This window comes from Henckelia pumila, chromosome 1 (genome assembly GCF_033568475.1).
Source record: "Henckelia pumila isolate YLH828 chromosome 1, ASM3356847v2, whole genome shotgun sequence".
Taxonomy (NCBI): domain Eukaryota; kingdom Viridiplantae; phylum Streptophyta; class Magnoliopsida; order Lamiales; family Gesneriaceae; genus Henckelia; species Henckelia pumila.
The window spans coordinates 135,769,664-135,913,842 of record NC_133120.1 but is presented as its reverse complement, the minus strand read 5'-3'; the positions used below and the strand labels follow the sequence as shown (position 1 = coordinate 135,913,842).

The window sequence follows — 144,179 nt, the reverse complement described above, 5'->3', positions numbered from 1 at the left end:
TGTGTGCATAAGGAACCAACTTGTCTGTACAGCTTTTTAAGGGAGATAGAGGGAAGATTACCTTTGATCCCAGGCACAACAATTTTTCAGGTACTGGTTCAAAAGAAGGCTTTGCTCGTGAGCATAGGACTTTGCTATCAGACAATGGATGAAATGTAACATTTTGAAGGTCTATAATCTGTTAACAGGAAAAACGATCTCTATTATTATTTATTCCATCCATTCACCAGGTTTTAGAAAAAAAATAAAATGGGCAACTAAAATTACCACATCTGGAGTGATATAAGCACTTGGATCTCCAATTTCATATAGAAGCTGTTCAGCACAAGTGCAAAAATTTATAACCCCACCAGTGCCCTATGCCTTTGCTACAGACACAGTCCCATCAAAAGTAGCTTCCACAAATGGAAGAGATAAGCAAACAAATTTTGGAGAGACATGTTTCTATATTTATCGCCTGAAACAGAACATATACACCAATTTTTTGTCAAACCATGTTTCATTGATCAAAAGCTTAATGGTGCACCTGAATATTTACATCACCTACGTGGAACCAAAGCATAAGATCAACTGGATGCATATAATAACCCCCGGTGAGTTGAAAACCACATTCCAGCAGGTGTCCTGCCAAAGAACCTTGTGCCAGGAGCTGCAACTCATTCCAGTTCCATCCTAATTCAAACACCTGATCGAAATGAAAAACCATTTATCAAGTCAAAGTTTGCGAACCAAATGAGAAAGAACTCTTTCACACTGAAGAACATTGAATACATAGGAGAGAGCTTTAAATCCATACCATTGGACCTAAGAATAAAGCGGCATCCGCAACACGAGAAGTAATTATTACTATTTTCTCTGATATTTGAGTCGCTAGAGAGTAGAGTCTTCCCTCCCAAGACTGCTGCAGTGGTACAGAACTTTTCCTCGGACAAGATATATATGAACCAAATCAAACATGATTTACTATATGAATCAAGTGAATTTTCCCATCTTAATACCCGCAAAAGAGCAAAAATAAAATGATTTGTGATTTGTGCAATGTTAGTTGGCATAAATGATTATGGTTGGGCAAACTTGGGGCATTTGTTTGTTTGAAATCAAAAAGATAATTTTCCTTGGCAGAGAAGTTTAACTTTAATTAGTGATTGTGTTAAAAGAACCCAATTCATAATTATTTATTTCTAAGATTGCTGGATTTGCATCATGAAGTTGTTCCTTGTTTCTTGCAAAATTTTTTCACATAATTATACCTTAACATGCATGGTACTCACAAAAGTTCAAAAAAATTATAAAAGGTAATCGTGCTTGCAAGAAAGAAAAGCTAATATAATTAACATTTAAACCAAAATAAAACTCATGTAATATTTAATATATTTTTCAAATGGCTAAGAAATTTCTCTAATGTTTTCCAACGATGTAATCTTTGATGTCCTTGTGCTAACAGCATTTTATATACCACGTTAATTTCTGGACTTCATTAAAAACTGAAATGAAGTGTAATACGTTTTCCTCCATGCTTTCGAATGTCTTGAACAAATAAGCTGTATTTAACACATAGTGATGTTAATTCAACTAAAGAAAGCAGCTTCAAGTTCAAAAATTCAAACAAACAAATTAGTACTTTGTTACGAACAAAATTATAGTTTAAGAAAATTATTAGATTAATGTAAGAGAGAGTATAATGTTACCTAGGAACTTGGAAGTAACAGGATTTGAACGGAGCAACGTCGAGTGAAGTGGAGGGAAGAAAGGTTGGGCCGGCGATCAAATTATCGTTCTTCAAAGCTGGTGTAGGTTTGAATCCATTCTCGTTGGCAGTCTGCGTCCCGCTGGTAGAGAAATCCATTGTACAGTCACCAATAGCGATCGATGAAGAGAAGGGGCTATCGGGGAGGTTGTGATCAGAGCTGTATTTTTTTTATAGTTTTAATTAACTGTAATCCATGGATGCATGATATACTGGAATGGAACAAAAGATCTACATCATTTGACTAGAGAGTGTCGATACCTTTCTTGTAAATCACATTCTTTAGAGGGGCTTTCCTTTCCGTTGTCGCTTTCGCTGTTGACAAAAGAATCTATGTTCACCGCGCTTTCGGTAGGATTAATGGCCTCATTGGCAGAAACATTTACGGGATTCGAAATTGTCCGATTCGGGATATTTCCTGCAATAACATAGTTCCACATGTTCAATCTCCATACAATGATTACATTGATTACACAATCTTCGGAGAAAATGAGATTTAGTAAATGAGAACAGAAGCCACTAGGCGGAGGATCAAATAATTAATTGGGGTTTTGCTGTTTGAATTTCATTTTCCCCAATAAATCGACACTTGTATGAAAGGAACATTGGTGCTATGTACAACGTGAGAAGCAAACAACAAAAATCACTGATATAATAAACCATAAGGAAAACCCGTTTTAAACAAAACAAAACAAAACTCAAATCTTCAAACATAAATCACAATTTACAAAGAACCAAACTCAAATCTAAGAGCACAGATGACGTTGTATAGTGTGAGAAGCAAACAAAAGGGAAACAAAACAGAAGAAGAAACTTGCACGAAGATCGGAAGGTCGGCTAGTGAAATCCTAAGCAAAACCCAAGGCATGCGTAGAACACAGACAGATCGGAATTTCAATCGAAAATCTGACCAAGAGTGGCGAGATTTCTTATGCTGGAAGTTGGGAATATCAGCTTAGAATATATTGTAAATATTTATCTAGTGATTGAATTCAGATGGAGAAACGTACTATGCCCTGAAGTTTCAATACGAGCACTAAATTTGGAAAACGGTGTTGAGGATCGAAGACTTTCCAGCTGATTAGCAAGACCTCAGATGAATTTTAATGAAGCAACCAAAATTTTAATGCAACATATTTGTTTAATTGGGGGATCAATTCACTACTTTTTGGTATTTATGTTCATTCATGTTACTAACATGATGAAGGAATAACATAATTTCCGGCCAGGGTGGAAATCCCACAAGTCTAACATTTAGCAGAGTGCACTTGGGAATCCATTGTTGTTTAAACGAAGATTTCTTGTTTTATTATTGAGGAACAAAGCTCTTGTGATCATCTAATTTTCTTGATAAAAACATATTAATCATGAGATCAACTAATAATTCAATCAAACATGTTATCTAATTTCTGATGCATAACACCAACTTCATACGCAATTCACAACACAAACTCAAAATCTGCTGGAGAACAAGTGGCTCCATCAGGCAGCAAAAACTGGACAATTCATATGGGAGTAGAGCCACATATCAATTCAAGGGGCCTGAAACGAGTGCTTGCGAATCAGCAACTGCTTTACTTCCTAGCCTTCTTCGAACACCGATAGGCAGACGGCACACTCAGAATCATTTCTCATATCTTGGTCGACTCCCATTTCTTGTACTTGAAGCTGAAAACCAAGCTGTCCAAATCAACATTATGATATCTCCCACTCGTCCCCCGACCATCAATCATCGCACCCCGGTTGGTTCTGAAATCTGTGCACCCTTTCAAGACTAAGAGATTGTACAGCGCAAGAAGAATGGCAGATGTTCCCACCACCACCAGGCCATATTACAAGATCGGCATTCGATTTATTCAAGGAAGATGGTGGTGTTGATGGTGGTGGTGGCACCATTGGAGGGCTTGGTGGGAGTTCTCACATAGTTCAACTTCAGTTTTGTATATTATATCAGCTAGCAATATGTTGCTCGTGAGTAAAAACCAAGTTAAATACTTTGATTTAGTACGAAGTACCAATATATCAAAATTTTAATACGATTTCAACGTCTCACGTGTTGCCATATAAAGCTGATCAACATCGATCAGACTCATGGGCACCTCAGAGAAAGAAATATCGCACCAAAAATACTTAAAAAGTGAGTTTTTATTTGATCACATGATCATTATGATATAGGTATCTATGAAAAGAGTTCAGATATAAAAACAAAAAAGGAAGTGAAGATGAACAAGCATACCCACAGAAGCCCGAAAGCGAATAATAACAAGAGAGCACAGAGTAAGTAAGGGTCCCAAGAAGCTAAAATCGCAGCCTCGTTTAGCCGCAACGAATGTGCAAACAGTGAGACCGGTAGTGACGAGGAGTGTTAAACCAGCAGCTAGCATCACAGCTTCACATGTCGATGAATTACTTCTTTCTCTCCAATTAATCTTTCGACCTAAAATCTCTGACCCATGAGCAAAGGCACCAACCAAGACTGTTGTAAACAATCGATCCTGCAAAATCTCTGACCCATGAGCAAAAAACACTCGACTTGTTAGCAAAGATAACATTGTAGCACTCCAATTAAATCCCAGAAACGTCGCAAATTGAACAAAATTTCAACCTAATCCAAAAAATACGCACGTGGAGAGGGGAACGACTTACTGAGAGGAAGAACCGGAGCATAGATTAGAAGGGCCAAAAATTTGAATGGGGGGCCTTTCTTTTGCTTCCTAACGGCGTTCCTCGGTAAATAAAAACATGCAATTCGATTGAAATCAACAGATTTTGAGACAGAGCAGATGAGAGATGCGTGGAAAGCTGCGAAAATCAATCGAGAACGAAAATATCAAAAGATCTTGCTCTTGAAATCTTCAATTGCGTAGCTAGGGTTCGATACGTTTTTGAGTCAATGAGTTAATTGGTGAAATGGGCCTTTATTTGGGTTTTATTTCCTCTTGCTATGCTTTTAAACAAAGCGTTGTAGCAAGGGTTAAAAAGAACGGTCATCTACAACGCCATATAAAAAGCGTTGTGTTTTTATAAATTTTTTAAAAAAACACAACGCTTTTCATAAAAAGCATTGTGTTAAATTTTTTTACAACGTTTTTTATAAAAAGCGTTGTCTTTTAACTTTTGTTAATGATTATTTTTCTTGTAGTGTGTGACAACACGGGTGCCGTTGCTCAGGCAAAGGAACCAAGGTCTCATCAGAAGTCCAAACACGTACTGAGGAAATACCACATCATCCGGGAGATTGTGGAAAGAGGAGACATCAGTATCGAGAGAGTGGCCTCTACAGACAATATCGCTGATCCGCTTACTAAGCCCTTGCCAGGACCATTGTTTGACAAACATCGCGAAGCAATGGGATTACGTAGTATGTCTAGTTGGCTTTAGGGCAAGTGGGAGATTGAAAGAGTGGGTGCCTGGTTAGCCAACTTGTGGCTAAGGGCTTTTATGACTCTATGTAAAACAATCTTTTGTTTAATATAATTTACACTTTTATCATGGCATTGACTTTATCTTCCTTCATATTGTTATATTGTGATATACTATTGTTGTTTAGATGAAGACCTTGAATATACTATAGTGTATGTAAGATGTGGTAGCACATGGGGATGGCTATCATGAAACACATCTTATAGTCACTGTATATTCTAAACTGTTCCTAGTCAATTGAGCCGTCTGCAAATAAGGATAAGGATCGCTCGAGATTGAGACTAGCATTTGCGATGCCGAGTACCACGTTTCATAGGTATGGAACATAGAGATGTTCAAAGCATGCAAATGGATATTCATATGATGAATGATCGAACTACCCTATTCGGACTTTCCAAGTGGTTATCACTTATCGAGTGGATAAAGTCCGCGGTTTTGGTTGTACACCATTAGTCCTTATTACTTGAAACATCATTGAGACTCTATATGCTAGTACTTTACTTTGACTCGTTTACCAACTCTATTGGGGTCATCAGGTGTCGGGATTGGGTACAGTTATGACACATATAGGAGTCGATGCTTTGTTGTCAAGGATTTACCACATACTTGCGAGTGTGGATATCCTATGCGATCTGAGGAGATATTAGTGTGACGAATCTCTGGCCAGAGTACATGATGTGTTTTAGGTTAATGGGTTTTCCTAGTAACACATGCGATGTCACTATTTGATCTCCAAGATGTTATGCATAGTTATCGAATCTCGAACGACTCTCGATATACCAATGGTTGTTGATTCGATCGGGATATATGGATGAAGGGACCGTACTGTACGCTAACCAAAATCTACTGGTTCTTGCAGGCACTATCAGTAATACCTAGGAAATCATGGGGCGATGTTGCTAGGCGCTCTTACCATGATTCGATGGGTAAGTCGGAAATTGTTGTTCCGAGTCACAAGGAGTTGTGAGCCCACGGCTAGCTGTATTTCTGAACCATTGAGGGTTACACAAGTAATGGATTACTAAAACCCCGTAGAGATAGTTAAATTTAAAGAGTTAAATTTAATGAAAGAGAAGTTGGACTTCTTAACTAAAGGGAGTGAGATTTCCTAAAATGACATAGGGATGAGCATTTTTGGAAATCACTGAATTCGGATTCAGAAAAATTATCTTGACTCTAAAAGATGCAGAAATGGTTTCTGTGCACATTGGTGAAATCAGTTTATCAATCGGAGTCACGATGAATTTTATATTAATTTCTATAACATCAGGCTTGGCTTGTTGGGCTTAAGTTATGGATTGTGGGCTTTAAGGAGTTAGAGTCCTGATACAATTATAACTAGAAATTATCTATAAATATATGTGCAGTGTTCGAAAATTACATGCAATTCATTCATCAAATTTTCGAAAAAACACATATTATTTTCTAAGGGTTTTTCGAAAATCCTTGTCCCTTTTCGGAGAAAATTCAGTCTTGTGATTTTTGTGAAAAATTACAATTCTGAATTAACAGATCATATCTGTTTATTCTCTACGCAAACTTCTGATTGATTTCTAGTGCAGTCAATCAGAGGGTTTCTATTTTTCATTCGTGGACCTAATTCCGGAGAAAGATCGTGACGCCATCAGTTTCCGAGATTTACAAGAAGAGTAGATTAAATTCTGTTGGAGTCCACAATCAAGCCTTTGCTTGACAAGGTAAAATATTTAATTGTGATTATTTATTTTACTTGAAAAAATTTAATCGTAAGAGATTTTGATACCCAGATATGGAATCGTTTCATATTAGAAAAATAAAATTTTTAAACTTCTGCTGCACCGGATATCAATTCTAATTGATCTGAACATAGTTTTCCAACAGTGAGGATCGACATCGTCCTCATGAGGGTAGACGTTGCTATACTATCAATAAGTTGATGCAAGTAGGACCGAAGCCTTTATTGGGTGGCGAAAATCCTGAACAAGCAAGAGGTTGGATGTCCAAACTTGAGAGTGCTTTTCGAGCTTTCGATTGCACTGAAGAGCAGAAACTGAAAGTTCTAGAATTTGTTCTAGAGGATCGAGAACGCTTATGGTGGGATGCCAAGGCTACTCAGGCACGTACGGAGAGAGGACGGGTGACTTGGGGGGATTTCTATCAGCAGTTTCAGAAACTATATTTTCCTCCAGCAGTTTGTCAGACACGATCTATGGAGTTGCTGACTCTGAGGCAAGAATCAATGACTATTGATGAAAAGAATCTTGGATTTCATGAAAAGCAAACACGATTATAAAGAATCGCACCCTCAGTTCAATAACAAAAAGACTCAATAATGTTGTCCCGATCTTTTGAAACAAGTAAGTTTTCGGATATCCACCTCTAATTTACAATGAAACTAGCAACAGATAATCACAGTTTTTGGATATTCACCTCTAATTTACAATGAAACTAGCAAAATATAATCACGAGATAAACAATCGATCTCAACAGAGCTTTCAGAAAACTTGTTTCTGACAATCCACGAAGAAGAACAATCGACAAACGCCACAAAGTTTATAAAACTTTGATAAGTTTGATTTTTGGATAAACAAAGCAAAGTTTTTGACATAATTCTAGAAAGAATTATAATTGATAAAAATCAATAATCAATAATCAATAATCTTCATTGTATTATACTCAATAATGAATGTATATGTTGTATTTATAATACAACTACATAATACTAAAAGATAACGCAAAATAATAAAAAAGATATCAAAAGATATCAACTAAAAGTTTTCTAATAGGCTTAAAATACTCAAAATAATAAAAAAAATACACAAAAATCCAAAAACACACACTACATGCCGAGTGTGTGTAAATCCCATACTAGAGCCTAGGCGCTTGGCTCTGGTGCTTAGGCGCTGAAGCTGTTAAAATTGTGCATAAATCTTAAAAAATTCATATCTCGAGTTTTAGCCGTTGGATCGAGCCGAAATTTTAACTGTAGCTTCATAACATCCTAAAATACATTTTGGACGGTGAAGATTGGATTTTGTACTACCTGGAGTCTTCATAAAATTTCAGTACTCCGCCATGAACTCCACGCATTCCAACTTGGCTCCCTTGCTCCCCAACTTGATTTTCATGGATCCCAATTCCTTCTAATCTTGATGACAAACTATGAGAAAAATCTTGGAATTATATGAATCTTCGATAGCTTTTTAGATTCATATCAGACTCCTCTTCTTTAAAAAGATTTGTCCTCAAATCTTGCCCTTTACCTGCAAGAAATTTAGCCACAAGTTTTCTCGTTTCTTCTCTCCTCTTTTTTTTCACCCATTTTTTTTCTCACCAATTTCGAAATCATTTTTTTTCCTGAATTTTCGAATTTTTTTTTGTTTTTTTCAAAAATAACTTGTAGCACAAGATACAAGAAACTTGGGCAACAAGATAGACAGAAACGAAGATCGACGAACGAAGAACACGAAGAACGGATAAGAAGAACAAAGAATAGATAAGAAGAACAAATAGAAAGATACAACTTACTTGAATCAATCGAACCTTAAGCTCTGATATCAAATGATAAGAATCTTGGATGTCATAAAAAGCAAACACGATTATAAAGAATCACACCCTCAGTTCAATAACAAAAAGACTCAATAATGTTGTCCCGATCTTTTGAAACGAGTAAGTTTTCGGATATCCACCTCTAATTTACAATGAAACTAGCAACATATAATCACAATTTTTAGATATCCACCTCTAATTTACAATGAAACTAGCAACAGATAATCACGAGATAAACAATCGATCTCAACGAAACCTTCAAAAAACTTGTTTCTGACAATCCACGAAGAAGAACAATCGACAAACGCCACAAAGTTTATAAAACATTGATAAGTTTGATTTTTGGATAAACAAAGCAAAGTTTTGACATAATTCTAGAAAGAATTATAATTGATAAAAATCAATAATCAATAATCTTCATTGTATTGTATTCAATAATGAATGTATATGTTGTATTTATAATACAACTACAAAATAATAAAAGATAACGCAAAATAATAGAAAAAATATCAAGAGATATCAACTAAAAGTTTTCTAATAGGCTTAAAATACTCAAAATAATAAAAAAAATACACAAAAATCAGAAAACACACACTGCATGCCGAGTGTGTGTAAATCCCGTACTAGAGCCTAGGCGCTTGGCTCTGGTGCTTAAGCGCTGAAGCTGTTACAAATTATGCATAAATCTTAAAAAAATTCATATCTCGAGTTTTAGCCGTTGGATCGAGCCGAAATTTTAACCGTAGCTTCATAACATCCTAAAATACATTTTGGATGATGGATATTGGATTTTGTTCTATCTACAGTCTTCATCAAATTTCAGTACTCCCCCACAAACTCCATGCATTCCAACTTGGCTCCCTCGCTCCCCAACTTGATTGTCATGGATCCCAATTCCTTCTAATCTTGATGGCAAATTATGAGAAAAATCTTTGAACAATATGAATCTTTGATAGCTTTTTAGATTCATATCAATTGATCAATATCAGCAACGATTTCTTGATCTGTTACCTTTCAGTCCTCATATCAATGGCAATGATGCATTAAAGTATGATATCTTCCTGCAAGTCTTGAATCAAGATATCTATTCACAAGTTGTCGTCTGGTATGATCCGACATCTTATGAAACTTTGGTGAACCGTTGCCGTTAAGTGGAGAACAGCAATAGACGAGCACCTTATACTGATTCTTTAAGGCCATAAAGCGACAAAATTCAACAGCAGAGGTCGGTGGTATATCACCAAAAATATGAAGACACAACCATTCCACAACCTCCCACACTGCAAAAACCTTTACAGTAACCTGATCTTCAAAATCTGTCTTTCGAGATTGAGTCAATGCAACATTAAACTCACCCAGCAAATCTTCTTCTGACCGAGAAATTTTGATAAATATTGTGTTTATATGCGATTGATAGAATATCCTAACTATTATTGGTCATGTATTTATAGGCACAATCAGGAAGATAAAAAGTCAGCAGAGTTACACCTCAACCGCTCTTCATCTACCGGTCAAAAGTTGTAACTCATTATTATGGGATCTGACGACTTATCTCAAACGCTGTCTTATTCTCTCTGACATCAGTCTTGAACATACATTGGGATTTTTGTTAACCGTCATTCCTCATTTTTATGACTTATTATACATACATCGACCGCTCAAATTTAATCTTTAAGCGCGCAAATTCAAAATTCGAATTCAAATTTCAAAATTCTAAATTTTTAACTATATTACCATGCCAGGATATCTCATTTACCTAACACAAATATATATATATATATATATATATATATATGCGAATACCTAGATTCTTCTAATTATATTTTGTGATACCTATCTTGTGCTCTCTTCTTCGTTCCTATTTATGATACCTAATCATGCTATCTCAAGTGTTTCTTAATTTCAGATAGCACAAAGATGTCAATCCAAAAGACGTGCTTGGGTATTAACTTCGATGAGATCTACTCCATCAATAATCCAGAAATCTCGGAGATATGTCGTATTCTTGAAGCTTCAGGACTCCGAAAATTTATTGGCTCTTGTTCTACCATCAACTACAATCTGGTCAAGGAATTTTTTGCCTCCGCGCAAATCAATCATGGAAGCATCACTTGCATCATCCAGGACCGACGAATTGAGTTCAATCAATAGTTCTTCGATGAAATATTTGAGTTGCCCACCAAGGGTTTGACAAAATGCGCAGATCTACCTGATGACAATGCTACTCATTGGGCAGCCCAGTTCACTTTGGATGGTGCACCCATCAAATTCAATGGACTCAAGCAAAGTTTAAAGCCAGCATATCGCTTGTTAGCTAACATAGTGGCCAAATCGCTCCTCGCCAAAGCAGGTTCTTATGACAAAATTACTCTTGAAAAGCTTCAGTATATGGCATCTATTGCCTCACAGTTGAACTTTAACTGGTCATCTATTTTATACTCCACACTTTGTGAGATAATTCGAGGTAAAGCCAATCTGAAGGGTTCGCCTTGCAAATCTGTCACATACTCGAACTACTTGGTGTTGACTCGTCAGAGTTTCAGCCACTTCATGTCTCAAAATGGCTCAATGCGGTTAGTATCCCTGTGTTTCTGCAAAAGAACAAAGTTACAGCCGATCATCTGCAAGCCATTAAGAAGGAAATTGGAGCTGAACAACATATGGCTATTGGTTGTATACCTCATCTTCAAAAGAAACGCTCCAAAACTAGCAGACGGATTGTTAATCTTGACTCCGATGAAGCCAAGGATGCCATTGATAATGCTCCATTCGTTCAAGTCTTTGGAAGTCATTTCCCATCTCCAAAGAAGAAATATGTCCCTAAAGTACCTCAACCAAAGCCCAAGAAATTCAAGATCTTGTCAACAGTAAAAACTCCAACCCCGCAGATCACAACTTCGTCCATAGAGGTCTCAGCACCATCAACATTGATCATCTCTTCATCAGCTAATATAATTATCTCGTTAAGTGAGCTGTCGATATCATCCGTTGCTTAGGTAATATAGTCTTTACGATTGGTACCTACCCCGACTGACAGCACTGCAGTTACTATTGCAACCATTTCACCATCATTGATTACGGAATCTACTCCAACTTCTGAAGTAGTGACCATTTGTACTGCTCCACAAGTCAGTTCATCCTCAGTTTATCTTTCCTATCCATACAAAGGGATTACAATCACTGAGCCATCTTCTCAAAATGTGGGTACCAAAATCATGATCAATCTTCTAGAAAAAGGCAAAGGGGTTCTCCTACCTCCATCCAAGATGCCCTCCGTTGCTGAAGTTGAAGCATTGCTCATTCTCTTCGACATTCTTAGCAGTCCGATTCCGGCTATGAGAATTTGATGAGTGGTTCACCTACCAAACATAAATCTCATATTATCAAATTCTTCACGAGAAAAAGATGGAATACTTAGCCAGATTGGAGGACGAGATTTTTGTTCTTATTGCTACTTATCATCTTGAAACGGCTCTCAGCAGATTCAAACTTGTTGGTGTTCAACTACGCAATAGCCTAGCCCGATATGTTTTTTTTTCAAAGAGAACAACATTTCAATCCAATGAGCAAGACCGCCAAAGATGATTGCGAAGTCATTTTGCATCTCAAACAATCAGTTGATGTCACTGGTACATTTCTGAATGAATATCGTTTGAAACATCACATACCTCAACCGTCCGACGAGTACATTAATATGTATATTAAAGAAAGTAAGGCAATGCTACCCACCATGGAATCTCATGATGAATCTGATGAACATGAACCTATATTCACGGCTGAAGAACAAGAGTTTCTAGCAGCACAATATGAATCTCTGTTGTCCTACTCCACATTTGCAACTACATCAGAGGAACCAATGACAACACGTCATCCTGGAACTTTTGATCCCAGACCAACAGCTATGGACACAGTTGCTACTGATGATCCATTACCTGAAATTCCACTCAATTCTGTTTCAGAATTTTTGCAATTGTTATCTGATTTCAAAGTCGCTCAGCATACTTCATCTTTTACTGAGACAACTTCAGCTGAATCATCTCCGAAAATCTTTGAAGAGACTCTTCCAACCAATCATACAATCACTACTGACCAAATCAGCAGAACAGTTGAACCTTCATCAAAAGACAAGGAAATATTGGCAGAAACTGATGATGATGCTGCCATCTTATCTTCTGTCAAAACCACCATTGTTGTTCAAACAATCACCAATCTTGTCTCCGGCACTGATAATGTCAGTATGGCAGCCAAGCCTACCTCAACATCTCTAGTTTCCATGAAGTCTCCTGAATGTGACCTGGAAAGTATCATTGAAAACCTTCGTACTACTATGTAGAGCCTTAGCAATCGCATTCAAGGACAAGATGTCGGTATTGCCAATTCTCGCTCTGCTATCATGTCTTTCCTGAAGGGATTATCATCTGAACTCACCAAATGTGTCACTGAATTGAAGAACTACAAAGAACAAAATCTGCGTGCTATGGAAACTGTTGCAGATAAAGTGACCCAAACCGTACGTCACACAAATGAGCATACTACTGCAAAGATTTTGGTTCTTCAAGCTGACCTGAATTCTCATATTGACTCCCGCATTGACTCCTTCCAAGCCACTGTAGGTGCTCAAATTGGAGAGATAATTTCTCATCTCACTTGTGGTGATGTCAAAGAGGGGGAAGATCCTAGAAAATTAGTTGATATAGACCAACAGAAGCGTGAAGTTCCACAACAAAAATGGCAGCAGAAAAAGTAATAGTTGGTATAACAGGTAAAAAAATTTATTTATCTCAGCTCAGTAGGTGTAATAGGATTTTATTGCATTTTATTAATGATTGCATGTAACAATTATGTATCAATGCAATTCATTTTCGCAATGAATTCATTACCATGTGTTATTTGTTATGATTTTCGAGGCATAGGTTTTGTCATCATCAAAAAGGGGGAAATTATTCAATCCTGAATTTTGGTGATAATAAAACAATATATCATTGTTATAGTATGACCGCCATTTATATGTAAAACAAGAAAAATGTCTACAAAAAATGTCAACCAATCTTATCAAGTCAATCGACAGACTTACAGATATCAGCTGAACCCTTGGATATCAACTGACTCTCAGATATCAGCCGACTCCATAATGTATATCAGTTGGTCCACAGACTTCAACCGATCTTAGCTATCAGAATGAATGTTAACCGGATACAAGTCACAAGGATCTCTACCGACTTCATAAAGAAACAAAAGCTTAGTAACGGATCCTTGACAAGACAACTAAAATGCGAAAGGACAAAGCATTTAAGGAGCCGTCTGACAAAGCTTGAAAGGTCATTAATAGCATTTATTATGAAAACATATTGAATGAACATTAAAGAAACCTCAAGTACAGATATTTTGAAGACGAACAGACTTCACTCCACAAAAAGAGAAATATTGTCTGGTGTACATCTGTTTGAAAAGATGTTTCTTACCATTGACACAAATAGATAAAGACGTTGAAGATTGAGATATAAATACTCGAGCCAAACGAAGAAAATACATAGATCTTACACGACCATCATATTGTCAAAGCATCCGAGCACTCGAAATTATTTCAACACTCTACTTCTCACTCAACCCTTCGCTCAAACAGAATCATGTCTGATCTTCTAAGAGATATATTCAAGGGTTACTCAAATTATATCCAAACCATTGTTTGAAGAATATTGACTACTCCAAGGATTTGAGATTCTAAGCTTTCAAAAGCTTATCCATTCATCATCATCTACCGAAGAAGTTTGATAAGAACTTAGGAATCTTATCAGTGTAAATTTGGAGTTCCATTTTAGGCAGTGATAAGTCTTAACTTGGATCCGGTGTATTACAAGACGTTGTAATAACCAAATTTCTAGTGTATCTGTGACGCCTAAAATCCAATCTACTAAATCACATGCATTAAATTTAATAAATATTAGGATTATTATTTTTAAGTTTAAATGATTAAATTCTTTATGTGAAGTATGTGTTAATAAAATATTTTAATTATCTATTCAAATAATTTTTATTGTACTAACTATTTAATTAATGTTTTTAATTGTTTAAATTTATGTGTCTAAATGATTTTTATTGTGCAATTTAAATTGTTTTAAATATTTTAGAGGTTTAATCTAGAATATTTAAATGATTTTAATTGTTTAGTTTATTCATTTAAATGATTTTAACTGTTTATCTTATTTGTTTAAATATTTTTGAGTGTCCGACTTATTTATTTTAAATAGCATAAGTTTAGAGGTTAATTATTTTAAATTACTTTAAATGTCTATATTATTTATTTTAAATCCTTTTTAATTGTCCAAATCATTTTAAAGATTTTTATTTTCTCTTGTGTAATTATTTAAATTTCTTTTAAACGTTAGTTTAGTTTGTTTAATTATTTTAATCGCTCTATTTTTCTTTCTTCTCCGACGAGGCATCGTCTTGGCTTGTTGGTCGAGCTTCTCTCTTCCTTTGAAAGCTCGGTGTTCAGCCCGTAACAGCTTCCTTGGATCGGCCAGCTCAAGAAAGCTGTTGTTCTTCGATTTTCTTCTAGCTAAGGCAAGATTATGGTTTCTTGTTCTCACCTAGTAAATCATTATATTGTGTGTTGTATTTTCTGAAGCATTCGAAATACCTAAAGTATATTTATGCCCTGTTCGAGAACTACATTTCTGCCCTGCCCGACTTTCTTAGCTCAAAGTTCCTGTTGCATTCTTTCATGAGATATCATGATATTATGTTGGTTGTTGAGTTTTCTTCAAAATTTAAATGAACTTGGAATGTTAATGCATCGAAGCCATGTTACCACCGAAATCTTCAGATTTTGTTTATGCTATGTGTTCTTTTTTTTCGGAAATTTAGAAATGTGCATAGCAGGTGTTCGAGCATTGTCCAGATTTCTTTATGCCTTGTTGTTTGAATTGTTTCATATGGGTTGTCATGAGCATAAGTTTGAAATTTCTAATTTTCTTCATTCTTGTTGTTTCGAGATTGTTCCAGAATTTTCATAGCTTGTGTTCCTCATGCTTTGTGGTTTGAAAATCTCAAGATTTGTTTCCCTTAGCATGGTTCGATTGATTTTCCAGAATTTTGTTGGCTTTTGGTTCGATATAAATTTCCATATTTTTATCCATGTTTTGGTTCGATCATTTGGTTTTTATTGTGTTGATTTGGATGGTGATTTAGAGCTACCATGGATGATATGTAGTTCTCATGGTAGCAAGCATGATGACTTGAAGATAGCTTGTGGGATGGAATTGAGGTGTATTCGAATTTTGAGGACATGGGTTCGGTTTGGTTGAGTGTAGGGGCTGCCATTTTGGAGCCGAGTTCAAGCAAGTCAAAGGCGGGTTTTGGTTGTTGGAAATGTGTCTAAGTATTGGTCTTGGATCTAGTTTATTGGTTTGGAACTTGGGAGTTAAATGGTTAAGTTTTGGGAAAGGTAATGAGCTAGGACTTGTGCAGATTTTTTTTATCTAAGTATGGGCTGTCCGGAAACTAATGACTAAATCAGGGTTAAAAGTAGAATTTGATTATGGGCTTGGGTCTGGAATTTTGTTTGAGATGTTAGGAATATGTCGGCGAAAGCGGGAATCAATTCGGATAAGTTTTGGCCGAGTTCTAGATTTTTATTTGATTAGGTGCAGAATTTTTGAAGCCCTAGGGCTTGCTGCCCGGAATTTTATTTTTCATAAATTGATCGCTTAGGAAATAAAATCCGAGAATGATTTCTTGGCTTAGTTCTAAGTGTCATGGAGTCTTGGTTTTAAGTGGAATCCTTTTTGATTAAGAATCGAGCAAGTTACATATTTTACGTGCAAACCGCTAAAATTTGTCTTAAGCGCAAATTATTTATGGGTTAAATTTCCATCCTTTGGGTGGCTTCCTAAATCACCATCCCGGTCATTCATGTGTGAGTCATATGTATGATTATCGATCAACATTTACATGTGCATCATATTTACATATGCATGCTAAGTCTCATATTTATGAATGAAAGAAAGTATTTTACGAACGAAGTGAGATGATTGTGACTACAGTAAAATTCATGTGTTTGGACGGGCTGGGAGACGTCTTAGCTTCCTTTACCGAATTCATGTGTATGGACGGGCTAGGAGAAATCTTGGCTTCCCATACCAACCATAGGGCAAGACGGGTTGGGTGTTATCCTGACTTCCTTGTGGCATAATGCACTGCAGCCATGATCATGATCGAAACCCACATAGTCACAATCCAAGGATCTAAGTTCACAGTTTCAGTTCAAGTCATTTATATACATGTTCAGTACAGTATATTCAGTTTTATTGTTCATGTTTGACTTAGCCATGCATATGTTACATTCATATTCATGCCATATATTCAGAAATCATCTATTTAAGTTTAAGGGCACAAAGTATTTTATTATCAAGCTATTTTTAATCTGTGTGTGCTTGTATTTACGTTGTACTCGTTACCCCCCCCCCCCCCCCAATATTCTTGTTGAGTCCTTTAGACTCACTACACTTATTGTTTTCAGTTGGGGAGTATTTTATTTAGATCGAGGGGCAAGACTATCGAGTGGACTGCAATGCGGGCACGACACATCCCTCCGACCTATGCTCGTTTTCCGCATAGTTACACGAATTAATATGTTATGAAGCACTCATTTTTCTTATTTGACAAATGTATATGTAATTTTTTGTTAGAATTGTTTTGTCCATGTAAACCTGTGATTCGAAATTTTGGATATTTGATATGTCGAATCTCTTTATTGGGTTCTCATTCTTTTCTTGGCCTAGTTACTTGTGTCGTCGGAGTATGTTTCTTTTATCTTATTTTGATTGCTGTCTGGGACAGGCGGGTTTTCATATTAACAAATAGGTCATGCCAAAATTTTTAATTTTTTTAAATCCGCATTTTCTTTATTAATTAATTTAAAATAGAGGTCAGGGTCGTTTTATTTGGTATCAAAGCATGGTTCTGGTTTGGGTTGTGCCTATTGCCGGTTCCAAGAAACTCGAGAAGTCTCGCCTCAAAGTTTGTAAGTTTTAATGAATTTTATATGGTAGTCGTAACTGATTTATTACTTTAAATGTTTTGATGTCACATTCTTTTTAAAATATTTTCAAAACTAGATGTTTAATTTATTTAAGTGATTAGTTTAGTGTTTATCTTCGTTTAAAACTTCTTTTATAGATTAAAGTGTACTATTTGACTGTTTATTTTTGTAGCATGCGGTTCCATGTTAAACGGAGTTGGTGTACTAATATTCCTTCCAGTTTTGGATAGTACGCGGATGTTGTTTGAGTTATTAGGTAGTGATAATAATTTTATGAGATTCTAGGAGCTTGGTGAAAAATATTAAACTTACGTATTTGGAGATATTAATTGTGTGTTATTATCGTAAGTTTTCTTATAATGGATTCTAATCAGATACAACTAAGTGTATAGTTTGCTTGGACTTTTCTAGGCGTATGTTAGTCAGTTAAGTCTATGAATCAAAACTCGTGTGAAGACTTGAGATACGAACTTGGTTTTATATTATTTTGGATAGTTTGAGTTTGTTTTTTGTTATTTCGGCAAATATGATTTTTGGATAATAGGAAATTGGTTACCATGAGCCTTTAATTATGTGAACAATTATTCCGATCGTTATTTCTTTTTCCTCCTTTTGTGCTCAAATCCGTTGCAACATATACTTTTGAGTATCCGAACTTTCTTTGCACTACCTTTGAGCATTTATGGATTCGTGTGACATTAATCAGCGTTGAATTTTGTAACTTTGGCATTGGTTGAACTTCTTAGTAAAATCTTGTTAATGTTTCACACTTCTTGAAATTTTTCCTTCGGTTCTAGAGCCACATGTTGATGTGAGTAAGATTCACTTTTTTCTTTTGGTAATCTACTCATGTTGTGTGGCTGACATATAATTTTATTTTGAGACCGTTGTTTTTCCTGATTATTGACTTGTGTGGACTTCTCTCGATTGAAGTCACACTGATTGCTCTTAATTATGTTTTGCTTGTTTGAGAATGATTTCATTACTCATGGATGAATGATCACGAGATTTGTATTTTGTTTGGCTCATATTCATTATTCATGGAGCCTCCATTATTCATCATTCACCCCTAGAATTGAATTATGAGTGAGTTGTTTTCACTTTTCTAGATTTTTATTTCAGCTTGTTCGTTGGTAATGCTTGCACTATTTCATTTCGTATTGAGTGGCATTACTTGTACGCTTGTTTCTTTTCATGATCCACCATGACAGGGACTTGGGTGGATTATATTTTCAACTATCATTTCGATTTCTTGGGTAGAAATTTGGCTCGTAACCACATAGTGAGTGTTTAGACCGTTGGGAATTAGTGTTAATGCTAGATAAAATCCTAATTTATTGTTGTGATCCTAAGAGTGGCGACTATCAATTATATCTAGTTCTAGAGAGTAGACTACTAGTTAGTGAACCAGTTGAATGAGTTGTTCAATTTTAAATAGGATCGTTAAGAGTTAACGGATGATTTTGGTAAGCTGAATAACTGGTCAGTCGCGATATAGGAAAATAGAACAGTCCTTAGAATACTTTTGGGTACTTTACATTTTCATTCTAAGATTTTTTTAATGCAAACCGGTAAGATTAATGTACCACGGGAACAGAATGATGAATATAATATTTAGGAAGTTTTTCCGGATAAGCTGTAGATTTATCTACCGGTGAAATGCTAAGGTACTGGAGGATCAATTAGAAATCCTTTACGATCAGGTTACAAACTCTTCGAGGTGTCTAATTGTATATTCAGTTTTTGAAATATGAATTCAGGTTGTACCATGTAATAGTTTGAGAATTTTTGGATTTTTTTTCAAACTTGCGGTTAAGTTGAACTAGGGATTTGAGTTATGTCATCAGGCGGTATTTAAGAATTTTTTGGCACTTAGAGACCATCTAATCCAATAAGTGGCGTAAGACTCTAAGATTTCAAATTTGGTTATTAAGTTGTTCCTGAAAGTATCGTCGTTCCATAATACTATTGACTTGGGTATATAAGGAAATTAACTCGAAATGTCGGTCCTTATGATTTTTGAGGAGATAGGAAATTTGTTTTATCATTTGGGTATGCCGCAGAGTTGTTATTGATACACGATGGGTTTCAAGTGTCGATGTTGTGGGAGTATGGGTCAGATCCATCTTGTATTTTGAGGTCTAACAAGGTAGAATTGTATAGTCCCTTAGCTATCCTATTTAGTAGAGCTTAGTGTTTAGTTGCTAAGTATTTTGAGAACTTGTGAATTTCTTAAGAGCTCGAGTTGTATATTATGTGATTTAAGTTTAATTGATAAATAGACATTAAGCATAGCTTCGTTGTGAGAAAAGTTTTTAAGTTATGGTCGGGGTCGACATAAATTATTTATGGGTTATATCTAGCCTGGAATTCCGACATAAGGTATAAGGTTAGCAAAATGTATGTTGTGCAATAACTTAAAGATCTAAGAATTTGTAGGATGAAGAACTTATCAGTTGCAGTAAGATGACGTTTCTGAGTTTGTAAATTTAGATTGGATGTAAATTTGAGGAGTGATAGAATTTCCTTGAGGATAAGACCACTTGGGAAGATGTAAGAATTATAAATTTTATATTTGCAATAAGAGTTGGTCAGATCTTTGATGACCTAGATATCAATAAGCATCAGAGTGCGCAGTCTAAGCTAATTAGCATCAACTCATGTGGGTGCAAGGTAAGAAAATTTAGTGCTGTTATGGTCTAAGGTATTCGAACCTTGTTAGTAAGTCTTGAATTTCGAGGAAGAAATTCCATTTAAGGGGGAAGGAATTGTGACGCCTAAAATTCAATTTACTAAATCGCATGCATTAAATTTAATAAATATTAGAATTATTATTTTGAAGTTTAAATGATTAAATTTTTATGTGAATTATGTGTTAATAAAATATTTTTATTATCTATTCAAATAATTTTTATTGTACTAACTATTTAATTAATGATTTTAATTGTTTAAATTTATCTGTCTAAATGATTTTTATTGTGCAATTTAAATTTTTTTAAATATTTTAAAGGTTTAATCTTGCATATTTAAATGATTTTAATTGTTTAGTTTATTCATTGAAATGATTTTAACTGTTTAGCTTATTTGTTTAAATATTTTCGAGTGTCCGACTTATTTATTTTAAATAGCACAAGTTTAGAGGTTTATTTTAAATTACTTTAAATGTCTAGCTTATTTATTTTAAATCCTTTTTAATATTCCAAATCATTTTAAAGAATTTTATTTTCTCTTGTGTAATTATTTAAATTTCTTTTAAACGTTAGTTTAGTTTGTTTAATTATTTTAATCGCTCTACTTGTTATTTAAATATTTTACTCGTCACCGTGACATCAGAATATTTAAAGTGTTTAATTCTTAGAATTTTCAAGCTTGTATTTTTATTTAGCATCAGAATATTTAAAGTGTTTAATTCTTAGAATTTTCAAGCTTGTATTTTTATTTAGTGTGATTTAATTTGTAGTCCTAATCGCTATATTGGTTTGACACTTTTTAAAAGTGTGTAGCACTTTTCCTGAAATTCATACGCACCCATTTTCTAGGGTTTACCTATACTTATCCACTTGAGCTCAAATATTTAACCCTAGCCACAAAACTCACACATCACTAGACCTGGCCAAGGGCCGGGTTGGGCCCGGACCCGGACCGGAACCGGCCCGTGGTCAACGGGCCGATTAACCGGGTCAACGGGCCCGACCCGGAACCGGAACCGGACCGGCCCATAGGCGGTCCGGTTCCGGTTTTCTCTTAGGAAAATCGGGAACCCGGCGGTCCAAACCGCCGGGTTGGAACCGTCCAACCCGGCGGGTTGGACACGTGGCGCCCATCCGGGCACCACATGATCCAACGGCCACTACCAAGAGGCCGTTGGATCATTCAACGGCCAGGATTTCATGGCCGTTGAGATCAACGGCCACGATTTCGTGGCTGTTGTAGACCCGGCCGACCCGGCGGGTCGACCCGCTCGACCCGCCGAGTCGGCCGGTTTTTTTTTTTTTTTAAAAAAAAAATCTATTTTTTATTCTTTATCTATAAATACCCCCCAACTCCCTTTCATTTTGTTTACACAATTTACTCTTCATTCTCTCTATTCTCAATTCATTTTAATTTCTTGAATTATCAAAAATATCAAGTTTCGATTATTGGTATATTGTCAATTGTTAATTTATTTTCATATTTATACAATTACAAATGTCCGGAGCGGGATCAAGTCGTAGGGGTGACAAAGGAAAAGGAAAGGAAAAGAGCATCATACCACCCGAGGTCGAGTATCCTCAATTCAATGTCGATGGATTTGATCTTTAATATTCCGATGATGAAATTCAAGAAATTCGACAAGAGGCGCAACAAAGACAACAAGTTGAACAACAACAACCACCACCACGTCATCATGCAAGTCAAGAAAGTATGAACAATCCGGCGGCCTCTCAAAGACAAACTCGAGCGGTGCCTCGCCCGACATCCGATATCTTCACCAAACACTTCGAGAAGATTACGCTTCCCTCCGGTGATTTGCAAGCCAAATGCAAATATTGTTCAAAATGTTACAAATTTAAACAAGGAGGTGGATATGGAACTTTGACGCGACATATCGAGAAAAATCATCCGGTGGAAATTGGGATTGATCGTGCTCAAACTCAAATTCTGGCATTCTCTTCTCAATCGGGTAATGAATCTCAAATATTTAAATATAACGAAGCTAGATTTAGAGAAGAAACGGCTAAATTTTGTGCGGTTCAACAACTTTCTTTTAGTTTTAGCGATAAATTATCTTTTGAAAATTGGCTTTCTACAAGTGCAAATCCTTCTATTAGACGTATTCCAAGAAATAGTCTCAAACGCACAATGAAAAAGTTAGTCATTGATCAAAAGAAAGAATTAATTAAGGAATTTTATAGTTTGAATTATAAAGTTTCTTTGTGTTCCGATATTTGGAGTGATCATTGACAAAGTTGTTCATATATGGGTATTACATGTCATTGGATTGATAATAATTGGAACATTCAAAAAAGGTTGCTTGCATATAGATGTTTCAACGAATCACACACGGCACAAAATATTTCGCAACTTATATTTGTTATTTTAGAATAATATGGTCTAACTACCAAAGTTTTTTCAATGTCTTTTGATAATGCTAGTGCAAATACTTCTAGTATTAGTGAGCTTATTGAAATATGTAAACCATCACTAGGTGGTAAATTTTTTCATATTAGATGCACATGTCATATTTTAAATTTGTGTGTTCAAGATGGACTAAAAAGTTTAGGCATATATATTCAACCAACTAGGAACGTTATTCATTATTTATGGACGCATCCTCAAGTTATGAAGCAATGGAAAAAATTTTGTAGAGTAAATGGTATGAAGCCTAAGCGGTTTGCACGAGATGTTCCAACTCGTTGGAATTCAACATATAAATTGTTATTATCCTCTTTCGAATATAAAGATTTATTTACATTTTTTCATCAATTTGTTCAAGCTCGTGATATTTATTTTTTTTCAAATCAATGGAACATATGCACTAGTATTTGTGAAATTTTAAAAGTTTTTAATGATGCTAGTGACCAATTATCCGGTGTTTATTACCCTACTTCACATTTAGTTTTAACATATTGTTGCAACATTGCTTGTATTTTTCATGAACATGTTAATTCTAATGATAGTGCTTTAGCTCAATGTATTCTCGTCATGAAAGCAAAATGGGAAAAATATTTTTTGCTCATTCCTGAAATTTTTTTATGTGCTTTTGTTTTAGATCCTAGACTTAAATTAGATGACTTAAACGACATGTTAACATTATATTATGAATCTTTGGAGCCTATTGCGGAAACGATTCCTTCTATCTCATTGATTTTGTTTAATATTAAAACTTATTTACTTGATATTTATAATGAATATAACATCAAATATGGTGGACAAATTGTTTCACATGACACACAATCCACTGCAACTAGTAATGTTTCTTATAAACTTACTAAAGCGCAACTTTTATTAAGGGAACGGACGAAACGTCCACGAGGATCCTCAAGTTCCAGTCAGGAACTTGAGAATTATTTTACCACTACTTTTGATTTTAGTGATACAGACGAGGAAAACTTCGACATTTTGAGATGGTGGTGGCAAAAAACACAAATATATCCAATTTTGGCTATAATGGCAAAAGAAATTTTAGCTTGTCCAGTTTCAACAGTTGCAGTGGAGCAAACATATAGTATTGGAGGAAATATATTGGACGAAAAACGTTCTAACTTAAGGCCGAAAAACTTGGAAGCCCAATGTTTGAAAGAGTGGGTGCCCGGTGAGCCAACTTGTGGCTAAGGGCTTTGATGACTCTTTGTATAAACAATCTTTTGTTTAATATAATTTACACTTTTATTAATGGCAATGACTTTATCTTTCTTCATATTGTTATATTGTGATATACTATTGTTGTTCTGATAAAGACCTTGAATATACTATAGTGTATGTAAGATGTGGTAGAACATGGAGATGTCTATCATGAAACACATCTTATAGTCACTGTGTATTCTAAACTGTTCCTAGTCGATTGAGCCGTCCGATAATAAGGATAAGGATCGCTCGAGTTTGAGACTAGCATTTGCGATGCAGAGTACCACGTTTCATTGGTAAGGAACATAGAGATGTTCGAAGCATGCAAATGGATATTCATACGATGAATAATCGAACTACCCTATCCGAACTTTCCAAGTGGTTATCACTTATCGAGTGGATAAAGTCCGCGGTTTTGGTTGTACACCATTAGTCCTTACTACTTGAAACATCATTGAGACTCTATATGCTAGTACTGTGCTTTGACTCGTTTACCGACTCTATTAGGGTCATCAGGTATCGGGATTGGGTACAGTTACAACACATATAGGAGTCGATGCTTTGTTGTCAAGGATTCACCACATACTTGCGAGTGTGGATATCCTATGCGATCTGAGGAGATATTAGTGTGACGAATCTCTGGCCAGAGTACATGATGTGTTTTAAGAAATGGTTTCTTAGTAACACATGCGATGTCACTATTTGATCTTCAAGATGTATTGCATAGTTATCGAATCTCGAACGACTCTCGATTTACCAATGGTTGTTGATTCGATCGGGATATATGGATGAAGGGACCGTACTGTACGCTAACCAAAATCTATTGGTTCTTGCAGGCACTATCAGTGATACCTAGGGAATCATGGGGCGATGTTGCTAGGCGCTCTTACCATGATTCGATGGGCAAGTCGGAAATTGTTGTTCTGAGTCACAAGGAGTTGTGAGCCCACGGCTAGCTGTATCCCTGAACCATTGAGGGTCACACAGAGTAATGGATTTTTAATCCCCGTTGAGATAGTTAAATTTAAAGAGTTAAATTTAATGAACAAAGAAGTTGGACTTCTTATTTAAGAGTAGAGGAGTAAGATTTCCTAAAATGACATAGGGATGGACATTTTTGGAAATCACTGAATTCGGATTCAGAAAAATTTATCTTGACTTTAAAAGGTGCAGAAATGGTTTCTGTGCACATTGGTGAAATCGGTTTATCAATCGGAGTCATGATGAATTTTATATTAATTTCTGAACATGCAGGCTTTGCTTGTCGGGCTTGAACTTATGACTAATGGGCCCTAAGCTGTTTGAGGCCTACATTATAAATAAGTTATTGCAGCACAGAAATTACACACAACAGGTCACAATTTTTGAAAACCTAGTTATTTTCTCTCTAAAGTGGCAGCCCCCCTTCCATCTCTACTCGGGAAAATCCAGCCTGTGAATTTTGAATTACAGTCTGGTTTAACGGATCAAATTCGTTAATTCTCTTCGTAGAAACTTCCGATAGATTTTCTAGTGCAATCTATCAGAGGGATTAAATATCCGTTCATGGACCTGATTGAAGAACAGTTCGTCCATCAGTTCCAGGGATATACAACAAGAGCAGAGCAATCTGTTGGTGTCCATAATCTCGATTCGAGATTGGAGGTAAAAGTTTATAATTGTTATTTAATTTTTACACACACAATTTAATCGTTAAGTTTTGATACCCATTATGGAATCGTTCCATATAAAATTTTTAAACTTCCGCTGCACCGGGTATCAATTCTGATTGATCTGATCGCCGCGTTCTACAACAGTGGTATCAGAGCCAGGTTGCTCAGATCAAGCGATTAAATTAATCGATTGTACAAAAAAATTTTAAACCTCGTTTTTTGAAACAAAATAAATATTTTAAAAATAAAATTTTTTTTTTCGGGCAAAACCCGGGCAGCGATTGGATCACTGCCCGGGGGGGGCAGCGATGGTCGCAGCGCTAGGGGCGGCACACGGCGCTGCCCAGGGCAGCGATCGTTGCTGCCCTAGGGGCAGCCGGGCTGCCCGGCCCGAGCCCTTTGGGGCGCGGGCAGCCCGGGAATGTCCCGGGCGGCCCGCGAAAAAAAAATTAATTTTTTAATTTTAAAATTAAATTTTAATATGTTAAAATTCTATTTTTGGTCCGATCGAAAATTGTTTTTGATTGGTCCACGAGGCGTCGGATCGAATTGTTCGAGTCCGAAAATTTTAAAATTGATTTTTGGATAAATTTGAATTTTTGGAAAATTTAAATATTTTATCCGTTAAATTGAATTTTGAAATTAATTATTTTTGGTACAATTGATGATAAGATATGATCTTATGGATATATTGAGTAAAATATGATTTTATGTATAAAATTGGATTTTATAGATAAAATATGATTTTATTTGATAAAAAGATAAAATATGATTTTGTATGTAAAATAAGATTTTATATATGAAATATGATTTTATCCTTTTAAATTTAAATTGCCATTGCATGTTATCCAATAAATTAATTTTGAATTAAATGTTATTGGATAAGGATGATCGATTGCCATGACCAATTTTGTAGGTGTATGTTAGGAATTTACATTTGTTTTTATTGTTGTTGGATTTATTAATGGGCCTGGTTTATGGCCCAATATGAATTGTCATATGTAATAAAAGTGGGCTTGGTTTATGGCCCGTTCCCACCCCTTAAAAATGTATCCCCTACTTGTCATTGTTATTTATTGTAAATACATTAGATTTAGTGGGAGATGAAGATTTGAAGACGGAGGTGGGCCCAGCAGACAATAAAGACAGAAGAAATGTAAATTGGAAGCACAATGTAATAGGATTGCATTGCATACTGCATATAACCTAGGATTGGATTAAGACTCGTGATTGGCAACCACGGGTTGATTAGAAATGGAATCGATCATCCTATATAATATATGATATTATTGTTGTATGCATGTTTTAGACAAAATTGTGTGAATCCGGCAAGCATACAAAATTTTAAAAATGATGAGACAAATTTTCAAAATTAAAATCCCTCATTTTAAATATGATTTAAAATTGATATCAAGATAAATAAAGGAAATTTAAAATTGTTTAAATGTTCCTACCTTCCATCAACGATCAATGTATGAGATGCTACCCGCGGATACGGTCCGGCTCATATTATTGGGGGGGCCCGTTCGTCGAAAAGCTGTACATTGGATCGACACATGTTGTAAGTTGGGTGGAACTCCCATGGGATCGGCTCATATTATTGGGGGATCCACATGGCGACCGTCCATCACAACTTAATATTGATGGGTCATCTTGACATGTCACAATAAACGGCGTCATATTATTGGGCCCTTATTGGACTTGAGGTAAAAAACGTGGAGGTTGCTTTGGAAGCAATTGGGCTCTACCTTTTGAAAATTATGGTTGGCTGATATTATTCGGGACCATAGTTTGTCAATTGGACTCCATGTTCTCACTAAGGAAAATAGTTTCCCGTTTTCACTAGAGGGTAGTGAAATCGTTAAAATAGTGGGAGTGAGATTTATAAAATAAATTTCGCCTATTTTATGTCTTAGTAAATTAATTAAACAATCACTGATATTTGTCTGTTTCTTTTCAGTATTTCATAAAAATGAATTCGCGTAATCCACTTTTCTCGATCCTCAAACAAAATAAATTGACTGGCGCAAACTATACGGAATGGTTCCGTAAGTTGAAGATTGTCTTGACTTCGGAGAAGATGCTCTACATGTTAGAAAAATCTCCTCCGAAGGAAGCACCAGCTGACATAAGTCCGGAAGAGTTAGCCAAACTTGATACATGGTGGGACCATGATATCAAGGCCAAATGCTATATGCAAGCCTCGATGTCTGATGAACTCCAGAGGCGATTTGAGGACACCGTGAATGCTGCTGACATTCACGTACAACTCAAGGAACTTTTTGGGGCTCAATCGAGGGCTGAAAGGTTCGCTACTGTAAAGGAGCTAATGACGTGTCGCATGCGTGAAGGGACTTCGGTCCGTGATCATGGGGTACGATGATTTGGCTCATACAGAAGTTAGTAACCCTTGATTTGGTGTTGGAGCATGAACTCAACGTGGACTTACTACTTCTATCTCTTCCTTCTTCGTTTGACGGATTTGTGGTGAATTTCAATAAGAACAAGATAGAGGCCTCCCTTGAAGAGATGGTCAATATGCTTGTGACATATGAATCCACTTTAAAGAAGGATAAACCGGCTTTCTTGGTGGGCTCCTCTTCTTATGCTAAGAAGGGGCCAAGTACAAAGGGTAAGAAACGTTCTGCCCCACCCAAGAAAATCGAACCAGAGAAGAAGTACGAGACAAAGGCTTCAAACATGGAAAAGTCCAAGGATGTTTGCCATTACTGCAAGAAGCCCGGTCATTGGAAGCGTAACTGCAAGGAATATCTAGAGCAGTTGCGAACTGCGAAGGGTATGTTCTATATTGAAATAAATGTTTCACTTAATACTACTTCTTGGGTATTGGATACCGGATGTGGATCTCACATTTGCAATGATTTGCAGGTGATGACAAGAAGTCGCAGGCTTAGAATGGGTGAGACCCAGCTGAGGCTCGGAAATGGTTCCAGAGTTGAAGCTAAAGCTGTGGGAGATATTTATTTAATTTTGCAGAACGGTTTTAAGTTACTTTTGAGAGATGTTTTATTTGTTCCGGATTTGATTAAAAACATTATTTCTATTTCTATGCTTGATAGAGATGGTTATTCTTGCAATTTTGTGAATGGGATTTGCAATATTTACAAGAATGAATGTTTGATTGGAAATGGACAACTTGAAAATGATCTATATAACTTAAAACTAAAAGACGTTCCAATAAATTATGTTGATAAACCGGCAACAACAAACAAAATGAAAATCGATAGCCAAAACCCGGCAAACCTTTGGCATGCTAGGTTAGGTCATATTTCCTCAAGGAGGATGAACAAGCTAGTGGGAGAGGGCATGTTTGATATGTCTGATATTAACTCTCTACCTACTTGTGAATCCTGCCTGAAAGGAAAAATGACTAAATCTCCTTTTAAGGGGAAACCTGAGCGTAGTCAAAATCTGTTGGATTTGATCCATACAGATGTTTGTGGTCCATTTAGAGTTGGCACTCAATATGGCCACACCTACTTCATTACCTTTACTGATGATTATTCTAGGTATGGGTATTTATATTTAATGAAATATAAGTCTGAAGCATTTGAAAAGTTCAAAGAATTCAAGGCTGAAGTAGAAAACAAGCTAGGTAAAAGTATTAAAGCACTTCGATCGGATCGAGGTGGAGAATACTTAAGTACCGAGTTTTTGGACTATCTAAAAGAGAATGGGATTCTCTCTCAGTGGACTCCTCCTATGACACCACAGCTGAATGGTGTATCGGAGCATCGTAATCGAACTTTGTTGGACATGGTTCGATCCATGATGAGCTTCACTGAGCTTCCACCTTCGTTTTGGGGCTATGCTCTTGAAACGGCGGTATTGTTGTTGAACAACGTCCACACTAAAGCAGTGGACAAAACACCATACGAGTTATGGAATGGCAAAGCTCCTAAGTATTCGTACTTGAGGATTTGGGGATGTCCTGCTTACGTGAAGCAGACAGTGGGAGATAAGTTGGATAGTCGATCCACCTTATGTTATTTTGTAGGGTATCCGAAGAATTCAATCGGATATTATTTCTATTATCCTGCTGAAACAAAGGTGTTTGTTTCAAGGAATGCCACCTTCTTGGAGAAGGAGTTCTTATTGGATAAGAAAGGCGCGATGATGGAACTCGAAGAAATTCGAGAAGAACCCGAAATACAAAATAACGATCCTACACCTCAGGAACCATTGATAGACACGCCTATACCTAGAAGATCCGAGAGGACTTCTAGACCTCCTATTCGATATGGTCTTCTTCTTGAAGGGGATAAAGATGAACCCGATGTTGGATGTGATCCAAGAAACTTCAAGGAAGCAATTTCTGTTGCGGATTCAAATTTATGGCTTGAAGCTATGCAGTCGGAAATAGATTCGATGCATACAAACCAAGTCTGGTCTTTAGTAGATCCTCCCAATGGAATTGTTCCAATAGGGTGTAAATGGATCTACAAGAGAAAGCTTGGGCCTGATGGTAAGGTATTGACCTACAAGGCGCGAGTGGTGGCGAAAGGTTATACTCAAAGACAAGGAGTTGACTATGATGAAACCTTTTCACCAGTTGCAATGTTCAAGTCCATAAGAATCCTTATTGCCATAGCTGCTTGGTATGACTATGAGATATGACAAATGGATGTGAAGACTGCTTTTTTAATGGAGACATTAAGGAAGAAATCTATATGAAGCAGCCTGAGGGGTACACATCCATGGGAAGCGAGCATAAGGTATGCAAGCTTCAGAGATCAGTTTATGGTCTAAAACAAGCATCAAGAAGTTGGAACCAGAAATTTGATGAAACAATAAAGGATTTTGGTTTCATCAAGAACCCGGAGGAACCATGCGTGTACAAGAAAGTAGTTAAGGATGCTGTGACATTCTTAGTACTTTATGTTGATGACATCCTACTCATTGGGAATGACGTAGGGATGTTGCAGTCAACAAATATATGGTTATCAGGTAGATTCTCGATGAAGGATTTGGGTGAGGCATCCTATATTCTAGGGATACAGATCTATAGAGATAGATCTAAGAGAATGATAGGACTCACTCAATCAACCTACATCGACACCATATTGAAACGGTTTTCAATGGATGGGTCCAAGAGAGGACATCTACCCATGTGTCATGGAGTTTCTCTATCCAAGTCTATGTGTCCCAAGACTGATGAAGAGATAGAGAAAATGACACATGTACCATATGCGTCAGCCATAGGTAGTATCATGTATGGGATGATATCTACCAGACCGGATGTAGCCTTTGCTCTGAGTGTCACGAGCAGATATCAAGCTAATCCCGGTAAAATGCATTGGAAAGCCGTGAAGGACATTCTTAAGTACTTACAAAGGACTAAGAATATGTTCATGGTATATGGAGGAAGAGAACTAAAATTGGAAGGCTATACCGACTCTAGCTTCCAAAGTGACGTGGATGACTCGAAGTCAACCTCTGGATTTGTGTTCATGCTCAATGGCGGTGCTGTCTCTTGGAAGAGTTCCAAGCAGGATACCACAGCGGATTCCACCACTGAGGCAGAATACATTGCAGCATCAGCTGCTGCTAAAGAGGCCGTTTGGATGAGGAATTTCGTCCAAGAGTTGGGCATCATTCCTGAAGTTGTTGGTCCAGTCCCGGTGTATTGTGACAACACGGGTGCCGTTGCTCAGGCAAAGGAACCAAGGTCTCATCAAAGATCCAAACACGTACTGAGGAAATACCACATCATCCGGGAGATTGTGGAAAGAGGAGACATCACTGTCGAAAGAGTGGCCTCTGCAGACAATATCGCTGATCCACTTACTAAGCCCTTGCCAGGACCATTATTTGACAAACATCGCGAAGCAATGGGTCTACATAGTATGACTAGTTGGCTTTAGGGCAAGTGGGAGATTGAAAGAGTGGGTGCCCGGTGAGCCAACTTGTGGCTAAGGGCTTTGATGACTCTTTGTATAAACAATCTTTTGTTTAATATAATTTACACTTTTATTAATGGCAATGACTTTATCTTTCTTCATATTGTTATATTGTGATATACTATTGTTGTTCTGATAAAAACCTTGAATATACTATAGTGTATGTAAGATGTGGTAGAACATGGAGATGTCTATCATGAAACACATCTTATAGTCACCGTGTATTCTAAACTGTTCCTAGTCGATTGAGCCATCCGATAATAAGGATAAGGATCGCTCGAGTTTGAGACTAGCATTTGCGATGCAGAGTACCACGTTTCATTGGTAAGGAACATAGAGATGTTCGAAGCATGCAAATGGATATTCATACGATGAATAATCAAACTACCCTATCCGGACTTTCCAAGTGGTTATCACTTATCGAGTGGATAAAGTCCGCGGTTTTGGTTGTACACCATTAGTCCTTACTACTTGAAACATCATTGAGACTCTATATGCTAGTACTGTGCTTTGACTTGTTTACCGACTCTATTAGGATCATCAGGTGTCGGGATTGGGTACAGTTACAACACATATAGGAGTCGATGCTTTGTTGTCAAGGATTCACCACATACTTGTGAGTGTGGATATCCTATGCGATCTGAGGAGATATTAGTGTGAAGAATCTCTGGACAGAGTACATGATGTGTTTTAAGAAATGGTTTCTTAGTAACACATGCGATGTCACTATTTGATCTTCAAGATGTATTGCATAGTTATCGAATCTCGAACGACTCTCGATTTACCAATGGTTGTTGATTCGATCGGGATATATGGATGAAGGGACCGTACTGTACGCTAACCAAAATCTATTGGTTCTTGCAGGCACTATCAGTGATACCTAGGGAATCATGGGGCGATGTTGCTAGGTGCTCTTACCATGATTCGATGGGCAAGTCGGAAATTGTTGTTCCGAGTCACAAGAAGTTGTGAGCCTACGACTAGCTGTATCCCTGAACCATTGAGGGTCACACAGAGTAATGGATTTTTAATCCCCGTTGAGATAGTTAAATTTAAAGAGTTAAATTTAATGAACAAAGAAGTTGGACTTCTTATTTAAGAGTAGAGGAGTAAGATTTCCTAAAATGACATAGGGATGGGCATTTTTGGAAATCACTGAATTCGGATTCAGAAAAATTTATCTTGACTTTAAAAGGTGCAGAAATGGTTTCTGTGCACATTGGTGAAATCGGTTTATCAATCGGAGTCATGATGAATTTTATATTAATTTCTGAACATGCGGGCTTTGCTTGTCGGGCTTGAACTTATGACTAATGGGCCCTAAGCTGTTAGAGGCCTACATTATAAATAAGTTATTGCAGCACAGAAATTACAAACAACAGGTCACAATTTTCGAAAACCTAGTTATTTTCTCTCTAAAGTGGCCGCCCCCCTTCCCTCTCTACTCGGGAAAATCCAGCCTGTGAATTTTGAATTACAGTCTGGTTTAACGGATCAAATTCGTTAATTCTCTTCGTAGAAACTTCCGATATATTTTCTAGTGCAATCTATCAGAGGGATTAAATATCCGTTCGTGGACCTGATTGAAGAACAGTTCGTCCATCAGTTCTAGGGATATACAACAAGAGCAGAGCAATCTGTTGGTGTCCATAATCTCGATTCGAGATTGGAGGTAAAAGTTTATAATTGTTATTTAATTTTTACACACACAATTTAATCGTTAAGTTTTGATACCCATTATGGAATCGTTCCATATAAAATTTTTAAACTTCCGCTGCACCGGGTATCAATTCTGATTGATCTGATCGCCGCGTTTTACAACAATGTTTGCTCAATGATTGGTCAAAAGCCGCTACTCGAACACAACATATTCAAAGTGATGAAGAAGACCAAGATGATACCGAAGGAACATCCGGAACTACGACGGGAGGAAATACGAGTGAAATAGAATAAAATGTAATAGATTTGTAATATTAAGTCATAAGATATTAAGATGTTGAAATTCTAATATATTGTTTATTTAATAAATGTAATAGATTTTTATTATGGAGATATGAAATATTTGATTGAGGTTATTTAAAAAATATTTTTTATTAAAAATTTGTTTAAAAATTTTTAAAAAATAAAATTTAGAAGGTTCAGCGCCCCAGCACAGCATTGCGCTGCCCCTTCGAATTAAATTCGAAGGTGTAGCGCCCCAGCGCTGAAAATGAAGCGCTGGGGCGCGGCCCCTTCGAATTGAATTCGAAGGTATAGCGCCCCAGCTCTTAAAATGAAGCGCTGGGGCGCTGCCCCTTTGAATTAAATTCGAAGGTGTAGCACCCCAGCGCTAAAAATGAAGCGCTGGGGCGCTGTCCCTTCGAATTAAACTTCGAATTTAATTCGAAGGGGCAGCGCTGGGGCGCTGAAATTTTTTTTTTTTTTAAATGGGATGGTTTAGCCCGGACCCTGAACCGGCGGTTAACCGGACCCGGACCGAAACCACCGATTCACCGACCCCGACCGGAACTGGCCATTGGCGGGCCGGTTAAGGGTTGGCTAAATGCCAACCCAGACCCGGACCGTGGCCAGTCTACACATCACACGCCAAACACACACACACACACACTTCACGACACAAACTTTTCCCTGTTCTCCAAAGCCATTGAATCGGCTTCCTCTTCTCCTTCTCACGGCCGCATCTCTCTATTTTTCTTTCTTCTCCGGCGAGGCATCGTCTTGGCTTGTTGGTCGAGATTCTCTCTTCCTTTGAAAGCTCGGTGTTCAGCCCGTAACAGCTTCCTTGGATCGGCCAGCTCAAGCGAGCTGTTGTTCTTCGATTTTCTTCTAGCTAAGGCAAGATTATGGTTTTTTGTTCTCACCTAGTAAATCATTATATTGTGTGTTGTATTTTCTGAAGCATTCGAAATCCCTAAAGTATATTTATGCCCTGTTCGAGAACTCCATTTCTGCCCTGCCCGACTTTCTTAGCTCAAAGTTCCTGTTGCATTCTTGCTTGAGAAATCATGATATTATGTTGGTTGTTGAGTTTTCTTCGAAATGTAAATGAACTTGGAATGTTAATGCATTGAAGCCATGTTACCACCGAAATCTCCAGATTTTTTTTATGCTATGTGTTCTTTTTTTTTTCGGAAATTCAGAAATGTGCATAGCAGGTGTTCGAGCATTGTCCAGATTTCTTTATGCCTTGTGTTCGAATTGTTTCATATGGGTTGTCATAAGCATAAGTTTGAAATTTCTGATTTTCTTCATGCTTGTTGTTTCGAGCTTGTTCCAGAATTTTCATAGCTTGTGTTCCTCATGCTTTGTGGTTTGAAAATCTCAAGATTCGTTTCCCTTAGCATGGTTTGATTGATTTTCCAGAATTTCGTTGGCTTTTGGTTCGATATAAATTTCCAGATTTTTATCCATGTTTTGGTTCGATCATTTGATGTTTGTTGTGTTGATTTGGATGGTGATTTAGAGCTACCATGGATGATATGTAGTTCTCATGGTAGCAAGTAGGATGACTTGAAGATAGCTTGTGGGATGGAGTTGAGGTGTATTCGAATTTTGAGGACATGGGTTCGGTTTGGTTGAGTGTAGGGGCTGCCATTTTGGAGCCGAGTTCAAGCAAGTCAAAGGCGGGTTTTGTTTGTTGGAAATGTGTCTAAGTATTGGTCTTGGATCTAGTTTATTGGTTTGGAACTTGGGAGTTAAATGGTTAAGTTTTGGGAAAGGTAATGAGCTAGGACTTGTGCAGATTTTTTTTTCTAAGTATGGGCTGTCCGGAATCTAATGACTAAAGCAGGGTTAAAAGTAGAATTTGATTATGGGCTTGGGTCAGAAATTTTGTTTGAGATGTTAGGATTATGTCGGCGAAAGCGGGAATCAATTCGGATAAGTTTTGTTCGAGTTCTATATTTTTAATTGATTAGGTGCAGAATTTTTGAAGCCAAAGGGCTTGCTGCCCGGAATTTTATTTTTCATAAATTGATCGCTTAGGAAATAAAATCCGAGGATGATTTCTTGGCTTAGTTCTAAGTGTCATGGAGTCTTGGTTTTAAGTGGAATCCTTTTTTATTAAGAATCGAGCAAGTTACATATTTTACGTGCAAACCGCTCAAATTTGTCTTAAGCGCAAATTATTTATGGGTTAAATTTCCATCCTTTGGGTGGCTTCCTAAATCACCATCCCGGTCATTCTTGTGTGAGTCATATGTATTATTATCGATCAACATTTACATGTGCATCATATTTACATATGCATGCTAAGTCTCATATTTATGAATGAAATAAAGTATTTTATGAACGAAGTGAGATGATTGTGACTACAGTAAAATTCATGTGTTTGGACGGGCTGGGAGACGTCTTAGCTTCCCTTACCAAAATTCATGTGTATGGATGGGGTAGGAGAAATCTTGGCTTCCCATACCAACCATAGGGCAAGACGGGTTGGGTGTTATCCTGACTTCCTTGCGGCATAGTGCACTGCAGCCATGATCATGATCGAAACCCACAGAGTCACAATCCAAGGATCTAAGTTCACAGTTTCAGTTCAAGTCATTTATATACATGTTCAGTACATTATATTCAGTTTTATTTTTCATGTTTGACTTAGCCATGCATATGTTACATTCATATTCACGCCAAATATTCATAAATCATCTATTTAAGTTTTAAGGGCACAAAGTATTTTATTATCAAGCTATTTTTAATCTGCGTGTGCTTGTATTTACGTAGTACTCGTTATCCCCCCCCCCCCCCACATATTCTTGTTGAGTCCTTTAGACTCACTACACTTATTTTTTTCAGGTGGAGAGTATTTCATTTAGATCGAGGGGCAAGACTATCGAATGGACTGCGATGCAGGCATGGCACATCCCTCCGACCTATGCTCGTCTTCTGCATAGTTACTCGAATTAATATGTTTTGAAGCACTCATTTTTCTTATGTGACAAATGTATATGTAATGTTTTGTTAGAATTGTTTTGGCCATGTAAACCTGTGATTCGAAATTTTGGATATTTGATATGTCGAATCTCTTTATTGGGTTCTCATTCTTTTCTTCGCCTAGTTACTAGTGTCGTCGGAGTATGTTTCTTTTATCTTATTTTGTTTGCTGTCTGGGACAGGCGGGTTTTCATATTAACAAATAGGTCATGCCAAAATTTTTAATTTTTTTTAAATCCGCATTTTCTTTATTAATTAATTTAAAATAGATATCAGGGTCGTTTCAGTATTCTTCCCAAGAGGAAAAAGGGGTGACGTAGGAGATTGAGGTCCAAACATCCATTAACAACTCTGTGCACATTTACATTACTGCATCACATCATATTTTCACTATTGTCACCTAGTTCGGTGAGAGTCGTTTATCGCACTATTTTACTAAATCCTATTTATCTAGAAAGCTGTCAAAAATCGGTTAAGTGAACTAACATTTGCTTAATCTTATCGCATTAAAGCATAAAATTCTTAGAGTGTGTATTCACCTCCCTCTACACACACTACCGATCCCCAACAGAAGGTTACCAACATCAATTAATACAAAACCTCTATTACATATGAGGAGAAAATCCAAAGTGGTGCAAAAACCTATAACCGACGAAGAAAAATTGATCAATCTTATCAAAACTGTCTTAGAAAAGAAAAACTTTTGACAACTACTGTAACGCCCGGGATTATTTAATTTTAATACGAGAATATTAAATTTGGAAATATTTAGAATTTTGAATTAAATTATAATATTCTTTAATGAATAAGGATTGAAATTGAATTAAATTGATTTTTTGGGGACTGAATTGAAAATAATGAAAGGACAGGGACTAAAGTGCAAATATGCTAATATTTATCACATTTCTTACTTGAATTGAGCACTTACACGTGTGAAACCCATCAGATGAGAAGGGAGAAGACCATCACTTGCATCTCACGCCATTTTCACTTTTCCAACCTCGCTAAAGCTTCGATATTTTACGATCCGGCCGTCAAAAATCTGATTTGCGTATATTTCTGCGATCACCGCTCCGAGAGATTAGTTATGGTATAGATTTTATTGATTTTTCTCCTACTTGAATTTGATGTTGAAGATGGAGTTTTATTAGTTTTGATTATATATGTGCTTGAGCTAGTACCGGTTACGTATTCGCAGATGGATCGAAAAAAGACTGTTATTCTGATTTCTTGTGATTTATTGAAGCTATTTGAAAAATCCTCAAGTTTTGAATATTGTTTAGTCGTGTAGATATATGCTGAATTGTAGAGGGATTTGGTTGGTTATGAATGTGGTATTGATATCGATATTGTTTTGGTTGCCGATTTTTAGCCGTTACGCCGTCGGTTTCAAAATTTGTACATGTTTGAACTTGTTGATTGAGCTGTATAGTGTATATGCTTACTTCCAAACACTTCATTTAGATTGGTGGTTGAAGTTTTTTGAATTCGAGATCTCCGATTCGAACCGAGAAAGAATTAGAAGGTTTGAAACTTATTTGCATTGATCGAGTAGCCATGACTTGAGCAGAATTTTGATGTGTAGTATTGCTATTATATTTCAGATTTGAAGTACTTTCAGACTCTACAAAGAAAGGTATAAATCGATACAACCATGACAGGATAGAATATTCGAGATAGATATAATTCTCGAATTCCCTAAACCACATACTTGTATTCTTAGTTGATTTTGCTTGTTTGTATGTATAATGTGATGAGTTATATGTTTTGGTTTTGGTTTGTTGTATATGGATTATAGATTAATGCATTAGTGTTGTATGCATTCATCTTGAGCCAAAAACCAAGACGCATAGAGGGCCTGTCGGCCTAGATTGCAATTGGCATTTGGTAAGTTATAGTAAGTGGCAAGAGATATAGATTTAATCCTAGAGCTAGATGACTTACTATGATTGTACCAAAGTCAGGGGATTTAAGATATTTGACGCCACCTCGAGAGAGAGAGTCGGTGGTTAGTTAAAGATTTTATTCCCCGGGATCCCATGAACCAAGAATTATTTGTATTAGATTTGATATCCTTTCCTTTGGAACATGCATTGTATTTTTGTTTAAGCCTTATAGCATGTTCATATCGTTTGTACTGAGAATTATATTTCTCACCGAAATATCCGGCTATTTCTTTGTTTTGTATCTGGGCATGGCAATAGGTGGGGCAGGAGCTGGACAGAGATGTCGTGAATAGCTCGAGATAGAAAGATTAGCACGTGGTGACTTCGGGTTATGATTAGAGTTGTTGTCAAACTTTGTATTTCTTGTAGTTGGAACCTCTTTGTACATAGAATAAACCTTGTAGAACACTTGGTTATGTTTGTATCTAGCATGTTTATATGGTTTGGCACCAACTTTGGAAATATTGAGGTAGAAATACATGTTTAGTTTGTGTTTTTGATGTTATCATCTTCTCTTGTACATATATTGTTTTGTTGGAAGAAGTTATGCATCAAAAATCTTCATTTGACAGCAAAAGATCAGAAATTCAGTAGCCGGGCAGAACTTAGCTCGCTTGAGCACAACCTGGGATCGCTCGAGCGAGCCAAGGGGGTCCTAGAACCGAGTGGTGCTCGCTCGAGTGAACCCTAGGCTTTCTTGAGCGAGCCACCTAGAAAAAAAAATTTGATCGTTTTGCGACGTGTTATTAATCACCCTATAAGATGAGATTAGCACCCGAGGTCCCCACAATAGGTGGTATCAGAGCATAATCTTCTGGATTAAGATAGAGGTTGATGAGCGGGGGTAGATTGAGTTTGTCTGATTGATTTATATTGAATGAGATTGTCTGTTATCTATTATTATGTGCTTTACATGTGAGCATGCTTTATTTTGCAAGAATTATTTGATTGCATGATTATGTGATTTCAATATAAATGCATGCTTTGCATGAGATATGATTCCAGATTATCCTCGATCAGAACCTGAATTCTCATGAGAAGGCTAATCAGATAAGGATGGGATAAATTGCAGAATATGATATTGTTTATGTACTAATCTGTTTGACAATCAGATATGCCTTCCCGTAAAGCACCGGTGACTAGATAGACAGTGGCTATTCCTCAGCCAGAACAACCGAATATACCACAACCAGTGGCAAAACCTTAGAATGCACATGGTAGTATATCTGCTGATCCTATGGATATTACTGCTACACCGATGGAAACACTGTTGAAACGATTTTAGTCGTTCAAACCGCCAACGCTAAAAGGCACAAAAAATTCAGTCGATTGTGAGAATTGGCTAGAAGATATTGAACATTTTTTTGATTCGCTTGATTATTCAGATGATCGTCATATCAGATTAGTAATACATCAACTTCATGAAGTTTCCAAAAGTTGGTGGATTACTACAAAGAGAGCATTGGAACATAGAGGTACGACTATCACCTATACTGTCTTTAAAACTAAGTTCTATCAACGTTTTTTTCCAGTCTCCTACAGAAAAGATAAGGGTGCTGAATTTTCCAATCTGAGACAAGACAATTTGAACATTGAAGAATATGTGGCCAAATTTTCAAGTCTTTTGAAGTTTGATCCACAATAGCAGCGACTGATGAAGCTATGGCGGATCAGTTTATTAATGGCCTCAATCCAGATGTGTTTACCCTGGTGAACAGTGGACGACCCAATAACTTTGCTGAAGCACTGAATAAAGCTAAGGGAGCATAAGCGGGTTTATTGAGACAAAGAGAAGCACCATTCATTCCACAGCCATCTCCACAGTCAGTACCCTCAGTATTACCACAGAATCCACCACAGTTTCAACAATCATCTCCCATATTTGAGGGAGGAAGTAGTGGCAGAAAGGATTCTAGATTCAGGCCTAAAGGGATGCAATTCAAGAAGGCATGCAGTAGTTTTTCCAGTTCTAGTGGATAGAGGCAGTTTGGTACAGGGCAGAGATCTAGTGATTTAGGGGTTTATTGTGGCAAGTGTGGTGGTCGACATGCTACTGATCAGTGTATAGGTAGGTCAAGTAATTGTAATATTTGTCGCCAACCAGGTCATTATTGCTACAACTTAAATTGTAATTCACCCAAGTGTAGGTTGTCTGCAAGTAATATACTCGTGAGTACGAGATCGATCCACGGAGAGGATGTTGTAAGTTTAATTTTAGCAATAATATATTATAGATGAAAATATTATTATAAAACTTCAAATACACAAATTATAAAATTGTCAAGGTTTCAAAGGTTCATTGTTGGTTTATTTAAGATTGCTTAATAAAAATAAATAAAATAAACTAAAATAAAAATAAACATAAAAGAACAATTAAATATTTAAACAAGTATATCATATAATATAGTTCCCACTATATTAATATCAGCCGATATTTAATACATGGTACCCATAATATATATATAAATGCATAAATATAAATTGACATAAAAGTAAATGTTAGATCAAATCACAATATTTTATTTAGAACAACCGACAGAGCCACGCTATCGTCTAAATAAAATATATGACTTTATGTTAGATGCGAGAAAGTAAATGTTAGTTGCGAAAAAGTAAATGTTATATGCGAGAAAGTAAATGTTAGTTGCGGAAAAGTAAATGTTAGTTGCGATAAAGTAAAAGTTAGATGCGAGAAAGTAAATGTTAGTTCAAATCACAATATATTATTTAGAACAACCGGCAGAGCCACGCTATCGTCTAAATAATATATATGACTTTATTATAAATAGATACATATATTTATAGTATATAATTATTGTAGTATTTATTGTATCATATTTGACAACAAATCAAGGTAACCACATTCAAGGTACCAAGCATTTGATGTAAATAGATAACAACAAATCATCCAAAATTATACCTACAAATAAAGATCAATTAGTAAAAATAAAAATAGAAAAGAAAAGAATATACAAAATATAAACAATCTTACTTGACCAACAATGAAACCTTTTCACCTTGACGTAAAAAGATTTAGCTTGTCATGAACATGAAAATCAAGAATAAAGATAAAAGAAATTTCATACTTGAACTTGAGAAACTTGCACACTCAAACTTTTATTCTCACACACACAATATTTATTTTACAAATGAAGAATTCTCTACACTCTTGCACACTACAAAGCTTAAACAACACATCTATTTATATGCCAAATGAGAGAAAGAGTCCAAGACTCATTAAATATGGAATAGTAAAGTTGGTGAGTACTTGTCTCCTTGAATGTCAATACATTGACCCAACTTTAATTGGCATGTTTGATGCCTTATACTTCTGATTTTGCTTCTGCACAAAACATATAAAACGTAGCCCTTTGTCTGTAGATGTGTTTTGACAACTCATTCACCCATTTTGGATAAAATATGAAATACTTATGATATTTTTACTCCAAGCTGGTCATAGTAAAAGTAAATCTGTCTCCATTTTGATGTTTGATTATTTTGATCATCTTAATGAAGTTTTTGGAATTTCTTGTCTTCTACAAAGTTTAAGATGCCTCTTTTGTGATTCTACAGGTTTTGAGATTACTCCATTATGACCTCTGTAGCTTGAGTAATTTTATTTTTACCAAACCTGCGCAAACCGTAAAATACAACATTTTAATAAAACGTTTAAATATAAACACATAACACTAAAATAATACAACTTCATAATTTTAATTAAACTTAAATTTTAAAACACATTTTTTAACATATAAATAATTACAAATTTTAAGTTTCATCACACCCCCAAACCGGCTAATTACTAGTCCCTTAGTAATAAAATATCATAAAATATCATAAAATATCATAAAATCACAAGTTAGATTTTTATTCTTTAATATATATATTCAAATTTGCAAAATTTGAAATTTTAAAAACACACTTGTGAGGAGATCATATGTTTATTTATAAATCTCATTATCAACCAATATATTAATATGTAATTGGATGGGCTATACATATATATTTCACACAATATCAAAATATTAAATATATATAATTTTTTTTACATAAATATTTTCTAAAAACTTTGAGAATAATATAATTAAAAGGATAATAGAAATCATTTTCATAACATGTATATCATCAGTAATATTAATGTAAAAGTCTCAACTCCATATTCTCTCGGGTTAAAGTATTTCATATATAGCTGTTTTTCACTCATGGAGTTGGAAGAAAATTATACACTCTTTGAAAATGGCTAGTAAAGCAGACAATCAAATAACCTAATATTGAAAATAAGATAGGATGATTTACAAAGAATAAACCCATTTTTTTTTTTTTGTTTTGTTTGTTTTTTGCTTGGCTGCAAAATTGTTTTTACATAATCAAATACCTCCAATAAACTTTGAAAAAGTAACATTTTTTTTTTCAAAGTTTATTTTTTTTTTTTTATGAGGTAAATCTATTACATTAATAATTATAGTAGAGATATTAATACTCTACATCTTTACAATCAAACTTCAAACAACTTTGCAGCCAATTTTCATTTTTCATTTTTTTTTCTTTTTTTTTTCAAAATGGGTTTAATCTAGTAATCAACCATTTCTTAATAATCAATAAAAGTTTATAAGTTGTTTTCTCAATTCTTACCCCTCACTCACAAAATTTATGTGAGTAACTATTGCACTTTTATAAATTAATTCCTTCAATTATACATGTTATTATTTATTCAATCAATATCACTTTAATTATATACTCATAAAAGTTTTAGAAAATATGTATTTGAAAACACACAATTATATATTATTTATAACTTATATCCCATAAATTATATATTTTCTATTAAATTGATAAAAAGAAGAATAAATAAACATCTATACAAAAAGACTTCATTTTCTTAGTAGTTTGCAATTTAAATATATACGGAATATTAAAATCTAATCTATTGTGAAAAGATGATAAATAAAAACTAATGCGTGTCAGGAGTTTTTGACTCCTTACTCTGCCATTGAAAAAGAAAAATAAATATTATTATATAAATATATTTTTTTTTTAAATTTAAAATTTTTTTTTTTTTTTTTTTTTAGAGATAAACCCTCCCCCAAACCTGAATATGACATTGTTTTTAATTTTTTTTTAAGAAAAATAAAGAGTACATGATGAAAGAGATATCACCTGGAATTATTGAAGATGAGGAACAAACACAAACCATTTCATGACATGTTGAATCAATGATCCAGTTTTCTTTTCTTACTGGTTGGTTGAGACCAATTGATCTTTGTTATAGCTGAATCAGGTTGATGAACAAAAGCTTGGAGATCATCAATTAATTGATCTTCATTCGAAGCAGAGATGAGCATCCTTCGTGAATTTTCTGAAATAAAATTTTGTTCCACGGCTACATCAAAAAAAGTCAACAAACCATCATAATAGTTATTGATATTCAACAAGCCAACAAGTTTATTATGGATATTAAGTTGTGCCCAAGAAACAACATGAAAAATTTCTTCTAAAGTACCAAAACCACCAGGTAAGGCAATAAAAGCATCAGAATTTTCTATCATTTTAGTTATTCTCTCGTACATTGATGAAACTTTCAACTCTTCCCCAACCGTAACACCTGTAATATTTCCTTCAGCTAAAGCTGTAGGAATAATACCCAAAACCTGACTACCTCCAAGATGAGCTGCTGTTGAAATAGATCCCATTAACCCAATATTGCCTCCTCCGTAAACCAAGTGAATTTTTCTCTCTGCTAACTTTTTTCCAAGATTAATTGCTGCATCAACAAATATTTCATTCTTTCCAGTATTAGAACCACAAAAGACACAAATATTTTTCAATTTTTGTGAAGAAGATCCTGTCATGTTTTTTTTTTCTTTTCAAAAATATAGAGAGAGTTGAGTGATTTTATAAGGAAAACAAGGAATAAGACAGAAATAGGAATACAGATGTGAACAAAATGATGAAAATAGTAAAAAAAAATATATATATATAATAATAACATGCATGCGTATAAACAGTGATGTGATTGTGGCTCACAGTGTTCCTTCAATATTTATGATTCGAGGGTTGGCTTACCATCCAATTTTCTTATAAATTGGCAAATAGGGTCTTTTTTAGTCAGATTCCCAAGACCATCACCATGACGCTGCGCTTGGAATAGTTTCCATAAACGGAGAAGTTGACCTTGTACATCTCCACTAGAATGCGTCTCAAGAGTCAATGAGATATCATCCAATGACTCTTTACTCAGCCCATTCTTAATGAAATCAATTTTATCTTCTCTATTTGTGGAAACATATCCCAAAGATCTGCATTGTCTATTACAAGTCCATCTGGCACAATTATGACAAACATCTAACCTTTTAGCCCTTCTTTTCTTCGCATAGGTACTTTTTCCTAGTCCAGACATATTTCGAACAAGTAAGAATTTTGGAACTTCACCACCTAATCGAACCTTGGCTTCAATTATAAGACGAATATCCTCCGGGATTCCTTTTTGCATAAGCATTCTCAATATTTCACATCTGCCTTCATAAATCATTCTCAGAACTTTTTTAGAAACAGATGGAAAATATTTACCAAGTTTTTTGATAGCTTCATCCATAATATATATTTATATATATATATATATATTTAATTATTTTGGGAAATTGAAATAAAACCAACTGAAAGTAGTCACGGAGTACCGTTATCCGCCATTTAACCGGGAAGTGAACTCAATTCTGCAAAAATAAAATAAAAATATAAGTAAAAATTAAGTTGAATCATATAAAGGCATAAACTCTTCATTAAGAACTTCATTTTCTATAAACAGTTTAAGTCTTTGCCCATTAACTTTAAATACATTATTATTTTTAGGATTTTCAACATCAACAGCACCATGAGGATAGACAAATTTAACAATAAATGATCCAGACCATCGCGATCTAAGTTTTCCTGGAAACAAATGCAAGCGAGAATTATAAAGTAAAACTTTTTGTCCGATTTCAAAAGATTTCCTCATAATATTTTTATCATGAAATGCTTTTGTTTTATCTTTATAAATCTTTGCATTTTCATATGCATCATTTCTTAATTCTTCTAGTTCATTTAGTTGCAATTTTCTTAATTTAGATGCATCATCTAAATTAGTATTAAACGCTTTAATTGCCCAATAAGCTTTATGTTCAATTTCAACAGGTAGATGGCAATGCTTTCCAAAAACTAATCTATATGGTGACATCCCCAATGATGTTTTAAATGCAGTTCTATATGCCCATAATGCATCACTTAATCTTAAAGACCAATCTTTTCGATTTGGATTGACTGTTTTTTCCAAAATTTGTTTTATTTCTTTATTTGCAAGTTCAACCTGACCATTCGTTTGAGGGTGATATGGAGTAGAAACTTTATGTGTAATACCATATTTTCTTAACAATGAAGAAAATGATTTATTTATAAAATGACTTCCCCCATCACTTATTATAGCTCTAGGTATTCCAAATCGACTAAAAATATTTTCTTTCAAAAATTTTATCACAACTTTATGATCATTAGTTCTACATGCAATTGCTTCAATCCATTTTGAAACATAATCGACAGCTACTAAAATATAAGTGAATCCAAAAGATAATGGAAATGGACCCATAAAATCTATTCCCCAACTGTCAAATATTTCAATAATCATGATTGGATTTAAAGGCATCATGTTTCGTTTTGAAATTGAACCCATTTTCTGACAATTTTCACAAGATTTGCAAAATGAATGTGTATCTTTGAATAAAGAAGGCCAATAAAATCCACATTGAAAGATTTTTGTAGCTGTTTTCTTTGACAAAAAATGACCTCCACATGCCTCAGAATGACAAAATTTAATGACACTACTTACCTCATTGTCGGGTATGCATCGTCGAAAAATTTGATCAGGACAATACTTAAACAAATAAGGATCATCCCAATAAAATTTTTTGACCTCTTTCAAGAATTTATTTTTATCTTGTGAACTCCAATGAGAAGGCATTTTATTTGTCACAAGAAAATTTACAATATTAGCAAACCAAGGCATAGTAGTAGCATAAAATAGTTGATCATCCGGAAACTTTTCATTTATTGGTATTTCATTTTGAGATGATTCAGAAATTATTCTTGATAAATGATCGGCTACTACATTTTCTTTTCCTTTTTTATCTTTTATTACAAGATCAAATTCTTGTAACAACAAAATCCATCTTATTAATCTCGGCTTAGCATCTTGTTTATTTGATAAATATTTTATGGCAGAATGATCAGTGTAAACAATAGTAGTAGAACCAATTAAATAGGATCAAAATTTATCTAATGCAAACACTACTGAAAGTAATTCTTTTTCAGTTGTTGAATAATTGATTTGAGCACTATTTAAGGTTCTACTTGCATAATAGATCACATAAGGTTTACCTTCTTTTCTTTGTCCTAACACGGCTTCTACAGCATAATCACTTGCATCACACATTAATTCAAATGGTAAAGACCAATCAGGAGGTTGTAAAATAGGTGATGTAGTTAAAAGATTAATTATTTTTTTAAAAGCAGTTTCACATTCTTGAGTCCATTCAAATTGTGCATCTTTTGTTAAAAGATTTGAAATTGGTTTCGATATTATGCTAAAATTTTTTATAAATCTTCTATAAAATCCCGCATGACCCAAAAATGATCGAATTTCTTTGATCGTGTTTGGTGATGGTAAATTAGCAATAACATCAACCTTAGCTTTATCAACTTCAATTCCTTTTTCAGATATGACATGCCCTAACACAATTCCGGATTTAACCATGTAGTGACATTTTTCCCAATTTAAAACAAGATTTTTTTCTTCACATCTTTTTAAAACTTCTTCCAAATTTTTAAGACAGTTTTCAAATGAGTTTCCAAAAACAGTTATATCATCCATAAAAACTTCCACAAATTCTTCAATCATGTCACTAAAAATACTTAGCATGCATCTTTGAAAAGTAGCCGGGGCATTACATAAACCAAATGACATTCTTTTAAAAGCAAAAGTTCCGAACGGACAAGTGAAAGTAGTTTTTTCTTGATCTTCTAATGATATTGGTATTTGATAATACCCCGAATACCCATCAAGAAAATAATAATAAGGATTACCTGCCACTTTCTCTAAAATTTGATCTAAAAATGGTAACGAAAAGTGATCTTTTCTAGTTGCATCATTTAATTTTCTATAATCAATGCACATACGCCAGCTAGATGGAATCCTAGCTTGTAATAATTCTCCCTTTTCATTTTTTATAACAGTGATGCCTGATTTTTTTGGTACTACTTGTGTTGGACTTACCCATTTACTATCCGAGATTGGATAAATAATTCCAGCATCTAATAGTTTTAAAACTTCATTTTTAACAACTTCTTTCATGTGTGGATTTAATCTTCTTTGTGGTTGTTGATATGTTTTAGCATTTTCTTCCAAGTGAATTCTATGTGTGCAAATTAAAGGATTTATACCTTTTATATCTTGCAAAGTCCATCCAATTGCATTTTTGTGTTTTTTAAGTAGTGTTATTAAATCTTCTTCTTGTTTTGGTAAGAGGGTAGAAGATATTACAATAGGATATGTTTGATTTTCACCAAGGAAAGCATATTTTAGTTCTATTGGTAAGGGTTTTAATTCAAGTTTTGGATGATCATTTTCTTTTACTTCTTCAAGTTCATTAATTTCTTCAAATAACTTTGATTTAAAAACATTTTTTGAATCAAAACTTTCCACTAAACAAACTTCAGATTGTTGATTTAAGTTTTCTTGGTGTATATTTTCTTCCGCGATTGTTTCTATTGCATTATCATCTTCATCTTCATTAATACTTGGTTGTTTACATAAATTGAACACATTAAGTTCTAAAGTCATATTTCCAAAAGACAATTTCATTATTCCATTTCGACAATTAATTAAAGCATTTGAAGTTGTTAGAAATGGACGTCCCAATATTACTGGAATTTCGTTATGTACTTCTATTGGTTGTGTATCCAAGACAATAAAATCCACAGGATATATGAATTTATCGACTTGAACTAACACATCTTCTACGATACCTCTAGGTATTTTGATTGACCTATCGGCTAGTAAAAGAGTGACAGATGTAGGTTTTAAATCTCCCAACTTAAGCTTTTCATAAACTGAATAAGGAATTAAATTCACACTTGCTCCCAAATCTAACAAAGCTTTTTTAATTTTATTTTTTCCAATAATACATGAAATTGTTGGACAACCGGGATCTTTATATTTCAAGGTAGAATTATTTTGAATAATAGAGCTTACTTGCTCCGTTAAAAATGCTTTCTTCTTTACATGCAATTGTCTTTTCACAGTACATAAATCTTTTAAAAACTTTGCATAAGAAGGCACTTGTTTAATAGCATCTAATAATGGAATATTTATTTTTACTTGTTTAAAAACTTCATAAATATCAGAATCATTTTTTTGTTTTTTATTATTAACTAATGCATGAGGGAAAGGAACATGTTTATTTGACTCACATATTATTTCAGATAATTTATCATCAACTTTCTTAATCTTAGGACTCAAAGTATCATCTTTCTCGAAAGTATCAAGATTTTCATCCTTACTCTTTGAGTTTGACTGATCTTTGTTTTCATCACTATATGGATCATTAACTATTTTACCACTTCTAAGAGTAATAACAGATTTTACTTGATCAAATTTTTCTTGATTTTGATTTTTAGGATTAGGTTGTGGTTGAGATGGAAATTTTCCTTTTTCATGAATATTAAGTGCAGATGCAAATTTTGCAAGAGTTTCTTTCAAATCATTCATAGATTGAATGTTTTGAATATTGATAGACTCTTGCTTTTGAATGTATGCATGAATTTCATCTTCAAAATTTTTTCTTGGAGGTGGGATATAAGGAGCATAACCTTGATGATTTTGGTTATTTTGAAAAGGTTTTTGTGAAGGTTGTGCATTATTATCGTTCCTCCAACTAAAATTGGGATGATTTCTCCAACCAGGATTGTATGTTTGTGAAAAAGGATCTAATGTTGGTTTTTTAAAATTGTTAACATAATTGGCTTGTTCATGGAGACATTCTTTAAATGAAGGCAAAGTAGGACAATTTTTTGTAAGATGATCATGTGTGTCACATATATGACAAACAATTTCTTGAACACTTTTTAATTGATCACTCTTTTTCATTTCTAATGACTCGATTTTTCTTGCTAAAGATGCAAGTTTAGCTTGAACATCTACATCATCTTTAAGATGATAAATACCACCCCCATTTGTTGAATTATTGGTTTTACTTGGTGGTTCAATTGAGCCTATATTATCCCAATTTTGAGCATTTTCTGCTAATGACTCCAAATATTCCATAGCTTCATTTGGGTTTTTATCTACAAAAGTTCCATTACACATGAATTCTATCATTTGCCTATCTTTAGGTATTAAACCTTCATAAAAGTGAGAAACTATTCTCCATATTTCAAAACCATGATGTGGGCATGTATTAAGTAACTCTTTATATCTATCCCAACATTGATAAAATGTTTCCCCTTGTTTTTGAGAAAAAGTTGTAATTTGTCTTTTAAAAGAGTTTGTTCTATGGGAAGGAAAAAACTTTTTTAGAAATTGTTGTTGCATTTCTTCCCATGATCTTATTGAACTTGATCTCAAATTTTGCAACCATGTTTTAGCTTTATCTTTTAAGGAAAAAGGGAAAAGCTTTAATCGAACAGTATCCATGCTACAATTTTGATCATTATAAGTGTTGCAAACCTCCTCAAATTCTCTTAAATGCAAATATGGATTTTCAGAATCTAAGCCATGAAAATTTGGTAAAAGTTGAATGACTTGTGGCTTAAAATTGAAATTAGATGCATCAGGAGGAAAAACTAAACAAGATGGTGTACTAGTTCTTATTGGATTCATATGGTGCCTAAGTGTTCTTGGTTGTTCATGTTCTTGATGATGATTATTATTATTATTATTATCTTGATTATTAGAATTATCGTCCATGTTTAAAATATTTTCAGTTACTCGAACAAGTCTACCACTTTGTTTATGACTCCAAACAATCATACAATTAAAAACACATACTATTTACATAATAACAAAATTAAACTTAATTTATACCTCCCCGGCAACGGCGCCAAAAACTTGTTGGAAACGCGGCTCTTAGATCAATCGGTATTGATACCCGGTGCAGCGGAAGTTTAAAAATTTTATTATGGAACAATTCCATAGTGTGGGTATCAACCGTTTAACGATTAAATTATTAGTGTGTGTAAAATTAAATAACAATTATTAAATTTTACCTTCAATCTCGAAGCGAGATTATTGGACACCACACAGATTTCTCTGCGCTTCTTGTATCTCCCTGGAACTGATGAACAAGCTTTCCTTCAATCAGGTCCACGAATGGAGGTTTAATCCCTCTGATAGATTGCACTAGAAAATCTATCAGAAGTTTTCTACGAAGAGAATAAACGAATTTGATTCGCTATTCCAGACTGCAATTCAAAATCACAGACCGGAATTTCTCACGCAGAGAAGGGAGGGGGGCGGCCGAAATATTTTAGAGAGCTAGGGTTTTCGAAAAACTGTCTCTTAAATTATGACCTGTTGTATTGTGATTTCTGTACTGCAATAACTTATTTATAATGCAGGCCACTAACACCTTAGGGCCCATTAGTCATAAGTTGAGGCCCGACAAGCAAAGCCCGCATGTTCAAAAATTAATATAAAATTCATCGTGACACCAATTGATGAACCGATTTCACCAATGTGCACAGAAACCATTTCTGCACATTTTAAAGTCAAGATAAATTTTCCTGAATCCGAATTCAGTGGTTTCCAAAAATGTACATCTCTATGTCATTTTAGGAAATCCTACTCCCTTACTCTTATTTAAGAAGTCCAACTTCTTTATTCATTAAATTTAACTCTTTAAATTTAACTATCTCAACGGGGATTAAAACTCCATTACACTGTGTGACCCTCAATGGTTCAGGGATACAGCTAGCCGTGGGCTCACAACTCCTTGTGACTCGGAACAATGATTTCCGACTTGCCCAACGAATCATGGTAAAGCGCCTAGCAACATCGCCCCATGATTCCCTAGGTATCACTGATAGTGCCTACAAGAACCAGTAGATTTTGGTTAGCGTACAGTACGGTCCCTTCATCCATATATCCCGATCGAATCAACAACCATTGGTATATCGAGAGTCGCTCAAGATTCGATAACTATGCAATACATCTTGAAGATCAAATTAGTGACATCGCATGTGCTACTAAGAAACCATTTCTTAAATCACATCAAGTACTCTGGCCAGAGATTCGTCACACTAATATCTCCTCAGATCGCATAGGATATCCACACTCGCAAGTATGTGGTGAATCCTTGACAACAATGCATCGACTCCTATATGTGTTGTAACTGTACCCAATCCCGACACCTGATGACCCCCATAGAGTCGGTAAACGAGTCAAAGCACAGTACTAGCATATAGAGTCTCCATGATGTTTCAAGTAGTAAGGACTAATGGTGTACAACCAAAACCGCGGACTTTATCCACTCGATAAGTGATAACCACTTGGAAAGTCCGGATAGGGTAGTTCGATTATTCATCCTATGAATATCCATTTGCATGCTTCGAACATCTCCATGTTCCCTACCAATGAAACGTGGTACTCCGCATCGCAAATGCTAGTCTCAAACTCGAGCGATCCTTATCCTTATTCTCGGACGGCTCAATCGACTAGGAACAGTTTAGAATATACAGTGACTATAAGATGTATTTCATGATAGACATCCCCATGTTCTACCACATCTTACATACACTATAGTATATTCAAGGTCTTTATCAAAACAACAATAGTATATCACAATATAACAATATGAAGAAAGATAAAGTCATTTCCATTAATAAAAGTGTAAATTATATTAAACAAAAGATCGTTTGTACAAAGAGTCATCAAAGCCCATAGCCACAAGTTGGCTCACTGGGCACCCACTCTTTCAATCTCCCACTTGCCCTATAGCCAACTAGTCATACTACGTAGACCCATTGCTTCGCGATGTTTGTCAAACAATGGTCCTGGCAAGGGCTTAGTAAGTGGATCAGTGATATTGTCTGTAGAGGTCACTCTCTCGACAGTGATGTCTCCTCTTTCCATGATCTCCCGGATGATGTGGTATTTCCTCAGTACGTGTTTGGATCTTTGATGAGACCTTGGTTCCTTTGCTTGAGCAACGGCACCCGTGTTGTCACAGTACACCGGGACTGGACCAACAAATTCAGGAATGACGCCCAACTCTTGGACAAACTTCCTCATCCAAACGGCCTCTTTAGCAGCAGCTGATGCTGCAATGTATTCAGCCTCAGTGGTGGAATCCGCTGTGGTGTCCTGCTTGGAACTCTTCCAAGAGACAGCACCGCCATTGAGCATGAACACAAATCCAGAGGTTGACTTCGAGTCATCCACGTCACTTTGGAAGCTAGAGTCGGTATAGCCTTCCAATTTCAGTTCTCGTCCTCCATATACCATGAACATATTCTTAGTCCTTCGTAAGTACTTAAGAATGTCCTTCACGGCTTTCCAATGCATTTGACCGGGATTAGCTTGATATCTGCTCGTGACACTCAGAGCAAATGCTACATCCGGTCTGGTAGATATCATCCCATACATGATACTACCTATAGCTGACGCATATGGTACATGTGTCATATTCTCTATCTCTTCATCAGTCTTGGGACACATAGACTTGGATAGAGAAACTCCATGACACATGGGTAGATGTCCTCTCTTGGACCCATCCATTGAAAACCGTTTCAATATGGTGTCGATGTAGGTTGATTGAGTGAGTCCTATCATTCTCTTAGATCTATCTCTATAGATCTGTATCCCAAGAATGTAGGATGCCTCACCCAAATCCTTCATCGAGAATCTACCTGATAACCATATCTTTGTTGACTGTAACATCCCTACATCATTCCCAATGAGTAGGATGTCATCAACATAAAGTACTAAGAATGTCACAGCATCCTTAACTACTTTCTTGTACACGCACGGTTCCTCCGGGTTCTTGATGAAACCAAAATCTTTTATTGTTTCATCAAATTTCTGGTTCCAACTTCTTGATGCTTGTTTTAGACCATAAATTGATCTCTGAAGCTTGCATACCTTATGCTCGCTTCCCATGGATGTGAACCCCTCTGGCTGCTTCATATAGATTTCTTCCTTAATGTCTCCATTAAGAAAAGCAGTCTTCACATACATTTGCCATATCTCATAGTCATACCATGCAGCTATGGCAATAAGGATTCTTATGGACTTGAACATTGCAACTGGTGAAAAGGTTTCATCATAGTCAACTCCTTGTCTTTGAGTGTAACCTTTCGCCACCAATCGCGCCTTGTAGGTCAATACCTTACCATCAGGCCCAAGCTTTCTCTTGTAGATCCATTTACACCCTATTGGAACAATTCCATCAGGAGGATCTACTAAAGACCAAACTTGGTTTGTATGCATTGAATCCAATTCAGACTGCATAGCTTCAAGCCATAAATTTGAATCCGCATCAGAAATTGCTTCCTTGAAGTTTCTTGGATCACATCCAATGTCGGTTTCATCTTGATCCCCTTCAAGAAGAAGACCATATCGAACAGGAGGTCTAGAAGTCCTCTCGGATCTTCTAGGTTCAGGCGTGTCCAGTAATGGTTCCTGAGGCGTAGGATCGTTATTTTGTATTTCGGGTTCTTCTCGAACTTCTTCGAGTTCCATCATCTCGCCTTTCTTATCCAATAAGAACTCCTTCTCCAAGAAGGTGGAATTCCTAGAAACAAACACCTTTGTTTCAGCAGGATAATAGAAATAATATCCGATTGAATTCTTCGGATACCCTACAAAATAACATAAGCTGGATCGACTATCCAACTTATCTCCCACTGTCCGCTTCACGTAAGCAGGACATCCCCAAATCCTCAAGTACGAATACTTAGGAGCTTTGCCATTCCATAACTCGTATGGTGTTTTGTCCACTGCTTTAGTGTGGACGTTGTTCAACAACAATACCGCCGTTTCAAGCGCATAGCCCCAAAACGAAGGTGGAAGCTCAGTGAAGCTCATCATGGATCGAACCATGTCCAACAAAGTTCGATTACGACGCTCCGATACACCATTCAGCTGTGGTGTCATAGGAGGAGTCCACTGAGAGAGAATCCCATTCTCTTTTAGATAGTCCAAAAACTCGGTACTTAAGTATTCTCCACCTCGATCCGATCGAAGTGCTTTAATACTTTTACCTAGCTTGTTTTCTACTTCAGCCTTGAATTCTTTGAACTTTTCAAATGCTTCAGACTTATATTTCATTAAATATAAATACCCATACCTTGAATAATCGTCAGTAAAGGTAATGAAGTAGGTGTGGCCATATTGAGTCCCAACTCTAAATGGTCCACAAACATCTGTATGGATCAAATCCAACAGATTTTGACTACGCTCAGGCTTCCCCTTAAAAGGAGATTTAGTCATTTTCCCTTTTAGACAGGATTCACAAGTAGGTAGAGAGTTAATATCAGACATATCAAACATGCCCTCTCCCACTAGCTTGTTCATCCTCCTTGAGGAAATATGACCTAGCCTAGCATGCCAAAGGTTCGCCGGGTTTTGACTATCGATTTTTCTTTTGTTTGTTGTTGCCGGTTTATCAATATAATTTATTGGAACGTCTTTCAGTTTTAAGTTGTATAGATCGTTTTCAAGTTGTCCATTTCCAATCAAACATTCATTCTTGTAAATATTGCAAATCCAATTCACAAAATTGCAAGAATAACTATCTCTATCAAGCATAGAAACAGAAATAATGTTTTTAATCAAATCTGGAACAAATAAAACATCTCTCAAAAACTTAAAATTGTTCTGCAAAAATGTCTCCTATAGCTTTGGATTTATCTCTGGAACCATTCCCGAGCCTTGACTGGGTCTCACCCATCCTTAGCCTATTACTTCTTGTCATCATTTGCAACTCATTGCAAATATGAGATCTACATCTGGTATCCAATACCCAAGAAGTAGTATTAAGAAAAACATTTTAATGTAAAACATACCCTTTGCAGTTCGCAACTGCTTGAGGTATTCCTTGCAGTTACGTTTCCAATGACCGGGTTTCTTGCAGTGATGGCAAACTTGTTTAGACTTGTCCAATTTTGCATGTAATATTTGGCCTTGAGATCATGGTCCAACCATTTCTCTAGTTCGGCCAACCTTTCGGTAGTTACATCAGCCGGGGCTGTTTTCGGAGAAGCCTTTTCTAACACTTTAGAAAATCTTTTCCGAACTTAGGACAATCTTAACTTATGGAATCATTCTGTATTGTTTGCGCCAATAAGTTTGTTTTGTTGGAGAATAGAAACATGTGGATTACTGAGATGAAACAGACAATTATCGATGATTGTTTAAGCAATTTACTAAGACATAAAATAGGCGAATTTAATTTTATGAATCTCACTCCCACTATTTTAACGATTTCACTACCCTCTAGTGAAAACGGGAAACTTTTTCCTTAGTGAGAACATGGAGTCCAATTGACAAACTTATGGTCCCGAATAATATCAGCCAACCATAATTCTCAAAAGGTAGAGCCCAATTGCTTCCAAAGCAACCCCCATGTATTTACCTCATGTCCAATAAGAGCCCAATAATATGACGCCGTTTATAGTGACATGTCAAGATGACCCATCAATATTAAGTTGTGATGGACGGTCGCCATGTGGATCCCCCAATAATATGAGCCGATCCCATGGGAGTTCCACCCAACTTACAACATGTGTCGATCCAATGTACAGCTTTCCGACGGACGGGCCCCCCAATAATATGAGCCGGACCGTATCCGCGGGTAGCATCTCATACATTGACCGTTGATGGAAGGTAGGAATATTTAAACAAATTTAAATTTCCTTTATTTATCTTGATATCAATTTTAAATCATATTTAAAATGAGGGATTTTTAATTATAAAAATTTGTCTCATCAATTTCAAATTATTGCATGCTTGCCGGATTCACGCAATTATGTCTAAAACATGCATACAATCATAATATCATATATTATATATAGGATGATCGATTCCATTTCTAATTGACTCGTGGTTGCCAATCACGAGTCTTAGTCCAATCCTAGGTAATATGCAGTATGCAATGCAATCCTATTACATTAGCTTCCAATTTACATTTCTTCGTCTTTATTGTCTGCTGGGCCCACCATCTTCAAATCTTGATCTCCCACTAAATCTAATGTATTTACAATAAATAGCAATGACAAGTAGGGGATACATTTTAGGGATGGGAACGGGCCATAAACCAAGCCCACTTTTATTACATATGACATTCATATTGGGCCATAAACCAGGCCCATTAATAAAACCAACAACAATAAAACAAATGTAAATTCCTAACATACACCTACAAAATTGGTCATGGCAATCGATCATCCTTATCCAATAACATTTAATTCAAAATTAATTTATTGGATATCATGCATATGGCAATTTAAATTTAAACAGGATAAAATCATATTTTATATATAAAATCATATTTTACATATAAAATCATATTTTACCTTTTATTAAATAAAATCATATTTTATCTACAGAATCTAATTTTATAGATAAAATCATATTTTACTTAATATATTCATAAGATCAAATCTTATCATCAATTGTACCAAAAATAATTGATTTCAAAATTTAATTTAAGGATAAAATATTAAAATTTTCCAAAAATTCAAATTTATCCAAAAATCAATTTTAAAGTTTACGGACTCGAACAATTCGATCCGAAATCTCGTGAACCAATCAAAAACAATTTTTGACCGGACCAAAAATAAAATTTTAACACATTAAAATTAATTTTAAATAAAAATTTAATTTTTCCCGCGGGCCGCCCGGGACACTCCCGGGCCGGCCCGCACCCGTGGGCGCGGGCCGGGGCAGCAACAGTTGCTGCCCTGGCGGCGCCGTGCGCCGCTCTGGGCGGTGCCGAGCGTCGCCGTGCGCCCCCTTTGGGCGGCGCCGTGCGCCGCCCGGGGCAGCAACAATTGCTGCCCCACCAGGCAGCGATCCAATCGCTGCCCGGGTTTTGCCCCGAAAAATTTTTTTTTTATTTAAAAATATTTATTTTGTTTCAAAAACCGAGACTCAAAAATTTTTGTACAATCGATTAATTTAATCGTTTGATCTGAGCAACCTGGCTCTGATACCACTGTTGGAAACGCGGCTCTCAGATCAATCGGTATTGATACCCGGTGCAGCGGAAGTTTAAAAATTTTATTATGGAACAATTCCATAGTGTGGGTATCAACCGTTTAACGATTAAATTATTAGTGTGTGTAAAATTAAATAACAATTATTAAATTTTACCTTCAATCTCGAAGCGAGATTATTGGACACCACACAGATTTCTCTGCGCTTCTTGTATCTCCCTGGAACTGATGAACAAGCTTTCCTTCAATCAGGTCCACGAATGGAGGTTTAATCCCTCTGATAGATTGCACTAGAAAATCTATCAGAAGTTTTCTACGAAGAGAATAAACGAATTTGATTCGCTATTCCAGACTGCAATTCAAAATCACAGACCGGAATTTCTCACGCAGAGAAGGGAGGGGGGCGGCCGAAATATTTTAGAGAGCTAGGGTTTTCGAAAAACTGTCTCTTAAATTATGACCTGTTGTATTGTGATTTCTGTACTGCAATAACTTATTTATAATGCAGGCCACTAACACCTTAGGGCCCATTAGTCATAAGTTGAGGCCCGACAAGCAAAGCCCGCATGTTCAGAAATTAATATAAAATTCATCGTGACTCCAATTGATGAACCGATTTCACCACTGTGCACAGAAACCATTTCTGCACATTTTAAAGTCAAGATAAATTTTCCTGAATCCGAATTCAGTGGTTTCCAAAAATGTACATCCCTATGTCATTTTAGGAAATCCTACTCCCTTACTCTTATTTAAGAAGTCCAACTTCTTTATTCATTAAATTTAACTCTTTAAATTTAACTATCTCAACGGGGATTAAAACTCCATTACACTGTGTGACCCTCAATGGTTCAGGGATACAGCTAGCCGTGGGCTCACAACTCCTTGTGACTCGGAACAACGATTTCCGACTTGCCCAACGAATCATGGTAAAGCGCCTAGCAACATCGCCCCATGATTCCCTAGGTATCACTGATAGTGCCTACAAGAACCAGTAGATTTTGGTTAGCGTACAGTACGGTCCCTTCATCCATATATCCCGATCGAATCAACAACCATTGGTATATCGAGAGTCGCTCAAGATTCGATAACTATGCAATACATCTTGAAGATCAAATTAGTGACATCGCATGTGCTACTAAGAAACCATTTCTTAAATCACATCAAGTACTCTGGCCAGAGATTCGTCACACTAATATCTCCTCAGATCGCATAGGATATCCACATTTGCAAGTATGTGGTGAATCCTTGACAACAATGCATCGACTCCTATATGTGTTGTAACTGTACCCAATCCCGACACCTGATGACCCCCATAGAGTCGGTAAACGAGTCAAAGCACAGTACTAGCATATAGAGTCTCCATGATGTTTCAAGTAGTAAGGACTAATGGTGTACATCCAAAACCGCGGACTTTATCCACTCGATAAGTGATAACCACTTGGAAAGTCCGGATAGGGTAGTTCGATTATTCATCCTATGAATATCCATTTGCATGCTTCGAACATCTCCATGTTCCCTACCAATGAAACGTGGTACTCCGCATCGCAAATGCTAGTCTCAAACTCGAGCGATCCTTATCCTTATTCTCGGACGGCTCAATCGACTAGGAACAGTTTAGAATATACAGTGACTATAAGATGTATTTCATGATAGACATCCCCATGTTCTACCACATCTTACATACACTATAGTATATTCAAGGTCTTTATCAAAACAACAATAGTATATCACAATATAGCAATATGAAGAAAGATAAAGTCATTGCCATTAATAAAAGTGTAAATTATATTAAACAAAAGATCGTTTGTACAAAGAGTCATCAAAGCCCATAGCCACAAGTTGGCTCACTGGGCACCCACTCTTTCAAAACTTGCTACAACTTAAATTGTAATTCACCCAAGTGTAGGTTGTCTGCAAGTAATATACTCGTGAGTACGAGATCGATCCACGGAGAGGATGTTGTAAGTTTAATTTTAGCAATAATATATTATAGATGAAAATATTATTATAAAACTTCAAATACACAAATTATAAAATTGTCAAGGTTTCAAAGGTTCATTGTTGGTTTATTTAAGATTGCTTAATAAAAATAAATAAAAGAAACTAAAATAAACATAAACATAAAAGAACAATTAAATATTTAAACAAGTATATCATATAATATAGTTCCCACTATATTAATATCAGCCGATATCTAATACATGGTACCCATAATATATATATATATAAATGCATAAATATAAATTGACATAAAAGTAAATGTTAGATCAAATCACAATATTTTATTTAGAACAACTGGCAGAGCCACGCTATCGTCTAAATAAAATATATGACTTTATGTTAGATGCGAGAAAGTAAATGTTAGTTGCGGAAAAGTAAATGTTATATGCGAGAAAGTAAATGTTAGTTGCGGAAAAGTAAATGTTAGTTGCGATAAAGTAAAAGTTAGATGCGAGAAAGTAAATGTTAGTTCAAATCACAATATATTATTTAGAACAACCGGCAGAGCCACGCTATCGTCTAAATAATATATATGACTTTATTATAAATAGATACATATATTTATAGTATATAATTATTGTAGTATTTATTGTACAATATTTGACAACAAATCAAGGTAACCACATTCAAGGTACCAAGCATTTGATGTAAATAGATAACAACAAATCATCCAAAATTATACCTACAAATAAAGATCTATTAGTAAAAATAAAAATAGAAAAGAAAAGAATATACAAAATATAAACAATCTTACTTGACCAACAATGAAACCTTTTCACCTTGACATAAAAAGATTTAGCTTGTCATGAACATGAAACTCAAGAATAAAGATAAAAGAAATTTCATACTTGAACTTGAGAAACTTGCACACTCAAACTTTTATTCTCACACACACAATATTTATTTTACAAATGAAGAATTCTCTACACTCTTGCACACTACAAAGCTTAAACAACACATCTATTTATAGGCCAAATGAGAGAAAGAGTCCAAGACTCATTAAATATGGAATAGTAAATTTGGTGAGTGCTTGTCTCCTTGAATGTCAATACATTGACCCAACTTTAATTGGAATGTTTGATGCCATAGACTTCCGATTTTGCTTCTGCACAAAACATATAACACGTAGCCCTTTGTCTGTAGATGTGTTTTGACAACTCATTCACCCCTTTTGGATAAAATATGAAATACTTATGATATTTTTACTCCAAGCTGGTCATAGTAAAAGTAAATCTGTCTCCATTTTGATGTTTGATTATTTTGATCATCTTAATGAAGTTTTTGGAATTTCTTGTCTTCTACAAAGTTTAAGATGCCTCTTTTGTGATTCTACAGGTTTTGAGATTACTCCATTATGACCTCTGTAGCTTGAGTAATTTTATTTTTACCAAACCTGCGCAAACCGTAAAATACAACATTTTAATAAAACATTTAAATATAAACACATAACACTAAAATAATACAACTTCATAATTTTAATTAAACTTAAATTTTAAAACACACTTTTTAGCATATAAATAATTACAAATTTTAAGTTTCATCAATTATGCCAAGGTGTGCCCCCAAAGTACAACTGGTGCCTCAAGTAGAAAGGCAATCAGTGCATTCATTTTAGCCTCAACAACAGACTAGACTAGGAGGAAGCCAGACTGTGACTCAACCTTCTAGGCAACAGGCACGAGTGTTTGCATTGACTGAGGAGCAGGCTCAGGCAGCACCTGATGATGTGATTGCAGGTAACTGCTTTATCTTTGGTTATCCTGCTTATGTTTTGATAGATACAGGTGCATCACATACATTCATATCTTAGAATCACATACATTCATATCTAAAAAATTTTCTATGATGCATTCTTTATTATCTGAGCCATTTCCTACTGTTGTTTCTATTTCTTCACCTTTGGGTGAAGACATTGTATCTGTTCGATTGATTAGAAACTATGCTTTGAAATTTGATGGGAATATGATTGATTTGGATTGTATAGTGCTTGGATTAGCAGATTTTGATTGTATTATTGGTATAGACATGTTAACCAAGTACAGGGCGATCGTGGACTGTTTCTAGAAAGTGGTTAGATTTCGACCTGAAATGGCAGATGAATGGAAATTCTACGGTAAGGGTTCTCGAGCCAAGATCCATTTGATATATGTGTTATCTATGACCAGTTTATTGCAGAGAGGTGCAGAAGGATTTCTAATTTATGCTGTCTATGTATTGAAATCCAGTCCAGCAGTGACAGATTTTCCAGTGGTACATGAATTTGCTGATGTATTTCCTGATGAAATTTCTGGTTTGCCTCCAGTTCGGGAAATAGATTTTAATATTGAATTAATGCCAGGTACGCAACCGATATCTAAATCTTCTTACAGAATGGAACCGATTGAATTGAAGGAGTTGAAAGATCAGTTGGAAGATTTAATTGAAAAAGGGTAAATTAGGCCGAGTGTTTCACCTTGGGGCGCTCTAGTACTTTTTGTACGAACGAAATATGGTTCTATGCGGTTGTGTATCGATTATCATCAATTTAAAAAGGTAAAGATAAAGAATAAATATCCACTGCCTAGAATAGATGATTTGTTTGATTAGTTACAGGGTTCAGCTATCTATTCTAAGATTGATTTACTATCCGGATATCATCAGCTAAGGGTACGAGATGAATATATCCCTAAAACTGCTTTCAGAACAAGGTATGAATATTATGAATTCATTGTCATGAATTTTGGTTTAAACAATGCTCCTGCAGTATTTATTGGATTGATGAATAGGGTATTTCAGAAATACTTGGATGACTTTGTTATTATATTTATCGATGATATTTTGATCTATTCTAAGAATATGCATGATCATGTTGAACATCTCAGAATCATCTTACAGACTTTGAGAACTGAGAAATTATATGCCAAATTATCAAAATGTGAGTTTTTGTTGCAGAAAGTTGTGTTTCTTGGGCATATTATTTCAGGTGATGGTATTTCAATGGATCCAATCAAGGTAAAGGTTGTACTGAATTGGCCTAGACCTACATCAGTGCCAGAAATACGGAGTTTTATGGGTTTAGCAGGATACTATCGCAGATTTATCCGAGATTTTTCTAGCATTACAAAACCTATTACACAGTTAACTCAGAAGAATATGCCATATGTGTGGACTGAAGCTTATGAAGCTAGTTTCTTAGAGTTGAAGAAGAGGCTTACCAGTGCACCTGTCTTGACGATTCCTTCAGGTACAGGTGATTTTGTTGTTTATTGTGATGCTTCTCACAGGGGTCTGGGTTGTGTGCTTATGCAGCGAGGTCATGTTATTGCTTATGCTTCGAGACAATTAAAAGCACATGAGACTCGGTATCCTATCCATGATTTGGATCTTGCCGCTATCGTATTTGCATTGAAGATATGGCGACATTATTTGTATGGTGAGAAGTTTGAAATTTATTCTGATCACAAAAGCTTAAAATATCTATTTTTGCAGTCAGAATCGAATATGAGACAATGTAGATGGCTTGATTTGTTGAAAGATTTTGATTGCGAGATTAAATACTATCCAGGAAAATCTAATGCAGCTGCGGATGCCTTAAGTAGAAAGGTATGTTCTTTATCCTTATCTACGATATGAGTATCTCAATTGGTAGAAGATTGCTGTATTTTTGGATTAGTATTTGAAACAGATATGCAGTCTATCCGAGTTTGTGCTATTAAAGCTGCGCTAAAATTGTTGATGAGAATCAAAGAAGCACAGAAAGTGGATAAGAATATTCAGAAATCAATTGATATGGTCAGATCTGGACATCAATCTGAATATCAGGTCAGTGCTGATGATGTGTTATATGGGAATAACAGAATTGTTGTACCAGAAATTTCAGACTTGAAACAGCAGATATTGAAAGAGGCTCACAGCAGTAGATTCGGTATTCATCCTGGTAGCAGAAAAATGTATAATGATCTGAAGCTACAGTATTGGTGGAAATAGATGAAGTCAGATGTAACTGAATTTGTATCCAGATGTCTGAATTACCAACAGGTGAAAGCTGAAAGAAAGAAGCCAGGTGGTCTATTGCAGAGTTTGTCCATTCCATTGTGGAAATGGGATCAGATTTTCATGGATTTCGTTACACAGCTACCACGTTCATCCAGAGGGTGCGATGCCATTTTGGTGATTATTGACAGATTGACGAAATTAGCATGTTTTATTCCATACATACATGATCAGATGGCAAAGATCTACGTCAGAGAAGTGGTAAGATTACATGGTGTGCCTAAATCTATCGTTTCAGATCGAGACCCTAGATTTACATCACACTTTTGGCATAGCTTGCAACAAACTCTTGGTACTCAATTGCATTTGAGTAAAACTTATCATCCTCAAACAGACAGACAATCAGAGCGGAATTTCCAGAAACTTGAGGATATGCTGAGAGCTGTAATACTAGAATTTGGTACTAGTTGGCAAGATTCATTACCACTTGCAGAATTTTCTTATAATAATAGCTATCAGACCTGTATTGAGATGGCTCCATTCGAAGCATTGTATGGAAAGAAATGCAGATCATCATTGTACTGGGGTAATATCTTAGAAGTGCCTAACGTTGGGCCTGATATGATTCGTGAAATGATTGAAAAGGTAAAGCTTATTCAGAAAATAATGAAAACAGCTCAGGACAGGCAAGCAAAGTATGTGAATATCAGACGACGACCTCTATCTTTTGATCAGGGAGACAAAGTTTTCTTGAAGATTTCTCCGTTTAGAGGTACAGTCAGATTTGGCAAGAGAGGAAAGTTATCACCGCGTTTTATCGGTCCGTATGCGATTATTGAGAAAATAGGCGATATTGCTTATCAACTCGCTCTTTCTCCATCTTTGTCTGGTATTCGTGATGTATTTCATGTCTCTATACTTCGGAAGTATCAGCCTGATCCTTCCCATATTCTTCAGCTTGATGAAGCTGAACTTGACGAGACTCTTAGCTACTTTGAGCAGCTTATTCAGATTCTTGATCGCAAAAATAAACAGCTCAGACACAAAATGATTCAGCTAGTCAAAGTTCAGTGGAGTCGACATGGCACTGAAGAAGCGAGTTGGGAGACTGAGTCAGATATGAGACAGAGATTTCCACAATTGTTTCATTGATGTGAATTCTTATTCTGTTTTCTGTTATTTCATTATCTTATACGTATACAAACTTTTCTTATACAGATTGCTTACGATTTCGATGACAAACTCATGTCTTAGAGGAGGAGAAATGTAAGGCCCGAGATTATTTAATAGTGAAAAGGGCAGGGACTAAATTGCAAATAGTGAAAAGGGCAGGGACTAAAGTGAAAATATGCTAATATTTATCACATTTCTTACTTGAATTGAGCAATTACACGTGTGAAACCCATCAAATGAGAAGGGATGATGCGATCATGGATGACTCGCATGCTGATCAAGTGCCTAAGGATCCGTTGGAGATACTACGAGGACCGGTTACGAGAGGCCGAGCTCAGAAGTTTAAGGAAGCATTTCAATCTTTGTTGCTGAAGACACAAAAGGGCGTTGGATTTCTTGATATTCAATTTGAAGGAATTTATAATCTTATTGAGGTCAAAAGAGGTCAAGAAAGTAAAGAAATTGAAGACCCTGCTCGAAGCCAAGGCGCGCCCGCGCCCCAGACTCGCGCGCCTGCGCCATTATTTTGCGGAGAAGAAGCGCGCCCACGCCTCATGATCGCGCGCCCGCACTTACGGATGCCAAATTGACGATGTTTTGCAAGCTCTAGGCGCGCCCGCGCTACCTTTTCGCGTGCCCGCGTCCTTGTTTGCGCAACTTCGGCGCGCCCGCGCCTCGCTCTAGCGCGCCCGCGCCATGTCCTTTTACATGCACCGAAGGTGTTTGTGTGTGTGTTCGGGATTTTTAATATTTTGGATTTACTTTGTTTATTTTAGGTCTTTTATTCCTACTAGGAAACTTTAGGAGATATCTTTGATATCTTTTTGATTTATTTTGCGTTATCTTTCAATATTTAGGGTTGTAATATAAATACTACAACATTTATTATTTTAATGATAACTAAGATTTTTCAGATTATTGATTATTCAATACAAAATTCTCTTTAGAATTTTATCAAAGCTTTTGCTTTACCCAAAATCAAACTTATCAAAGTTTCATAGCTTTGTGGCGTTTGTCAATCATTTTCAATTGGGTTGTCAAAGACAGGTTCCTTTGAAGGTCTAATTGAATCTTTGATTGTTTTCTATCGTGAATTCTCTGTTGCTAGTTACAGGTTCAACTAGAGGTGGAGATTCCAAAATCTGTTACTTGTTTCAAAGTCGGGACAACATTATTGAATTCTTTTGTTATCGAATTGAGGTGCGATTCATTGAAATCGTGTTGCCTTTCATACATAAGATTCATATCAAGGGAGAAGACCAGCACTTTCATCTCACGCCATTTTCACTTTTCCAACCTCGCTAAAGCTTTGATATTTTACGATCCGACCGTCAGAAATCAGATTTGCATATATTTCTGCTATCACCGCTCCGAGAGCTTCGTTTTGGTATAGATTTTATTGAGTTTTCTCCTACTTGAATTTGATGTTGAAGATGGAGTTTTATTAGTTTTGATTATATATGTGCTTGAGCTAGTACTGGTTATGTATTCGTAGACGGATCGGAAAAAGACTGTTATTCGTATTTATTGTTATTTATTGAAGCTATTTCAAAAATCCTCAAGTTCTGAATATTGTTTAGTCGTGTACATATATGCTGAATTGTTGAGGGATTTGGTTGGTTATGAATGTGGTATTGATATCAATATTGTTTCGGTTGCCGATTTTTAGCCGTTATGCCGCCGATTTCAGAATTTGTACATGTTTGAACTTGTTGATTGAGTTGTATAGTGTATTGATTTGTAAGATGATATTCTTAGTTCCAAACACTTCATTTCAGATTGGTGGTTGAAGTTTTTTGAATTCGAGATCTCTGATTCGAACCGAGAAAGAATTAGAAGGTTTGAAGCTTATTTGTATTGATCGAGTAGCCATGACTTGAGCATAATTTTGATGTGTAGTATTGCTATTATATTTCAGATTTGAAGTACTTTCAGACTCGACAAAGAAAGGTATAAATAAATACAACCATGACGGGATAGAATATTTGACATAGATATAATTCTCGAATTCCCTAAACCACATACTTGTATTCTTAGTTGATTTTGCTTGTTTGTATGTATAATGTGATGAGTTATATGTTTTAGTTTTGGTTTGTTGTATATGGATTATATATTAATGCATTAGTATTATATGCATTCATCTTGAGCCAAAAACCAAGACGCATAGAGGGCCTGGCGGCCTAGATTGCAATTGACGTTTGGTAAGTTTTAGTAAGTGGCAAGGGATACAGATTTAATCCTAGAGCTAGATGACTTACTATGATTGTACCAAAGTCAGGGGATTTAAGATGTTTGACGTCACCTCAAGAGGGAGAGTCGGTGGTTAGTTTTAGATTTTATTCCCCGGGATCCCATGAACCAAGAATTCTTTGTATTAGATTTGATATCTTTTCCTTTGGAACATGCATTGTATTTTTGTTTAAGCCTTATAACATGTTCATATCGTTTATACTCGGAATTATATTTCTCACCGGAATTATCCGGCTATTGATTTGTTTTGTATGTGTGCATGGCAATAGGTGGGGCAGGAGTTAGACAGAGATGTCGTGAATAGCTTGAGATAGAAAGATTAGCACGTGGTGACTTCGGGTTATGATTAGAGTTGCTGTCAAAATTTGTATTGCTTGTAGTTGGAACCTCTTTGTACATAGAATAAACCTTGTAGAACACTTGGTTATGTTTGTATCTAGCATGTTAATATGGTTTGGTACCAACTTTGGAAAGATTGAGGTAACAATACATGTTTAGTTTGTGTTTTTTATGTTATCATCTTCTCTTGTATATATATTGTTTTGTTGGAAGAAGTTATGCATCAAAAATCTTCATTTGACAGCAAAAGATTAGAAATTCAGCAGTCGGGCAGAACTCAGCTCGCTCGAGCGAGCCAAGGGGGTCCTAGACCCGAGTGGTGCTCGCTCGAGCGAGCCACCTAGAAAAAATTTTGATCTTTTTACGACGTGTTGTAAGGTTTTGCGTCGTCAAATGTCCTGTATTACATATTGAATATTTCTAGTTATTAATCGCCCTATAAGATGAGATTAGCACCCGAGGTCCCCACAAATATAGAAAAGATTGGTCTTGAGGATCTACAGAACCTAGCAGAATAATTTGAAAATCTCAAGGCCGTAGATCTAAAAATGAACACAAGTAGGGGTGATCAATCTCTAATAAGACAGATTGCACAAAGAGAAGAAAGTGTGGGATCTCATAACACAATAGAAGAAAATCATACGGAATTCCGAACAGGTGGAGAATCACGCCCACAGGGACAAGGTCACAAAAGAATCAAATTCTCTTGCACCAAACACCATATGGGAAAACTTTTTTAGAACCAATATATCCTTACGAGGTTATGCTTAACCTTGATGTAATGGACGTAAAAAACAGAGAAGATCTCATGCTTGACTGGACATCAGATATGAGAATTGTAGCAAGAACTCTTGTTCTCAATAAATAAGTATTCATTAACTTTTAGAAATGAATCTCATGTGTCAGTAAAAATCACTTGAGAAAAATGACATCGGCAGAAACCAAAGAGTCAGTCCTTGCTGGAGAATCCCTTAGTGAGATAGTCGGAAAAATGGATGTGACGACCTGATTTTTTTTAAAAAAAAAAACAAATGATGTAATGGTAACGCAAAGTCGTGTCACGCCTAAATTACTCAACTCAAATCAGATAAACAAAATATGCAGTAGTGAGAGCAGGGATCGTTCCCACGAGAAAAGTGAAATTTAGTGTGTTCTAAAATAAAATAAAAGGGGGTTTTTGAGTTTTGAAAATTAACTACTAAAAATTTAAGAAATTAAAAATAAAATCTTATCACTAACATGCAAGAATTAAAATTATGGGAAATCAAAAGATTAACAAGCCTTGGTATCGGTCGACTACACCCTTGAAATTATTCATTCGATCATCGATCATCTAAAAATAATTAATTCCTTTTGAATATTTATCACTGGAAATTAAATTTCTGTTTCACCTTAATCTTAGTTAACTAGACACAAGCGTTCTAAATTAACCCTTACCAATGAATCAACCCAATACAAGCAATTAGATTTAAATCCAAGGCAACATGCAAACTAGTAAAACTGATGAATCTAGACAATACATACACAAGCGGATGTATTTAATCTAATCAATTGTTGTTCCTACAATTTAATAAACTCACAAGCGGACGATTATTAATTGAAGTTTCTTCACAAATCAGATGATTCAAACAATTACGGATTTGAATTCTAATTTAGCAGTAGTTTTTATGAAAAATCATTAGGAATTCCCGCCAACAATCAAACACACACGCATGACAATCAAATCCAAACAACTCTTGATACTCAATTAGATTTAAACAATGAAAACTGAATCTCACAAATAAACAAACTCAAGGGTTCGTCTTCCTCGACCAAGTATTAAAACTTAGCCAACAATATTCATAAATTCTCTAGAAAAATTCATGAAATAAAATTAAATCTAAGAAAAGAGAGAAGAAACCTAGCCGCCAAGATGTTCTCCACATTCTAAGCCTCCAAGTCTGATAAAAGATAGTAAAAATCGGAATTAAAAGTCTTAAATATAGACTAGAGTCCTCAAAATAAAAATTTCATTTTTCTGAATTTTTTCCTGAACTGCGGCGCTGGCTCGATCCGCTGAAGTTGACGGATCGAGAAAGAATTTCTTTGTCCAAATTTTACAAAAAAAAAAAATTTCTGACCGCTCGATCCGTCAAATTCAGCGGATCGAGCGAGCTCATTTTTTTCCAGCGCGCAACGTTTTTGAAAATTTCATATCTCGAGATCTAATCATCGGATTGAGTTGAAATTTGAACAACAACTTCAAAAATCTTGAAATTCATTTTGAACGGTGTAGATCGGATTTGAAGCGTACTAATGATTTTTTGATCATTGCTGCTCCGTAATTCATTCTTGCGCAATAGCTTTTCCATCTTTTCCTCTCAAATTCATCTACCTTTTTGCTCATTCTCCTTCTTCTCCTAAATCCAACCAAAAACAATAATTAGGAACTATAAAATAAATTAAAGCAATGCAAATTCTCCTAATCATATCAATTTAACCCAAATAACCATAATAAATTATCACCACATCATGTAAACAATGAAGAACAACATTTTTTTGTTCTAAGATAATCAAATCTTTAGTCTATTCTAATTTTATATTCATCGTTAGATCGAATAAATTCAGCTCAAGAAACTAGGTACTTTGCAACATTCAAAGCTCGAAACCATGATGACTCAAGAACTCGAAAACTTCTGCTCATGAACTCACAATTTTAGTCCAATAACACCAATTAATTCTTGTCCTAAGGCTCAAAAATTTCAACTGGAATGAGCTAAGGGAGGAGGATATTTATGGTGTAGGAAGTGACCATTTGACTCACATGGTGTCTCTTGAGCTTTGGATAGAATTTGGACCAAAATAAATGTTGATTTGGGCTTCAAGTAACCGAGACATAGCTGCCTTTTCAGATGGTTTTTCTAGCCTATAAATAGCCTTGGAAGTGATGGAAAATGGTCTTCAAAATTCCTACAAAAACTATCCCAAAAACCGAGCAACATAGGGCATCCAAGATGGGTTATCTTTATTGGTTTTAGGTAGCATAAAAGTAGGATTTTTGTGTTCAAATCATTAACCTATTTCAAACATAGTGTAGTATAAGAGAATTCCAAGAAAATCGTCTCACGATCTTTAGTAGCCCGGTTCGACTTTACAATATTAAGTAATTTTAAACATGTTAAAAAATGACATATAATTTAAAAGTGTCAAAACATGTTTAAGGAGTCATTATTTGGTAAAAATAAGTGGAAAATCAGATTTGAAACGTCTGAAAATGATAGGGAGGGTCCCGGGGCCCCAAACCAGTTCGGAAGCACCCAAAAAGAGTTCGGAAAGAGCGATCCGTTCGGAGCTTTCGAACTCGTCCAGAACCAGGTGTTTTTAGGGTTGAACACGTAGCTGCATGCATGAAGATCGGAGCCTCTGAACTGCAGATCGAAGCTTTCGATTGTACCCATCCAAAACGTGGCATGAATGCGTAGATCGGAGCTTTCGATCGTGGCCTATAAACAGGGCACCCGAGATCATTCTTCCTTGACAATTTGCAAACAATTCCCTTCTCTTCTTGGTTTCTTGAGTCGTGGCCTAGTCTTTTAGTTAGAGTCCGGAGGTTGGCAAGGTGCTCCGAAGTCATAGCGGAGTGGTGCCCAAGTTCTGAGGTAGTCGTCATCAGCGAGCTGACGACGGACGAATGTATAGCTCTAGATCCTTATAGTAAATTGGGTGTATGCTATAGCTTAGTTAAGACTTTTAGAATAATATTATGATGCATGAGTATTTTGCATTGTAGTGCGCACTATAGGCTTGGACATAGAGCTGGTGTATCTTGCCTAGTAGAATTATGGTACAAAAGTAGTGTTCGAGATACCCAGACTGAGTATGCATGTATTATGTGTTGCATTGCTTATATGGCATGATTTTTATCTGCATATATTATGACACGCAATTATGCTTCATGCATGTTCATATTGAGTCTGTATCCTTGAGATAGTCGGTAGTAGGGTGCTCACCCTACATGTAGTGGATGGTTGAACACGTGGACTCGTGATCAGGTCACCATTATCCACTGGGTATAGGAGTGCAACGACCCTTACTCGAAAGATTTTTTTTAAATGCTACATATATGCCCATACATATATGCAACTATACTTAAAATAAATTTTCTATAAAGTATGATGTATAATTAAAATCAATTGCATGCCAATAATTTAAAATACTCGAACAAATTAAAAATCCATTCATGAATGTTCAATAACGTAAAATGCGGAAAGTACTTTAATACAACCTCATAATCACTGAAACATAAAAGAGCAAAGGCCACGGGTGTGCTAGCTCGCCACGGATGCACAGAGGTCCTCGCCGCCAGTCGGGACCACAACCTCCTTACTAACATCAAACTCACCTGCACACCATTTAGATCTAATGAGCCTAGAGGCTCATCATGATATACCCTTTAATAAAAAATACTACGTAATAAGGTCGCATACAAGCACATATCGTATAAAAATATCATGAAGTGCCTTATGCATGCATGATCATAAAAACTTTTGCATAATACTGAGTCATAAATATAAAAATCATCATAAACTTGATCATAAACATAATACGTAACATAAGCATTGACATGTCATAAACATAAAAATCACTTTCATGTGGGTCATATCAGTGAAGTGTGATCATAAACATAAGCGATTGATCAATCTAAAAACCAACGTGCGTGGCGGCGAGATCCACCCAGCCTTTGTGGCTTCCCTACGCCTCTTATGCCACTTCACCCAATCTTTGGGGATACATAGGCCCATAAACATAAGTGTCACTTCACCCAACCTTTGGGGATCCATAGGCCCTTAAACATAAGTGTCACAAATCACATCAACTTCCCCAAAAAAAATTTCCTTAAATGCCCATTATATTATCGTAAAATACATGCATGAATCATGAACTTAAAAATATCATTTTCCTTAAAATTTTGTTTGTAAATATATATTTAATTCATTTTCCATAAAAGCCATACTTATATCAAAATATGCATATACATCCATTAAATATATATTTACGGACTATTTTATTTGACACTGGCTAGTTCGAGTTGCTGCCTCCTTAACTTAAACCCTTAAACTTAGACTGACTCATTAACACTTATCCTGGCCCAAAAGTACTTAGACTAGCTCAATCACACTTAAATTGACTCAATTAGACTTAGATTGGTCCAATAGTACTTAGCCAAACTTAGAACTTAGCTCAACCAAATAAATTAAACAACTTAGGTCCATTAACAAATTTAGCCCAATAAATATCATAAGCTCGATAAGTTTGGCTCAACTAGCAAACTTGTCTCAATAAATAAATTTAGCCCAACTAAAAAACTTGGCCCAATAAAATAAACTTGGCCCAATAAACAAACTTGGTCCAATAAACGAACTGGCCCAATAAATAAACTCGGCCCAATAAACAATCTTGGCCCAATAAAATAAACTTGGCCTAATAAACAATCTTGGCCCAATAAAATTAACTAAACGCTTGGACTCCTAAATAAATCACCCGGCCCGAAATAAAATAACTCAGATCCAATCCCATAACATATGACCACAATAAACTTGACCCGACCCGGACAACGCACATTCCCGAGCCTTGCCTGAGCTGCCCGCTAGGTAGACCACCATTACAACCGTCCCGCTCTTCACCTAGCCAACACTAGATCAAGCCATCTTAAACCAAGACCCAAAAGGGACCTATCCCAGCCACCAAACCAGTGAACATCAGCTAAGACTCAGCCATGACAGAAAAATCATCCAAAACCAAGCCACAATGCATAAAAACTTAAATGATGCATGAATTAAAAATTGAGTTGCCATATCCACATACAAGTGCAATAAAACGATTTTAAATCATCAAAACAGTGAATATACTGATCTAAATGGGTGAGAAAGGAAGGGTATAACATGTTTTTGCATTTAAAACGCACGAAAAACTTATACAGTTACGTAGATCGGGACTCGGGAATCTCATAACTTTCAAATCCTTAAACTACTGATTTTTGCCTCTAAATATCCTCACTCGCTTTCGATCTGCAAAAAATCACATAATGGTCAAAAGTCAACCCTAGTCAACACCGGTCAAACTTTGACAAAAAATTTCCAAACTTTGTTGCGTTCTCACCGCTTCACAATTTTGAATCTCGACTCAAAACTTGGATATTTGGATATATCATGTCGAGACAATAAAAAAAATTTAACATGCTGGTGGTCGCGGGAAAATGGGGGAGACGGCGGCGATGAGGAAAACTTCTCCAAAATTTACAAAATTTGGCAATCTTGTAGAGCTCGACGAGACGATCTCAACCATCTAAGCCACGACCAGAACGGACCACCGAGACAGCCAGGATCTACAAATTTCAGGCGATGGCCGCGTGAGCTTCCCAAGCTCTGATATGCACTATTCTTGACGGAAAAAGCTACCATAAGCTCGAGAAATGCTCTACACATCGCATACTATCATCTAACAGCTAAAAACCCAACACAATCGAGCTAAAATCGGATTTTTCCAACGAAGAAGAACATGAATAGTAATCCTGATTGTTCTTACCTCAATATCCGACGATCCAACCATCTGATCTTTGATTTCTTGGTACCGATGGAATTGTCTTGATCTTAGCTACACAATGACAGTTTGGATTTCCGATCCGAGCTCCGACAAATATCCGACGAAGACAAATCAGAGGACTGCTACAGTGCACACGAAAAATTTTGGGAAATTAATAAAAAAAAATCCGATGTGTTTAATTTTTGGTGTTTTAGTGTGTGTGTTGCTATTTATGGCAACTCGATAATTTCCTGATCCGAACTAATTTATTTGATACGCAACTGATAAAATTAGTCGCCAATCTGATATTTTCCTGGTACACACACCCAACATCTACTAACATCAAAGTCTGAAATTATTGATTTTGACCAGTCAATTGGACTCATAATTTCTCAAATTAATTATTGAGTCAAACTTAGACTATGACCAGTCACCTTGTTCAAATAATCTTCCAAATTAAATTATCTGGCATAAATAATTATTTTTATTTCAATATCTCAATAATTATTTCAAAATGTCAATATTCCAGATATCCATAAATAGTCAAACTCATTGACTAATTGACACGTGTATTTTATTAATACACTATATAACTCATTTGGTAGTAATAATTATTTTAACAACTCAATAATTATTTTAATTGCCAAATACTTCGGTAGCTAATTTTTTATGTCTTACAAGGAGTCACATCCTAATGCGACGACACAGCGTGCTATATACCCCGGGCCCGGTCTATGAGCAGGATTTCTTGACCTTGAGTCTTGGTACCCGTACTGGCATACATGCACATAGAATATTTGTACACTCATACTCTCGTGCTGAGCGTTTTATGCTCACGTCCTCGTACTATTTTTGGACACCCTATTCCATGGGGCAGGTCTCAGATTTGATGGAGTAGGAGGCTCTGGGAGACCATAGTTGCAAGATGGCAGCAGTGGTGGGTTAGGTTCCAGTGGGGTTTTAATGATTACGTTTTGATACAGTTATTTTGATATGGTTGTATAACTTAAGTATTTACAGATTCCTCTCCTTGGAATTGTATTTGAATATGTTTTCCGTTGTTTAATTCTGATCTCTGTTTATTTAAGTTATAATGCAAGCGTAAGCTCTTTATTAGTAGGTGATCACTGTTCGGGTGACTACATGATCAAACCGTGTTCGAGTCATTCGGAGCTAGTTTCATTCAACCTTTGCAACCAATACTTCTTGCAAGTATCTAAATCGACTGTATTTGGGCTTATATATATATGATTTAAAATGAATATGATTATGCTTTAAAATTCAATAGTATACATGATGCTTCGTGTCTTTGATATGTATATATTCAATTAATATGATTTGTTTCTTATGATGCAAATATGAAAGCAAGCACTGTCAAGATTCGATTTCTAAAAGGAAAAGAAGTTTCTGTATTTTATAAGTTGTTATATGGCCCCTACACGGTGGGTATAAAACCGTTATATGGCCTGTTATGTTTTGAATCAACCTTCAAAGGTCTTTGAATGATATACCGATGGTTTTCGCAAGAAACAACACACAATGTATTCACTATGAACACACACAATCAAATATGGAGCAAAATCAGATGAGAATGACCAAGAATCAGCAGGAAGAACACCCAATAATTATAGTGGTTCGGATCGAAAATAATCCTACATCCACTTGCCTTGCCCAAGGCTCAATATCACTATCACCGAATGAAAGTAATCGTGGTTCGAGTTTTACAATGAAATGCTTACAACAATCGATCATCCAGATCAATCAAGAACACTAAGCAAAAGTTACAAAAACTCACACCATACTTCTCACTCTCACACCAGCTGCTGTTGAGATCTTCATCTACTTGAATGTGGAAGTTCGTTACCCCAATGCATATCGATGCATGCAGCCTTTATAACCACCAATAACCGATTCACGAGACTATCAGATTAGTAACTTGAGTTGTGATCCTCTGTGGTTCAATCTTGAGCTAGATGTGTGCCTCTAACCATCAACCAATCATCTATCAGTGAAAATAGGTAATCAAACTTCACAAATCTCTACCTTGAATTTTTCTATGAACCTCGGGCAAGCCAACATCAGCTAAGGAGCAACCTTAATTTCTCCAACATTTATCTGATTAAGGCAATGTTGGAACTTCAGAGATGGAACGGGTTTAGTGAGCATGTCAGCAGGGTTATGCTCAGTTGATATCTTTTTCATATCAATCTCTCCCTGCTCCACCAAATCCCTTATGAAATGCAATCTGATATCAATGTGCTTAGTTCTTTCATGATGCATAGGATTCTTGGTTAAGTGCAGGGCACTTTGGCTATCTGTATAGACCTTAACTGTAACCTTTTCTCTCATGAGTTCTGTCAAAATACCTTTGAGCCAAATGCCTTCCTTGCTGCTTCAATAACTGCAACATATTCAGCCTCTATGGTGGATAAGGCCACTATGGCTTGTAATGTTGCTTTCCAGCTTACTACACATCCATTGAAAATAAATGTGTAACCACTTATTGATATTCCTCTGTCAGTATCACCTACATAGTCAGTATCAACATAACCAACTAACCCATTCTCGGTCTTCTGCAAATTGTCATGTATCAATCCAATGAACATACTTCCTTTGATGTATCTCAAAATCCACTTCACAGCAGTCCAATGAGCTCTTCTTGGTTTGCTCCTAAACCTGCTTACCAGGATAATGGCATATGTTATATCCGGTCTAGTACAGACAATAGAATACATTAAACTCCCTGTGGCACTTAAATATGGTACACCTTCCATATAGGACTGCTCTTTAGGTCACTGATCTATAGATAACCTGAAGTGTGCAGCCAAAAGTGTCAAAACATCTTTAGACTCATTCATCCCAAACTTAGTCACAACTCTTTTCAGGTAGTCTGCTTGAGAAATATACACCAGCTTCTTACTTCTGTCCCGCATGATTTGCATACCAAGTATCCTCTTTGCTGGACTAAGATTCTTTATCTCAAATTCTGCTTTGGGCTTGTCCTTAAGCTTAACAATCTCTTTCATACGCTCGCATGCTATTAGCATGTCATCAACATAGAGTAAAAGGTAGATGGTGTAACCAGCAGAATTCGATTTATGGTACACACAACTATCATATTTGCTTCTCTCAAATGAATTGCAGATCATGAAGCTTTCAAAAATCTTGTACCACGGTCTTGAGGATTGTTTGAAACCATATAGTTATTTCTGTAACAAGCATACTTTTTCTTCTTGGCCTGGTTCCTCATACCCTTCGGGCTGGCTCATGAAATAATCTCATCTAGATTGCCATGTAGAAAATCTGTTTTGACATCCATCTGCTCTAATTCCAAATTCATGCTTGTTGTCAAGGCCAATGGGATTCTTATGGATGTATGCTTAAAAACAGGTGAAAAGACCTCATTGTAATCTATGCCCTCTCTTTGTGTAAATCCTATGGCTACCAATCTAGCCTTGAACCAGGTATTTTCAGTTCCTGGGATACCTTCTTTGATCTTGAATATCTGTTTGCTTTCTAATACCTTTTTGTTCTTAGGTAGCTCCACCAATTTCCATGTGTCATTCCTTTTGAGTGAACTAATCTCTTCAAGCATAGCTTTTTTCCACCTTTCTTTGTGTTGACAGCTGATAGCTTCTCTACAACTATTTGGTTCATCCAAATTCAAGGTTTCTGACACACAACATCTTAGAACTTCTACTGAATTTTTTTTTAACTCTCTAACTATAATTTAATGATATAAAAATATATATGCCCATACATATATATATCATAATTAAAAATAACTTTCCTTAATTTAATATACATAGACACAATAAGTACAATAGAAGTACGCGCATGCAATTTAATACTTAAAATTAATTACTAGATAATAAATTTATAAAAAATTCCATAATAAAATTCCTAAATAATAATTATACACAAAATCCATGCAAACTTAGAAAATAATTAATTAAATCTAAAATCCAAGCATACTCTCAAAAATCTAAAATAATGAAACGTGTGCGGAAATACGTCTTTTAAATCTCAACATAAATATCATAATTGAGCGATGGTCACGGGTTCTAGCCTCCTGGAAACTCATACGACCTCGCCGCCAGTCGGGAACACATTATCCTCACTAACATTCTGCTCACTTGCACTATTTAAATCTAGTGAGCCTAGAGGCTCAGCACGTTCTATCCTTACATAACAAAATGAAACCACACACAAGCACACATCATATAAAATATGTGAATACAACTATACGTGCATGATCTTAAAATTATATGCATATAAACATGAAATAAATAATTATACTGCTTTATCATCATGCTAAACATATATCATCATACTTAATAAATCTCATAAAATAACTTATCATGATTTCTTAGTTTCTTTAACAGGTCGTATCCATGTCGATGGCCTCATACTAAGCAATTGATCAATCTTAAACCAACGTACGCGGCGGTGGGGTTTCTACCTCTGTGCTGCCACTTCACCAGCCCTCTCAGCTGGATCCATAAGCTCATCATACATAAACATCATTAGGAAGGTCACCGGGCTCAGGTATCTCGGACTCCAACCACATCACTTTCCACCTTCACTTCAACTTCCATAAAAAATTTATTTTTCTTAACATGAATTTAAAATTATCATAAAAATATTTACATGATGCATGAACTTGAAAATTCTCACTTATTTCTTTATTTTCATGAAAATTCGCCCGTAAATATATATTTAATTTATTTTTTAAAAAATAATACTTATATATCTAATAAAAATCCATGCATGAATTAAATATATATTTACGGACATTTATTTTTCCAAAGACTTGTTCGAGCTGCTGACCACTTGACTTAAACTCAAAAATTTCTAGACTGGCCCAATAAGCCTTAAGCCCAACATGACCTGACCCATTAATTCTCATGGACCCCAAGTCCATGGCAAACTAATGGGCTCATTTAAAATATTAATTAATCCCATTAAACTATTTAACTTAAAATTAATCCAATAAATTATTAACTAGTTCATTATCCTAGGGATTAGACCGTTAAAATTACTAAACCCGACACAACTTGCCCAATAATTCTCATGGATCACGTGGCCCATAACAAATTATTGGGCTCACTTCATTAATTATTTAAGCCCATACTTAATATTAAATTAGTCTAATTAATTAACTAAGTCAAGCACAAACCCATTAATTATTAACTTAATCACTTATTTAATTTAAAATAAAAATACCCGAGCCCAACTAATATAACCCAGACCCGGACCAAACTAACTTGGCCCATTATATTTTAGATCAGATCCGGACCCGAAAAGCCGAGCCCGGCCTGCCAAAAGACCAGACACAACCCTAGCTTACCTCTCCCTAAGCCCAACTCAAGGCAGCCCTGAGCGGCTTCAGAAAATCTGAATGTTCCGCCTGCTCAGGCCACCTTTGGACGTGAAACCACCTTCCATACTTAGCCAACACCAAGACGGTTCTAAAACAACAAATTTGACCTTAAACCAAGCCCTAAAGAAGGAGAACGAAGCAAAACAACAGAGCCCCTCTGCTGCTGTACGTGCAGAACGCGACCGCCGACTTCCGGCTGTTCGGCCGCTAATATCTGGCCACCACCGGCCAGAGAACCACCTGGAAAACCTTTCCAAAGGTCTTGGGGTTATAACTCAACTAGAACAAACCTAAAACTCGTCCTATGGACCAAGAACGAGCCCTCACACGCAAACCGCTCAGTTTGCATCTAAACCCTCGTCCAACATGAACCTAGCCCAAACCAATGAGTAAAGCCACTGAACCATCATCCAACCACGACCCTAGGGACCCTATATCAATCCTCAACCCATTGGTCAGCAAGCTAGAATAATCCATGACAGAAAAACATGAGAAAATTGATTCATAACCCTTAAAAACGTAGGTTCTATGCATGCTCATGAATGTTCTTCATTAAAACCACAAACCTCATGCAAGATCACAATTTTCATGCTAAAATCAGAATAATATAACTTAAATGGTGTTCAATAAGGGATTCAAACGTGCCTTGATGAATATTTGCAAGAAACGACGTCTAAATCGCACGTACGGCTTTCCGGGACGAACGGATCTTCAAACTAATTTAAAAACCTTGAAAAATCGTCTATGGAGGCTAGTGATTCTGCTGTAAAAAACGTGGGAGAGGAAAAGGAAGAAGGTGGAGGCGGTTAGGTAGAGAGAAACGTGAATAGGGTAGGGTTTTAGGACATAATTTAGCATAATTTAACTAATAATTAATTAGGATAGATATATACTCTAAACATATAGAATTTTAAAAATGTTAAATACAATATAAATATGATATTTAACCTTAAATCCCAAAATTATAATTAATGGGATTTTTAAAGCTTAATAAAAGTCATTAAAATGACTTATTTTGGGTAAAAACGGACATATAAATATACATATATATAAATACCATAATTTTCTTCAAATTATACCTTAAAATAATATTTTAAGACTCCTAAAAATCTCATAAAATATTTTGGGTGAAAATAAACATCTCGTCCGTCCACGGTCCCGCCTACGCGATCATTAAACAAACTTTCTCAAATAAATTCATAAATCACATCATACAGATTTAAATGCCGAAAAAAATATTTAAAACATACAAATAAATCACATAATTCACATAATAACTCATAAAACAATTTAACACATTTTCACTTTATATTAAAATCATTAAATCTCCTAGTTATGCATGCGGATTTACATGGCGAATTTCTGGCCGTTACACTTAATGCATATAATATCAAGTATGCATATCCATATCTTTTAGGTGGTTTGATATTTCTCCTTGCTTTGTCTTTTACAAGGTTATAATCTTTCAATTCAGAGTCATCATGTGATTTATGAACTCCTTCATCTTCTGAGCTTCGAAACTGTGCATTATGTTCAAAATAATCTCCTTCATGTGACTCCACCAAAATATGATCATCTCTGCTGGAATCATCATCTAGAACTGTCCTTCCTTCCAGATGTGTGTTATTTAACATGTCATCTTCATTGAAAGCGATGTCCCTATTGATCATTGCCTTCCCATGTCCATTTTCAGAAACCCAAACTCTGTATCCTTTGGTTCCTTCTGGATATCTAAGGAATATAGACTTCTTTGCTCTTGGTGAGAGCTTACCTTCACTTATATGTATATAAGATGTGCAACCAAAGGCTCTAAGTGTTTGGTAATATGCTGGTTTCCCTGACCATACCTCAATAGGCGTTTTAAAATCCAAGGCAGCTGAAGGACATCTATTGATCAAATAACATGTTGTAGAGGCAGCTTCTCCCCAGAAACTTGTACCAAGTTTGGCATTCGAGAGCGTACATCTCACCCTCTCTAATATAGTCCTATTCATCCTTTCAGCAAGTCCATTTTGTTTTGGAGTGTGTCTGACAGTAAAGTGTCTTGCTATACCTGCCCTTTTGCACAAGTCAGTGAATTCTTAATTGAGATAATCCAAACCATTATCAGTCCTCAGCCTCTTAATCTTCTTGCTCGTCTGGTTTTCAATTAATGTTTTCCAATCAATGAACTTTTTAAGCCTTCATTCTTGTGCTTCATTGTTTACAACCACACCTTCCTGGAATAATCATCTATGAAGGTAATAAAGTATCTAGAGCCACCGTGTGTCCGAGTTCGAGCAGGCCCCCATACATCAGAGTGTATGTAATTTAATGTATCTTTAGTCCTATGCTCAACCCTTTTAAACTTGACTCTAGTTTTTTTTCCCTAGCACACAATGTTCATAGAAATCCAGCTTACTTATATGGTCCTTACCAAAAGCCCCTTGTTTGTCCAGCTCAATCATTCCTCTTTCACTGTTATGTCCTAGCCTGATATGCCACAACTTGGTTTTGTCCTGATTTTCTTGTGCATTTAGAGCACCGCTTTCAACACATGATTAGCCTTCCAGCACATACAGACCATTATTCCTGAATCCTTTCATTACAAGCATCACACCCTTTGTGATGCCACTACAAGAAAATCCTGAATGAACAACACTAAAAATACAACATTTTTAAGGACAAACTGTTGTCTTTTACCTTTTAACAACAGTTTTAACGAAAACAATTGTCTTTGAGAGTTTTTTTTAAACCAAAGACAACAGTTTTTTAAAAATTGTTGTCTTATATTACAAGAAACGCTCATTGAAATCCGCATGACATCTGTCTGGTATATAATACATTATGCTATTCACTAAATATATGGAATTCAGGGGTCGAAGAAAGTGCAACAATACAACTTTTTTTCGGCCAAAATCCCAAGTCTCCGGAGAGAAATGCTAATGAATGAGTATGTCCCAAGCAATCCGGATACTCTAGCCTGGATAGCCTTTTTTCTTAAAGAAAAATTGAAAGAATGGTGCCATATGACAGCCTTACACAAGAACTAAAAAATACTAAGGAGTATTAACAGACGTTCTCATTTATTCTATAAAGAAAAATGATCTTCCAACACTTATTGAAAGTAACCCATAGAGGCGGACAAGGAAGAGCTATAGATCCCATCCGTATACAAAAAGAGGAAAAGGTGGAAGAAGTTCTTGAAAAAAAGAACAATGATCTAGATAGAAATACAGATCTTACAAATCTGGACAAAGAAGTGGATCATCGAGAAGTAGGATGTCGTTCCAAGCATTAAACTCATCTCAAAGCACAGAAAGAACACCCAACAAGGAAAACATTCAGAAAAACTCATACCAGAGCTAATGAAAGTTTTAAAGATTGAAATTTATGGACTTGTGGAGCAAGAGGTCACATTTCGACCGATTGTCCATAAAATGGGAGAAAGGGAATAAAGTGTTTGAATCTACTCTAGATATTGAAGAAGCAATTTATTACCAAGATTTAATTCAATTATATCAGTTTGAGGATATTCCCTCAAACGAAAGTATATTTGAAGAAGAAGAATTCTTGAGTCTAGAAGAGTCGGATGGAGAGACAGAATCAGAATCAGAATCAGAATCAGAATCAAAATCAAAATCAAAATCAAAATCCGACTGAAGAAGTGTTTCGACATGAAACACATGAAGATTTATCTGGTTTCTTTACTCAGACCATGATCTCTTAATATGGTCCAAAAATATATATATTTTTTATAATTTTATTTTTATCAAAATAAAATTTTTGTAATTTTATTTATAATGTATAACAAAATTTTAAAAATAAGATTTAAAGTCTTACAATGATATAACAAAAATAACATACAACATAATTAAAATACTAATAAGTGATAATAAAAACAACATAAGACTTATCTTTGCATGCGTACACAACCGACAAAGACCAACATAAATTTAAAAAAACAAACAAAAAATTATACAACGAACAAAGACCAACATAAATTTTAAATAAATAAACATACAAACGATACACCTAATATAGGCCACGTCTCTTATAATTTGATTAAATTATTTTTTTTGCCAATTAAGCTGGGCCTCTACCATTCCACTAATATCCGTCATTAGTAAAACATAATATTTTTTCTCTAATTTGGTTTCTTTTTGCATCATCTTGGCTTCCTTCTTCTTAGTCTCAGCTTCCTTATTATTATTATTTTTTATTTCAGATTCATTAATCGCCAATTTTTCCCTTTGATATTCATGCATTTGTTCTCATTTTGCCGTGAGTTCGCCACCATCTGTAACCTTGCCTTTGTTATGTATTTTGGCCCTTTGTTGCTGTAAAACCCAAAACTTTGGCCCCAAGTTTATTCAATAAGGAATAAACTCTCTACATGAAATCCGACATCTTTTTTTTTTTTTTTTGTGATTACTCGGTGATGGAAGAAATCTTGTATTGGCAACAACCGAATCAAAGTTTATGGAAGCAAAATTTTCTCTCCCTCAAGACTCGGAATTAAGGTCGAAATTGAGCCTCCTATTTAAGTGCAAGAACCGACTCCCTTCAGCACTTTTTCTCTCGGCAATTCACCTCCCGAAAAAAAAACCTCCCACAATCTCTCAAAATTTTAGCCCGCGACTGAAAGTCCTCGAGCCATAGCTGCTGAACAATTTCACATCAAGACTGCTCGAAGTCGAACGCCGTAGTTGCTGGAAATTTCGAACGTCATAGCTGCTGAGTTTTCAAGGTTCTACAATTGCCGAAGTTGATACACATCTGGAACGACTCGAGTCGGTAAGGTGATTCTCTTCTCTGTCTAGTTTCGAAAATGGTGGCTCAATATTTCTACTTATTCTTTCCTTGATTTCGAAGGATAAGGCTAAATATTTGGAGGAGAAAGAAGACTTGAGAGATTGGACCACCTTTTCTTCTTGGTTACGTGGAGTCATAGGAATTGGGAAAGCACTTTGTTTTTTTTTTTAGGCTTGAGAGGTATGTCAGCCTTTGTCCTTTTCCCTTGCCAATTTCGAAGATTTAGTATACTAATTAAGTTAACTAATCTGTCATTTTGTCCCTAATCTCTAAGATTAGTGGATTAGGATTTTGTGGAGAAAGATTGCTTAGAGATCGGTCGAATTTTCAGAAATTCAAATATGAATTTTTGAGGGATTTGCTTCTAAATTATCGATCAATCTCCACCTGATATTTGCACAAATAATTTTTTGGTAAGTGGGCTTATGTTTTAAAATTATTATGTATGATTTAAAAATTTGATCGCTCATGTTAATCGTTGGAATTTTGTTATTTGATATTGTTCATGATGATGTTTTGCTGAAAATATGTTTTGACACTGTTATGAATCGAATTAGGAGTGGAAAGGTAATTTCCGAACCATGTTATATTATGGCCCTGATACGGTGGGTATAATAACCGTTCTATGACCTCACCCCTTAGAGGGATTACATATAGGGGACTGATCAGTTAGCCACGATTAATGAGAGAAATTTCAGTGTCTTGTCAAAGATTATATTATGTCATGTCAAAAATGTTATGATGCTATTTATGTTATGTTATGTTGAGACATGATATGAAATGTTTATGATTTAAATTAATCCATAAGTTTTTGAAATAAATATATATATGTATATATTTTGGTATGATCGATCGACCCCCACTTGCTGAGTGTTTTCCAAAATACTCACCCCTTACTTTTCCCCTTCCAGATGATGAAGATGATGATTTAGACGATCGTGAACAAGATATGTTTTGGGGATGGTGATAGAGGAATATTAAAACTAAATTTCGCTATTTTTATTATTGAGATTTTTGCATTAATATTTTGTTATTAAGTTTTTAGACGCTTCCACATTTGTTTCGTTATTTTGGATTTATCGAGTTGTAAAGACAATGTTTTGGAATTTATTTATGATAATAGACTGGTTTGGTTTATATTGTACTACGAGGCTAGTTGTTTTATAATTTTTGAGAATTTGAAACAACGCCGGTGACACGTCTCGATCTCGGGGCGTGACAGTTGCTCTATTGAACGTGAGTAAATTTCAAATACGTCATCAGTATCGGAATTGGTTGAGGAAGTACGTGTCCCTGACTCAAAAGTCCTCGACTTCTTGTTAGTGTGATGATCAAGTGATTGAGAAGCTCATTTCTCGCACTCCATTACAATCTTTCACAGGTGTTCATACTTGAATCCTTTATTCTTGTGTGCATTTTTCATATATCATGTGCAACAGCTAAAACATCAGCTTCACTTTGACCACTAGCCCAATAGTTAAAGAAAATTATTGTACCATCCCGAAATCAACATGAGTCATGATCCGATAGTAGTGCGACTTTATCGCATTTCATTCTCTCATTGGAGTTCCCACATGCTGATTGTCATTATAATATGTGACGGTATTTTACCAAAAATATTTAATTTTTTGTGCATTACCAACTTTTGTGTTGTTGGTAGTAGTACCCCAGACTCTTGCAAGAGATTTATCCTCATCGGCTGACCATATCACCTTAGATTTATTACGAAAAACATTTTTTTTCTTTCTCACACTCATCATCATCCTTGAGATTCATATTTTCTATCCTAGGTTGCGTCGAATATGGTTGAATTTGAGAGCCGAACCTTGAAATTGGTGTTTTTGGCTCTCTATCAACAGATCCTCCGAAACCAACGTTTTGAGATTCACTTGGTACGATGTTCCACGGTGGTGGATGTGAGAATACATGAGAATCGTGTTGTGTGGTATCAATAAGGACGACTCCATGAAGTATAATAATCGCTCGGGAACATTGGGTGAAAAACTGAAAGTTGGGAACAACATTCGAACCAGTAAAAATATTTTTTAAAAAATAAGTTGAATAAGGAAATTCAGAAGTATGAAGATTGAGAGGAGAACGAGATTGAGAATTTTGAGAGTTCGAATTTCCTTCTGTATTTGAAAAACCCAAATTATTGTTGAATGAACCACTAAATTGATCACCCACTTGATTTATACAATAAAATGAACTACGATGGTTTTGTAGATAAATGTGGAATGATTTGTAAAATCAAATTAATGCCTTATTTATAGATGATATTTTTTTAAAAATAGTTCTATTAAATTAATTTTAAAACATGTATTTTATCTTATATATCACTGTACACATTTCAATAAAATTGAGGATTGGATTTCTGGCTAACACATATTTGAATTCATCTTTACATCTCATTTTTTTAAAAAAACTTAAATGCGCGTGGGCCCACGTGCGAGTGCGTGTCAATCGTTGCTGCATTGCACCCGTGAACAAATACAAACTAATTTTTTTTATTATAAAGTATGCCCGACATGGACGTCAGCTACATGTCTAATTACATAACCTACATGCTGCAATACACGCAACCTTTTTAAGTTTTGTGTATCTCACGTGGCAGCCACCCTAGGGATGATAATGGGTCGGGTTCGGATAGGATATCATACTTCCGTCTCCATCCCTATTTATTTTATCTATCCCATACCCATACCCATTTCCATCGGATATTCAACTTTCATCCCCATCCCTGTATCCATCGGAGGATGGATACCCATACCCCACCCAAATATCCTATTACCACATACAATTGCATTTTTTAAAATTTGATTATTTTGATAAAACTATGCGTATTCACCAAATTTTTATAAAAAACAATAAGAAAAGTATGAAAGATAAAAAAATTAACAAACTAAACATAATATAAGATATATATATATTCCTCTAAAAAAAAAGATATATATATATATATATATATATATATATAAAATTTATCGCGACATCATTATTCAACAAAATAACGTTAGCTTTATACTAATAATTTTCTATGTTTCATCCAACTACCATCATTAAAAAAAATTAGAATTAACATTATATTTTAATATAATAAATATATGAATAAATATACACACATATATTTATATTATATATATATGTATATATATATTTCTTTAACATTTCTTTAATATAATATAATATAATATAATCTAATATAATATAATATATGAATGATTATATACATATATATTTATATATATATAAATATAAAAATAAAAAATATATGTATATCTTACCATTTAATAAAGCCTCAACCCCTTATAGTAACTGATTTGGTAATTTATATGTGTAACTAAAATACCTTTCAATTTTATTTATTGATAAAAATAATTGAACTACGATATGTTAATTTACATGACCCATTTTAAATCCAATTTCTCATCCTAAACTTATGTTCTCTCCACTTTTTCCAACTACTCTATACATTATATATTTCACATGCAACGTGTGTTTTCCAACTACACTTTATTGTCTATACATTATGTTTCACACAACGTATGCGCGTGTGTAGCTAGGATATATAATTGGACGCCTCCTTCCTCCCCAAATCCGTCTATCGAATTCTCCTCTTCGCTGAGGCACCCTAAAGAATTGTGTCAAATATAGAGACAATTTGGGTCCGTCCATCCCAATTCCCCGCTATTAAAAGAATTGTAAACAAACAAGGACACTGCGCTAAAAATGCAAACCCCTGTTGTGCCGGTTGCTGCTTGATGTCGTGGAACCTTTCCAGTCAATTTAAAGGTTCTTCTTCTCTGCGAATCCCTAATTGATTGATATGATCAAAGTAATTGCATCTGAGAAACCGAAGGAATCGGATTGCTTGTGCGAATTGGAAAATTGTGGATCTTTATTTTTAAACCTATGAATGCAGAATACAGGGAAACTTAATTTTAACTGGCAAACGTTATCCTCTAGGTTGACTCAAATTGAGTTCCGTTCACGGAATATATGTGTGTGACGTGTTCCACTTATTTTTGTCTATTAATTATTCTGGCGTTGCATGTTCATGGTAACTATATATTTACTGTTCTAAATATGTAACACAGGGATGTAAGATTTTTAGGATGGGTTTTTCTTATGTTGAAGATGAATGCATGTTGTTATGGATCGTTATGTTGTAGTTGGTGAGTTGGTGAAAAGACTTAGGAAATAGAAATTTAGACTTTAGAAGCATCGCGCTTTGGACGGAGATTGGCCATTTTTATATGATTCAGTGTTCTTTTTCTTCCACCTCTTCTGTATTTTTTTTTGCGCTGATATCCAAAAGTTATGATTTAAATTTTCGTGGATTGCTTGCAGCAAAGGAGGATGGTGAGTAGGACTTTTTCGTCTCAAAAAAATAAAGAGGTGAATGGCGATTCGGGGAAGAAAGAAATTAGTTATGGAAAAGGCTCTTCAAGATATAGTTTAAGAGAAACTGGTGTTTCAGGTGTGATGAAGACATCTAGGGAAACATCATTGTCTAGAGACATGACCCAAAACTCTCAAAGTGAACAGAAGTCCACAAGTCTTGATAAATCAGTGTCACCTTCAACGCCACGGATAACAAACAAATCCCAAAAACTTGAGAAAGAAAGTACACCAAGTCCTCTGAGAAGATCTGACAGGAACAAGAAAAGCATGTCAATTTCTTCCAATTCCAAGCAATCTGTAAAAGAATTTAGTCTTTCAAATTTGAGTAGGAAGAAAGATAGAGAGAGCTTGATACAGGTCCTGGTGGACACTGAGAAAACTGAATCTGCTCTTGAGTCTGTTGGTGTGAGACGAAAAAATATGGATGCCCGCTCTTTCAAATCTCTGTTTAAAAGACAGCAGATTAAGGTAGTTTTTCCAGGTACATTTGTCTTTCTATATTAACTTGTCTCATCTGCTACCGGTACTATTCTTACTAGATGGAGTTGTTAATTCTTGAGTGCTCTTAACAAGGGTGTTTTCTTTCACCTCTTGTTTTGGTTTATTTTGGTTCACTAATTGCTTGTCGTTTCTAAGTATGACCTATTACTGTGAAATGTTGCTCTGTGCACTGATTTTTGTTAATGTTGCTGACTTTATTTGCTTAGATGTTGATAGGGAGGTGGAAGGACAAGATAATACATCTTACTTATGCAATGATAAGAGCAGAGAAAGTGGTTGTGAGCCAATGAGGAATGGAGAAGATACTAGTGATGAGTTCAGGAAAATGGTTGTGGGAAGATTGGGAGATGAAAGTCTTGATAGAGCTTCTGATGGAGATCTTCATAAGTCAATTTGTAATTTAAGAGGATTTGATGTAGAAACACTGGGTATTGATGCTGGTAGTGATTCTTGCCATATTGATCATGTTGTGGATGAGGTTCCAGAACTTTGCCATGGCGATGGTTTAAAAGACAATAAGAGTAACTCAAGCGCCAGAGAAACCTATGATGACTCTGAAAAGTTGCCTACAAATTGTTTGACCTCTACAAATACAAATTCTCCGGCGCTACGAGGTTCATTTTGCTCGGAGAGTTCACAGTATTGTGCTATAAGTACAGAAAGTGGTGAAATATGTTTAGAAATGAAAGTTATGCTCGCAGTCCTTATAAATTTAGATTTTACTAGTGACATCGTAATGTTGTTTCGTGGCAGTTTCAGAGATCGTTCCTTCAGCATCCACTAAATGGGAAACCTCCAGGCTATTGGGGACTTGTGTGCCTTGCAATAAAAAGAAAAGGTAAGTTTACCCTGTACCATGTGGAAAATCATTAGTGAACCAGGGGCGTTCATCGTTTTTTTGAATAGTTATATTTGCTCATGAATGCTTTTGCATTTGGTATCGTGTTACCTTTCAGTTAAGTTTTCTGGATATTCAATTTGTTTTTTCTGTGCAATTTACTGCTCTGGCTTCCTTTAGTTCCTATTGCCAGGCTAGAAGCTCTGTCGTTGAAAATCTCAAAAGTATCTCATGCAATTTGTTGAAATGAACTTGGGAATATTCCTTTTGGGCTTGAACGCCGAACGGTAATGCTAAGATGCTTTTTTGGCCATTGCTATGGTCACTTTCTGTTTTATAATTCTTCAAGTCAATAGAAGTGAGGCAAGCGCTGACTGAGGGAAACACTGATGCATGCTGCATATGCTTCTGATGATGGTTACTTGTTTCTGTAAGGAGAATCATCACGTATTTTTTTATATCTGGTGAAGAAACTTGTTTGGAGATTGTGTCTGTGGTATTGGACTCCTTAAGTTTCACTTATAGAAGTTAGTCTGCTGCGAATTACTGTGCATGAATCTGTAGCTTTTATTCTAACCTAGAAATTGGATTTATGGCTTTGCATGGCCTGTTATTGGCTAACCGTGGCTTGATCCATTTGCATATGCTTTTTGGATGACATGAAGTAGATATAAACAGGCGGTCTCTTATTGTTTGTCAGACACAAGTGCATGTGGGTATCAATGCTGCTGTAGGTTGTACTGATGATGCCTATGCGCTTGTCGATTCTGGCTTCTTCATAGCAGATGTGCTTTGTTTAAGTAGTTTTTTGATCTTGTGTGAAATGAGATGTTTAGATTAGCTAGATTGGTTCCAAACCTGTGTATTTGTACTTGAGCATATTTACTTTTGCCCCGTCAAGCTCAGGAGATGGCATTTTGTTTTGCTCCCCCACCCCTTCTCAATAAGAAAAGAAAGGAATGAGAAAGGAAACAGAACAGTTTTAGCTTTACTGAGATGAATTGTTTTTTGAATTTCCTGCAGGGTAAGCTATGGTTCACCAGAACAGGAGCTTTGCTCTTGCATTGCTACATTAGATGATGGCCTAAGTAACTTTAGTGCTTCTAAGGTCGGTTTCTCATGTTTTATGAATAATATGGAATATACTACTTATGAATTATACTTCTTCTGGATGTCAATAACAAAGAAAAAAAATTAGTCCCATTTTTGTGTTGTGGTCATCCCACTTCAGTTGGCAATTGAGCATTATACAGACAAGTCTTCACCCCTTTGGAACTGTAAAAAGCTTCTGACCTACCACCCGGACCATTCCCAGTCAGGGGCTACTGTTCAATGAGTTCACCTAAGGAGATAGGGATCTTACACCCCTCCCCTTTTTGAGTATGGAGAGATTTAATAATGGATGCCAACTTTAACTCTAGCAATTTATCATCTACGAGCTCCTTGATTATGGGTTGATCTATGCTACGTCTTTAGAGGTTCATTAAATGGATGAAAATGACTTAGAAGTCACCCACCCTATCTGAAAATCTGTTGAAAATTGCTAAATAACCTTCCCCCTCACAGTGAAGTGATATATCATGTCTGGCTTATCTAAAATCAACTTGACTTTATTAACCACAAAAAAGCTGCTTCATATTAATTGCTGAACTATTATATACTTTGCAGATATTGTGTAGTTGAACTCTCTACAACTTTGCTAAAAGTGAAATATTTGTTTTTTGGTGACATTCATTTTTAACAATATGTCCTTTTGAAGTTCTCGTGTGGTCGGATGATAACAATGTTTATACTGCAAATACTTCTGTTTTGGTTCTTTGACATACATCTTTATCCGTTTGTTTTTTGAAAATTCACTAGTATGATGAGGACATCAGAAAGTAGAGTTTTTGGCTGAATTATCTTTAATTACTAATGGTGCTAAAGCTTTATAATTTGTATTTGTACTATGTTTTGCCTCGCTGGTCTTCTGTTGGTGCATCTACTTAGAGCCACTGCAATATTCTCTTTTTTGAGATGGGTGACATTTGTGATTTGTGTTAAAACAAGATAAGGAATTTAGTGGCATCTACTGGTGAGACTAATTTTACATCTGAACAGTTTAAATCATATACAGTGAGTTGTCTATTAATATTTAATACTCTGGAATTTTTTTGTTGTCTTCTCATTTAACATGATTTTCCTCCGACCTTCCTTTTCTCATTTCCGCAAACACTTCACTCAATGATGGCAAGAGTTTTCTGCATAATTTCCTTCCCCTCACTTCATCCAATTCTCAGTTAATTACTGCCAGAAATGCATATACTCTGTCCCTTCCATATGCTCATGATACTTTATGTTATCATTTTTGCATTCCCATTTATCATCATACCACAAGTCCAATTCCTGCCACAAGGCTTTCATTTCGTTACCGTGTGCTTGGATGTATAAAAAATGGGATTTGGAACTGGATTTTAAATCCATGGAATGAAATTCCACTTTTGTGTTTGACAAGAATTTAAAATATAATTTGGAATAAAATTTCACAATAAAAAATAATATTATTTATATTATCTTTTTATTAATTATATAATATAATATTTATATAAATACTCATAACTTTTATTAGAACAAAAGATTAAAATTATTTTTTTTAATAGTTTTTTAAAGAAATGAAAAATATAAAGTTTATCACGATGAAATTAAAAATAAGGTACCAAATTTTGATAAATTAGGTTTTAGTATTAAAAAATGAAGTTTATTTTAAAGAATAAGACATAATTTATAGAAATTTTTAGATATTAAAATATTTTTTATTTGCTTTCTCAAATATTTTATAAATATAATCGCGTGAATTGATAATATAGATTTTGGAAAAATGGTATTTTGTTAACTTTTTAAAGAAGATTTAAAATTTATGCGTAATTTATATAAATTTAATACGAAAAATAATTTTATTGTTTTTAAAACTCAAATACCATGAACTCTCATGAAATCTTACCTATTTTGTAAGGATTCATTTAGTTAAATGAAATCTCATGAATTACCACCAAATTCAATTCAAATCTCACCAAATTCAATTCAAATCCATGCTACCCAACATGCTATTATAGTATTTTATAAAACTTTTGTCTTCTTGTCGAGACTGCATAACTTTGCCTTCATTTCATAGATTTGAGAAGAATTCTCTAAATCTGAATAGGTCTCATGCACTGCCTCCTAGACTTGTGCAGTTGTATAAATAGATAGGTTTTCCAGTTTTTTTTTTTTGATGAGAAACGATAATATATTATATACTTGAAAGATGTAATTACAAAAGGCGGACAAGAGATCCGCGAATGACAAAAGAAAATACCGACTCCCTAATCAAATCAACAGTAAACAAAAGTCCAATTTTTAATAAATATGAGATTGAAACATTCTTAAACTCTTTAAGAGATCTACTCCACAATCTTGATCTTTTCCCAACACTCCTTCAATATTTTCGAAGATTCTTCCATTCTTCTCTGTTATGGACCTGTTATTAGTGGGCTTAGATCCAAATAGCCCAAGATGTCTTAGAAGTGTCTGGACGGTTTGCCTATTTGTCTTAGAAGAGTCGAGAAAGAAGGCAATAGATAAAGGCACGAGGAGGGAGTTATTTTGCTCGTTCAGTTATTGCTCTTATTTTGTAACTAGCCTTTGCCAGAGATACTAGCATTTTTGCTAGGGTTTAGAGAGCTTGCTGTGGGAAAATATTTCTATTCCTTTTGCTATATAAATTGAGTTCTTAATTTGTGGTCGGAACAATTGGTCCGACCTGCCGGATTTTTTAGTGGGGAAGAAGATGGCGACCGCTAGAGGTGTCAAAACGGCCTGGCGGGGCGGGCCGACCCACAACCCGTCGTAACCCACCATTAGGCGGGGCGGGCCGGGCTACCTTTAAGGCGGGTTGGGAAAACCCCAACCCAACCCACCTATTTTAAGTGGCGGGGCGGGCCAACCCGACGGACTTACGTGTAATTTGGCGGGTTTTGGCGGTCCAACCCGCAACCCACCCCAACCCACCATTAGGCGGGGCGGTGAGGGTCGGCCCACCTTTAAGGCGGGTTGGGAAATTGCCAAACCAACCCAACCCACCTATTTTGTATGGCGGGGCGGGCCAACCCGACGGGCCTAGCCCATTTTGACACCTCTGCCGACCGCAGATTTTGACGTGAGGGTTGATGCATTAGAGGAAAAGGGTGCTGAAATTAGCAGAGGATATGAACTCGATGAAGCTGAACTTACAAGAGAATGTGAATTCAATGAACCAGTCAGTGAAATCGATCGACCAGTCAGTGAAAGCGATCGGGGACTCAGTGAATGAATTGGTAGACTTCAAAAGGTGGCTGGAGCAGCTAATTCTGGGAAAAAAGGCAGAAGTTGGAGAGAAGCTTGATAACCAGATGCTCGACAATGTGGAAAAGAAAACCAACAAGCCAGTGGTCAAGGAGAAAAGTTCGCTCATCAAACAACAGTTGCAAGGCTACAAGGGATCACAGCAGGTGGCAGGAGTAGTCGAATGCACTGACCTCGAGCCGGTTGCAGAAGAAAACAAAACCGAGGAACTTAGATGCAGAGATGAGAAAAAACAGGTTCTATGGACAATGAATATACGTAAGTCTGTTGCATTAGATCCAATCAAATGGAAATGCTTGACCGATCAATTCCTTGAACACAATCCAAGGATATTGTCAGATCCATACGAAAGACATGCATCGGTGAGAAGGAACCCACGATCAATTGCTTCCGATGGGTTAAAACGGAAGCTCCAGATAAGGCAACACGTTCAGGTTCCGGCTGGTTAAAAAGAAAGCACCGGATAAAGTGACGCATCCATGGGATTCTCCTTCTGCGATGACGCAAGGGTTTCACGATGGATTGAAAGAGATGGGTCTCCTCAGTGGGCTGTGGAGGAAGAATATTACATGGGCTATTATTTCCTACAATCCATAGTTGACAATTGGGGCAAGAACTGGGCCCACGGTCCAATTTCAATATCTGGAAATTGGAGATTAATCGGTGAGACTGGGACTAAAGGAGAGGAGTGAGCCCATGGCCCAACCTTAATTAATTGGGCTAAGGAATCAATTTCTAAGGTAAAGAAAACTAGGTTTTGCAATTGCTACATCCGCGAGAAGGAGCTGGGTTCTGGTTGGAAGATTGGATGTCGGGTGGGCCCAAGTAAGTGACAATATGCATTTAAAGCGTGACGAGGGACGCACTTTGACTTGGCGTCAAGCGATTGAAGAAGTTCTCTCACAATCTGTAAATTTTCGCAGAAGATCCACAATTTTTGTGGCTGCCCCATTATCAAGAAGAAAGTCCGATGTGTTGCCACTATTATTCAAGAACGGCCTGTCCGAACGAGACAAAGAGTTGGCAGCACAAAAATTGAGAGTTCAAAGAGCAGGAGTTTGCAAATTGATGTTCCTGAAGCAACTTTTGGGTTTGGTGAGAGGAGATAGGTATCAAGTTACAACGAGTGGCATTTGTGGTGGATTCAAGACCGAAATAGGCGCATGTACAATCACGAGGACAGAAGAGTGTTTAGCGTGAAAGGGGTGGATTTCATGCTAATAATTGCTTCGAAGTTATGTTTGGATGGGATGGCTACTTCAATTGTGCACTAGATAAGAGTTAGATGGCTGCTTGGGCAAGAATCACCCTTAGATTTAGAGATTGATATGGCTAATGATCATGAGCCAGAGCAGATTTTAGCACGAAGGGTCAAACGTGTAGGGAATGAAGCTGCTGATAAAAGGAAACTATCACTCAGGGCTGAATGGTCGTCTGCTGGATTTCTTTTTAGATTCAAAGCTGCTGTCGGAATTCAAAGAGAACTCAGAGAAGTTAATTCTTTAGTCTTGAAGTCAAATACAAGAGAGGTGTGGAGTAAAGGTTTTTGTGTAATGACCATACAAGACTCAGAGAATGTGAAGTTGAGGGATTTCTCTAGCAGCTTTATTGTCGTCAAAGCACGTCTTTGGAAGAACAAGCTTCGTAATTTTTACTCGAAGTTGCAGGAATTTAACAATGAGTTCTTCAATCTTGGTTTTGAGGTTATTGTCTTTGATGTTGGCTGGAGGGAAGCAAGATTCGTAGATCAGGTTTCAAGACTCAGCCTTGAGGACAAGGCTGATTTCGAAGACTGACGGTATTGTTATGGACCTGTTATTAGTGGGCTTAGATCCAAATAGCCCAAGATGTCTTAGAAGTGTCTAGATGGTGGGCCTAGATGTCTTAGAAGAGTTGAGAAAGAAGGCAATAGATAAAGGCACGAGGAGAGAGTTATTTTGCTCATTCAGTTATTGCTCTTATTTTGTAACTAGCCTTTGCTACGGATACTAGCATTTCTGCTAGGGTTTACAGAGCTTGCTCTGGGAAAATATTTCTATTCCTTTTGCTATATAAATTGAGTTCTTAATTTGTGGTCGTAACATTCTCCAACCACACCGACCAACAAATGCTATGAACCATTATCGTTCAAAAAATTCTCCCCCTCTTGCCTAGAAGATAGCCAAGATTTGTTGCGAATAAATACGATCTTGGTGTTACCCAAACTTACCTCATCTCCCTCAAAGCTCTAACCCACAATCCGTACGTGAAAGGACAATGTAAAAACATGTGATCTTGAGTTTCCGTCTCTTTCCGACATAGCACACACCAATTTGGACTCAAACCACACGAAGGTCATCGCCTCTGCATCAAATTCGAAGTCGGCAATTTACCCAACACTGCTGACCACGAGAAAACTTGAATCTTTGTTGGGATCGGAACTTTCCAAATGACGTTAAAAAAGGAAAACATAGGAGAACCGCTATTTGGAAAGAAAGACTCAAAAAAGGATTTGACTGAGAAAAGACCGAAGAATCCCCACCCCACACTCTAAAATCGTCAGCCCCATCAATCAATCTAATCCTCAATAAATCTCCTAACAAAGCGCTTAACTCAACTATTTTCCGATAACTCAAATCCATCCGAAAATGTAAGTCCCATGAATGGGGGACGGTAGTCAACGAATTGTCACGAGCCACAAAATGAGAAATATGCATATTATGTGCAGAAGAAATCCGAAACAAGGATGGAAATAACTCCCGAAACGAAGAATACCCCCACCATCTTTCCAAAACCTAACTTTGGTACCCCTTTAACCACTGTCTTCACTAAAGATTGAAAATCCGGGTAAGATCTAGAAATAAACTTCCATGGGCTCCTAAACGTAACATTCCTTGCCAAACCAGCATTCCAACCATTATCTTGTAACCCGTACTTGCTCGTAGTGGCTTTCTTCCACAGCGTCACATTCAACGGAAAACCTCCACCACCATTTCCCCTGCAAAGCCCTATTACTCAAACAAATATTCCCTATTCCCAAACCCCCTTGAGCTTTAGGCTTACATACCTGCTCTCATGCCACCAAATGACAGTGTGATTCTCCATCAACTCCATCGAATAAATCTGCCTTGCACTTATCATAGTGTCGTCAGATTTCTACATCACCCGCTTTCGATCTTCTGCAGATTCTCTGATTATATGGCCTAAACGCCCTTTGCCATTGACCATGAGTTTCATTGATCGAGCCCACTCCAAATAATTTTTGCCATTCAATTTGTGGATGGTCAATTTGGTGGAGAGCTTTTGAAACTTGTGAAATTCAACGCATCCACTGTGGGTGCTTTTGCCCCAATACTCTCGTGTGAAGACATTTTATTTTTGCCTACCTTCAACTCTTACATGCTCGCTTCCTTTCTTTTAAAATTTGCAGTGGGTATTCAAAGCCTAGACTCTGGTACCATGAAGGCAGTGATTGAAAATGATAAATGAGGCATAAGAGTTGATAAAGTGTAAAATATGTTTCATATGTTGGTGTACAACCCTAATATGTACAAAGTCGCCATCTAAATTACTTTTCTTAATTATGGACGCTAATCATCATCTAATCTAATTTAAATGATGATATACGCAAGGAATAAAACATCAATATAATATTAAGACAAAAGTACAATATTTTTTATTCCTATTTTCTACTGATTAGAAGAATCCCGTGTTTGAGCATGGAGAGAAAAATAAAAGATGAGAAGACCTTGGATCTCTCACATGGATTTTTGTTAGCTTGGCAAAGTTGGAGTGAGCATATGAAAAAACATAGGGAGCTTCATAAATTATGTGATGAACCCTCCACATTTCATCCTGTTTATGAGAAACTATATACTTGTGACAATTAGATAGAGGAGCCTTGAAATGCAATTTATAAATGTGATATGAACACTATGAAACTTCATTTTGGAAACTCATTCACCCTTGCATGAATGGGCCTCTGATAATATTTTAGGAATTTAAATGCATATTTATCTTTTGCATTTACATGATGAAGTATAACTTATCTTTCTATTCCCGTGCGTCGGTGTAACTTTTAGCTTTGGGCTCTTCTTGCCTTTATTCTCCTTGCATTCTAACTTAAGTGCTGCATTTGGCGATTTGTTGGTATTGATGTTTATTTTTTACGGTTTCTATGATTGTCAATAGTTATTTAATGGAACTCAGCTGAATGTTTAATGATAGGAGTGGCCTTCCCTTATTGTGAATTGTGATTATTCTGTTTTCTTGCAATGCCTTTAGGATGGAGGTGAACATGGAGCTGCTGTTCCTTTGGAATCTTTTGAACCTTGTTGCAGCAGGAATCCCTACAGGGAGACAAATAGTCGAGAAGAAGCATGTGTTATTTGTAACGAAGATGGTGGCGAGCTCTTGTGAGTACAACCTTTTTTTAAGCCCTTTGTACTAACATGGTTAGTAAATATGAATATGAAAAAAAAAATTGTTTTACTAGTTTTGTAGGATAATTCTTGGAGTACAAACCTCTTTAATTCTTTCCGAATTCAAATCAAAATCCCGTGATTTTGGGTATAAGGATCAATCTATATATATTTACAATCCTATCAAATATAGAAAAGATTCTATCATCCATAAATAAAATAAGATTTGAACTTATCCAAGCAAAATATTTCACCCTTCCCCCTCAAACTGGTCTATAAATGTTTGCAAGGCCAAGCTTGTGAGCAAGAAATTTAAGGATGTGTCCTGTCAGTCCTTTGTTGAGTAGATCTGCCCGTTGTTGAGAAGTAGGAACATAATTGATGTCAACTGTACCTTGCTCTAGTTTTTCTTTGATTAAGTGTCGATCTACTTCAATATGTTTGGTTCAATCACGATGAACTGGATTGCGAGCTTTCATGATGGTAGACTTGTTATCACAGTAGAGTTTCATGGGATTTTCAAATCCTATCTTTAACTCTCCCATTACTCTCCCATTACTCTCTTAATCGAAATAAGTTCACTTATTCTGTGAGACATGACACCCTCTATTTTGTTTCTGCACTGCTCCTAGCCATAATGGAACCAGCCCGATCCGCATCTATAAATCCTTTGACTCCTATCATTGGTCTTAGCAAAGAACAACCCCTTACCTGGTGCTTGCTTCAAGTATTTTATATTGTTGTACACAACATTAAGATGTCCCTAACATGGAGAATGCATGTATTGGCTGACCAAACGGTCTCCAAATTGGATATTTGGCCTTGTATGTGAAAGTTAGACGAGTCTTCCAACAAGACGTTGATAATTCCCCTTATCAACCGGTCCTCCTTCAAGCATCTTTTCTTTGTGTAGAAAATATAGAAAAAAAGTATTTGCAGAGAAAAAATAGTATTCTCCTTAAATCAAGAATGAAGAGTACAACCTAATTTGTAAGTTTGAATTAATGCCAAATTGTGGAAAATAATATACTCCTAATTTAACATGATAATATATCCATAATACAAAATTGAGAATCCTAGAAATTAAGAAATAAAATATTCAACACTCCCCCTCAAGCTATGTAGTATATGTTTGTCATGCCCAGCTTGGACTGCAAGTCTTCAAAGGTTAGGTCGAGGAAGAGCACTGAAGATGAATTACTTTCTTCTCAATCTTCTCAATCATGAAGTGTGTCTATTTCGACATGTTTGGTTCTATCATGTGGACCGGGTTTCTGGCTATTCTTATGGCGGCCTGATTATCACAAATCATATCTATTGGATGATTATCTTCCAATCTCAACTCGTTGAGCAGTCTTTTAATCCACATCCCTTCAGAATTCCCATAGGACAAAGTACGATATTCTGCTTCTGCACTACTGCATGCTACAACTAGTTGTTTCTTACTCCTCCTAGTCACAAGATTTCCCCACACAAAAGAGCAGTACCCGGAAGTAGATCGCCTGTCAATCGGACAACCAACCCAATCTGCATCACTGAAGATTTGACATTTCTGACTGTCGTTTTTCTAAAGAGTAATCCCTTGTCAGGCGTTCCGTTTAGATATCTCAGTATGCGATATACTACTTCCATGTGTTCCACAGTTGGACTATTCATGTGTTGACTAATCACACTCACGGCAAATTCAATATCTGGTCGGGTATGAGAAAGGTATATGAGTTTGCCCACCAAGCGTTATACCTGTCTTTGTCAGTAGGTGCACGATCTTCGTTTGTTCCTATCTTGACATTCGGATCCATTGGGGTGTCATTTGGTTTGCACCCTAACATCCCTGTTTCTTTCAACAAATCTAGAACATACTTTCTCTGAGAAACTGAAATCCCATGTGAAGATTTGGCCACTTCCATGCTTAGAAAATACTTAAGAGGTCCAAGGTCCTTCATTTCAAATTCTTTTGAAAGGACTCCTTTAATCCTATTTATTTTCCTCTCATGATTTCCAGTAAGTACAATGTCATCCAAAATAGACAATGAGAACTGTAACTTTTCCATCAGATTTTTTAACAAACAGGGTATGATCGGACTGACACTGTAAATATTCATCGTTAGTCAGCACATTTGTAAACCAATGAAACCATGCTCTAGGTGATTGTTTCAGCCCGTACAAAGATTTCTCCAGCCTGCACACTTTATTCTTCATTGCTTCTGGCATAAAGCCTGGAGGAATGTCCATGTAGACTTCTTCTTCTGGATTACCATTTAGAAAATCATTCTTGACATCCAATTGGAATAACGGCCAATCGAGGTTTGCCGCAATTGAGAGAAGTACTCTGATGGTGTTAAGTCTGGCAACTGATGAACGTCTCTTGATAATCAATTTCATATGATCGAGTGTGTATCCCTTCGCAACTAGACGTGCTTTGTACTGTTCAATGCTTCTGTCCAGCTTTGTTTGACGGTAAAGATCCATTTGCACCCCACTGTTCGTTTCCATGGTGTGGAAGTTCAGTGATCTACCAGGTTTTTTTCTTTTTTAGAGCTTTGATTTCTTCAAAGACTGCTTTCCATTTTGAATCTTTGAAGGCTTCCTCGATAGATGAAGGTGTGACGTCCCATATTTTAAAACATTTACAAAACTAGATGCGGAAAAAGAGTGGGAAATTTTTTCAAAACTTTAAACAATGCAAGGAGTACATCACGCTATCTCAATCAACTACTCAATATTTGAAACATGGATGCAACCCTACATTCAAATACTATCTAAAATATGGCACATCAAAACCTAATAAATACATCTTAAAAGGATAGGGGAATGTGAGCGACAATAAACAAACTACTTACATAAAATACATTTGAAAATAATCGAGAAATCCTCACAACAATATCAAACTGAAATAAACATTAAAAAGATTTAATACTTGAAATCCTTAAAACCCATCAATAAAGACTGACAATAAAATAATCAAATTCTGAATCTTTAAAGACTGAAAATAAAATAATGTAACACCGTAATATAATTTAAACATATGAAAAACTTCTTGCTTTAAAAACGTTAGAGTTGCAGAACTGTCGTGCCATGCAATGTCTTCGGCTCTTGGACTCTTCAACCATTCTACCAAAGCCTTTAATTTAGAACTTTTCAATCTAGCTGCACCATTCAAGTACAGTGAGTCTAAAGACTCAACAAGCTTAAACATGTATATCGCTAACATAATAACATCAAAATACTTTAAACTTAAAAGACTTGAACATAACCTTCAAAATTCTTTAAAATGAAAGAACTTAAACATGGACATCTTGATACTTAACTTAAAGAACTTGAAAATAAACTTCATGCATTATTACATAACATTACTACTCCGTTCCTTGATGAAATATATGCAACTAAAATCATATCAAAATCATGAGACTTGAAATGACATCTTAACATGAACCTAACATAAAAACTTATCATTTTGGGGTGATGAAATATGTGTATTGTGGTAACCGTCATAATGAACCATTCATAGTTTTCTGTTGTACAACAAGCATATGACATTATGCCCGTAAACTTTCATTCTTTGGATAGCCACTCCGGAGCTCATCACAAAGTGCATACCCCGTAACCATCCCGTGAACCATGTTTGGATAGCCGCTCCGGAGCTCATCCCGAAGTGCATACCCCTTGTAATCACTACTAGGCACATAAATATCAAAATATTTTCCATGTACCATATCATATCATCATGCTTCATCATAACATTATTCATTCATGCTTCATCATCTTTCATTTCATCATAACTTATCATTTCACCATATTATTAATTCATTATGAAGCATCATTGAAACGTCCTAGTTTCCGTCAATCTTACTTGATAACTTCATGCATATCGTAGATAATAAAAATCATAATTTCATATTGAACATAGATTTCATGAATGAAACTTAGACATGTACATGCATCACATAACGTAAGCGGTTCACGTAAGTCGTTCTTTTCGTTCTTGACCTTAAAACTTGAAACTTTTTAAATAAGAACTCTTAAATATACTTAAAACACCTTAATATATCATAAACATGCATTTAAAACTTAAAAACATGCAAGCAAAGTGTTAGGGGAAGAACCATTCTCGCTCGAGCCTAAGAAATTTGCGCTCGAGCGCGCCCTGTTCTGCTGCAACCTATTGCAAGCGCTGAAACTCTATTTTTCCGTAGTAAACATGAAAGTTGTAGCTCTTTGTCTTGACTTTAAAATGCCGCTGGTTTCACCCCAATTGGATTTTTCAATAAAAAGTTATGTCTGATCTACCAAACTGTGTCAATGCCAAAAATATGGTACACTCGACACCCTTCGGGGCGATTTTGGCCCTACTTCCAAATGGATTTTGAGAAAACTCAAAACATGAAAGTTGTAGACATATAAACTAGCTTTCAAATGAAGTTGGCATCAAGTCATTTGGATTAGTACACCAGTCGTGATCCTCAAAATCGTAACGGGGGTCGCTAATCCGTTGCCACTGAACACGTAACATTTCAAAGATTTATCTTAAAGCTATCTCAACACTTCAGAATCATAAAAATCATATTTTCATACTGTAATACTTGATTTAACTTTCATCAAAGCTACGATAACACTTCAAAACTAAAAAGAAACATGAGTCCCTTGAATCAAACTCAAGAACTGGACAAAAACAACTTGCGCTTCACGATTTCATCCTATCGCATAACATGTTTTTTAAACCCTTAAAATCATGAAAATAAAAACATCAACATGCATTTTCATATCAAAATATTTATACTCTTGAATGAGTTTTAAAAAGTAAAAACTTGCACTTGCCTTTGTTCTTCGAAGAATGGAATCAATTTGGACTAGTAGAGATCTAGCCTTACTCAAGCGGAATCGTGACATGCTAAAAAGACCGCGGAAGGAAGATGAAATCCAGGAAATTGTTCAGTTGTTCCTAAGCTCAAAATAACACCTTTACATGATGAGGAGACACCAAAAACCAAAGACAAATTCAAGAAAGAAATGCAGCATAAACAAAGTGCAGAAACAGCTTAAAAGAATGCTTCTATCTAGGTAGAAACGTCCACAAAAAATAGCGATTCATGCTTCAAATCGAAGTTACGGATGTAAGGAAGAAAACCCATCAAACGGATCGAAGTTTGGACTCCGGACTAAGGAGATATGATCAAAATACAGCAGCTGCGCAGAGGGAGGCGAGCTTGAATGAAATTTGGAGACTGGGAAGAGGAGTGGGAGATGCGGTTGCTAGGGTGGGGAGAGAAGAAATTTTGAGGAATAATAGTTACACGCTCAATTAATTTGTACCTAATGGGCTTTGAAGTCGGCCCATTAGTTGCGACCACAAACTTTGAAATCATTAAAACATCACCTAAAGACATTTAATTAAAAATAACCTTTAAATCATAAATATATAAAATAAAACCATTTAAATTTCATTTAAAATCTTATTAATACTCATGACTGAATTTATGGATTTTCCGGGCATTACGGAAGGAGTCTGAACTTTATCTATACCAGATACAAAAGCACGATATGCAGGTGATGACCACTCAAACGAGACAAAGTTTCTTATCGGATGTTGTGTGCATGCCCTCTTCCCTTTCCTCAATGCGATAGGTATATCAACACTATAGGGTAATGGTTGAGATCAATAGTACCTTGGTTATCTTTTGTGGATGCTGATTATGGAGAAGTGTCATGGGCTAGATGATTTTTTTATTGGTTCATGTTGCCTTTCCGTTTGAACAATATTTCTTCTAAAATATACCTTGAGTGGTGTCTGACGAGGAGTTGGGTCAGGTTGAGGGTCATGTAGTGTTGATTGTGGGTCAAATGAAGGATTCGATTTAGGACGAGTCATGGGTTCATTTGGTTCGAGCAGTATAGGATTCCTATTTGGAGATTCACTACTACGGTCCCCCTGAATGGAGAAATTGGGATAGAAAGGCTCATTTTCGAAGAACGTAACATACATGGAGTGGTAGAATTTCTTGGTGGTAGGGGAATAACATTTGTATCTCTTCTGATTTGAGGTGTACCCGAGTAAAATACATTTGATTGCCCGGTGTAAGCACAGTGGAAGTACAGAGAATAACCGAAAAAATCTAAAAACTTCTTATTAATTTTTCTTCACATTATTTGTGTAATTACAAGCCCACCTATATACAAGTCTAGTTACCTCATTTCTAGATATTATACAAGAAATTAAACTTAACTAATGGGTACAAATAAGAAACATATATTAAAAAGATACTATACTAGAAATAACTTATTCCATTCCAATTTTACTACACTCCACCTCAAGTTGTGCAAAGATATCTATCATGCCCAACTTGCAAGAAAGTCTTCAATCTTTGATCTAAAATGACCTTTTGTCAAGGCATCAACAATTTGTTGTTCAGATGTAACATATGATATGCAAATAACTCCATTTTCCAGCTTTTCTTTGATAAAATGTTTATCAACCTCAATGTGTTGAATTGGGTTGTTAGCTATAATAATGGTAGATTTATTATCACATTATCACAAAATAACTTCATTGGGACCACCAAGTTCAACTTCAATTCCTCAAACTCTTTTTAACAACAATATGTCACACATTGGCAATCGCCCTCAACTCAGCTTCAACACTGCTTCTTGCCACAAACAAATTGTTTCTTGATTCTCCAAGTAACAAGGTTTCCCCAAAGGAAAGTGCAATATCCAGAAGTGGGTTTTTTATCAGAGGCTGATCTTGCCCAATCTGCATCAATAAAAACTTCAATGCTTCTCTGACTTTTTTTCTTAAACAATAATCCTCTCCCAGGAGAACTTTTTAGATATCTCAGAATCTTGTATGTTGCTTCTAGGTGTTCTTCACAAGGTGAGTACATGAACTGACTCACCACACTAACTGCAAAGACAATATCAGGCCTTGTATGAGAAAGATAGATTAATTTCCCTCCAAAACGTTGATGTTGATATCTTTCTTTCTCAATTAGTGTACCTTTATGTACTTTACCGAACTTTTGATTCGGATCCATAGGAGTGTCACTAGGCCTGCATGCACTCATCCTTAGTTCTTCAAGTAGATCCAAAATATATTTTATTTGAGACACATAAATTCCCTTCTTGGATCTAACAATTTCCGTTCCTAGAAAGTAGCGTAGAGGACCAAGATACTTAATTTCAAATTCTGATGCAAGACATTTTTTCAGCCGGTTTATTTTTGAGTCATCATCTCTTGTAAGAATTATATCATCAACATAAACAATCAGCATAACCAAATTTCCATCACAATTATGTTTTACGAACATTGTATGATCTGATTGTCCTTGGGTATAGCCTTGTCTTCTTACTGATCTCGAGAACTTTTCAAACCACGCTCGTGGAGATTGTTTCAATCCATAGAGGGATATATTTAGTTTGCACACTTTCCCTCCAAAGAATTCCTCAAAACCTTCATCCATAAACACTTCCTTCTTCAAATCGCGATTGAGAAACGCATTTTAAATGTCTAACTGGTTCAAGGGCCACACAGCTAATGAGAGTAAAACTCGAACTGTATTCTTTGTGACGAGAGCAAACGTCTCTTGATAATCAATCCCATACGTTTGAGTGAAGCCTTTAGCTACTAGTCTTGCTTTGTACCTCTCCAATGATCCATCTGACTTGAGTTTTACATTGAACACCCATTTGCAACCCACTGCTTGTTTTCCCTTAGGCAAGAACATTGCCCATGTTCTATTTTTCTCCAATGCATTCATCTCCTCAAGAACCGCCTTTTTTCATTCCGGAACATTTAGAGTTTCCTGTATAGTTTTAGTGACATCCACACTTTGAAGTTGTGAGATAGAATTAGAATAGGATCTAGAAATGTTTGTAAGACGAATTATTAGACAGAGGATGTTGGGTGCATGATCTCACACCTGGAAATCAATAAGAAGATCTAGAGATGGGGATTTTGGTTCATCAAGAGGTGATGAGGATACTTTACCGGGAGTTGTAGGGGCTTTGTCATCAGGATCCATATATGGTTCTGACTGTTGATTAGGAGGAATTGTGGCATCTTGTTCACTTTGAGGTCGGTTTCTTCTTGTATAGACTTGCCCAAACAATCTTTGATCCTCAACTCGGGCTCTATTATCAGTATTCACTAGTGGCAATGGATTATGTGTATTTAAATCCACGTTAATCATGAATTTAGAATTAGATTCCAAATCAAAGAACGAGTCTTCCAATTCATCCTCCCCTTGAAAAGGAGTATCAAAAAAAGCTCGTGTTACAAAAAATATAAAATCCATTGACGCATAAAACTTCTTCGTTTGTGGATCAAAGCATTTGTACCCCTTCTGTGTAGAGAATATCCTAAAAATACACATTTTAAAGCACGAGGATCAAGTTTATCACGATGTTGATGGTGTACATGAACAAAGACCACACACTCAAAAACTTTAAGGGGTAAATCAGAAGATAAACGAGACAAAGGAAATGTTTCTTTAAACACTGTCAATGGGGATTTGAAGTTCAAAACTCTCGATGACACTCTATTAATGAGATAGTTGGCAGTAAGAATGGCTTCTCCCCAAAGATATTTAGGCACTCGAGTAGTAAACATCAAGGACCTAGCTATACTTCGAGCCGATGTCTATTTTTCCTTTATGTCACCCCATTTTGCTGTGGGGGTGTCAATACAGGAGCTTTGATGGATTATCCCTTTCTGTTGAAAGAAAGATCCTAACATGTGATTAAAAAATTCTTTTCCATTGTCAGTTCAGTTCATGGAATTGCGTGTCAACCATGGTATAAAAAGTTTGAAAAATATGTTTAACTTCTGTTTTGTCACAAAGTAAATAAACTCAACTCAAACGTGTATGATCATCGATAAACGTAACAAACCATTTTTTACCCGAAAGAGTTGGTGTTTTAAAAGGTCCACACACATCACTATGGATAAGGGAAAAAGGTTTAGATGCTTGATATGGTTGACTAGGAAAAAAATGCACGATGATGCTTAGCAAGTTGACAAATATCACACTTAAAATCAAATGGATCTGCATTTTTGAACAATGCAGGAAACAAAATAATGTAGACCTCCACTCTCCCTAGCATTTCCAATCGTTTTTCCCGAGTCTAGATCCTGAAATTCACATAGGTTGGATGAAAATTTAGCACAACAATTGTAAAATTATGAAGAAGAAAATAATTTGTCGTATGTAATTTTTAATCATAATACATCTTTAAATATACAATGGTGGAAAGACAAATCCCAATAATTAAGAGATTATAAGAATATTATCCTACCAACTATATCAAATCAAATATAATATTATACAATATCTATTATACTAATCTACACTCCCCCTCAAGCTTGTCCATAGTCCATAGATGTTTACAAGACCAAGCTTGCCTACAAGGAACTCGTGAGTTTGTTCTGAAAGCCCTTTTGTGAGGATGTCATCGAGTTGAAGAGTGGTAGGAACATATACAATGTTGATAACTTTACTGTCTAGCTTCTCTTTGATAAAGTGTCGATCCACTTCAACATGTTTAGTTTGATCATGATGCACAGGATTGTGAGCGATGCTAATTGTGGACTTATTATCACAATAGAGTTGCATTGGATCTTCACACTTGATTTTTAATTCCTGCATTACCTTCTTTATCCAAATAAGTTCACACACTCCCTGTGCCATAGCCCTGTATTCTGCTTCAGCACTGCTTCTTGCTATCACAGATTGTTTTTTTACTACGCCATGTTACCACATTACCCCAAACCATAGTACAATAACTGGATGTTGACTTTCGATCAATAATAGAACCTGCCCAATCCGCATCAGTGAATCCTCCCACTCGTCGATCATCAGTCTTTGCATATAAAAAACCTCTCCCGGGAACTCAAAATTCTATATACTGCATTCAAATGACCTTGACAAGGAGCGTGCATGTATTGACTTACAAGACTTACGGCGAAGACTATGTCTGGACGAGTATGAGAGAGATAGATGAGTTTCCCAACAAGACGTTGATATCTTCCAGTATCCATTGGTGCACCTTCAAACATTTTTTCTTTCTTCCCTTGTTCAACTAGTGACCGACTCGGTTTGCACCCCAACATCCCTGTTTCTTCCGGCAGATCAAGAGTGTACTTTCTTTGAGAAAATGAGATACCTTTCTTGCTTCTAGCAATTTCCATCCCGAGAAAATACTTGAGTGTTCCAAGATTTTTTACCTCAAACTCTTTTGCCATCAGGAGTTTAATATTCTCCATTTTTTTTATCATCTCCTGTAACAATTATGTCATCAACATATACTATGAGGACAGTTATTTGATTTACCTCAGAATGTTTAACAAAGAGTGTGTGGTTTGCCTGCCCCTATACATATCCAAACTTCTTTATAACCTTGGAGAATCTGTCAAACCAAGCACGTGGAGATTGTTTTAGCCCATACTGAGATTTGTTGAGTTTACAAACAGTTTTGTTTCCCAAAATTTCTTCAAAGCCCGAGGTTGATTCATGTAAACTTCTTCCTCGAGTTCACCATTGAGAAAAACATTCTTTATATCAAGTTGGTATAGAGGCCAATCAAGATTAGCTGCTAATGACAGAATAATCCGAACTGTATTGAGCTTAGCTACTGGAGCAAATGTCTCGGTGTAATCAATCCCATATGTCTGAGTAAATCCTCTGGCCACCAACCGTGCTTTGTACCTTTCGATTGATCCATCTGCTTTGTATTTATTGGTGAATACCCACTTACACCCAACTTTTCACTTACACCCAACTGGATTCTTTCCTTGTGGAAGGTCCACCAACTTCCATGTATTATTTTCTTTTAAGGCTCTCATTTATTCAAGAATAGCTGTGCGCCATTCAGGTTCAGCAAGGGCCTCATGAACAGTCCTGGGAATCATGACACTAGACAACTTTGTAGTGAAGGCACGAAATGAGGAAGATAGAAGTGAATAAAAGACAAAATCAGATATGGGATGTTGAGTGCAGGATCTCACACCCTTTCTCATGGCTATAGGTACATCAAGATCAAGAATGATACCTGTTTTTGGATCTGCCATCGGTTCAGATGCTTGGTTGTGCTTTGGATCTCCAATGTCTTTATTGTTAGCTTTGTTTCGTCGGGAGTATACCTGTAATTTTGGTTCTGAAGTTTGGTCTACCCGTGGTGAAATTTGTTCGACCCTTGGTTTTGTTACTGGGATAGTGTCAATGGGAGTGGTGGTCAGAGTTGCATCAGGAATATGACTAGTTGTAGTGTCTAAATTTAAATTGTCACCAAGAAGGGGTGTGGTGTTCCAACAGGCTTTATCAGATATCTCCCCCTGAAGCAAAGTTGGAGGAGAATATGGAGTGTCCACGAAGAAGGTCACATCACGAGAAACATAATATTTTTTTGTTTGTGGACAGTAACATCGGTATCCTTTCTGAGTTGGAGAGTAACCAACAAAAATGGTTTTTACGACTCCAGGATCAAGTTTGCCACAGAATGATACCTGTTTTTGGATCTGCCATCGGTTCAGATGCTTGGTTGTGCTTTGGATCTCCAATGTCTTTATTGTGAGCTTTGTTTCGTCGGGAGTATACCTGTAATTTTGGTTCTGAAGTTTGGTCAACCCGTGGTGAAATTTGTTCGACCCTTGGTTTTGTTACTGGGATAGTGTCAATGGGAGTGGTGGTCAGAGTTGCATCAGGAATATGACTAGTTGTAGTGTTTAAATTTAAATTGTCACCAAGAAGGGGTGTGGTGTTCCAACAGGCTTTATCAGATATCTCCCCCTGAAGCAAAGTTAGAGGAGAATATGGAGTGTCCTCGAAGAAGGTCACATCACGAGAAACATAATATTTTTTTGTTTGTGGACAGTAACATCAGTATCCTTTCTGAGTTGGAGAGTAACCAACAAAAATGGTTTTTACGGCTCGAGGATAAGTTTGCCACGATTTTGGGCATGAATATGGACAAAGGCTGTACATCCGAACGTTTTTAATGGAAGAGGAGAGTGGGAAACGTGCGGGAATTGAGACGCAAGAAGTGACAATGGTGTGATAAAGTTTAATGGTCGACTAGGTAATCGGTTTATGAGAAAAGCAGCTGTGAGGACAACATCCCCCCATAGGTATATAGGAGTATGCATAGCAAACATGATTGAACGGGCGACTTCTAACAAATGACGATTTTTCCGTTCAGAAATTCCGTTTTGTTGTGGTGTATCAACACAAGAGCTTTGGTGTATAATCCCATGTTCCAACAGATAATTGCCAAGAATGCTATTGAAGTATTCCTTGCCATTATCAGTTCGGAGCATGCAAATTTTTTTGGGCGTGGAACTGAGTTTGGACCATTTTATGGAATTATTTGAAAATATGGGTAGTGTCTGATTTGTTGTGAAGAAGATAAACCCATGTAACTCGTGTGTGATCATCTATGAAAATTATAAACCAACGTTTGCCATGAGGTGTACTGATTTTTGAGGGGCCCCATAAGTCGCTGTGGATGAGGGAAAAAGGACTAGATGGAGTGTATGGCTTGGGAGAGTATCTGACCCGTGTATGTTTTGCTAATTGACACACTTCACAAGACAATGAATCAAGATCTTTATTAATAAAAAACGTTGGAAACAAGCGTTTCAAATAAGCAAAACTAGGGTGACCAAGTTTGAAATGTAACAACATAATGTTCTTAAGACTGGAATCTGAATCAGAAACAACTTTAGACACTAGAGACTAACAGCAATTTGACGAAACATTCTCAAAGTAGTAAAGACCATTGTGATTCCTAGCACTGCCAATCGTCTTCCCCGAAGGTAGGTCCTGAAATTGACACGAAAGAGAGAAAAACTTAGCAATGCAGTTGCTGTCAAGGGTCAGCTTGCTAATTGAGATCAAGTTGCATGTCAATGCAGGTACATGAAGAACAGATTTTAGTAGAATATTATTAGATAGTCGAACATCACCCATTCCAGCAACACAAGACAAGGAACCGTCTGCAATTTTCACTGTTGTATGGCTATAACATGGAGTATAAGTGCAAAACAAACTAGAGTCTCCTGTTATATGATCGACGCTCCGGAGTCCACAATCCAACAATTTTTTACGCTAGAACTAAAGTGAGTATTACCAGATTGGGTTAGAGAGCACGACCCAACAGTAAGGCTAGAAGAAGGATTGAGAGCAGTTTGGCGGAGAATACGACAAAATTCCTCAATCTGCTCAATTTGTTCCTTAGTGAATGGTGTTGCATTTCCAGAAGTGGGCAGCTGCCCTTGGGTTGATTGAACTTGAAGTGCACGACTGTCATTTCTCTTTTTAGGCTGCCAATTCGCTGATTTTCCATATATTTCCCAGCACTTATCCTTGGTGTGACTAGGACGATTACAGTGATCACACCAGGGACGTTTCCCATGACGTTGATTCTGATTTGAATATTTCCCAGGGACGTTTCCCACGACGTTGATTCTGATTTGAATATTTGTTGGAGATAAGAGCAGAGATTTCAGAAACTGCTGGGGAAAGGTTATGGTCATCAGGTAGCATGACTTTGCGACGCATTTCCTCACGCCTTACTTTTGCAAACGCATCTTCAGGTGAGGGAAAAGGATCCCGAGCCACCACACGTCCTCGAACATCATCCAGATTGCTGTTAAGGCCTGCTAAGAAATCAAAAACTCTTTCTTTTTCCGCATTGACTTGTACCTTCGCAATGCATTCAGCGCATATGGTGGAGGTCTCAAGAAATAAATCTAGTTCTTGCCATATATCCTGAATATCAGAGAAGTATTGAGTCACAGTATTTGATCCTTGTTTCATTTCTTTTAACTTTGAACGAAGCTCAAATATTTGGGACGCATTTCCTAGATCGGAATACATCCTTTTGGCCGCTTCCCAGACTTCCTTAGCTGTCTTGAACCACAAATAACGACGACTGATATTGGGTTCCATGGAATTGATTAGCCAGGTGAGAACCATTGAATTCTTGGCCAACCAGTCTTGTAGGTGGGATCGGTCTGTCTGGCTTGGGGACTGCAATTCACCAGTAATATACCCTAATTTTCCACGACCACAAATCACAATCTTGACTGATTGTGCCCACTGCAAGTAATTTTTCCCATTAAGTCTATGAGACGTAATTTGTAGGGCGGATAGATCATTTCCGGAAAGAGAAGTAATCTGCCCATGAATTTTTTCATTCGACCCTTCGCTTTTGGAAGATATCGAAGAATCGGTGCCTTCGGTGGACATGATTTAGAAAGCTGTAGGATAGAACAGAAAATTTAGGCGTTGAGGAGAAAGCTAGCTTTGATACCATGTAAAATTATGAAGAAGAAAATAATTTGTCGCATATAATTTCTAATCATAATACATCTTTAAATATACAATGGTGGAAAGGCAAATCCCAATAATTAAGCGATTATAAGAATATTATCCTACCAACTATATCAAATCAAATATAATATTATACAATATATATTATACTAATCTACAACAATTTAAATCACGGGTCAGTTTGCGCTGAAAGGAGGACAAGAGTTGAAAACAGTTTTATGTTACCAATTCCAGCAACCTGAAAGGAAAACGTTAAACATTTCTTTTATTATATCACTTCTATCGTTTACAATAATTAAAAATTAATATTTTTTTTGATCAAATTAACAATTAGACACGATCCAACAGTAGAGTTGGACTAGGACTGGGAGGTGACTGAGGACTGGTTTAGGAACTTGCAGATTTGTTCAAGCTGTTCCTGGGTCAGAAGCACTAAAGTAGGACCAGATTTCTCTGTCGCAGATTGAATTTGATGAGTGCTGCCTTCCTTCTTCGTCGGCTGCCAATTTGGTGGTTTGCCGTGAAGTTCCCAACATTTATCCCGTGTGTGGCCAGGATAATGACAGTACTCACAAAATGGAGCAGTTGGAGGACTTTGAATCAGAATGAGATTCTTCGCAGAGGACGTGTCTATGCGAAACAGTGGCAGAATTGTCAAGGACATTGGTAAGAGTTGGAGTTTCATCAAGAAGCATTACTTTCCGGTGAACTTCCTCCCATCTAACTTCTGAAAAAGCTTCTTCCGTTGATGGGAAAGGGTACCGGGCCACGACTCGACCACACACATTCATATCATGATTGAGACCCGTTAGAAAATAAAAAACTCGTTCTTTCTCAAGATGTCTCCGTTGTTTTAACACTGCATGTAGCGCAAACATGGTCTTCAAAGAACAGATCAAGTTCTTGCCAGAGTTCCTGCAAATCTAAAAAGTATCGAGTGACAGAATTTGATCCTTGCTTCATTTCCTTCAGCTTGGACCAAATTTCAAACATCTGAGAAGCATTACCCCGATCCGAATGCATAATTCGGGAGGCATCCCACACATCTTTAGCCGCTTAAACCAGAGATAACGACGGCTTATTTGGGGGTCCTTTAAATGAGCCATGCGAGACCTAAAGAATTCTCCACCAACCATAATTTATACGATTGGTCATTGGGCTTCAGGATGGATGATTCGCCGGTTAAATATCCTAGCTGGCCACGGGCACAAATTACAATTTTCACCTATTGTGTCCATTCGAGATAGTTGCGGCCATCGAATTCGTGACTGGTATTGACAGAGAAAGTCGACGCTGGGAAAAAAACGTTATGGAAGAAGGATTTTGGGTGCCGAGGAAGGGCTTGAGACGCCGTCATTGGTTGATGAGCTAGAATTAGTGTTGGCATTTTTATTTTATCAAAGGATAAACCCTTGTCTCGTGATACCATGAAAAAAGAAATAAATGTTTTATTAATCATGTAAAATAATCCTTGTAGTACAGCCTCTTTAATACTTCCCGAATACATATCAAAATCCCATGATTTTGGGTATAAGGATCAATCTATATCTATATCTATATATATATATAATTTTGATAGGGTGCAGGTTTTTTCGTGTGCGACCGGGTTTTAGTGTAAAAAAAAATACCACTAAAACCCGGTCCTATAAGCTATAGAAAGGATTCTATCAACTGTAAATAAAATAAGATTTGATCTAATCCAATCTAATTATTTCTTCAGAATATATGAAAATAAGATGCTGATATTTGTCTTTGCATGCTCTGAAATCTTTTAACAGCTTTACTGTAAGTTCATTTTTCTTCCTTCTCAATTGTACAGATTAAAAACTCACTGTTTTTGAGCAATTTTTACTTTAACCTACCAATTATCTTGATGCGTACTTTGCCCACATTTGTAGGTGCTGTTGGGGAAACGGTTGCGATAGATGCTTTCATCTCTCTTGTCTAGATCCTCCTCTAACTTGTTCTCTACCTGGTGTTTGGCACTGCCCCCGGTGCGTGTATAAGAAATTCACATTAGGTGTCCACTCTGTGTCAAAGGGAGTTGAGTGTATTTGGGATGTCAGAGAAGTGAAGGCAACAAATGCAAAAGGTCTGTCATCTTCTGGGACTGTAAACACGTAGGAAACCAACACTTTATTGATATTATAGAACATATGCTTGTTTATAATTTTTTCTTATCTCCTGATTGTAGGAATGCATATGCAGAAGCAATATTTTGTTAAGTACCATGGCCTTGCTCATGTGCACAACCATTGGGTATCAGATAACCAATTGTGTCCTGAAAATCAAAGTTTCTTCTTCAACTTTATAGTGAAAGATCAGGTCCATTATTTCTTGCAAGTACAAATCTTAAATAAAATGTTTTGATTACAGGTCTGCCTTTGGAATCACTGCAAATAAGATGTTTCTTTTTAACAGCCTGTTTTTCTAACCTGTAGATTGTGAAGTGGAGCGCAGAGTGGACAGTGCCACATCGTTTGTTAAGGAAAAGACCTGTTCATAAGTTTGAAGTATCGACTTCCTGTGACATATCAGAATGCCATTATGAATGGCTTGTGAAATGGCATGGCCTTAATTACGACCATTCTTCATGGGAGTTAGACAGCGCATGCTTTCTAAGCTCATCTCTGGGTCAGAAGCTCATGAACGACTACAAACTTCGCCTTGAAAATGCTTTGAAATTAAACAAGGTGCTTCACTTGACAGACAATTTCACTAGACTGTTGGATTCATATTTTTTATGTTTAAATGTAATTTTCTGATTGTGCATATCATCTATGAAAAAAAAAATAAATTGAATTTATTATCCTCGACATACTAATAAGTATTTTCGGTTTCATTTTATGACGTTGGGACATAAGTCGTGTACTCTTGTTATAATTAGTCACTATACCAAAGGTTCTTGTATTTAAAAAAATGTGCACCCATACCCAAAGCTTGAAGTAATAATGTCAGTCCATTATTTCTGTTGCAGCAAGGAAAATGCTTTCATTACTTGCATCTTAAAGATCTTTGTAAATCTCTCTTCTCGTGCAAAACATTGTAACTATATAGTATGGACGACATGACAATGTTGAACCTCACATATTGGATCTTTAAACTGTTGAGAATGAGGTCCACATATCATTCTGTAATAGGTTTTTGTACCCTACTTGTTTATATTGGTATTGCCATCATACAATTATGTGCATATGATGTTACTGCAGCATCAAAAGGGATCCTTTGTCGCTCTCCTAGAGCTCACACAAGGTGAATCACGAATGAATGATAGCGATCTATTGAAAAATGTAAACGAACTGCGTTACTGCTGGTTCAACTGCCAGAATGCTGTTGTTTTCGACAATCAGGTGAATGCTGTTTATGTTGCGGCACAAGATTTGAAGTATCTCTATTTTTTCATTTATTATACTCATGTGCTTTGGACCTCTGGTTAATGTTAAGTAGTGAAACATAAAATTGTTCTTTTTGGACCTTTTTTTGGCTTTATGGTAGTAGCCATTATTGCTCTATGTTAAACAAAGAAGAAGAACATAATTGCTGGAAAAGAAAACGTTAAACATTCTTTTTTATTATATCACTTCTATCATTTACAATAATTAACAATTAATATTTTTTTTTGATCAAATTAACAATTAATTTATAGGCACACTAACATGCTCAGAAAAATAGAAACAAAATTATAATCCCTTTAATTAAAGGATCTCGTCCTAATTTACAATTGGTACATAATTTCCTAATTTTCAACGATAAGATAAGATAAGATCTGATGCTGGTTATATTTCCATATCTCCAATACTCCCCTCAAGATGGTGAATAGGTATCTCTATCATTCCCAACTTGGACACGATCTCTCGAAACAACTGACTATCAATGTTCTAAAAAGCGGTACGCGGGCGGTCACCCACCTACTAGTGCCTAGACGCTAGGCGGCCGCTTAGGCGGTTTTTTCTTTTTAGCCCAAAGATCTAATTATTTTAGTACGATTCATTTTAATATTTCTCCAATAATTTATCTTTATCTAATTCACCTGCCTAAGTGGTGTTTTTTCAATTTTGAATATCTAATTATTCTTGTTCATCTTAATATTTCTCCAATAATTCCTCGTTTTCGAATTTGACGAATTCAACTCGAAATACATGACATATTTCTCGTTTTCATCCGTCAAATAATCTTTTTTTAAAAATAAAAAATAAAAATAAAAAATATTATATGTTAATCCAAGCAGCTGCCTGACGGATTTTGAGGCGTCTTGCGTCTTGCGGCCTAGGCGCTGTCTTTTAGAACACTGCGGACCATTTAATCCTTTGGTGAATATATCGGCTAGCTGATGACTTGAAGAGACATATGGTGCACAAATTAAGCCACTGTCAACCTTCTCCTTAATGAAGTGTCTATAAATTTCAATATGCTTTGTTCGATCATGCTGCACCGGATTATGAGCAATGCTAATATCTGACTTCTTGTCGCAATAAAGTCTCGTAGGTCCACTCCTCTTTACCTTTAGATCTTCCAAGATGATCTTCAACCAGAGCAACTCACAAACCCCTTGAGCCATTGCTCTGAATTCTGACTTGGCACTTGACCTTGCTACAACATTTTGTTTCTTACTTCGCCAAGCGACAAGATTTACTCCAAGGAACGTACAATACCCTGTAGTTAACCTTCTGTGTCTTTCAGCATAATCCGCATTTGCCGAAAGATAAACACAAGAATACTTAATGTTTATAGTGGTTCACTATCGAAGTGAAAGCTACATCCACTTGCCACCGATGCTGATGTTGATTTCTACTATAATGAAACCAAGAAAACAAAGATAATTTTAGAAATATGTCTCAGAATTATTTTCTTGTCACTCTCTATCTCTCTCTGCACGTGAATAAATCATACAATGACGATTATCAACGCATATCAATTATATAAGGTGTACATTAATATATGCCAAATACTTAAAACATCCTTAAATAAATAATTATCTCCACACACATGAACAGTTTACATATCGCGGTATTCATTTTCAGGCTATATCTTTGGGATGTGGTACACGTGGATCAGCATTGTGTTTGTGTTGGTGAAGTCTTCTCTAATCCTAAAATTTTAGCCCATTGTGATGGATACTAGTTTGTAATCATGCAGGATCGAGCAATCACTCTAATACTCTTTATTCAGTCAATGACAACAATGTGTCAGCCTTTCCTCATTATTGCTTCATCTGAATCATTTGCTCTATGGGAAGCGGAGTTTGCACGGTTGGCACCAACAGTTGATGTTGTTATTTATGATGGAATCAGAGAAACCAGGAAGGGTATTAGAGCATCAGAATTTCATGAAGAAGAAGGTTGTGTAATGTTTCAAGTACTTCTTTCTTCTATGCAAGCTGTTGTAGAGGTATGAACATGATTTCACTTTTTCTGATCAGATGTTTAGAGTTTGCCTCCTGGTTGATTGCAAAATCTGTAACTGTAAATTTTCACTTGACTTTTATTGTCTTCCTAATCAAATCCCAACCATTAGAAGCTACTTCGTTCTTATGTGCTATCCGTTATTTTCATGCTGGTATGCACTATCTGAAAAAATTGATGCTTGCAGAAAAATATTTTGTGATTGGAGGGACCCTATGATTCGGTTGCATGTTTCATTGTTCTACATTTGATTGTCTTTCAAATCAATATACAGGATATAGATGTGTTACGAAGCATAAGGTGGAAAGCAATTGTGATTGATGACTGCCAGCACTCTGTGGTACCCAATACTCTCAAACCAATCAAAACTCTTGCTTCAGATTTGAGGATTTTCTTGATCACTGATGGAAAGGAGGTACTTTTCACATCTTGGATTTGATCATTTTGGTATAACGATCTCCATTTGTTTTAAAACAATCCTATTTCTAAGCCTCAGGATACGACACCCGAGTACCTTAATCTATTGCCATGGCTTCATTCTCATGATGATTTTGACAAAGTAAGGTGCTTGAACTTCAACAAAGACGTCGATTCTTGTAAACTGGAGAGGTTGTTGTGTCATACTTCAATTGAGAGCACTTCCGAAGTCTCCAAATTTATTGAGTATTGGGTCCCAGTTCAAATATCAAACTATCAGCTCGAGCTGTATTGTGATGCACTTCTTAACTCCAATGCTCTGCGCTCTAATTCAAAAAGTGACTTGGTTGGGGTCCTCCGCGACATTCTTCTTACTGTCCGAAAGGTTTACTTGGCAGTTTTTGTTTTGCCTTCTCATACATATTGTACTGTTAAGCTGCTATATGACAGTATCCTTGTTTTGAGTGTTGCCAAGCATATCCGTGTTTTGAAGCAAATGCTCAAGACCACCGTATCATGAACAAGGAGTTCCATTTCAATTACTTGAGCAACATTGGTTCAGTTATTACCACTTTCAATACATGATAGGAACTTGTGTAAAAATTGTGGCAGTTTTAGTACATGTGAGATGCATGGACAAGCAACTTCCAACTCTTTGTTACACATATTCTTTATATGTATAAAATGTTTTATAAGAAATAAAGTTTTTAAAATTTGATTACTTTCCATTCAGTGTTGTGATCATCCGTATCTCTTGGACACCTCTACACAAAAAGCTCTGTTTGATGAGCAGCATCCTGTTGCGGAGATTTTAGAAATCGGGATAAAAGCAAGTGGGAAATTACATGTTCTTGACTTGATGCTTTCAGAGATTAAGACCCGAGGGTTACAAGTAGTGATACTTTATCAGGTATCTCTAACAAATGAGATGTCCGTGGAGAATGAACAAATTCTCAGTTTCATTTTTCTACCTTATTTTTTGCTTTTGGGTTTTTTGTTTGGATGTGTTATCATTTTCTATATTATAACATTTAGTTATTGGTTTCGATTATCATTGATGCTTTCAGATGATTGTTGGCCCTGAAGGGGCAACAATTGGAGATATATTGGATGACTTTTTACGCCAAAGATTTGGTGAAAATACTTACGAACGAGTCGATGCAAGGGTTATCAATTCCAGAAAGCAAGCTGCGATATACCGGTTCAACAAAAGGGAAACTGGGCAATTTGTTTTTCTTTTAGAAAATCGAGCTTGTAATTCTTCCATAAAACTCTCATCCTCGAATCTTATCATCATATATGATAGTGACTGGAATCCAGCAAATGATTTGAGAGCACTTGAAAAGATATCAATTGATTCGAAAGTTGAGCAGATCAAAGTTTTTCGGTTGTATTCATCATGTACAGTTGAAGAAGGAGCCCTTGTCCTAGCAAAGAAAAAAATAAATCTTGATACTAGTTTGGCAAGTTCAAGGTCGAAAGGTCGGGTCGCATATGACACTTTGCTCATGTGGGGTGCTTCTTACTTGTTTAACAAATTGGATGAGTATCATGCTGTAAGCAGCAGTATTGACTTAAGAAGTTTTCCAGGAGAACTGCTTTTGAACGAGGTTATCATGGAGTTTCATGCCATAATATCTGATGATTGTGAAATTTTTTATATCAATCCTCTCATCTCAAAAGTTACTTTGCATGATGGATACTATAAATCGATCTCTCGGAATTTTGGTGAGGGAAAAATTCAGTTGATGAATGGGGTAGAACCTTACATATTTTGGAAAAATCTGTTGGAAAGGAAAAATCCCGAGTGGAAGCATTTAAAGGGCCCATGTCCACGGAACCGGAAGAGGGTTCAATTCTTTGTGGAACCACCTAGGACGTTTGGTTGTGAGAATGGTGATGCAAGTAAGAAACGAAAACAGGTGGTGAATAATAAAGTGGATCCATCCTCTGCTCAAGGTGACCTGTCAGAGAATCCAGTAACTCAAATTACTGGTTCCAAGTCAGGTAACTGTTACATTCTTCATTACCAAGGTTTTGTAATTTTTGCATTTTGAGTATCCTTCTCTCAGTTCACTTAATTCTGTGATCCCTTCTACATGGATATTGTTGTTCAGAATATTCGCACAAATTTTTTGTTTGATGATGCAGGGAATTATACTACTGTGGCCAGTAACCAATCTCAGCCTTTGCCAACAGAAAATTCTACAACTGATATACCAAATTGCATGTTTGGACAGAGCTCTTTTCCTGCTGGGCTTGACACTTTTGATTCAGTGGAAAGATTTTTGTTGCTCCATAAGCAGAAAAGCCTGCATAGTTTTCTGCAAGGAGAAGTGACTAGAATATGCCAACTTCTTAAAATTTCGGTACTGTTCTTTTCCCTCATATCTTTCTTCAATTTCCAGGTGTTAGGTTGAGAGACTATACATGGCAATATTCCAAGAGTGGAGAATGTTAATTTAGGTGCTCTTTTGTTTAAATGGCCATATACTCGTAAAGTTGACAATTAAGTGTGGAGATAGTCTGTTTCTTGTGGGTCCAAATGAGAGATATAACTATTTACATCCATTAATCACTATTTCTGTTACATGCTAGTCCACACGCGTACACATTCGCTGAGCAACAGAGCTCCTTCTCTTGTAACAAAAAGTTACAAGACCGTCTCTCAGTGCCAATCGATGCTTGTGTGTGTGAGGGGGGAGTGGGGGATATTTTCAGAAGTTGGTGTATCAGACTCGTGCTCGTGGAATTGAATATCCATCTAGACATAATATTTCCCCTTGCAGCCCTTAAGACAAGAGAGACACAGTTAAGAGCAGAAGGATCAAGCTTGTTCCTTCGGGGTGAGTTGACATGAATAGAAAAGACAAACTTAAAATTCTACGACAAAATTCGACGTAGAAGGGATCGAGTGAAACTTGGATGGCATGTCATGTAGGAGTTTTGATAGTTGATGCTACAAGCAGATAGCAATTGATAAGACAAGTACTAGTAATGGTAGCATCACCCCAGAAATGTTAGTGAATCATAAAGCCTGTGCCACTTCAAGAATACGGCATTTTTAATGCTTCATTCACGATGCCATCTTGTTGGGGGGGTGTGTGCACATGATAAGTTCTTCCATTCTGACAATGGTCGTGAGTTTGTTAACTTAATCCCTTGTTGGGGGGTGTGTGAACATTCAAGAATTCCATTCTATGAATGCCTTAGCAAGGGATTGAGTTTACAATCATACGACCATTTCAGAATAAAAGTCCTTATCATGTGTTTTAAATACAAGCATTTTCAAAATTCAGGAAAAAATTGTGACAATCATTTTCAAGATTGAGGAACAATGTTTACATGCCATCCTTAGATTTTAGTGAGTAGACCTAACTCATTCTAGTATAGTCATCAATGAGAGACAATTTCTATGATCCAAAGCTGGTGTAGAGAAAGGACCTAACTGTAGAAGGAATGATACTTTTTTTAAACTTCTTTTGAAAAATACACATTGGTTCTTAGTATAAATGTGTTGTTCATACCATAAAATAGAAAATAAAGTGTATTCTATCAACTTAAGAATAAATGTCCCGTACAAGAAAAGGATGGTGGAAGAATTTTTTTCTATTGAGAATAATTGTGCTAGAAGAATTTTTTTCTATTAGATGCCTCGCTTGTTAGTTGGAAAGCATGATCCGTTTCAAATAGTAACCTCCATGTAGTGGAAGCCTCCTTAACCAATTGTCAGCTTTGTATAATTTCTTGAAGTTACTGGACAATTAGGGTGGTTATTAATCTTGCTAGTGGAAAAAAGTCAATAAGATAGAGCATATCCAAGAAAAATGGAGAATATGAAGAGTATATGTCGAAGATAAACAGGAACGATAGGGACAACCATATGTGTGGTAAAAAAATTCTTTTCTGAATAATTACTCACAATACAACCCTACACTATATATACAAAACTGTAGAAAACTAGAAACAATGTATTGTAGAGACAAATTCTATTCTCATTGAATGATGAATGAAAGATACAATCTAATTTATAAAACTGAAAAAGTTAAATTAAGGAAATAATCTATTTCTACTTTAAAATATATTTTACCCATATTACAAAGATTGAGAATACTAGGAAATAAGGAAAAAGAATATTCAACACTCCCCCTCAAGCTGGGTAGTAAATGTTTATCATGCCCAGCTTGGACTTCAACTCATCAAAGGTAGGTCGAGCTAGAGCTTTTGTTAGGATGTCTGCAATTTGCAAATGACTCGGAACATACTGGAGATTGATTACTTTCTGCTCAATCTTTTCACTGATGAAGTGTCTATATAGCTCAACATGTTTGGTTCGATCGTGGTGCACTGGGTTTCTGACAATTCTTATGGCGGCCTGATTGTCACACATCATATCTATTAGATGATTATCTTCCAATCTCAACTCGGTGAGCAGTCTTTTTATCAACATTCCTTCAGATATCCCATTGGACAATGCATGATATTCTGCTTCTGCACTGCTGCGAGCTACAACAGGCTGTTTCTTACTCCTCCAAGTCACAAGATTCCCCCACACAAAAGAGCAGTACCCGGAAGTAGATCGCCTGTCAATCGGACAGCCGGCCCAATCTGCATCGCTGAATATTTTCACATTTTTTACTGTAGTTTTCCTAAAGAGTAATCCCTTCCCAGGTGTTCCCTTTAGATATCTCAGTATGCGATATATTGCTTCCATGTGTTCTACACTTGGGTTATTCATGTGTTGGCTGATCGCACTCACAGCAAAGCCAATATCTGGTCGGGTATGAGAGAGATATATAAGTCTACCCACCAATCGTTGATATCTGCCCTTAACAGTATGTGTATGTTTTTCTTCTGTTCCTATCTTGACATTTGGATCCATTGGGGTGTCGGTTGGTTTGCATCCTAGCATTCCTGTTTCTTTCAACAAATCGAGAACATACTTTCGCTGAGAAACTGAAATCCCAAGTGAGGATCTGGCCACTTCCATGCCTAGAAAATACTTAAGAGGTCCAAGGTCCTTCATTTCAAATTCTTTTGAAAGAACACCTTTTATCCGATTCATTTCCCTCTCATGATTTCCAGTAAGCACAATGTCATCCACATAGACAATAATAACTGTAACTTTGTCATCAGAATTTTTAACAAACAGAGTATGATCGGGCTGACACTGTAAATATTCATCACTAGTCAGCACATTTGTAAACCGATGAAACCATGCTCTAGGTGATTGTTTCAGCCCATACAAAGATTTTTCTAGCTTGCACACTTTGTTCTTCATTGTTTCTGGCATAAATCCCGGAGGAATGTCCATGTTGACTTCTTCTTCAAGATTACCATTCAGGAAAGCATTTTTGACATCTAATTGGAATAAGGGCCAATCGAGATTTGCAGCAATAGAGAAAAGTACTCTGATAGTGTTAAGTCTGGCAATTGGTGCAAACGTCTCCTGATAATCAATTCCATATGATTGTGTGTACCCCTTTGCTACTAGACGTGCTTTATACCGTTCAATACCTCCATCCGGCTTATGTTTGACTGTAAAGTTCCATTTGCACCCCACAGTTCGCTTCCCTGGTGGAAGTTCAGTAATCAGCCAGGTTTTGTTCTTTTCGAGGGCTTTGATTTCTTCAAATGCTGCTGCTTTCCACTTTGGATCTTTGAAGGCTTCCTCGATACATGATGGTGTCTGAACTTTATCTATACCAGAAACAAAAGCACAATATGCAGGTGATAACCCCTCAAAAGAGACAAAGTTACTTATTGCATGTTGAGTGCATGCCCTCTTCCCTTTCCTTAATGCAATAGGTATGTCATCATTATTAGAGTCATAGTTGAGATCAATAGTACCTTGATTATCTTTTGTGGATTCTGACTTTGAAGAATTGTCATGGTCTGGATGATTTGGTACTGGTTCATGTGGCATCTCCGTTTGAACCTTATTTCTCCTAGAATAGACCTTGAGTGGTGTTTGATGAGGATCGGGGTCAGACGGAGACTCAGGCAGAGTTGACTGTAGGTTATTCAAGGGTTCGAGCAGTGAAAGATCCCAATTTGGAGATTCACTGCTACGCTCCCCCTGAATGGAGAAATTGGGGTAGAAAGGCTCATTTTCGAAGAATGTAACATCCAAGGTGTGATAGAATTTTCTAGTGGCAGGGGAATAACATTTGTAGTCTTTCTGATTGGATGAGTACCAAAGGAAAATGCATTTTAGGGCTCGAGGGTCGAGTTTGCTGCGGTGCTGGGAATGAACGTAGACAAAGGCAGAGCAACCAAAGACTTTGAGGGGAAGAGAGTGAATAAGGTGCGTTTTGGGGTACGATGCAAGGAGAGAATGGACAGGGGAATGAAATTTCAGTACCCGAGAAGGCATGCGATTAATCAAGTATGAGGCAGTCAGGACAGCTTTGCCCCAGAAGTGTTGGGGTACTTTGGTTGTGAATAAAAGAGAACGAGCTACCTCAAGCAAATGACGATTTTTACGTTCAGCAACCCCGTTTTTTTGAGGGGTGTCAACGCATAAGCTTTGATGAATAATGCCATGAAGGGCAAGGTAATCACCCAATACAACATTAAAATAGTCACGGGCTCGATCAGAACGGAGTATTTGGATCTTGGCCGAGAATTGGGTTTGAATCATGGTATGGAAAATTTTGAACAATGATGTGGCTTCAGATTTATCCTTCATCAAGAGGACCCAAGAGAGCCGTGTATGATCATCCACAAATAAGAGGAACCAGCGAGCGCCAGTGACATTATTGACGCGCGATGGACCCCAGATATCACTGTGGATGAGGGAGAAGGGGGCCGATGGTTTGTACGGTTGGGACGTAAAAGAGTGACGTGTGTGTTTAGAAAACTAACAAATATCACACTGTAAATTTTTTGAGATTTTATTACTGAAAAGATACGGAAATAACTTGGAGATACAAAGAGTTTGGATGCCCTAAGCGGTAATGCCATAATAACAAGTCACTATCCCTATTGGAATTAAAAACGGAGCAAGAAGTAGAAAACAATGAGGCTGGAACACTTGGAGGCCTAATTCTGGGAGAAGCGTCCATTCGGAGAAGGTATAAACCAGCACTAAGATCAGCACAGCCAACCGTCTTCCCCGAAGCCAGATCCTGAAAGATACAAGAGTCACTATTAAATACAGTGCGGCAATGGGCTGAGGAATTAAGTTGACTCACGGATAATAAATTGCAAGTAAGCTCGGGCACAAAGTGAACAGACTGTAAACAAATATCCCGGTTAAGAGTAACTGAACCAATACCAACCACCGAGGAGGTAGTCCCATTAGCAATCCGAACGGAATGAGAATCCTCACAAGGACGATAAGAGTCAAATAACAACAAATTCCCAGTCATATGATCGGAGGCACCCGAATCAACAATCCAGACATTAGATAATTTTTGTTGTGAAAGCAGAGCATTGACACAATGAGCAATACCAGAGTGATGGGCACTATTACCAGCCCCTATGAGTGACCGGGAAGAAGTGGATGGAGTGAGCTTGGATTTCAGCATCTCCATTTGTTCCTTGGTGAAGGGCAGCGGAGTTGAGGAAGAACTATCAACGGCACCGACAGTGGACTGGCGAGGCCGAGCCGGCTTCCAATCGGCTGGTTTCCCGTGGATGCGCCAGCAGGTGTCGAGGGTGTGATTGGGCCGTTTACATTTTGGACACCATGGGCGGCCATTGCGGATGTTGGGCTCACCAAGGGGGGCAGCGATTGCTGGGTTATGCGCTGTTGGTCCTGGGCCAGTAGTGAAATTGGGTCGATGAGTGGCAAGGGCTGACCCATCAACAGACGGAGAATAACCATGAGCGCCCAACATCAATTGGCGCCGACTTTCTTCATGGCGTACCTCAGAAAAAACAGCACGAAGGCCAGACAGTGGTTTTGTGCCCAAAATACGGCCCCGGACAGCATCAAAAGAGGGATTGAGGCCCAACAGAAACTGAAATACACGCTTGGTGTCCAAGATAGAGCGGAAGAGAGCTTCATCGGTGGTACAGGTCCACGCATGGGATGCGAACAAATCCAATTGTTGCCACAAGCGAGTGAGAGCGTTAAAGTAGGTGGTAACGCTGTCCTCCCCTTGGCGTAGACCATAAAGCAGGCCCTCAATGCGAAATAACTCCGACGTATTCTCTTGAGATGAATACGTGGTCCGAACCGCATCCCAGATTTCCGCAGCAGTTTTGTAGAGGAGGAAATTCTCACCTATATCTTGGGTCATCGAATTTACGAGCCACGACATGACCATATTGTTCTCGGCAGTCCATAGTTTGAATTTTGCATCTCCTACAGCAAGACACGTCGAGGCACCGGAGAGATGATCCTCCTTTCCCTTGCTGCAGATGAACATCTTGACGGACTGAGACCATTGGAGGTAGTTGTGGCCGGTTAATTTATGGCAGGTAATAGAAGAGAAAGGAGAGGCGTCGGGAAGATGGTTCGCGGCAGGGGCGGCAGGCGGAAGTTTGGACTGTGAATCCTCTTTGGAAGATGCCATACTGCCGAACGAGATCATGGCTAAAGATTGCCCGGATCTCTGATACCATATAGAAAACTAGAAACAATGTATTGTAGAGACAAATTAATTTATAAAACTGAAAAAGTTAAATTAAGGAAATAATCTATTCCTACTTTAAAATATATTTTACCCATATTACAAAGATTGAGAATACTAGTAAATAAGGAAAAAGAATATTCAACAAAAACTTATTTCTATATTACATTCACAATCTAACTTTAATTAATAGACAAACCATAACGAATAAATATCAATCAAATATTCTGGCACTAAATACAATATTGTCGTTCTTTTTTCTACACTCCCCTCAAGTTGGAACAAAATATCTATCATGCCTAACTTGAAGATGAAATCTTCGAACTTGGGTCTGACTCTTTGTTAAGGCATCGCCAATCTGTTGTTCAGATGTGACAAATTGCATACAAATTATTACTCCTTCGAGCTTTTCTTTGATGAAGTGTCTTTCAACTTCTATATGCTTTGTACGATCATGTTGTACTGGATTAGTCGCGATGCCAATTGCTGACTTCTTGTCACAGAATAGCATCATTGGCACTTCCCAGTCTAACTTTAATTTTTCAAGAACTAGCTTTAACCATAGTAACTCACATACTCCATTTTCCATAGCCTTAAGTTCAGCTTTTCCACTACTACGAGCCACAACCTTCTATGTTTTACTTCTCCATGACACAAGATTACACCATAGAAAAGTACAGTACCCTGATAACGTTCCAACGATCCATCTGAATTAAGTTTCACAGTAAATACCGGTACAAGTTTTTTCGTGGACCGCAGTGTTGGGCAAGGTGCCGACCTCGGAGATGATGCAAAAGAGGTGGCGTACGTGTGCTCTGTGCGCCAATTGGTGTGTGCTGTGTCGGAAAGAGAGAGAAACGCAAGACCACATGTTCATTCATTGTACTTAAACGAGTAGGCTTTAGGCTAGAGCCTTGGCAGAGATGAGGCTGGTTTGGGTGGCTCCAAGATAAGGCAAGATTTATTCGCTATAGATCTTGGACATCTTTTGGGCGAGAAAGGAAGCATCTTTTGGAGGGTGGTCGTTCATGGCATATGCTGGTCCGTGTGGTTGGAGAGAAATAGAAGAATATTTGAATACATTGAAGAGTCAATTGACGAGTGTTGAGAAATGATCAAAATCAAAGTTTCTACTTGGATTGGGTCTCATGTAGATTTTGATAATGTTTCAATCTCCGATTTATTACGAGATTGAGCTTTTGCCTTTTGTTGATAGGGGTAGGATCATGACAACTTCTTTGTCGATGGCGGATCACTTGTCCGCATATTGTACTCTATAATTTTATCGTAATTAATATAATGTTGTTTCTTATTAAAAAAAGTTTCACAGTAAATTCCCATTTGCATCCCACTGTTCGTTTTCCATTAGGCAGTTGCATTATTTCCCATGTTTCCCTTTTGTTTAGTGCATTCATCTCCTCAAGTACAACTTTCTTCCATTCTGAACACTTAGAGCCTCCTGTATAGTCTTAGGAACATCCACACTTTGTAACTGCAAAATAAAACTCTAATAGCGTACGGATAAAGTTTTGTAAGACGTGTTTGAGATTGGTTTTTGAGTTCAAGTTCTAAAACCTTTCTTAAGTGCAACAAGAAGTTCTAATGACATAGAGGAGTCTAGTACGTTAGAGGTGGATTTGGGTACATTACTTGGATTTGGGTTCAAATGAGTCGGGACTTCAGGTTCTATCCTTGGTTCAGACACTTGGTCGTGTGGAATTGTGGAGTCTTGCTTACTTTGGGGTCGTCTTGTCCTTCTGTAAACTTGCTTAAACAACATATCATCATCAACTCGTGTTCTAATATCAAGATTCTGCTCTGACATTACATGAGATGTATCTATAACCAACAATTCTGTTCTGCCCACATTCTCTGAGTCTATATTAAATATCGAGTCTTCCAACTTACTCCCCTTGAAGAGGTGGTGTGAAAAAATTTTGAGATTCAAAGAATGTGACATCCATAGACACAAAAAATGTTTTTGTGCGGGGTTCAAGACAATAATACCCTTTCTGGGTAGGAGAATATCCTAGAAACACACATTTTACAGCACGAAGGTCTAATTTATCACGAGTATGATGATGCGTATGACCAAAGGCCACACAACCAAACAGTTTGAGAGGTAAATCAGAATATAAGTGAGACATGGAAAAGGAATTTTTGAAAATAGTTAAGGGTGACGCACAGTTCAGCACTCTAGAGGGCATTCCATTAATTAAATATGTAGTAGTGAGAATAGCTTCCCTCCATAAGTATTTCGGTACATTAGTGGTTGTAGGATATTGAGAATATTAAATTAACAAATCAGTCTTCTATCAAATCTTGTGTATATGGGCAGCCGATATGATTATATGTATATATTAGGTTACTTCTGTTTTTAGGAGATTTAGTAGGTTTTCTTTCCTTATTTAGTTGTAATCTTTATATTTAAATTAGAGTTGTACAAACTACCTTTGAATTAAGAAGAATAAAGATTGTTTATTCACTTCTTCATGGTATCAGAGCCGTTAAGAACCTAGGGATACAATCTCTGCGGTATTCCTCTGGTGAAATACGTAATGGCGAGTTCATCAAACTCCGAGGTCACCTCCTCTCAAGACTCCACTGTCTCCAACTTGAGTGGAACTCAAGACAGTGGTCAAATTCTTATTACTGGCCACAAACTAAATGGAAATAACTATCTCCATTGGTCACAGTCAGTAATGATGTTTGTATGTGGCAAAGGAAAAGGGCTTATTCTATGCTGCACCGGGTGAAATTCACCCGGTGCAGCATCTGCCGTCCAAACAGCCCGGGCCCCACATAATTATGTGGGGCCCGGGCTCTTATTCATGGGGCCCGGCCCCCATGAACGGCCCAGATCCACCGGGTGAAATTCACCCGGTGGATCATAGCACTTCCCAAGGAAAAGATGACTACTTATCTGGGGCTGCTGTTCGTCCAAAGGCAGATGACCCGAAGTTCAAAATCTGGAAATCAGAAAACAGCATGGTTATGTCATGGTTAATCAATTCCATGACCAACAAAATAGGAGGAAACTTTCTTCTCTATGGAACAGCAAAAGAAATCTGGGAGGCAGTGAAGGAAACCTATTCAAATAAAGAGAACACCTCGGAATTATTTGAAATAGAGAGTATCCTTCATGACTTACGACAAGGTGATTTAACGGTGACCCAATATTTTAATACTCTTACTCGTTATTGGCAGCAGGTTGATATGCACGAAGATCACTCGTGGAACTGTCCTGATGATGACAAAACATATCGGCTGATTGTTGAGAAGAAAAGAGTCTACAAATTTTTATTTGGGCTCAATAACAATCTTGATGACATTCGTGGAAGAATTCAAGGAATGAAACAACCAATAAGCCTGCGAGAAGCCTTCTCAGAAGTTCGTAGAGAGGAAAGTAGGAAAAAAGTGATGCTTGGGACTCCTGCCATTAATTCTCAGATGGAGAATTCTGCCCTAGCTGCTCGTGTTCCTAAAAATTACAGCCAAGATAACTGGAAGAAAAAGGAGCGTCAATATTGTGAACGATGCGAGAAGCCAAACCACACAATTGAAAATTGCTGGAAAATTCATGGGAAGCCAGCAAATTGGAAACCTCCACGCCCACAATACCGAGACAATACTGCAGTAGAGGAAGAAAATTCAGCATCCACCGAGTCCACTTTGTTTAGCAAAGAACAGCTTGAAATTTTGAAGCAGATGATCAGCCAATCTCAGACAGCCAACTCTGCTCAAAATATTGGGACTGGATCTTTAGCACAAAAAGGTAATTTCTTGAATGCCCTAAGTGTTAAGAGGAATAAGCTGAATTCTTGGATTGTAGACTCGGGTGCTTCAGATCACATGACTGGAAATAGAGATGTTCTCACCAATTTCAGCCAGTGCCATGAGAATTTAACAGTCAGTATTGCTGATGGATCATCCTCCAAAGTTATTGGAACTGGTTCAGTGAATATTTCAAAGGATTTGACACTTAACTCTGTCCTTTTGGTGCCTGAATTGAATTGCACCTTATTATCTGTTAGTAGACTTACACAGAATCAGAATTGCATTGCTAAATTTTCTCCAAAATCTTGTGAATTTCAGGTCTTGGATTCGGGGAAGACGATTGACAATGCTAAAGAATGCTCGGGGCTCTATCTACTTGAGGCGAACAATTTTTCCAAAGGGAAAGGTCCTAACTTTAGTTGTCTAGTGTCTGTTAGTCAAGATCAAACCTCTATTTTCCAAAAAGGGGAGAACGATATCATGTTATGGCATTATAGGTTAGGACATCCCAATTTCATGTATCTCAAGAAGCTTTTTCCATCTCTTTTTATTAATAAGAATTCGAATGAGTTTACTTGTGAGATTTGTCAATTTGCTAAACATGTTCGAAATTCTTATCAAGCCCTACCTTACAAAGAATCACAACATTTTGCATTAATCCACAGTGATGTATGGGGACCATCTAAGGTAAAAAATATCACTGGGTCTCGTTGGTTCATAACCTTTATAGATGATCACACTAGGTTAACATGGGTGTTCTTAATGAAAGAAAAATTTGAGGCAGGTCCAATATTTCAGAAATTCAATACCATGATTCAAACTCAATTCCACACTAAAGTACAAATTTTGAAAACAGACAATGCCAAAGAATATTTTGCTTCTATCCTTAGTGATTATCTCACATGTCAAGGTATTATTCACATAAGCTCATGTGTTGATACACCCCAACAAAATGGTGTGGCTGAGAGAAAAACCGACATCTTTTGGAAGTGGCTCGCTCTCTCATGTTTTCTACACATGTACCTAAGCATTTTTGGGGAGAAGCCATACTCACTGCCACTTACCTTATTAACAGAATGCCTTCCCGAGTCCTAAAATTCCAGACCCCTTGTCAAGTCCTACTTAAAAGGCAACCTCATACTCATCTCATATATCTCTTCCTCCCAAAGTATTTGGTTGTTCCTCATTTGTTCATATCCATAGTCACCATCGGGGAAAGTTAGATCCTAGAGCTGTTAAGTGTATTTTCTTGGGGTATTCTTCAAACCAAAAGGGATGCAAATGTTATTCTCCACATACGAGAAAATTCTATAACACTATGGATCTGACCTTCTTTGAAAATCAGCCATACTTTCCCAAATCTGCTATTCAGGGGGAGAACAATGTAACACAAGAACGTCAGTTTTGGGATAATAGCACCAAGACCAGTGACTTAGATGTTCCCCACATTGCACTTGATTCAGACTTGTACAATATTCCAGCCCATAACTTGCCTACTCCAAGCCTACCTGATGACACTACCCAACCCACTGCACATCATGAACTTATCACCTACTCTAGAAGAAACAAGAACCAAAAGGAGATAGAGCATCGAGCATCACTTGAGCAGAACCAAGAATTGGAACCGGATACAGGACCAAAAGATTCGCCAGGTAAGTTTATTCCTGAGTCTGCTAAAGATAAAGATTTACCTATTGCATTGAGGAAGGGTGTCCGAGAGGGCACAAAGCATTCAATCTCTAATTTTGTGTCATATCAGGGATTATCTAACAAATACAGGATTTTTGTGGCAACCTTGGATCAAGCACATATTCCTAAATCCATACAAGAGGCTCTCACAACACCAAAGTGGAAAGCTGCTGTACAAGAAGAGATTCGAGCTTTGGAGAAAAATGGGACATGGGAAATAACTAAGTTACCTTCTGGAAAACGGCCGGTTGGCTGTAAATGGGTCTTCTCTATTAAATATAGAGAAGATGGAAGTGTTGATCGATTCAAAGCCCGTCTTGTTGCAAAAGGATTCACACAATCATATGGAATTGATTATGAAGAGACGTTTGCACCAGTAGCCAAACTAAATACAGTAAGGGTCCTTCTATCCTCGCTGTAAATTTAGATTGGTCTCTACATCAATTAGATGTCAAGAATGCATTCTTAAATGGAGACCTTGCAGAAGAAGTTTACATGAACATTCCCCCTGGATTCGAGTCTCCAGCCACAACCAACAAGGTTTGCAAGCTGAAACGGTCATTATATGGGCTTAAACAGTCCCCAAGGGCCTGGTTTGACAGATTCACAAGAGTGATCAAGCAGTATGGGTACAAGCAATGTCAAACCGATAACACTCTCTTTGTTAAACACTCACCACATGGGAAAGTTGCTATCCTCATTGTATATGTGGATGACATTATTATAACAGGGGATCATGTGCAAGAGATAAATACTCTCAAGATCCTATTAGCCAAAGAATTTGAAATCAAGGACTTGGGGAGCCTTAGATATTTCCTTAGGATGGAAATAGCTCGGTCACAATCAGGAATTTCTGTCTCCCAACGAAAATATATTTTGGATCTTCTAGATGAAACAGGGATGCTTGGGTGCAAACCAGCAGACACTCCTATGGATTCAACAAGAAAACTGGGAACCACAGAAAATTGTGCACCAGTTGATAAAGGGAGATTTCAAAGACTTGTGGGCAAACTCATATACCTATGTCACACAAGGCCTGATATAAGTTACTCAGTGAACATGGTAAGTCAATTTATGAATAATCCAAATGAAGAGCACATGGAGGCAGTTTATAGGATCCTCAGATACTTGAAACTAACACCTGGAAAAGGATTATACTTTCGAAAATCAGAGGATAAGAGCATCAAATTATACAGTGACGCTGATTGGGCAGGATCAGCGGTGGATAGAAGGTCAACTTCTGGATGTTGCACTTATGTTTGGGGAAATTTAGTTACTTGGCGTAGCAAGAAACAGTCGGTTGTATCAAGAAGTAGCGCTGAAGCTGAATTTCGAGCATTGGCACTTGGCATATGTGAAGGGATGTGGCTACATAGACTTATGAATGAACTGAAAGTGTTTGTTGAAGGACCTATGACGATGTTCTGTGACAATCAGTCAACTATCAGTATTGCAAAGAACCCAGTGCATCATGATAGGACGAAATATGTTGAAATTGATCGCCATTTAATAAAAGAGAAGATAGAGGAAGGAATAATCAAGTTAATATATCTTCCTACTAGCTTTCAAACTGACGACATCCTTACTAAAGCACTTCCAAGGAAGAATTTTGAAGATTTGAGCTCCAAGCTAGGCTTACTCAACATTTACGGCCCAGCTTGAGGGAAAGTGTAGGATATTGAGAATATTACATTAACAAATCAGTCTTCTATCAAATCTTGTGTATATGGGCAGCCGATATGATTATATGTATATATTAGGTTATTTCTGTTTTTAGGAGATTTAGTAGGTTTTCTTTCCTTATTTAGTAGTAATCTTTATCTTTAAATTAGAGTTGTACAAACTACCTTTGAATTAAGAAGAATAAAGATTGTTTATTCACTTCTTCAGTGGTAAACATGAGTGACCTAGCTACTTCCAGCAGGTGTCTATTATTCCTTTCTGCTACTCCATTTGTTGTGGGGTTTGAGTGCAAGAACTATGATGAATTATACTTTTTTTTTTGAAAAAAATGACCCAAAAGTTTATTCAAATATTCTTTCCCATTATCACTCGTGAACACTTAAATTTTTTCATGAAACCGTGTTTCAACCATTGCATAGAAAATTTTGAAAATTTGTTCAGCTTCTGATTTATAACAAGTAAATCCAATTCAAACGTATGTGATTATCAATAAAGGTGATAAACCATTATTTTTTTGAAAGAGTTGTCGTTTTAAGCTAGACCCACACATCACTGTGAATAAGTGTGAAAGGTTTCGAAGCTTTATGTGGATGAACATGAAATGATGCATGATGATGTTTGACAAATTGACAAATATAACATTGAAAAACAAAAGGATTTTTATTACAAAATAACTTTGGAAACAAATGCTTGAAATAATGAAAATTTGGGTGTCCTAATCTACGGTGCCAGAGTAATATCTCCTCGCTACAGGACTAGAGTTTGGTATGATACTAGATTGTTGGGCTTCTCGGCTTGTCCACAGGAGTGACTTTCTTCTTTAAAGTAGTAAAGGCCTCCATGTTCCTTAGCACTGCCAATCGTCGTTCCCAATTCCAGATCCTGAAATACTCAACAATTTGAGGAAAACTTAGCACAACACTTTAAATAAGAAGTTAATTTGCTAACAGAAAGCAAATTACAAGAAAGATCAAGGGCGTGCAAAACATTTTGAAGAGTCAAAGTTTTAGAGATGACAATAGATCCTTTTCCAGTAATAACAGATAAAGAACCATCAGCTGTTTTAATCCATGGAGGTGACTCTCGATCTGGAACAGTTCCACTTTGTTCTCTTTACACGAATAAGTGTCTCGAGCAGCATCCAGATGTCCTTGGTAGTGGGATGAAGTAGAAAATTCTCTCCAATCTCCCTTGTCATAGAGTTAATCAGCCAAGACATGACCATATTATTCTCTGATCACCAGGATTTGAAAGACTTGTCATCCTTGTCTGGATAACGAGCCACGCCGGAGAGAAAATCATCTTTGCCCTTGCCCCAAATAAACATCATAACCGATTGGGACCATTATAGATAATCATGCCCTGTGATGGGAATAGATGTATTGTCGCACAGAATGGTGGAAGAAAGAAGCGGCGGCGGAGGGGCTTCCGGGGCCGAGGTCATACCGTATTTTGTTATGGATTGATTATGGTCTCTGATACCATGTAGTTAAAGACAGGGAAAATTATAGGCCGAGAAGAATTGATTTATTGGGGTTGAAAATAAAGAGTACAAAACACTTATTTATAGAATTCTACATCACTAGTTCAATAGAACAAGGACTCCTAGTTTACTTGTTAAGTGATTTATCCTACTAGAGACCTAATCAAATAAGAATATTGATCTATCCTGCTATCTGATATTTTGGCTTAAACAATATTCAATCTGTTATAGGATATTCAACTATACAATCAATCAGGCAATCAATAAAAATCATTAAGACAACTAATATCCTGATATCTAAATGAAAATCTAATAATGCATTATGTTATACAAGCTGAATGTGCGATGTGTTATTGAGAAAACAATGTCAAACATTTTCTAGAGAAAATAGTTCTGAAGCCATAGAAAACAAAGTTAAACATAACCCAATTTTCATCTTCTGGAGTTTGAAGGGATTTAATTGTCTTAATGATCTGGAATCATCAAAATGACATCATTTTCTTGTAATTTATGATATCAATTTGCGTAGCCATTAGTATTTACTATTTAGTGGGTGCACCTGACATCCGATGCAGGACAATGTTGTGGAGACAGCAAGAAAATTTCTGGAATATGTCATCAAGAATCACGTTGCTCAAAGTGACTCACCAGCAATCATGCAAGCTTTCCAAATATCTCTGGTTAGTACATTTTCTGATTACTATTACCATACGAAGTACTGGATTAACGGTTTTACTCGATGTTACGTTTGTTGATTTTTTGTTTTTTCTTGGAAATCTGGAATTTGCTCTTTTTATTTGCTTGGAAAAGTGTACCTCAGCCAATAAACACACAATTTTAGTCTGAAGATAGCGATATCCATGGCCGGAATTATAGAATTTTGTGTTGTACATGGTGTGATAATTGATATAGATGCAGTTATGAGTTTTATCTAGCTAGTTGTTATTAACAACTTTATCCAGCAACTTCACTGTAAGAGTTAAAAATATTATGTATTTACAAATGGCCCCGAACAAGAAATAAACAAGTATAAAATTATTTATAGCTGATATCTCATTGTAAAATTGTTTGGTCGAAGCTTCAAAATTTTATTATCGGAGGATCTGATAATTTTTTTTGAGCGGTGTTGTCAATGATAAGAAGGTATATCTAGTTGCTATACATTTGTGCTATCTCATTGGTTTTTCCCGTCTGTTTAAATGTATCGCATTCACTTGTCTTTAAAAATCTGGGGTTTCTTCTTTTCTTCTAATATGTGTTTATTAGAATAATGCCTTAGATTGTTTTACCTTTTTTGTGCACGCGGACGCCCCAACCCATGCATAGACAGTTTCTCCTAGAAAAGGTCAATGGACTGCATTCTCATAGATGGAATGCTTTCCCTGATGTTGATAATTACTAATGACTGGGCATTGATCTGATAGAAGAAAGGGTGCTTTTGTCATATGTGGAACTACATTTCCTCCCTTAACAGGATGTTTTCCCCTACTCCACTTGATTTTGTACTTTTTCTTTGTATGTTAACTTTTGCCCAATTAACACTATCAAAAAGTGAGTGATTGCTGTCGTTTTCTAAATCTTAATTTAAATACCGATGATTTATATTTTGTTTTCAATGAAAATAAATTCTGGGAAGAAAATAAATGAGTTATATCTGTATGGCCTCGGTAGAGAGGAAGGCATGCACAATTAAATTGACATTTACTGGTGAAATATATACATGGCCAGCTAGCATAATAACGAAACATATTGAGATCTGATATCTCAAAACCAACAAATTATTTTTGTGATATGTGTGTACCCAATTCTTTTTAAATGTCTCTTGGTTAATAGTAATTCTAGGTTGGGTACCCTTTTATGCCGCTACTTGCATGTGCTCGATTAGTTTTTCTTGTGATCTGTTGCACTCTTTACTTCGACATATGACAGATGATGATATCCCCAACAAGTGATGATGTATTGTTTTTTCTTCATTATCCTCCAATTTTCATCAATGTGTAAAAATGTGGATATACGAGCTTCTATGATTAGATCCTCACTTAAGTAAATACATTCTTATCTAATGTCTTACACACTGATGCACACCTTGAAAAGTTGGAGAAATTTTTTGTTTACCAGTGTTGGGTTGCGGCCTTGATCTCCAAGCAGAAAGTTGACAAGAAGCATTCTTTCCTTCTAGCAAAACAACATTTGAATTATGAATGCACGGAAGAGCAAGTGAACTCAGTCTATTCAAAGATGCAATCTCTGATATGGATGTACTTGCAGTCTTCAGAGAACACTAACGACTCTAGCAAAGATTGCTTGCTAGCTGATGAAGTGATCTACAAAGAACCATTCAATGTTGATGAGGGGCTGCCGCTGAATTTATCATGTAAACTAAATAAGGTAAAAATAGAAATTGAAGAAGAGTTGTTTAATGAAGAGCATCATGCAGCCCAAATTTCTTTACACGAGAAACTAGATCCGATAGTTAAAGCTGCTGGAAATGAAATACAAGATGAGATGAATAAAAAGATGAAAAAATGTGAAAAATGGATGAAGAAACTTATTCGAAAGCAGGAGGGGGAAATGCGGGAGTTGCAGAGAACTTTGGACGAGCAAAGGGTAAAGTTGGAGGAAAATCACAAGTTGGAGTCGGCAGTTATACGTTCTATACATGATCAAGGCTCTATAGCAATTTTCAAGCTCAAGGTTTTGGATGATAATTTCGCAAACAAAATGGAAGAGCACACTCTTCTAAAGGACATGCAGCTTAAAGATCTGAAGGCAAGACAGCTAGCTGCTCGGGAAGATGAGAGTCAAAAGGCTGCTAACTGGCTGGCTGAAGCAATTGCCTGCTCCAGTGAACTCAGGATCATCAAAGGACCACAAAATCTTCATTCTCAATCTGACACTGATGCTGGATGCTCTCAAGAAAAATATGTGGCACCATCTGATCCATCTACTAGTGCACGAGCTGTGACATTTGGCTGTAATAATCCTTCAGCAACCCTGTGTAATTTAGAATCTGTTAATTCTGACAATGAAGTAGGGATAATGTCCTTGGAAAGATTACCAGTTGTTGCAGACAAGCATCTTGACTGCGTAATTCATTCCAATGATGCCACCAGGGAAACTGGTTCCGCAAACCTTCCTGTTTCTGGAGAATTAGTATCGTCTGAAGTTCAACTAGAAGAGCTGAACAAAGAGGCTTCGACGGGGGTTATCAGAAATGTTTCTGACAAAGTTGTGAGCCATGTCGATGATGTGGTTTTGCGTAATGCGTCTAGTGAAGGAGACTTAACTGGCTCGCCAGATTCTGTCGTGAACCAGATAGATGGACCAGATGAAACGACCGATAGTGGCCTGTTGCTAAATCGTGTATGTTCCTTTTCCCTTGATAAAGTATGCATTCTCTGCCTTGTTTAAAATGTTCTGTTCTGTGAATATCTCTGAGTCATTTTTTATACGGAAAGGAATAAAAAAATGACATCACCAAGTGATGGGAGATTTAGGCATGCTCTAATCTATGAATATAATATTGAAATACTGTATAGAGAGGGGTGGATGATTACCTCTAAGATGGTAAACTTCTAAAAGATTGATGTAAAACTTACTATCCAAAAAGAAAATAAAAACTCCAGGAAATAGCACCCATGTAAGAAAAGGTTTGTTTTCTGTGAAAAATATTTATAAGAAATGACCACGAAGGGAGCTAACTGCACCACAAGGATGTTGGTTGGCCACTTTAAAAAAACCAATTAAGTGTAAAACGGTACTTTAAAAGCTAATCAACCTTTACTGTGGGATGAAGGGGTAACAAATTTTTTTAAATATTTTGTTCTTCCATGTCTATTTTTCATATGATCTTATTTTGAAGTCAGTAGCTAAATTCATCTGGAAATATCCACCTGTATGTAATTCCTCGACCTTGGTGTTGCAACTGCGGTTTTTCTCGAGTATATCTAATGTGACTCTGCAGAATTGATGGGTAAATTTGTGATCAGGTACCCGAAGACGAAATTCACCGACATTTGGGAGAACCAGCTGTTGAACTTCCTAGTACAATACAGATTGAAGTTGCAACCTTGGAACTTGTTGACACTGCTACGGTTTTTCAGTCCAATCATGAAGAATCAACAACTGGTAACCACGAGCTGCTACATGGTGTAGCGGTTGATGCGTCTCTCAGCTGTAATCAGTCTCATCTGATGAGTGAAACGGAACATCCAATCCAGAATCAAGAAAGAAGCCCCTCTCAAAGAGCTGAAACTGGGGAGACCGAAGAGCAATTTGATGTATTTATTTCTCAAAGTCGTGAACCTTCCCAACTACATGACAGTCACCTGGCTCCAGGACCATTGAGTAGATTTAATGGTGACCAAAGTAGTGAGATGCTTGCCAGTTCCCCAAAAAACACAGCGATTGCCGAAGCTGTGGTCAGTACTGCTGAACTTCCAAATCAAGCAGCTCAGTTGAGACTAGATTCCTGTCGTCTTCATGGTCCTAGAAACCTTCTTGTCCATCCTATTCATCAAGTAGCTTCCTGGAATTCAACTCCATCTTCGCTTGGGGAACCACTTGAAGATGAAGTTGAAAGACTACGCAAAGAAGCGGAACGGTTGGAAAAAACCCATGAGGATGTGGTTTGTGTCTCAATTATTTTTTGATCAAATTCCTTGTGTTTTATACTTAAAAGTAATAGAATGTTCTTTCTTAAACAGGTGTCACAACATAGATCAGACTGTGAGAAGGAGATAGAGGAAGTTATTGCTCAGATACGGTCTAAATATGAAGCAAAAATCAAGGATGCTGAAGCAGAATTCAGATTGAAGAGGAATGAAGTTGAAAAGAACTGGAGCATAGTTCTCATGAATAAAAAATTGGCCGAGGCTTTCAGATCAAAATGTGTGGATCTCAAGGCTTCTTGGCGTCCTGGAATGCAGCAAGGTATATTTTCAATTTATCACACTTTCAGCAGTGCAACATATTTTCTTAGCTAAAATCTTTGCACATGGTTGGTTCTTGTAATTTGAATTCGGAATTTTCTTAAGTTGCGTTTGATTGAGGTGTTTGAAAACTATTTGATTTGTTTGTATGAATTTACATGATCGGAATTTCAATCCTAATTTATACAAATATAATATTAATTCTAATTGAGATGGATTTGAAATGCACCCTAAATGGTTGTCATTTGAAATCCTAGTTTGCAATCAAATTCCTTCAGAGGTTCACTTTAGGAGCATCTCCATCTGTCAAATTCAAGAATAGCAGATACATTCTCAACTTATAATCATCCTGAAGTTCTCTTATTTTTTGAAAAAAAAAAGCTTCCAAAATGTTCTTGTTTATTTTTTTGGGATGGAGAATGATCATCTATTATTTGTAGAGATTTAGTTATTCATTTGGAATTGCTCCATGGTTATCACCTCAATCTGTTAGATAAGCTTTTCTCTCGAAATTTGTAATTGATTGCCTGTAGCAAGTTAAAAACTCGAACTACCTTCTTGTGTGCTGCATTCTAGTAAATCTTTGTTTTTTCATTCATATAGTCGACCTTGTGGCGGTTTTGAAACTTACCAAAATAAACCATATAGTTTTGTCATTTTTTATTTGGTTTCTTACTGTGTCTGAATTATTCATGATTAGGCAACTATGAAATTGTGCTTTTATCTTTTTTATGTATTCGTTGCAGCTTTTCCATCTGGTTTCATACCTCTGCCTTCAACAAGACTTCCTTCTGCTGATTCAGCAAGCCGACCTCCCGGCCAACAGACTTCAGCTCCATTTCAACAAGGTATGTTGCTACACCAACCGATCCCAAATTCTATATCTTCTCCTTTTGACAGCCTAAATGTAACAGCTCCACCACCCGTAGAAGCTGTATCATATACAGGGCCTCAAATCTCAGGCTGTTCTTCAAGACCCTCAGACATATGTGGCATCAGTTTTGCAAGTAATCCTCTTGTTGGTAGGGAGATATATTCTCAAGCTCCACAATTTCAATCTTTCACACCAGCTGCGCGACCTCTTGTTGGTGATCATATTAGTTCTTCAGCTTCACGCCTTCACCCTTTCAGATCTGCTGCACCAACTCATGTTGGTGGTGAGACTCATTCTCAGGGTTCACACCTTCAACCTTTCAGACCTGCGGCACCAATATCTAATGCTCTTCATCAACATCTTCCCAAAAAAAAGTATAGGCACCTCAACCAGCTTCCCTAGTGCTGTTTTCACAATGGTTTAACATCTTCTAATGCCTATTCTCAAAATATACATGAGGATCAAAGTGGAAGACCCAACCCTTGACCTTTGTATATCTGCAATCGACTTGAACTGCCATCTACCAATAAATCTTAATGTATCATCTTTCCCTGGCGTTGAGATAATTGCTCTTGGAACCATCGGACTTTGAATATAGTAATGCACAGGATAATCCAGCCTCTTCTGCCGGTTATCGGAGAAAGACCAGTAAAGAATTATGAAGAAGTAGCCTAGAACTTTTATCATGTTTTCTGATGCTAATTAAGAACACATAGTATGCGGATTTGCTAATAGTCATTTTACTATTTGTATTAATTACTAAGCTGCTAAATTCAGTGTCTTCAGTTTTAGTGCCAAACCACGTGTTGTACCCAGAAACGTGGTACTTGTTTAATCAACTTAATCAGCTACTGTTTTTGGGTGGTATTAGAAATGGTCTTTGTTAAATGGTGGTTCATATGAAATATTTTGAGAATGAATTTTTATTTGTCTGAATTAATTAGGAAGGAGGCTTCAAAAAAATGTCGATCTTATTTCGTTGTTCATTATGAAATTTAGGGATGGTGGTTTAATTTGGTGAGAACACCTAGTCTTCTTCCTTTGCCTTACAACTAAAGAGTATATATCTTTTGAGACATTTTTGTCATATTCCGCGAGACAAATCGGCCCGGTTTATGTATGTAGTGAAAATTAATAGTTTTGATGAAATATTTTTCATGAGTTGGATCGAGTTGGAGATCTCTCTTATAAACTTGTGATTTGTGAGATAATGTCCCAAGAGTTTTATGATGGCCCAAATTCGACTTACATTTTGGAAACAAAAAACTATGTTTACTTTGTTCCATTTCTTGTGAAGAACGAAAAAGCCGCAAAATCCGGAGAGTTGAAGAGGCGGTAGGGCTTGAGGAAATGTTCTTTTGGTTACTTTCAAGTAAGGTTGTAAAAAGAGGAAAGAGCGTTTAAGCTTGTGAGCAAAGTTTCAAGTTTGTTAAATTGAAGTGAGATTAATACGAGTTTATATGTAAACAATGTTTTCAATTTAAATTATAATTTTAACTCTCTCAATCAATTTAATGGATAGATAATGTATAAATATAATAAATTTAAGTGTAACAAATTAATTTTGTCACATTCTAATTCAATCTATTTTATCAATCATTTTATCTCTCTTATCACAAAATATAAACTCAATTTAAATTGGACTATTTTAAAACATTTAGCATTAATATCTTTTTATGGTTATAAAGTGTCAATATCTATCACATATTCTGATATTAATCATAATTACACTTAACTATCCATTATGCATTGCTAGATTTACTTGCTAGTAAAATTTCTAATTTATGTTATTTCTTCTTGTTCAGCAATCTTGCTTAAAAAAATTGCACTTTGTCGTTATTAAGCACGATTGTACATTGTTAGCATCACCTGTTAATAAAAATCGTTAATTTGTGTTAATTTGTAATGACATGCACCGAGACACCTACTAATACTTTAGGCATGCAATTATAACTTAAAACACAATAATCATTAACAACGAAAGTAAATCAATACAACCAAACAATCGACGGAATACAACCGGCCCTTAAACCAAACGGTGAAACATTGTTTATACAACCTCATCGAATAAAGAACTGAAAATAACATCTTTAAATCGAAACCTGATACCGGAAAGAATGCCAACCCCAGGACTAATGCAAGAACTCGAGGTTGAGCGACCCCACTACGGGTTATATCACGATACATGCTCAATATAATAATGTATGCAACATAATAATCGTGACATAATATATGCACATAATACATGTCACAAAAACATGCAAATATAGAACATGCATACTCAATCAAG

The 144,179-nt window shown here is 36.5% G+C and overlaps 3 protein-coding genes, 1 long non-coding RNA gene and 1 other non-coding gene across 19 annotated transcripts in view; 3 read left to right on the top strand and 2 right to left on the bottom strand.

Moving 5' to 3' along the window:
* The window catches only part of LOC140875851 (uncharacterized), a 5,535-nt gene extending 930 nt beyond the window's left edge, over positions 1 to 4,605 (bottom strand). For 2 of the 7 annotated variants that reach the window (XM_073279661.1, XM_073279658.1), the window contains exons 1-7: positions 4,394 to 4,605; positions 3,984 to 4,242; positions 2,009 to 2,165; positions 1,689 to 1,907; positions 797 to 901; positions 268 to 685; positions 62 to 178 (exon numbers count right to left, since the gene is read on the bottom strand). In XM_073279661.1, the coding sequence (XP_073135762.1) occupies positions 871 to 901; positions 1,689 to 1,907; positions 2,009 to 2,165; positions 3,984 to 4,242; positions 4,394 to 4,414 (687 nt within the window). In that variant the 5' untranslated portion in view covers positions 4,415 to 4,605 and the 3' untranslated portion in view covers positions 62 to 178; positions 268 to 685; positions 797 to 870. Of the gene's footprint in view, positions 1 to 61; positions 179 to 267; positions 686 to 796; positions 902 to 1,688; positions 1,908 to 2,008; positions 2,166 to 3,983; positions 4,254 to 4,393 lie in introns of all 7 variants that reach the window. The other 5 variants (XM_073279664.1, XM_073279659.1, XM_073279662.1 and 2 more) reach the window with 5 other exon arrangements.
* A 32,503-nt stretch (positions 4,606 to 37,108) lies between these two features.
* On the bottom strand, positions 37,109 to 77,200 carry LOC140874058 (uncharacterized). The gene is made up of 9 exons (XM_073277334.1): positions 76,863 to 77,200; positions 76,418 to 76,763; positions 48,053 to 48,207; positions 45,712 to 46,093; positions 44,949 to 44,988; positions 44,747 to 44,903; positions 44,031 to 44,171; positions 43,756 to 43,955; positions 37,109 to 37,215 (listed from the first exon to the last, which is right to left on the bottom strand). The coding sequence occupies exons 1-9, from the start codon at positions 77,198 to 77,200 to the stop codon at positions 37,109 to 37,111; spliced, it is 1,866 nt and encodes a 621-aa protein (XP_073133435.1).
* On the top strand, positions 49,979 to 50,089 carry LOC140876865 (small nucleolar RNA R71). Its single transcript, XR_012149096.1, has one exon. It is a non-coding gene; the product is annotated as a small nucleolar RNA R71 (small nucleolar RNA).
* A 6,340-nt stretch (positions 77,201 to 83,540) lies between the features above and the next one.
* LOC140876358 (uncharacterized) lies at positions 83,541 to 84,625 on the top strand. Its single transcript, XR_012148774.1, has 3 exons — positions 83,541 to 84,210; positions 84,289 to 84,408; positions 84,503 to 84,625. It is a non-coding gene; the product is annotated as an uncharacterized lncRNA (long non-coding RNA).
* A 3,137-nt stretch (positions 84,626 to 87,762) lies between these two features.
* Positions 87,763 to 142,810, top strand: LOC140888080 (uncharacterized). 9 transcript variants are annotated; one of them, XM_073295763.1, is made up of 22 exons: positions 87,763 to 88,020; positions 88,579 to 89,113; positions 89,340 to 89,798; positions 89,887 to 89,971; positions 90,995 to 91,079; positions 98,594 to 98,724; positions 114,950 to 115,143; positions 115,246 to 115,376; positions 115,493 to 115,744; positions 116,261 to 116,401; positions 118,188 to 118,439; positions 118,728 to 118,868; positions 118,950 to 119,255; positions 119,604 to 119,780; positions 119,938 to 120,877; positions 121,022 to 121,239; positions 136,660 to 136,764; positions 138,203 to 139,471; positions 140,074 to 140,712; positions 140,791 to 141,016; positions 141,762 to 141,863; positions 141,930 to 142,810. In XM_073295763.1, the coding sequence occupies exons 2-22, from the start codon at positions 88,588 to 88,590 to the stop codon at positions 142,289 to 142,291; spliced, it is 6,741 nt and encodes a 2,246-aa protein (XP_073151864.1). In that variant the 5' UTR covers positions 87,763 to 88,020; positions 88,579 to 88,587; the 3' UTR covers positions 142,292 to 142,810. The 9 variants fall into 9 exon arrangements, with proteins under 9 accessions (XP_073151864.1, XP_073151865.1, XP_073151860.1 ...); XM_073295764.1 differs by having other exon boundaries at positions 87,764 to 88,020; positions 89,340 to 89,786; positions 118,944 to 119,255; XM_073295759.1 differs by having other exon boundaries at positions 87,764 to 88,020; positions 118,944 to 119,255.
* Positions 142,811 to 144,179: the final 1,369 nt, after the last annotated feature.

Coding starts and splice junctions, on each gene's coding strand:
- LOC140874058 (XM_073277334.1), bottom strand. CDS start 77,200: ATGATCTGCAATTCATTTGAGAGAAGCAAATATGATAGTTGTGTGTAC. Junction 46,094..48,052: donor ACCCTCTTACCAAAACAAGA/AGAAGATTTAAT, acceptor CACTTATATTTT/AGTAGCTGTCGATTATGTTT. Junction 43,956..44,030: donor GATGCTTTTATTGCCTTACC/TGGTGGTTTTGG, acceptor TAATAAACTTGT/TGGCTTGTTGAATATCAATA.
- LOC140888080 (XM_073295759.1), top strand. CDS start 88,588: ATGGTGAGTAGGACTTTTTCGTCTCAAAAAAATAAAGAGGTGAATGGC. Junction 89,799..89,886: donor TGCTATAAGTACAGAAAGTG/GTGAAATATGTT, acceptor GTTTCGTGGCAG/TTTCAGAGATCGTTCCTTCA. Junction 115,377..115,492: donor ACTTTATAGTGAAAGATCAG/GTCCATTATTTC, acceptor TCTAACCTGTAG/ATTGTGAAGTGGAGCGCAGA.